Source organism: Anser anser (assembly GCF_964211835.1).
Source record: "Anser anser genome assembly, chromosome: 1".
NCBI lineage: Eukaryota > Metazoa > Chordata > Aves > Anseriformes > Anatidae > Anser > Anser anser.
In genome coordinates this window covers 181,763,837-181,887,467 of record NC_139720.1, presented here as the reverse complement: position 1 = coordinate 181,887,467, position 123,631 = coordinate 181,763,837, and the positions used below count along the sequence as shown (strand labels likewise).

The following is a 123,631-nucleotide window of genomic DNA, read 5'->3' as shown; positions in this document are numbered from 1 at the left end:
GATTCTTGTTTCACTGTGTTTTTACTGCTCCTTACAATGGAAAATCATTTCTCTTCTGCTCTCTGCAGTGGTGAGGACAGTTTTGCCTAGTGTCCTACTGCTTAAATGAATGGTTAGTGAAGTGATCCAGATGGTTACGGCCATTATTCAAACTGTTTTGTCATTTTGTCACCAGTTGCCACCACTGGAGAGTTTCCTTTGTTCCTCGTAACCTTTCATAATCATTAGTCAGATAACTCATTTGCTTTGCTCATGTCACATTGGCTGCTGCATGGTGAAAGCAAACCTGGCACATGGAAGTCAAGTGCTTCCTGCCCTGCCACAGCATTCCCACTTTTTGTCTGAGAAGGAATTAATATGACCTTCAGTCATAAAGCAAATGATTTTGTTGGGAAAAAAATAAAAAATATTTGACGTGTTATTGGCATACATAAAAATATATAATGTTAAATAGCCTGGTGTTCTGCTCCAGCTTCTCACATATGTCATACAGGCATACCGTGAATGCCATCTTACAGTTTCTGACATAGTGACAGAGCTCAAGGAGAAAGGAAAGTGAAAGCAGGAATAACAGTAAATGCTATTTTGTAGCCTTTTTATTAAGAAATATTGAATACCTGATTAGAGCTCTTGCATTGGCAGGAGCCAAAATGTCTTTATCATATCCCAGTTTTGTGGATGTAACGGGAACATGTTAGCTTGCTTTTGATGTGTAGAGGGTGAAGGAACTGAGGCTAGTTCCGGGCTTTCAGTGGAAGAGGTCATGCAGCATGAGTTCCCAGCAAGGCAATTCTAGTAAATGCAAACCTGTAATCCAGACAAAATTTTCTGAAAGTGTTGCAATCATCCAGCAGGTCCTAGGAGATTGATTTCTCTTCATTCCTGAGACTCCCTGCAGAGATAATAATTCCTGTGTATGTCACAGGGTTGGATTTGATGGTATTTGAATGAGCAAATGAAAAGGTGTTAAAGATTATCAAATAGGAGGGTGTGACAGAAGGTCTACTCACTACCATCCAGTACTTTCCAACTTCAGCGGGTGATCTGAGAAATGCTGTTGTCCTCTGACTGTTTGTCAAATAAAGATCAATCACAATTGCTTCACGGAAGCTTTTGTCCAACATGGCACTGCAGCTAAACAGGTAGCAGCTGGAAGAAAATCTGCCAATTTGAATGTTAGCAGATGTAATAGAAAGGAAAACAAACACATTTCTGTGCCCTACTAAAAGCCAGGCATCACATGGTGTCAGATACTGGCCCAACCTTTTGCACAAGAGGAGATGATCTAATGTTGAACGAAGGACAGAGAAGTTGGTGCTACAGCACAGAATACGTGGTACATACGGTATGTTTTCTGCCACTTTATGCCCCTTTCTTGGCAGCACTCAGTATCTGGGAATAGCAAGCATCTGCTGGGTGAAATACATTTTTGCGCTCGGCAATCCTGTGAAAGCAGGGTTGCAGCTGAAGTAATTCTGCAAGAACAGAAATGATATTCATATAAGACAATAGACAGTAAGACGTGGGGGCAGATGACCCCAAGCCAAGTCCTTCACAGTACAGGGTTTGGGCTGATCCAATGCAGAAATGCATATGGAGGAAAACATCAAACTTTCAGTGCTGTTACTGAAGTTTATAGTGTACAAAAGAGCCTCGCTATCCTCTTTAGCCATTATTCCCAGACACAGTCCTGACCTTTACTCATACCAGAGATAGCTCCCGTCTGATACGTGAGCAGATGCAGCTCTCTAAGTTTATGCACCTCTCAGAAACGTAGCCTTTTGCCAGCTGATGGACCTGAATTGCCTAGAAATTGGCACCAGAGCCAGCGTAACAGAAGCAGCAAGAGTGCATGACCTGCATAGAGTTCACCCTTTTTGGAAGCATCTGACTATTAAGACTGACTCAGCAGCCGTGCCTGGCACAGCAAAAAAATGTTTGAGGGGCTGCAGTGTGCATCCTGCCTTTAAAGCCACGTCCTGATACCTCTGGCCTTCTGGCTGTCTTACGGCACGGGCAGGAGGTAGCATTAACCACCAGGCTTCACGCAGTACATAATATTTTCTGACCATCTTCAAGGTGAGAGCAGAGACTGCAAACAAGGAAGAGCCAGCTTGCAGCCTGTAGGCTACCAGCTGGACCAGGTTTAAAACCTCAGCTAAGGTCTTCGGATGAACTCCTGCTAAAAACACGGTCAGGGTTTAGCTAACTCCTGCAGGAGATGGATTGGCCTCGCTTCAGCTCTGAGGCCATAGGAAATCCAGTCCTATCGAATCGAAGAACCAGCCTACAGATTTCATTGTTTTCACTTCAAATGCAAAGGCAGCGAGAAGACAGGCAGAAGAGAAACAAACAACAATTAATCAAGTGACATAGATGAACAAGAGAAGATGATAGTGCAAATGAAGGCTGTGGCAGGAGACATGAGGAGAAAAGGCGTGCATAAATTGTGCAGGAGCTTTTACTGGTGTTAGACTGTCTCAAATGAGAAGATGCTTTGAAAGAAAAAGGGATCTTTTGAAAACAGTTGAGCTGCAAGATCTGCAATAGTTGACCCGAGTATTAAGGTATTTAGGTAGTTTGCTCCAGAGGAAAGCACTCCTGGTGAAAGCTACTTCTTTTGCCACCTTCAGCAGACTGAGAGCCAAAATACAGCAAGGGAAGTGGCTGGAGGCTGAGCTGGACTTCTTGGAGGAGCTCCGGAGGGACCTTGGAGGGCCACAGCACCACGCAGACACACCTCAGGAGGCCCAGCACAGCCACCCTTTAGGCTGCAGGACTTAGCAATAGGTTATGTGTTTCCCCCTGGATTGGAGATAAACTTTGAGGATTTGCAATATTTGTAAACTTTATGGGAAACTAGCCCAGCTCTTGTAGTTTGATTCATTATGGATTTTATACGGTTCCAAAAGATGTATATCCAGTGTTTTTATTATTTTATATCTTAAATTGCGATCTCTACCTGAGAGGCTTCTATAATGGATGTAATTGTATATGAAAATTTGGCAAATGTACAGGCTAAACAACTTTTTTTTTAAATGCTTTTCAATAATATGCAGGTGACAGCACTTTTCTGCGTTGATTGTCACTGCAGACTCCATTGTAACACCGAATTTTGGAGATTATAATCAGGATGCTCTGTATTTCTAACACCTTAAAGTGTGGAAGCAGTTCCAGAAGATCCTTTTGATCAATATGTGTGTGAAGCATGAGCAAAGAGAGCAGTGAGGTGCACAATATAGATGGTCGTATCCTCTCCATGCTGTCTGGCACATAGCACAGGCGTTTAAAAGGTTTGGTTAAAGAGTAGGTGGTGGGGGAAAGCGTCAATGGGGTGCAGACTCCTGCAGCTCCATCTGGTTTATCTGAGCAGAGCTCGCTCAATTAGCTCAGCAAGTCTCTAATCAGCAAAAAAGATCTTTGTTTAAGCACTGCCTGCGTCACCACTGCAGAAGGATACGGCTCCCAGACCGAGCTGCCCTCTCATCTGACCATGCCGCACATTCCTATGTGCCAGCCTTTTTTGATCTAAATGCTAACACCCCTAAATTCAAAGGGTGTCGAGTATCAGGTTAGTTGTGCCTGAAAAGATTTACAGGCTTAGTCAGACACTGGCTTCTGGATAGCCGCCCAGAAATGGTTCAAAGAGCTTACTTAAAACATTGTAGCTCCTGCAGCAGTGCTGTGATTCCCTACCGACGGTAATAAAAGACAGCAGCGAGACCTTCAAAACTTCCTTTACATGCTGCAAGAGGACAGCATTAGCAACTTGGCGCGCTGGCATAAGTGCAGCACTTCTCGTGGCAGCAGAAATCTGAATTGGGACTCTTACAATCAAAGCCGTTCTGTCTGTGCCACAGGTTTTTATTTTGGTGTCTTGCCTTAGAAACAACGAGAGCATTTGGCATTCTCGTGAACAACATTCTTGGTCAAAAGTTAACTCAGAAAGCTGAGCTGAATAGCTTCTTTCCTTCCCGATTCGTCTAAACCCACTGCAAAACACATGAGTTGTCTGGAAAACAATTGTTTTGGGCAGGCCACAACATTTTTTCTCCCATCCCATGCTCTCTCACAATAGCTTTAGCAATGGAGTACATTTTGCCAGGTTTGGAGGTTTTTTACCATTTGCTGACCAGTGGTGATGGGATCGGGCCCTCAGCCTTCTCACTGTCATTCGCTGCTTTCTCCTTTACTTTCCCACTTCATCGGCATCAAACGCACTGCGACAACGGGCAATGTAAATGATAATGAACAATAGACTCAATAAAAGTACCTAGGTTTGCCTCCAAGTTTTAGCTGATCTCTCTTAGCCTTGTGAGGAGCGTACTGCAAGAACACCTGGAAAGTCAGAGCGTTCGTTTTATCAGAGTGCAGTGGCAGGAAGCTGATTATTATTTTGTGAAGTTCTCAGGGCAGAAGTTTCAGGAGGGAAAACAGGAAAAGACTTTTGTCAGGACGCTAACCTGCACTTATCCTAAACAGAGGACCTTCAAATACCGGGTTAGAAATGGTCATGTTAAAATATGTGCACTAACACCTCAGCAGCAGCTGTAGAAGATGAATTTTTAGGGCAGCTGCTCCTCCCTAGTGTACCTTCAGCCTGAAGACATGCTGTTGCACCGACGCTGAGTCCTGCGTTGTAAATACAGAGATGTAGGTTCAAGCATAGCTCATAGAGGGTTTGCTCTGTTGATTCTAGTTGAGGTGAGGAGTCGAAGCTGGCAAGACGTAATAGCAGTCGCTTTGGATTTTTGATGGCAGAGCCTGGCCAGTTTTCTTCATACTAGTGCATTGGTCCACGTGGGCTCCGGTATGTCTCCATCCTAAAACCTTCTGAAGCAATCACTGAAATGTTCATCACCACTGAACACCACGTACCCAGACACGGACCCTCTCCACCCCACTCCCCAACTTGCTTCATACTCGAAGAGGTGCTTCCAAACATGAACTGTAAAAGGCACAGCCTTCAAAGGGCAGTCAGCAGACCTGCGGGACAGGTAAAAACAAACAATCAATCTTCTTTTTGAGGACTGCATCTCAGCTCCTGCAGCCTGTGTTTTGAGCCCAGATTTGCATGTTTGAACTTTTCCCCGAGTAGCACATGACAGAGCGAGTTTGTGCCAGGTTCCAAAACCGGCTCCCGACCAGAGACAGGAGCCAGGGCAAGCGCCGTGACCTTACGGTGGGTGACTCTGTGCTGGCACATTGAAAAGTAAGCCTTTTGCTTTCTGCTACGTAATTACATTAATAGATCCATGTCTGGGTAACTGCAAGCGATGTAAAGAGAATTAAATACAGCACCCACAAAATAAAAGCATGAGCACGAGAAAACTACAATGAGTTGTGCAAGTTAAAGCTGGTTTTATGCTTATAGAGAATGCACGAGATCCTGTGGCAAATGGAGCGTGACTTTTGGTAACGTAGTGCTGGGTTTTAGTTTGACTGTACATTAATCCCAAACATTTTTAACATAAACCTCGTCTACGGAATACAAACTCATTCCACATTTAAGCCGTTCAATGTATTAATTAAAAATAACAGTGGCAATAATGATGATGCATCAGCCAACATGTTATGACAACTAGGATCAAATAGTAGTAATTCAGACCACCCTTTTGCTTAGCTTAAAAATGCTCAAATATACTACCTTGCAGAACAAGCATTGAAAAACAAGCAGGAAATCCTAAAAGAATTGTACCCAAACTTTTGCAAGTCTTCACTGTTTGGCTTCATTTCATATACCATACACTACTGACATGAGAATGTGTGTGTGAACGAAGTCAAAATAAAGGCATGGTGTCACTTGCCAGAGCACGCAAACTAAAACACTGCATTGTAAATCTGCGAGACTGAAAAATTTAACAACTGTGGTCATCTTAATATTACTGCTGTATCACACACCGGACAAAACCAAAACACATATCCTCAGCATTCTTTCTCTCAGGTTTCTACTGGATACTTGCATTAAAAGATTGAAGTCTTCTCATCACCAGTACATTCTCCATAAGTTACAAATGCAAGTCCACGTGTGCAACGTGCAGTCTGTAGCTTTCGTATTTTTCATATAACAAAATTACTTACTAGCTAACATTAGTTAATATAGTATGCACATCAATATGATTTCTGGTTCTCTGAGATAGATATATGGATAATAACAGTGTTGTTGAAGTGTTGGTGATGGCACAAATCTGTCTTTCTCCCCTTTGTGCCTGCTGGTAAATCCATAGCCATTCCTTGTTACAGATTTTAAGCGAGAAGTTCCTCCATATTCATGGTGCAAGAGTGCAAATAAAAGACTTCAAAATTGTGACCGTGACTGAAATCACAGTGATAGTGCAAAGAGGCTGGAGCAGTGCCCGCTGCTGTTCACATTTCTGCACCTGGGCATGGGCGAGGGAGGATATTCTGACATGCCTGGCAGTGCTCAGCCTTCTGCCTCGAGGCTTTAGGGAGATCTCATCTGATACACGGCGCTTCTGAGCTGTCAGCTATGAGTCTTCGGGGTACTGCGTGGTCAAACCTGCTGCCCACGGGCACATTTGATGAATAAAGGGACTGAAACCAAAAGACAGAAGGCCAGATTCAGTGCCGAGAGCAAGACCTGAACAGCACAAGAAACTTCTACCACCTCCGAGTACTAGAAGAAAATTACTTTAATTCCTGACTACAGATTTACAGGCTTAGCTCTGAACCCCACAGAAAGCAGCTCCAGCAGGGCTGAGACGTGGAACTTCCCAGCTGGCAGCCCAAAACCCAGCCCTTTTTTCAGCCTTCTCTTTCGGGATTAACCTTTTGAATTTTAGTTATGCAAGGCCACATGCCACACTGTGAAAACAGTGCAGCTCTCTGAAGACTTAACTCCTCCAACAGCACCCCTGATGTATTTCATCATGGTAGCAGTTCACATTCTTATCCTTCTTGAATAACTATGATCTTTGTATTTTTCTTTCCCTGCCTATGGAAAAATGAGGCAATTCGCCACAACTGTGTTAAATCAAAAAAGAGGCTGTGAATGAATAAGCACGTGTGGTCAGTATAGACACCAGCTGCCACGGTTGTTTTTGGGAACAGAGAATATCAGTAGAAATCAGGGAAATGATGAAGAATATTCATGGCCCTTCACTTTCACAGAACCACAGAATCATCTAGGTTGGAAGAGACCTCCAAGATCACCGAGTCCAACCTCTGACCTAACACTAACAAGTCCTCCACTAAACTACATCACTAAGAACTACATCTAAATGTCTTTTAAAGACCTCCAGGGATGGTGACTCAACCACTTCCCTGGGCAGCCCATTCCAGTGCCTAACAATCCTTTCGGTAAAGAAGTTCTTCCTAATATCCAACCTTTCAGTGAAGGACAACCAAAAGATCCAGTCTTTGAGGGGGTGCTTTTCATGTGAAATCCTTAAAAAAAAAAAAAAAAAAAAGTAAAAATGACTGGCTCTGTACAGGCAGCTGCGTGAAACTCCAGTGAGTACTGCCACGTGGCACCAGGAGCAGTCAGGTCGTTCCTCTGGAAAAGGTGACCCTCAGGGAGGTAGCTTCCATACAAGTGAGGACTGCATGAAAAAAAAAAAAAAAAAAAAAACATGAAATGGTGCCTTTTGTGTTCAGCAGCAGAGAAACCAATGGAGAATTTGCTTTTTATTTTTTTTTTCCTGCCAGCATCTCTTATACGAAGCATGTGAGTGCAGGCCTTGGATAACAGCCAAGTCTTTAAATAGCGCTGACCACCAGCGGGGGAATCCAACAGTAGATAACACACGCAGATTAGCAGGAAGAAAACCAGCCCTTGTTCCATGCTGTCGCTCTGAAGAGCCCGGCCATGACTCAATCCCTTTGCCTTGCCACGGAGGAGCTCTTCTGAGCCTGAAAGCTGAGCGGGTCTGGTTCTCCTGTGGCCGACGGTGGCTCGGGGCAGCACCGCCACGCCATACCCCGTGTGCCTGCAATGCCCACGGCGACCAAAACCAGCCCTGCTGATTCTCTCTGGGATGTTAAGCACGAAACCTAATGCACCAAAAAGACAATCGAAATAATTTACATGCATTTGATGTGTGGCATGCTGCATCTGTTGCGTGCTTTCCATATTCATGCCGTTCCTAGTGGAGAAGCACTTGCTTTGTGCTGGATGGGCACACGCCCCCGGGCCTCTCTCTTCTCCTGTATATATTAATTATTCCAATGGGATTTCTTCCTGCTTCCCTGTCCCCGCGGAGCGATGATGATTTGTCCTATCAGCCCTCACAGTGGGTGGATAAACATTGCTAGCCTCATTTCATGCATGGGGAATCCGAGACAGAGGGGCGATGTGCTGGCTGCAGTCACGGGGCAGCGCAGCTGTGAGCACCGGTTTTGGTACACAGGAATTCCTGTGTGGCCTCCCAGGTGTATGCTTGTGCTGCTGCCCGCTCTGCTGAGCTGTTCGAAACCGAAGGACAGCATAACCTTTTAGGAAAAACAGAGGAAAATAAAAGAAAACACAGCAGCTGCCGCGTGCAGCACGGCCACAGCGGTTTTCATTTACAGCAGAAAAATGTGTGTGCTCAGTTTGGGTGTGTATAAATGTTTTCTCTACCTCTGGTGGACCACGTTTTCTTGCACACACGTAAATGTATGTGGGTTGAGGTGTGTGTGTATGTCAGGATGATCCAGGTGGGGAATGTAAAAGAATACAGGGGTAGATGACATTAGAGAGGAACTCAAAAATAACCCGGTCGGAGGGGGCCTGTGGCTGCCCAAAAGATTGCGAAGGGTTGGTATGATTTCCTGGCAGGGCCGAAACAAAGCAGCCTGACCTCACAGCACCCCTGTAATCCTTCGCTTACCCAGGGATATCCAACACCGCCTTGGCCGGGCTCTCGGCCACTTTAATTAAACAGTAAGGAAGCTGGCGGCGGCCAGCGCACCTGACACGTAGGAGGGCTTACTTGCTCCTTCAAATGTCAGAAGCAGGTCAGAACTGTGAGACGGCAAGAGCAGCCGATGGAAAGTCCTCAGGGCAGCCGCTAACGCGATTAGCATAGCTGGGAGCTGGCGAGGCAGAGCGGCAGAGGTCCCCCCCCCCTCACCTCGGCACGGCCCCTCAGCTCGCCAAGGGTTATCTCAGGCCACGCAGGTGGCCAGAGACTTTTCCCTGCGCTTCTCACGTCCTTATTCTCCCTCATCCTTCCCAGCAGTGCCCCCCTCGGAGCCTGCACATGGCTGGTTAGTTAGCAAAAGGGGTTTGAGGCTACGGGAGATCTTTCCAAGCCCTTCATCCTGCAAAATCTACAGAGGGAGGTGTGTTTTGTTAGCCTCGTGTGAGACCGCTGTGCCCGCAGCAGCTGCTCTTTGCAGCTCCTTTATGCAGCGGTGGCATTTATCAGGGTTCCTGTAGGCCATAATTCGGGGGTCTCTGTAGGCCCCGGGCCTTAACTCTCCGTGGAAGAGCTCCCCTGGATCAGACCCAACATTTGCCTTGTGCAGCCTCCTGCCTCAGGAGGCACAAAAAGGCAAAGGAAAGCAGCACAGCGATCACACAGGAAAATAGCAGCCTTGTGTTCCCTGGGCTCCAGAAGTCCTTGGCTGAAGGGCTTCCTCCGCAGCCACAAGTGCCCAACGGCCCTTTCTGCGTTGTTTTTGTTTTTTTTTTTTTTTCCATGACTCTCTCTAATTGCTTTTGCAATAAACACAACTTTTGGCATCCACATCGCCCTGGAGCAGTAAGTTCCAGAGCATAACTACACACACTGTGTTAAAGCAACCTTCTTTTGGCTGGTGTAAACCTGTCGCCTCACAATTTTCTTCATGTTCCCGCAGCTCCTGTATGCAGAAGCGGTGAATAATTGACCCTTTTTAACTTTCTCAGCGACACTTTTCATTTCAAAGACCTCCATCATACCTAACACCCCTTTTTAAAGGTGTTATGTCCTGTTTTAGTTCATTATTTTACTCCTTGCCTCTCTTCTGGTACTGTTACTACTTTCATCACACCCTTTTTGACATAGGGAAGCCAGAACTCCACATGCCATTTGATATGTGAGCACACAACCTGTGTGTGCATATATATATATGAATATATATAAAAACTTACTCTGTGTACAAGATTTTTATACGTAAAGCTTCTTGGTAGAAGCACAGGGGACGTCCTCTCTACCTGCGGTATCACAACTCTGCAGATGGGCTTCCATGTGCCCACTGGCCCAGTGGAGGAACCAAACAGCGGGGGACATCCTGGTCCATCCTGTGACAAAGTGCTGACAACTAATACAGCAAATTTTCAGATAAATATGGAAAGTGTGCAGCCAGGTGTCCAGGTAGAAAGAGGCTGGCCGAGCCCCATCAGGATCTGAGCATCAGACAAACCTAAATCCACGTCAGTACAGGTGGTGATCCAGCCTGTATCTCCAACACTAGCAGGCGAATGGGAGGACCCAGCCCCCAGCCCCTTTTCCAGTGAATGCTTGTGCTGTAGAGGAGGCTGGAAATCTCCATCCTCAGCAGACCTGAAAAACAAGGTAGACAAACATCTCCACAGAGATTTGAAAAACGATGTAGACAAACATCTCTCCAGAGCGATGCACGTCTGACTAATCCCCCTGAAGCAAGAAGACTGACCAATTGACCCTCTCAAGGTCTTTTCCTCCCCCAGCCTTAACGTGCCTGAGATTATCTCACAGATAAACAGATAAACCCTTGTTTTCTTAGAGCACATCTGTGGGGGACAGTTTGCAAAGAGCTTCTTCTACCATCCTTCCATCAACATTTCCCATTTCATAATGTCTCTGCACCTTTCTAAAATGATATAAACCCGAACAAACCCACATCTCTCAGAAGCTGGGTGATACCTCCTAACCCTCAGACCTATCCTTTGTCATTCGGGTCCCTTTTTGATTTTCACTGGATGGGAGAATAGAGAAAACAAAAAATCCTTATCAGAAAATAATAAATAATAAATCTGTCTTGGGATCTGGCACTGAAAACAACAGCGGGTTTGTTTTTGCAGTTGACAAGCATCCTGAACTCAAGTTATTGGATTGAAGTTTAAGAAGCTGCTTTCCAAAACGCAGTCTTTTAGTCCTCTTCCCTGCTTTCCTCTACAGTATTTTAAAGTGATGCTTTGCACAACAAAAAAGTTGATCTACCCTTTTGCTTACAATGACACCTTTATTCTTACCATTAACCTGGAGCATCTGTAGCAAGGTTTGCTTTGTAAGCCTAACTAAGGGTGTTCCTTATTTATTACCTGCTGGCGAATTCAGTGTCAGAATTTTAGGAACAACACCAACAACATGTTGTGTGCTCTAATGATTATTTTTCTACTGACGAATCCTCCTAGCGCTCACACCTCATAACAATGAACGAATTAAAATGGCAGTACTCAATTCCAGGCTTCAAAACACCTGTGGAGCAAATTCCATTTCATTAAATCACAACCTACTGATTTTAACAGGGCAGAACTAGCCCCTCCAGTGGTTAAAAGCTCAGTAGACCCCAGCTCATCACACGAGGATGCTAATTATCTGGGGAGAACGCTATTTGTGTGCAGCATCCACCTGGCCAGGAGCCCAGAGAGGTGGTTACAGGCCCAAGATTAAATTTTTCTTACGCTGGTCCTGGGGCATTCAGGCAATATGGGAATGAGACCGGTGGCAAAATCTTTGGCCTCCTACCAGGGTGTGGAGTGCCCTGCCTGCCATCCACCGGCTCCTGTCCTGCCACCTAGTGGGATATCTCTGCACATCACAGGCACCTCAAGAAGCAGAGAGCCTTACGTCTGGAGGGCAAACACAGACATCTAGTGGGGACAGGCTCGTTGAAGTCCTCCCAACGGGGCTGGCTAACCAAGGACACAAGTCAGCATAGGCAGAGGTGTTATTTGGCCTTAGAAAAAAAGCTGTTGTTGGAATCGGGAGGGGGTTCCGGAGGTAGAAGTCATGACCTAGGACGAAGATCCAGAAAAAACAGCTAAGATATGAGATGGAACTGTAACGTTAAATAGGATGAATTACACCCTCATTTTATTTATTTATTTATTTACATATATATATATATATATTTGCAAAGCAGCTGAACCAGTCAGGTGTGCATTGATTCTGTTTTTGTGCATTAATTTATAGTTCTACTGCTCTGCTGTAAGTCCAACCGGTGAGCTTAGGGATCACTGCATGCAGATAGGGCAGAGTCTGACCACTGCAAACACAAGCACTTAAATCACAGCTCCCCTTTTCCTTCTGTTTGGCGTGGAAGGAGGGAACCCTTTCTCCCACATATCTCTAATCTGAGTCAAAGGACCATATAATTTTATATTCAAATAGGACTATAGTATGAAATTGTACCGGGATTAAAGCTTTGGGCACTGCAGAACCTGAATGCTTCTCCCTCGGTGCACATAATTTCCACACACACCCATCTTGCCATGCAGGACAATGAGCACACTCCTCTCTGGCAACATCCCTTTTCCAAACCCTCTTGTCCATTCTAAATAGGGATATGAGGGAATTATTTTTATCCCAATTGTGTAACCATACTAAACAGGTGTAAATGACAGCACACAGCTCATCTAAGAGTCATTGGGCCACACAGAATAAGGCTAGAAAGGACCTGGGGGCAGGCTGTCTCTCTGTTGCAGGGCAGGATCGGGTTTTATCTGCCATTCATGATGGATCTGACGATTCCTGATCTCACCTGAGGCAGTTTCTAGTCTAGCCTATCCTCAAAAGCCTGCAGGGACAGGGAAGGCTGTTGACAGTCTACTCATTGCTTCTCTACCGACAGTACAGGAACTGCCCGGTTCTCTGTCCTCTGCCTGCAATTGATCGTTTCTGCTCTGCGCTCAGGAACATAACACCAGAGGAGCCATACGGAGGCAAACCAAGATGCCTCTAGTGCAGCATCTGCTCGGTGTCCTCTGGCATTTGCCGGCGGCGGAAGCCTGGGGAAGAGCAGAGGGCCAGGGCCAGGGTAATGCGGCACTTCCCCCAGCACACCCCCTCAGCTTCCCGAAGCATGTGGCTCACAGCCTGTCTGAACCTCGTGTTGCTTCTTTGTGTTTAAAAGCCCTCAGGGGATTTTCCTTTAGAAACTTGGCCTGACTGCTCATTGGCCCACTGGCCTTGATAAAGTGTCTTCCACCTATTCAGGCCATTTGTCCAATGTGTAAAAATCAGCCAAGATCCAAGACAGGAGCAAAACTGGGCTTTTCTACCATAGCTCTAGTCAAATGGACAGCCAGTCTAAAACACGGCTACAGCTTTGGGCAGTACCCTTGCTTTAAAGTTCTTATCTTGGCAGTTTAAGTCCTGTTTTTACTAAAAAAGCACCAGCTGTGGTGCAGGCCAGCGTGACACCCTCACACATCCCCACTGGAAGGGCTCTAGGTAAGCTGAAATAGTGCTTTTGATGGCATGGATAAAAAGGCTTTTTGTTTTTATCCAGGGACCTCTCTGTCTGCCTGAAGAAGTGCAGCTAGCCATCCTTAAGTGAAACAGAGCAGTGGGTGTAAAACCATGCAAGATGCAGAGGATTTTCAGGGACCCGGCCACAAGATGAAGAACTGCAAAAACTATGAACATCAGTGTAATAAAATCTGCATTGCTTCTGAGTGCAGGTGGGATTGCTAAACAGAAGACCTTTCCAGCATTCTGAAAAGTGGTGCCTTTATCTATCTAATCCTTTATCTATGTAATCCGTATTCCACTGTGAGTAGGTTGGACTGGACAAACTACACTGGTAGTCAAAGCTCAACTCTTTCCAGTGCCTGTCTTGTGGTCTGGGATTCTGGCTTAGTACACTGCCAAGGGAGCTCCAAGTTACAAATTTTGGTTTGAAATCCAAAAGTTCCCAATTACTGACAGGGACTGAAAGGGGGCACCCCAGGTACCTCCCTGGGGAATGAGCCAAGGCTTGAACATGGGCCTGGCGCAGTGGGGCCATGGCTGGGCAGGGCAGGACTGTGGGGAGCTGGATCCTGGCCCTGCTGTGGCCTCACTGGGGCAGGGGCTGATGGCCCAGGGTATTGACATCAGGTCCTGGGGAACCAAGAACACTCTATTAAGTCTAGTACAAACCCTACATAAACAACCATAGTGACTGCCTGGCTTCTCTTGTGCTGGTTAGTCTTCAATTTTTCAGTTTTTCTCCACCAGGTCATACACATGTCAGGTCCCTCTCCTTACATTCAATATCTGATGTAAAATGTTATCACTCCTCTGTGACTTTCACAGCCTCCTTAAAGGTTAGAACACACTGCCTCCATCCCTGCTCCACTGCCCAGCTTCACCTCTCTTCCTCAGCCTCATATCTCATTTATTCCCACACACTGCACCTCGCAGGTGGCTTAGTTGTGGGCAGGATCTCCTCGCTTTCCATACCATTCAAGGCAAGTCGCCATGATGGGCTGAAAGCATACTGTTTGCTTAGAGAAAGAATAGCAAAGTATCAGCTGTCGTCTGCCATTTTAATCCAAGACACAAGTAATTAGTTGAGCACAATGATATCCAGATGCTAATATTTAGTGTAATTGAGTAGCACTGCAGTAATTCATGACTAGCTGAGATGCATCTTCCATGAAAGAGGCTTCTTGTACAACTCTGTAGACACCTGCCTAGAAAATCCTGCTCAAACGATATTCAAAGGCTTATCTATAAAAACACAGGAATTTGTCAGCCCATGGGGATTTACATGTCTCCAGAGATGAGATGCACTGTCAGGAAAACCTGTCTTGTCATTTTAGATGTCAATCAGCATCTAAAATGCCCCCTGCTGCAGAGGGACCGCCTTTTTAGACAACTGCTTTGAAATGCATTAACCCTGGCTCAATGCATGAGGTGCCTACAGAGAAAGCAAGTGAGGAATACTAAAGTTTTCTTCAAACAATGCTGTTTTCTGAAAAACTGTTTTTTAATGCATTTTCTAATCTATTTCATCACAAAGGATCAGCACGGTAAATAATTATCTGTTTACATGGCATCACAGGAAAATTCTCAGCACTAGTATCTCTGTGCTTATTGCAAAGCTGCCATGGTTTTGGCTGGGATAGAGTTAATTTTCTTCTCAAAGGCTCATATAATGCAGTGTTTTGGGTTTTTGATGAAAATAATGGTGATAACACACAGATGTTTTAGCTGCCGCTGAGCAGTGCTTTCAGAGCCAAGGACTGTTCAGCTCCTTGTGCTGCCCTGCCTGCGGGAGGTTGGGGCGCCCCAGGAGCTGGGAGGGGACGCAGCCAGGACAGCTGGCCCAAACTGGCCAAAGGGATGTCCCATGCCATGTGGCAGCACACTCAGCAATAAGAGATGGGGGAAAGGAAGAAGGGAGGGCGTTCGGGGTGATGGCATTTGTCTTTTCAAGAAACAGTTACACGTGATGAGCCCTGCTTGCCTGGAAGTGGCTGAACACCTGCCTGCCGCTGGGAAGCGGTAAATCAACCCCTTGTTTTGCTTGGCTTGTGCGCACTGCTTTTGCTTTCCCCAGTAAACTGTCTTTATCTCAACCCACGGGTTCTCACACTTTTACCTTCCTGATTCACTGCCCCTTCCCACTGTGGGAGAAGTGAGCGAGCGAGCGGCTGGGCGGTGCTGAGCTGCCCACCCGGGTTAGACCGCAGCAAAGCCTACAGCAATTTAAATATCACCAGGATTAGTCCCAGGATTTATTCACAGTTGTCTGCGTTTAAATCAGTTTTAGAAGCAACTCAGGTTAAAAGGGTGCAAAACCTTGTCAACGCTCCTAGTTTCATTTAAAGCTTTTAAAATTTGATGTTGATTTAGCTTAACTCCACATCAAATAGGTGTTCACACAGGAGCCTTGACCTATTTAACTGATGCATTTTAAACAAAAATCTCCCATTTCATGGCTGCAAGTCTGAATGTAGAGCTGCAGGAAAAGCCACCCGGAGGTCCATTTACTCTACCAGGAGTGCCAGAGGGTTTCTACCCTGACTCCAGTAAACAGGCAGTCACCGAATTTATACGAGGTTTCGATGCTACTATAGAAATATTCATTTTTTTCTAGAACAATCTCTTCAAAATGAAACCAAGCCGACGCACACCTACAAAGTGGATGTTTTTAGCTGCATATTAAGCTGCGGAGAAGGAGCCAAATGTTCTCCCGTCACTCAGCCCACTGCTAAAGATGTAAGCTGCTCTTTTTCCACTGTGGCAAGGCTCGCAAAGAAAGGGAATAGTTCTTATCAGGCCATCTGACACCGATTAAAAACACAAGTTTAGGGGCAGAAGCCCCTTCCTCAGGTCTGAAGTGGCCGTAGTAGTCTTGAAAGCAAAACATGGTGGAGAACAACCACTTATAAATTCAGATTATGTAAGCAGCTAGACCATCTAAAAAAAATTAAAAAAAAAAAAAAAAGAAAAAAGGAAAGAAAGAAAAAATAAAAGGCACTGATATATGGAGCAAAGGAAGGGATAGCAGGGGAGGAGGAGGAGATATAAAGAGGAGCTCTTCTGACCCCCACAAAGAAAGCAATGAGTAATTTACTGCCTGAGGAGGGTGAGGGACAGAGAAGTGCATCCTGTGAGGAGGATGAGGGACAAAGAATTGCATCCTGTGCCCTGCTATTCCGTATATCAATTCTGTGATTCCGATATCTCTGTCACGTCTGGGACTGTTGGCAGCATTAGGTGTTTTAAGTCCCATGATGTCTTCTGAAGGTCTTTTGTCAACGTCCCCTAAGAATCAGGGCTCAAGGGAGGTCTACATTTATTTTGATGGAGATAAGGTGATGCATGGAGGTGTGCGCAAGGGTGGTAAAACGAAGCCTAGGGCAGCATTACTGCCCTTAGTATCCTGCCTTTCACCTCAGCCTGACTGCTGCGCCTAATCCTTGGAAGAAAAAAAGACATTTTTCTCTCTTTCCCCAGTCAGTCCATCAACAAGAAATGGCGTGTCTGTGTGCAAACCGACGTATCTGAGGGAAAAGGGAAAAGTAGTGGTAGGAGGAGCCTAACAACCTCTCAATCATTATTTTATTTAACTATTATAATTTAATTAAATTATTATAATTTAATTATTATGACCGTTTACTGTTATTTTGAAAACACGGCCGAGCCCCTTGGCGGAGGGCATCGCCGTCAGGGGAAGGGGGGGGGGGTGTCACGAAATGGCGGCCGCGCGGGGGCGCGCGCGCGCGCGTGCGCGGCGGGGTCCCGAGGGCGGGCGGGCGGGCGGAGGGGGGGGCGGGAGCGCGCATGCGGCGCGGTGACGCGCCGGGGCCGTGCCCGCTATATGAGCCCCGGCAGGCGCTGACTCGGCCCTTTCCGCCTCGCTGCCGGCCGCCCGCCGCCCGCCGCCGCCGCGCAGAGCACTCCGGCCGCTCCTGCCCTTCCCTCCGCCTCGCCCCCGCCGCCGCCATGATCATCTACCGGGACTGCATCAGCCGTAAGGGGACGGGGGGGGGGGGGTGAGGGGGGAGAGGGTGAGGGGACGGGGAGCGGGCCTGGGCCGGGAGCGGGGCCGCGCATGCCCGCGGGGGGGGGGGGGGGGGCCCGGCCCCGAAATGGCGGCGGCTGACGGGCGCTGTGTGTGTGTGTGTGTGTGTGTGTGTTTCTCACCACAGAGGACGAGATGTTCTCGGACATCTACAAGATCCGCGAGGTGGCGAACGGCCTGTGCCTGGAAGTGGAGGGGAAGGTGAGTGGGCCCACGGCCTTCTTTTTTGGGGGGAGATGGGGTGGGGAGAAAAGGCTGGTTTTTTTTTGTTTTTTTGGGGGGGGGGGGCAGTTCGAGGGGTGCCTCAGAGGGGTTGGGGGGGGACACAGAGGGACCGCAGCCTGTAATAGGGCTGTGGCCAGGCCCCAGGAGGGGAGCCTGGCCCAGGGACACCCCGCTCGGGCTGCAGTCTGTGTTCTTGCCTCTAGCTGTGGCTCTGAAGTCATGCCCTGCTGTCAGGCCGTAGGTGTGTAAGAAGAGCAGGAGTGTCGAGGTTTTTCGCAGAGCCTTGAAGTTTTTTGATGTCTCTAAATCTAGATGGTCACCAGGACAGAGGGTCAAATTGATGACTCTCTAATTGGTGGCAATGCCTCTGCTGAAGGTCCTGAGGGAGAGGGAACAGAAGCCACGGTCATAACTGGTGTTGACATAGTAATAAACCACCATCTTCAGGAAACCAGCTTTACAAAAGAGTCGTACAAGAAGTACATCAAGGACTACATGAAAGCGTAAGTGCGGGTGGGCTTTTTCTCTGGGTGGGACTGCAGGGTTCCTAGGTGACAGATCTTAAAAATAGCGTTGAGTTTTTTTTCTTAGTAGATGTTAGTTCTGATGCAGGTGCCAAACTGGCTGTGAAATTCGGTGATGTCTTAATACTTGGCAAAACTGAAGCTCTAAAGAATCAATACTGGACTATCTAAGCTTATCTTGGCTGAGGTAGAAGACCAGATCACATGCTTTGGGTAGTATTTGTAACCTTGTTGTTTTCTTTGATTCCTCTGTGCCAAACATTTGTGTGGAGGGGGGTGGGGTGGTAAAGGAGAGCTTCCTGAACTAGACAACGTAAATGTCCAAAGCTGTGTGTAAGATGGAGCTGTTTGCTAGTTCAAAATGTAGTTCCTATTGCTCAGACTTTGGTGGGCTGGCATTGAAGGTGAAAATGCTTTTTCTGTGATGCTGATGGATAATACTCCTGGTGTTCTAGAAATGACTTTTTTTTTTGTCTAGCACAAACCCACAAGTAAAATGAGTTTGATGTGAGTGGCAGGCACTGTTCTTCTAATTCACTAGCAAAATGAAAACTTTATGGGTTGGTTTTCTGGAGGAGTGGTGGGAAACACAACAAGATCAAACAGTGACTGCTGGTAACTTTCTGCTATGATGGGATGCTGCATGATGAAGTCAATAGGCTAGAATGTGCTTTCAAAGCTTGCTTTTTTTTCCTCCCAGAATCAAAGCCAGACTTGAGGAACACAAGCCAGAGAGAGTAAAGCCTTTCATGACAGGGGCTGCAGAACAAATCAAACACATCCTCGCTAACTTCAAAAACTACCAGGTAACACAACTTGTGTTTCCTTACAGCAGTACTTTGGTAATACAAGCTGAGATTGGTTTGTCTGCTGAACTAGCTTGTTGAGTTCCGAAGCCCCCTGTTTAGGGACATCTCACTTGGACCCTCTCTGAGGGTGTTTGGGGCCCTGAGAGTCAGGGGAGAAATAGTTAGAAGACTTGTAGGTGTTTGGGGATCTTGCTTCAACTTTTGCAGTACTTGTGGTGATAACTACACGCAAAGTTAACTACATGGGAACTGTGGAGTTAAAGATGTGGGAGGTGAATCACTCTGGCCCCCGTTTCCTACTTCACTGTTCATGGCAGCGTGTTAATGCCATGTGGTACTAAAATGGACAGCTTGCAGAAAACAAACCCCCTGCAGCTGGTCAGCGAGGCTTTTAAACTTAGCTTGGAGATGTTGCAGCTTCTTTGTGTAATGGGCAGTGTCTCCTGGTGGTAGCTCACAGGATGTCTCAGTAACGTGTTTCTCTGAAGTTCTTTGTAGGAGAGAACATGAATCCAGATGGCATGGTGGCTCTGCTGGATTTCCGTGAGGATGGTGTGACCCCATATATGATTTTCTTTAAGGACGGCTTAGAAATCGAGAAATGTGTAAGTGCTGACCTCAGTCGGGTCAACGTGCCTAAATATGTCATTAGCTCTTCAGTCACTCAGCTGTATCTCTGCTGAAAGCCGAACAGTAACTTTAAGAACCTGAAGTTCACACAAGTACAGTCCGATTGCTGCTTCGTGTTACGTAAAGTGGCCGAGACTTCCCTTGTATGCCACTGAGTCACGCTGAAGGGGGGCACGGCTTCCCTGCGGTGACTCACCGTGACGTAACTGCTGAGAAATGCAGGAGGAATTGCCTCGGTGAGCTGTGTGCAGCGGGTTATGTCTTCAGGCTGTCGGTTGGAAAACAATGCCCCCTGAGATGGAGCGCTTCTGTTTTGGGTCCCTCTGCTGTGGGTTAACTCTGGAGCGCTGTACGTTATTGTGTTTCACTCTTTTTCCTTTATCTGCCCTTATTTTGCTACGCAAGAGCTGTGTTTAAACGTTGCCCTAAATTTGGGAACATGGTGACACCTGACTGAGTACTTAACCTTACTCTGCGCTCAGGCAGCACCTCTGGTCTGCTTTCTGGTTAATTGTTTGAATGTGGTAGCAATGAAACTATTTAGATCCCATTGCTTGCATGTTTTGGCTTATTCTGGGAGCGTTACGATTTGTTGGGGACCAGCAGCACAGGATCAATCCCTGATTGCTTTGTCCAGTTATCCTGGACTTTGGCTGGCTATGAGCAGGCTTCCTAACTCACCTGTAGAGCCATTTACAGGCTTTCTGGTGTGCAAGTTGTGTAAAGATGCCACAACCTCTAGTGTCGCGCAGTAGCCCGACTGCAGGAGCTTGTTATTGGCCAAAACAGCAGCTCCTACGGCTTCACTGAAGCGTGGTGTGTCCTGGACCCTGGAAGCCCCTCTGAGCAGAAGCCTGTGCACCTTCCCTGTAGCTGGGCAGAGTTTTTGGGTGTACCATCAAGGCAACTCCATGTATTTCAAAGTGGGGGTTAAAGAATAGAAGCAGGGCATCCCTACTGGGGGGGGAAATGTTCACAGGTTTTTGGTACGGCTCCTGTAAGAGCACGTACATCAGACCTAGAGCCTGTCCTGAACAAGTACTAACTTGAGAGGAAATCTGAAACTCGGTGCGTCAAGCAGACAGGATGGGAGTGAGCATTCGGTCTGGCTTGATCCAACAGCTGATGCCAGCTGCTCCCTGAGATCATAAAAACGCTCAGCATCCTCTGATAGACCACGAGCAATTTTCCTGTGGCTCTCTGGTTTGCACTGAGATGCAAAAATAACTTCCTTGTGCTTTCTGCCTGCCTGGCTGTGGCAGCTCAGATTGAATTGGGGAATACAAAAATAAGTTGCAGAAACTTACCGTGACTGTCGTGACCTTGAGCTAACGCCTGCTACTCTTGTTGCAGTAACGAATCAAACGGTATGGTTTTGGATCACCTGTCTTCATAGCTGGCTGCTGTTTCTTCATCAGCACAACACCAGGAATCGGCGATGTCTAACAACTGGACTGATGTCATCTTGAGCTTTATTCACTTAATTTTGACCCTGATTTGGAGTGGAGGCATTGTTTTAAAAAAGAAAAACATCTGTCATGTAGGTTGTCTAAAATAAAACTCATTTAAACCCATCCTAGGTGATGCCTCTTGGTCTAATGTGTTTCTTAGTGGCTTGCAGGAGAGGTTTCAGCAAGAGCTTTGTCTGAGGACTTGGCGGTGTCAGGAGCCTAGCCTGGTTTGCTGCCACTGGGCTGTCTCTAGACAGACTTCGTGCAGTTGCTGCCTGTGGCACTGGAGTGCAAGAGCAGGCTGAGGGGAATAAGGCGAAGCCTGAGAACTGCCATCGTAACGAAGTGGACCTTCTTCATCTTTCGTGATTGCACAGACTTCCATCTCTGGAAGAAATTAATTGGAGAAAAAAATGGAATATGTGCTACTCAAGCTAAGCGCTGGCTGAGCTGCTTCATCAGACGAGGATGTTTGAGTCCGTCCTCAGAGGTAGTGTGACTGCGGGATTAAGGTAGGAGGATGGGTGGAGCAGGAGTCCAGCACCAGCACTCGGAGCGGTGGTGCCGGCTCCTCTCCGACAGGCAGCCAGGGGCACACCGAACAGACCCCGCTGGAGTTTCGGGATTTGGGTGCGTGGCGGGGCTTGGGAGTGACCCGGGTGCTCACAGCTTGCTGCTCCTGCCGGGGAACGCATCCCTTTGACAGACCTGCAGCAAACACCCGTTGCTTCTCTGGTTCTTGTCGAGATGTGACTGCAACGGGCTCCTTGCGCTTTCTGCCTGCCTGGCCTCGTGGCAGTCCGGATTGAAGAAAGGAGCACAAAGGCCCTGGGGTGGCCTCACCAGGGCGAGCGGGTCTGTGCTCTGGGGGCAGCGGGATGGCTCCTCCCTGGGGGCGCTGCCCTGAGCTGCAAGTCTTCAAGTTACTGCAGTGACAGCAGGGGTTTGGGAGGTGGAAGTGCCTGAAAGGGGAGGGCACAGCCTCCACCACTGCTGACAGGAGGCCCCAGGCCTCCCAGACACCCACGGTGCCCGAAGTGCAAGCAGAGGGAGGTTTGTGCAGCAGTCAGATAAGGCAGCGGGCTGGGAGGAGCGAGATAGAGGCTGGAGGTGGGAGCAGAGTGCCCGCAAGCAGCTATCTCAGAGGTGTTTGAAACACGCCCTGCTGTAGCCCTGTGGGAACTCGATTTTAACTCCATTTACATCCATAACTCCTGCCTGGAAAGGTCTCGGGACAGCTGTTTTTCTGGCTGAGGTACGACTTTGGGGTAATCTGAGCAGTGTGAATGCTCCTCTGCCCTCACCCAGAGGGGAGGTATGCTCAAAATGCGGGATAAAAATAAAAACCAGTGAGCCAGCCCTTGGTCTCCTGGCAGAGGGCTTCATTTACCAGGTGAGGGAATGCAAGGGGCAGAGGTAAGATCACACCAGTGAAAAACTCAGTTCCTTAAAGGACGGGGCATTAAGCACTTGCTTGTCTGAGACATTTACTCCTCAGCAGAGTGACTTTGGCTGTGCAGTGCCAGGATCCGGCAGCTCTCGTCCTCTTCCTTGGCTGCTGAGGCTGCGAACCCCACGCAAGGTCTGGGGCAAGTCACGGAGGTGCTGTGTTGAGAAGCGAGGTGTTCAAAACCCCGATGACAGCCCTGCTGCCAGGCTGAATGGCGGACAGGAGCTCGTGCGCTGTCCTGTCCGCGCTCCCGTCTAATTGGAGTACTTAATTGGTGTGAGCACACGTGCCTAACTCTTTGGTTACACACCTAACGATCTCACGCTCTTCTTTCTAGCACAGCCTCTGCTGCGAAGCCTCCCTTTCAGCTGCTGTGTTTTGGGCAGAGCCTGTTGGAGGAGAGCATCAGGGACGCTGGATTTTGTTCCGTTTGTTGCTGGCAGGCTGGAGGGGAAGCAGTTTTGCTCCGCTGTGCTTCCAAAAAGCGCGTTGCTGCCTCAGGTCTCAGGGAAGAGGGGCAAATCTTGATGCTGTGCAACATTGAGGCTGCCTGGTGCTAGAGAAGGGGTTAAATGACTCGGAGGAGTCCTTTTAGGGCTCTTTATGGTGGCGTGGGAGTGCTGTGGCTGGTAACCGCATGTACAAGCATCAGCTCGGGCAGAAATCAACTGCACAAATTTTCTACACGGCCCATCTCCCCCTCGTTTGTCTCCCCTCCTGCCGTGCAGCTGCCTCCTCTCTATGCCAAGCAGCTGCTTTCTGGGGCTAAAAATGCTTTCTGGGGCTGAGAAGCTCCAGTGGTTTGGTAAGGCAAGGGTTTGTACGGGTGCATCGGTGCAGCTTTGGGGTTGCTTCACTGGGCCAAGTCCCCAGTCACAACAAACAACCCTGGTAGTTAAACAGACCGAACTGAAGGACAGCTCGGAAACAGCTGCGGCTTGTTTTAAGCATGCACTTATCAGGCTTGTATCTCGCATTCCTGGGGAAGGCGCTTTCTGCAGCTGGAGGGCTCTGCCACTGGAAGGGTTCAAACCCCAGGAGCGGGTTAAGTGGCTCTTTGCCCTGACAGCTCAGGTTTCAGCCCCGCATGCCTTCACCAGCCAAGAGCCAGCTGGCAGCAGAGGGCTGACAGGTTATAAAAAGAAAAAAAAAAGAAAGCCAGCACCCTCCCTCCTTCCTCCTTAGTTTCCTACTTCTGTGCTTAACCACGTGGCGCGTCGGGGCTGGCGGAAGAAAATCCCGCGCTGGGTGTGCCTGCTGCTCTCCTCAGCTGTTGACCTCCGTGCCTATTCCTCCTCTTCACAGCCGGGTTTCGATAGCTTGGGCCCAGCCCTGTTTGCAAATCCACTTTTTTGGTCGTTTTTCTGCCCTTTTAACGCATCTCTCCAGCCTGCGTGCGGTGACGTGCTTGGGAAAAGCCCGTCTCCTGCAGGTCAATGCCCGCGCTGTTAAAACCCGGGTGCTGCAGCAGCCGGGTCATGCTCAGGTGCCGCAACGTGCTTCCTTCCCTCGAGCAAATCGCCATCTCGGGCTGGCCCGCTGCAGTCCTGGCAGCGTTTTCAGCAGCAGCCACGTAGGGAGGATGCTTTTATTAAGCAGCAGTTCCGTCTGCATCACGCTACCTCGGCTTCTTGCGCTGCTGCTGATCGCCTGGAGCGGGTGAGATGCCTCCCTCCGCTCCCATTGACCTCTCCAGCTCCGCGCCCGCGGCCCCGGGATGCTCCTGCGATTGCAAAGCGAGATTTCATCCTCTGCCAGCTGGCAAATCAGTCTCTGCATCGCCCCGAGCCCGCAGCGGGAGAGCAGCGGTTAAACGCCACCTTAATTCGGCTTGGGGAGAAACGTCTCAGCAGGAGGAGAAAAAAAAACTAGCCAAGCCTGAAAGTCTTCGGCGTAAACAGCCCCAAATCCATCGCTGGGAGCACAGACGTGCTGTTTTGTGATCCCTGCTCCCGTGGCTTCGTTTTCCCTTGCTTTTTTCAGCTGTTGCTCCAACAAACCTCCTGGAAATTTGCTCCTGGGGGGTTCACCACCTGCCTGCGCCCTGGGGCTGCTCCCTTTGGGTGGCTCCGTGCTGCCCCCTCTTGCTTCTCCCTCCGTTCCCCGTGCTGCGAACCAGAGCTTGGAGGAGGAAAGATGGGTGTCCGGTCCAGCAGGCAGCCAAAGGAGCTCCGATGTGGCTGAAAATAAGTGGCCGAAAATGAGAAGAAAAGGGGAAGAGGAAGGAGGAATACTCTCTTTTTTTGGGGGGGATAGAGCGTGAGTGCAGCATCTCTGCTGCCTCAGACTGCAGGTAGCAAACCCCAAACGCCCTCCCCGTGCCAGTGGGCAGCCAGAGCTGCTGGCTGGGGGTTATGGGGGCTGCAGCCCTTCCTGGCAGCAGCATTAAGCACGTTTTTGGGGTGGCTGCTAACGGTGGCGGTCCTGGGAGCGTTATGCAGGAGCACAAAGGCGTTGTGCTGAGGATGCAGGTAGCCGCTGTGTGTCAGCGGCGTGCTTCCAGCCATCAGCCAGGAGCCATCGACTTGCTCAAATGGCAGAAAGGAGCCAAAATGCACAGCGCTGATGCCAGGAGGCCTTTTTGGACTACATATCAATTTTTCTACGGTACAGTGGTCAAGAAAGGGCCGGCTTGCCCGTGTCTTGCAGCTGCTGAAAGCTTCCAGCAAGCCTTTCTCCTGGAGGTGCTCATGTCCCTGTGGAAATTTTGAGAATGAGTTTTAGGGATAAAACTATTAAGTAAGTGCATCAAGAGTGCAGGTGGTGGTGCTCACATCTCACCCGCTGCACAGCACACGTGGGGTTAGCCGAAATGATGCCGAACGGCACCTGCGGTCATGGCACTGGCTTACGGGAGTCCAGGGTTTCCCATCCCAAGGTACCTGCAGGTTCCCTGCTCCAAAATGCCATGCAGTCAAAGGTTTTGGATGGTTTCGGTTAACGAGCAGAAAGGGGGAGCTTCCCCTCTGCCCAGCATGGCATGAACTAGCTCCTCGGTGGTAAGAGCGGAAGGTGGAAATGTTAGACCTACTTGGGCCAGACGAGAGCTGAGCCTTGAAGGATTTCCACCCTGCTGCTGGCACGAGAAGCGGGGCGGGCTGGGCCCAGCCCCATCTTTTTGCAGAGCACAAGGAGCTGCACGGCCCCTCCAGGTGGGGCTGGAGAAAGGGCTCAGCTCCGACGACGCGTTAGCGAGAAAAACAGTTTGCTCGGTGTCGATGGAGGCTGACTCACGGAGAGGCCATCTCGGGGACGTGTGACCGTGGGTGGGCAGAGCTGACACACGCAGGAGGGCGCCCGGCTTGGCCGTAGCAAACTCGGAGCAGCTGCTGAAGGCGCTGGTGGCTGATGCAGAGCACGGCCAGCTTCCTTTTTGCCCCTTCCCAGCCCGTGAGCAGCAGGGTTTCAGATCTCGGGTAGCTCCATCTCTGTTCCCTTGCGTCTACCAACTGGGCAGGTGCACCAGCAAAGCTGTTTTGGTGCAGGAACCCAACATGGGTGGCAAGTCCTTGCCCTGAAGCTTTCAAACGAAAGGGTTGTTAGGCATTGGAACGGGCTGCCCAGGGAAGTGGTTGAGTCACCATCCCTGGAGGTCTTTAAGAGACATTTAGATGTTGAGCTCAGTGATATGGTTTAGCAGAGGACTTGTTAGTGTTAGGTACGAGGTTGGACTGGGTGATCTTGGAGGTCCCTTCCAACCTGGGTGATTCTGTGAAACGCCACGTTAGCTCCTGGGGAGAGGCAACTTGCTGAGCCAATGCCAGCGCTAAAGCAGGGGCTTTCCAACACCTTCCCACTCCGAAGCTGCTCTGCAGAGCGCAGCTGCTGCCGTTTCAGCATCACGATTCCTCACGTGTACGCTGTGCGTGCAGCCCCTGGGACCGCAGGAGTCCCCAGCGTCTCCAAACCTCGAGAGCCTCCTCCTCGCAGCACGTCGCACCGGGTGTAACGTTCCTGATGGCTCAAAGACCTGCTCAACAGGGAGAAGCGACGTTAGGAGCATGGATGCGCTTTTAATCTCATTTAACGCCATTTAGGAGGTTAATACTTCTGCTGGTTCCTACGGGAGCTGCCAGTGGACTGTTCCCACCACTCGCACTGAAGAGCACCCATGCTAGCTGAGAGCTCGGCAGCAGGCAGAGGCAGCAGCACACGGGGAGACCAGCAGGGAAGCAGCACTCACGGCCGCTGCGAGCTCGTGCTTTAAATCGATCGAAGCGCGGGGGCCAGGGAAGCAGGCACGGACGCCTACACGCCTTCTCCTCCTCTCTTTCAGCAGATGGCAATCCTGCTAACGGCACCGCGTCAGGTCTCCCTGCGCAACAAGTGGAGCAGAGCTGGGGGTTTTGGCTCGCTCTCACGTGCCGGCTCCGAATGAGGTTGCCCAAACTGCTGAATATTTATCGCGGCTTCACCCGAAGTGAGGCCAGTCCTCCCGTACCTCGAGCTGCCCCAGAAGGGGTAATTCGGGTCTCGTAGCAGTGCCTGCCCTGCTGCTTCTGCCTTTAGGGCGTGCTGTGCTCCAGGACCCCATGGCTCGGGTGCAGGCTGGATGAGGAGCTGAAATCAGTCTGTTCACCGGGCATCTTTGCCTAGCTTATCCTGATGTAAGGTTTCCTAGCCGTTTTTTTTTTTTTAAATGGCATTTCTTCGTTGTCCCATTCCTCATCTTCTTGGGAATTCTGGCACCGTTCCAGAGAGGGCTGCAAGTCAGACAAGGCACCTTGGCTTTCCTCAATCTCCTCGTCGCTCGTTGGCAGACAGCCCCACTGCCCTATCCATGCCCTACCCATGTTTTTAACAATGCCCATAAATATACATATGGTAAAAAAACCATAAACCCTATAAAAAAAGCGTGCTCCGTTCGATGTCTGTTACAGCCGACTTACCCTGTCCAAAGGCCCTCAGCAGATCAATAAAACACCCACTTCTGCTTACGTCTTCTGGCATTTGAGGCTGACTGATTACGTCCCTCTCAAGCTGGAGGCAAAATGTAAAGCAGTAAACTCTCACAAAACCCCAAAACACACGCAGATCCAGAATACTTTCCTCCTAAGCTAATCCTACCAGCGCTCCCACTAGAGGTTAACCTCTTCCCTCTGAAATGGCAGGGTCGTTTTCGGTTCTGACACCTGAATTACAACAGTACCAAAGCAGAACTGCACGGCATCCCTGGCATGGTTTTAGAAGCCCAGGTGAGGAGCCACACCAGGGAATTCCACCTCGGCTTTCTTAGCTGCTCTAACGGGGCACGAATGCAGCAGAGCAGCCCAGCTCAGGGGGAGGCGAGCGTTCTCACCCCCCGTGCTTGCAAACGCGAGTCTGCAGGGGACTCGAGCAGCAGGAGGAGCACAGCAGTGCGCGCGGGCTCTGGCTATTCCCGGGGAGCACACGCCGTACCGTAGCGAGCCAAGAACGCTGACTTCCTGGGCTCCTTTCAGCAGCTTCAAATATCTTCCGCAGCAGGCAGCAGGCTGGGTCCTCCCGCTCGCAGCAGCTGAGGAGACGGGAGAGTCGCTGGCAGGATTTGCGAGAGCACTCCCGGGTCCGTGGGACACGATCAGCTGTTCAGAAAGCCTGGACAGAAGGCTGAGCGCCGGCAGGAAGCGTGTCTGCAGGGAGGGACTGACACCAACAACTCTGAAAAAAATGGTCTGAGCAAAACCACCATGTGCGACACGCACAGAGAGAGGGGCGCTTGTTTTACAAAGCTCCTAGGGCATTCCATCCCCCTCCCAAGCTCTTATTCCTTCAAAGTGCACCAATAATGGTATCTTTGCTTTTAAAATAGGCTAATTATTTTATTACTGTGTGCAGAAGCGGTGCACACATCTGAAAGACCAGAGGGAATGTGTCAGCCATGATATAAAATCTCACCTATTTCATTTACAGGTACACCAATGAGTTGTTTTCCACTCTGTTTTCTTTGCTGTTTTCTAATACACAAGCTTTGAGAACAAAATAAGTAGTCCTGTGCCATCTACCTCCCTGCTCCACCCCTAAAGGATGCTGAATGCACAACTTCGCAATGTGCATTTCAGAAATGGGGGAATGGAGACATGGATACGTTAAGAAATCTTCCCCAAAACACATGGAAACCCTGTGCCAAAGCCATCAATAAAAACGTTTGTTTTTAAATTCATACCTACACTATCAAAATCATAACATGCTTTCAGTCAATAAGGCAGATCATTACTCGGTACAAATTAAAATAATGATTTTATTGGTGTGCTGAAGCATAAAACATAGATAAAATAATAATAATAAAAAAAGATAAATCTATTCCTTGACGTACTTAGTAGACAGACATTTCTTTTTTTTCCCCAGTAACCACCCAGAAGGGATTGTCTTCTTTCCCACACCTGCGTATCAAACTATCTTTCCTTTATTATCTTTTTTTATTTGTTTATTTGCTCCCATGAAGTCTAAGGACTGTGATGAGCACCACGGCTGGGCTATTTTTCCCAATCCAAAAGGAGCACAGCGTCCGTGCCACCCAAACGTTACACAAAGCATCGAGCATCTTCGCAGCCTTCCAGACAAAGCCCTGACGGATCACAGCAGAAGCGAAGAGCATGAACTTGGCTCTACAGGAATGCAAAAAATACAAAGTTACAGGTTCCTCTAGGACATGTTTTCCTCCTAAGTTATTGAGGCTTAGAAAAACCACGAAGCTATCCAGAAAAAGCAAGATCTGAACTCAAAAGATTTCTAATAAAGATAAATCTAATACAAGTTTATTCTATAAATATTTTTTTTTTGTCGAAAGACAAACATTTATAGAAACTTACAAGAAATATTCCTCTGAAAAACAAATGAGGCTAGGGAAAATTACAAAGTATCGGTTGTTTTAATTTAAATTTAGCCTTGCACAGTTGGGCTGTGCTCAGTTCTGTCTGTAAACCCACAACAGCTCCCTCGGTGCGGTCGCTCTCCTCTGTAGTTCTCTTCTGCTTCGTAAGCAGTTTTGTTAATCACTCTTGTCTTCTACTTGGTAATGTCTGTATTCTGGCTTCAGCTCCCACGTGTTTTTGTGGGTCCCCTTCACGTTGTAGATGCCTATTTCTCGGAGAATTTCTTTCAAGTATATCTGAAAGGAAGCAAAGCCCAAGTTACAAACAGTTTCAAACGAGTTATGAAGGCACCCGACTGCCACAGCTCTCACTTCACACGACATCACCTCATCTCCCAAATCCCATTTACTTCGTTAGCACGACCGACGAGGAAATAACCCGACAGACAGCAAAACCACGTTTCTTCACATGGTTGAGCAGCGCTGCCTTGACGAGGACCTCACTGAAATGAAGGCTGGATAGCTGTCACCCCCCGGGGGGCAACACGGAGCGGAGCAGGAGGTGCTCGACCCCCAGGTGGGACAGCTCCCCCCCGGATGGCATCGTGCAGCCAACAGGGCACGAAAAGTCAGGAGAGGGATCGGGTAACGGGTACAAGCTACACGAGGAGAGGCTTCATTTTGATATAAGACTGACATTTTTTACAGTGGGAACACTCCGGCTACGTGGTGGGGTGCTCACCACTGGAGGTGATGGCTGTGATCCCACGGGCCGTGCCGTGATCCTAAAAATGGGCCGCTTGAAAAAGCAAAAGGCTGAGATTTCCCCGACGTGCCGCAAGCGTTAGCCGCGCAGTTGGTCTCCAAATCTGTGTGCTGTGCTGTTTCTTACCAAACGACAAAGGCGCGGGGGTGCTGGGATGCTCTCTGCTCCGGGAGCTCGCTGCCGCGATAGACGGCTCGCGGTGCAGATGGCGACCGTGCGCGAGGAGCGCTCCCGGAGCCGGCTGCCAGAAGTCCCCAGCGCTGCAGGTCCTTGGCTCTTTGCGCCTCCAGCTGCGCTCTGCAAACGCTCACCTTCTGTTGTAGGGTGACCTTCGCTGTGAACTTCCCTCGGCCTTCTTTAAGGTAGCCACCGTACCTTTTGGTATGCCGCAGAGATCTTCCCGCTGGGATTTCACGAGCCGGGCTAAAAGCTCTTGGCTTTTTGGTAGAGGAATCAGCTTATTTGCACTAGGATTTTCAGTATCTCGAAACCCTCTGTCTTCTTCTGATCCCATCAAAGCCCCGAGCTGTTGGGTTTCGTGCCGTTTTGCAAAGCTTGAAGCATTTTATTACTGCCTTATTTTTAGAGGAGGGTTGAGTAGGTGCCAGAGAATTTCCGAATACACTCAAATATTAAGACCAGGAAGGGAAATTCAAATATTAAGGGAAATTAGGGGGAAAAAAAATGCAGAGCTCTGATAACCACTAGTATGAACTTTGACACCAGACAGCTCACAGCTACCACCCTCCTTTACTCCTTATATTAAACACCAGCAATTTGCTGCCGTTTTTTCAAGAGCCATTTGCCTGCTTGTTTGTTTAAATATTAATCAGTGCTGACTTCGACTGATTGCCATGGCAACCAGAGGCCACAGTTTAAGAATCTCCACGTTGAATTCATAATTGCTTTAGTCTGAGCAATTTAATCCTCCGTGAGTGCTTATATTGAGCAGGAGTTACGGGAACCCTTCTGTTTTCTGTAGCTGCAGTTACACTAAGTGAAAATATCTCCATACTCCAAGCTTTAACACAGCAAAGATTTGCTGATGACCCCAAAAAAGAATCGCCCAGTCTTTCTTCTTTACACTCTGCTCGTGTTTTGCCAAACGGAAAAATTGGGAAATGAGTAAAAATATGCTTGCAGTCATTAAAAATAAAAGTGTCTTTTGGAGAAAGAGATTGTTACTCTCGCTCCCGTTACATACAGAAATTTAGGAAGCCCAGAACATCCTGATCCCACACTAACAATGATGCTTTGTTTAGACGGACGTAGCAAAATGATCCTTAAAAACCTGTTCCAGAGCACCGAGGGCCATTCAGAAGAGACCACTTTGTCCAACAGGACGATATATATACCAGACGAGACGCACTTCTCTTTTCTTAGGGTCTTTTCTTCATCCAAAGCGGCCGTGAATGGAGACGAGGGTGTTCACTGCTGGGATGACTTCAGTCTTTGAGCGAGCAGAGCCCAGCAGGTGGCAGCAGGAGACCGATTTGTCTCTGTACACCTTTCCAAGTGCAAGCTAACGTAGAGATGCTGCCATTATTTGGCAGCCGGGTCACTAAAACAAATGCGCTCACTACAGCAGCAACGAGGGTGCAAGCATTTCTGTACGACAATGCTGCTGTTGTGCAACGCGTTTTTTAAGAGGCGATGAGAGCAGGTGAAAAAGCTATTTATATCGGGTATGTGTAGATGTGTATGCTTGCACCTCCACTGCTTTGTTTGCAATCCCTGCGTATGCATGTGAGGTAGCTTTCGGTGGTGCCGCCGCCAGATGCTTCAGTAGATGGCAGAGTGTGGGTGGAAGAAAGACACTCAGATTCAAGGTTAAACTCCACTCCTTACCATGCGGACGGGTTCGTGAGAGTAAAAAATAAATAAAAATGCACTTACGCAGGTGAAGTAGAGCAAAATGCAGTTACTGTGCTCAGAGAGCTGATCTGCGGCTGGGAGCCAGGTCTCAAGGTGGGATGGGAGGAGCGCGGCGCGGTCCGGGGCGGCTGGCAGCTCGCTGCTGCTTGGTGGCAGTACCTTTGGGTGACATTGTGCACGACGCAGATCTTGCCTCTCACTACTTGCTTCACACCTCCAAACCACCCACCCAGTTAAAAGAGGGTTACTTTTAACTGGGTTTCAGACCCAGTTCCCCAGGCAATGCCACTTCTGGGTCAAACCTTCTGGACTTCCAAGAGTTTCAATTCAGCAGAAAACCAAAATGGAGGAAAATCAACCCAAACTGAAGAGCGAGAGGAAAGCTCAGCTGCAAGTAAGGGCAGTTCAAGCTGGGACAGTGCACTGCAGCAACCCAGTGTTTGAAACGCAGTCCCATTTGCCTCCCCTGCTCCGGGTGGGGGAACTAGAAGAAGTGGTTTTAGGGCAGGCAGCTGAGAATGTTAACCCGAAAAATCACTCTGCATGACCAGACAGCACAAAATTGTTGGAGCTTCCAGACAGCTACACATCGGGGATAATCCTGCTCTACTTGACCTTACTGGAGAGCAAGTGGCGTGCCCAGATGACATGATGGTTCCTCCCGTGAGATCCCTTCTTCCCCAGCCACCAGGACCCACCTGCACCTTCAGGCAGGCTCAGCCTGATGGTATAGCATCACGAGAAGCCACTCATCTCCACATTCCTCGTCAATGCCAAATACCACACTTTAGAATCTGGTGAGCACTAGTCGGGGACCTGTAATTTCTTCTCACAGAAAGATTCTATGTATTTATATACACGTAATCATAATACAGAAGTTAATCTGTGGGTAATCTGTTTGCACGGTTAAGGCAGCCTCTGCTCTGTTACACATCCTCTATTTTATATAAAAATTGAAAGGCTGTTGTAGAATTATGAGATAAGAGCATTTTTGAAAAGCTGAAGGAGGCATTAACTTCCAGGCTCTGAAAACCCTCCTGAAACTTTCAGCAAGAGAAAACCCCAAACAGACTTAGCATAACCATTACTTAAAGCTGAAATGTAAGAAAAAAATGTAAGCAGTATACGCTATTTTGAAAAAATACAGTTCCTATTAGACCACTGGCTCCATTTCTTATAAATATTTGATCGCTCACATAAAAAGCATATTTTGTTCTCAGCCATTACGCCCAAATCTGGAATTACAGCAACATTTCCAGGGAGTGCTCTGTATTTTCATCTGGGTAGATGACAACAGATTCGTCCACTAATGAAAATTGTTACTCTTCATTAAAAAGAAAAACAAATAAAGCCAGGCTTCCCTAATATAACAGCAGTTTGCATTCAGAAACAACTCGCTTTGGGAGTTCATGATCTCAAAATAAAGATGGCAGCAACTTACATGCAATGTATTCTGCAGCAAGGATTCCACTTGCTGTTTGCACTTACCGTTGCATAATAAAAATACCCTTGTTTATTTGTTTCTTCCCTAACAAAGACTTCGATTCCCTCGGACAAGTGTATTTTAAATATTATTTACCAGCGACGTAGGCACCTAGGACTTCATTTTAACCAGAGCTGCCGAGACAGCAGCAGTAACATTTTTCTCTCACTTCTGAAAATAACCTCAACATTTAGAAACCAGAGGAGAAATTACATACACAGAAAATCTTAGACACTGTGACAGAAAATAAAGCAGTGAACACTCAGCGGAGATTAATTAACAGCCAACCTCCGTGCAGCATGGGGAAAGCGTGCCTATTCAACCTGTTGGCATTTGCATTTTTTTTTTAGGAGGCATAGCTGCTCTGTGAACAATAGGGTCACAGTGGGAGCCAGCAACGGATACTTTATTTTCAGAAAAGTAAAGAAAAAGTTTCACGCCAGAGGCTGAAATTCCTCAGCATCAGGGAAACCTGCACACGGGGTGAAAACTGGCAGAGCAGCGGAAGACGACGGCCAGCATTTCAGCATTTTTAAATGGAAATGAACGCCATCAGCAACTCCCCACGGAAGTTTTTGAAGAGTCCAGTTAGGAAATTGTGACAGCTTAGTTTTGATTTTATCAGCATGCTGGCTACCCAGTGAATGAAGAAAGGCATCAGGAAGAAGATTTGCTTCATTTAGAGTATCCAGGCACGAGGACGCTGGAAGGACACTGACACCTACTGCCAAGATCCACCTGGGAATTAACAGCAGATCCCTAATCCTCGCACACAGGATGAAACTGAGACTGCACAGGCCGCTCGGGGAAAGGGTCTAACAGCTGGAACGATGTCAGGAACCCTCTGGTAAATAAGAACAGGGGGGCTGTCATTGAGACCTTGCCCATGCAGCTGGTGCACCACGCTGTGGGCATTCAGGAGCATCTAATGACAGCAGAGATATGTAGTCACGATTAGGAATTGATCATAAAAGCATTTATCACGTAATAAAATTCATCTGAGGTATTGTGCAAACACAGAATACCCTACGCGTCTAATCCTCGGGGAGATGACTAAGACAAAAGCTGGATCGTCTTGCCCAGCGTCTGGTGCTCAGTGAAGAAACCTGTGCCAGAAGCACAGTTCCTCCAGGCTGCTTTGAGTCGATGCAGCGACAGGTATGTTCCAGCGGTAAGTGCCTCACAGGGAGAAGAAAACTTTTGTTCTCCCATGGCTTAAGTGGGAGTTGCGGAAGACTATTTCTAGGTGAAGTCATGTTCGGTGGGATAAATCTGCATCTACTTGCATTCAAAATTATCAAGATAGTGACTGTCACACCTATCTCTTACTTAGAAAGAAAAATCCTAACATTTTCTTGCCACTGCCTTCGTATCTTCTTCCTAGCCCTTCCTCCTTCTCAGCTTCCATGATCTACACGCCTTCTCTGCCACACAGATAAGGAGTTGACTCATTAGATAAATGAATGAAATGGAAAAAATGAATATATTATCCAACTAGTTTCTTCCAAGATACTACAGCACTGTGAACCTACACGTATTTGATTTGGGTAACATCTCTGTGCAGCTTCTTAACCAAACAGATCGTGCACCTTATACTACACAAATCCTCTGGTACAGATACACTTTCTCCTAAGCATGAAATGTGCAAAACTGGTAAGCATCTCCATTTTCCCCCCTCTTTTTCAGAGCAATTAATTTTTGTATAATCCAGCTGTCACTGTTCCTTCTTCTGCCCTTAGCTCTAAAAACTTTTGAAATTGTTGCTCCATTTAGCAACATAATTAATTTCCCTTAAGTTTTCTGTAAACTGCAGCTGGGTTGTGGGTAGACATCAAAGTCAGCAGTGCAACACGTCAAAAGTACAAAAGATACCAATATCTTGGGAGAAAACAAGCAATACCAGCTGCTACAAATGCTGTTCAACAGAAGCCAGTGACCAATAAAACAAGGCCAGTTTCAAACTAAACACCAAGAGCATGGGCAGGGGTTTGGAGCACTACGGTAGGTGAAGCTAAGGAAATGCAAATCACAGGAAAGAAGTTTGGTAGTCCTACCAAATAACCCGTGCATGCAGAAAAAGAACACAGCTTCTGCAAACACTTCTAATTTTTACTGTGCTAGAACTTTATCTCTTCTGTGTGCCTGTTTGCGATAAAGCCAGCAGACAGAAGGAGATAAAAGCATCAGCTATACAATTTCCTGACCTGTCATCCCATCTTCTCAAGAACTACAGCTGCGTTTGGTTGGCAAGCAACAATCACCCACTTCGTCTGCTGCTGTTTCCCTTCACTCCTGCCTAGTCTACAAGGAAAGCTCGAGGGGGGGGAAGAGAGGAAAGAACTGGAAAGTTTATGTTCATAAAGGAGCTGGCAAACACTGAAGAGTAACACACACATCACGCATGTGTTCATGCTTTTCCTGTTCATGAATCAAAACAAGTCTTTTAAAAAAAATCCAAACAAAACCCAAATAACAGACCTTATAACCCCTCTGCTCTAAGACTTCTTTTATTTGTAAAGGAAATTGAGTGCTTTTGGGGGTGTTGACATGATGCCTGATCTCCTAACATAAATTCCTAACACAAATAATGTTCACAGGAGACATCACAGCATTAGAGAATTTGGTTTCTTGTATTAAAGAGAACCTAAACAAGCGAGGGACAATTTAGGCTACTTAAACCACCTCTGCCAAGGAAAAGCATACTCACTGCAATGCTTGCTTGGTACCCTATACAGTTCTACAAGAGTCAACTTAAAACCTGGTGATTTCCATTTGTTGTAAAACACATTTAGAGATCTGTTTCAAATGCATACAGTATATGTTAAACTATTGGCTGGATATGGAAGTAAACATAATAGTAACTACAGAAAATGCTTCTATTAAAAGACTACTTGTACGTACCACTGGCTGTTTGGTTATGTCCACCAGGTCTTTAATGTTGTAATACTGATGTTTCTCAAAGGCAGAAAAGAGCATGTCCAGTACTTGTTGTTTATCAGCTCGAGCCCGTTTTCCATCTTCTTTCTTTTTCTTTTCATATTCAATCTATCAATTAGATATAAAACATGTTTTAAAGACATTCATATGTAAAGCTGTATAATTCTTAGTGCTGAACAGTAAGACATAAAAAACTCTATAATAAAACATTGTTCAATGACTCAGTGCTTTTCATCTAAAAATTTTTCTTTTGAGCACTCAAATGTTCTTTTATGAACATAGACTAAGCATTTTGTCCTCAGTACAATAAGCCTTTCAGATATGTATCTCTGCTTTAACCAGTAAAGAAAACAACAACGGTAATCAAAAAAATCAGAAACAGAGCCTGCAAGATGTGCCCAAACCTGAAGAGAGAATTAATATTAATACAGGAATCTGAACTGAGCTGGTATTTTCACTCTGTTGATGTCATAGGGTAATAATAAACAACCTGCAAATTACCATGCTCAGGAAAATCCAGGGACCAACACAGCTGCACCCACGACCACAGCAATCACCTGCTCAAAGCACGCTCCAACGGCCCCTAGACATTGCCTCATCTGTTCCAGAAATGGCACTCGAGACAACCACTCCGTCAGTGTAAAAACAATCCTCTCCAAGTAACAGCACACTTCTAGGAAATGGCTGGGAACTCTTCAGGAGAAGTCTGACTAACACACACAAACTTACTGTTTGCTGTCCAAAAAGAAAACTCTAAGCAAGTACGGGCCCCTCATTGCCAATTATCATCCTACTTCAGGATGTATATTAAAAAAATATTTACCTGTTATGATCTATGTAAGATGACCACCTATTTTTGCAGAAACTTTTATCCCTGCCCGTCTCCAAAAATACCTCCTGCATTTCACCAAGTTCATCGTCAGAATCAAGGCTTGCACAGACCAGCAGACACCAAACCAGCCCCGACCACCACTGATCACCAAGTGCAAAATTTACCCCTGCATCACCCCATCCACCCCCCGAGCACCCCTAATAACCCCCAAACTCCTTGGAAACGACAAACATGTCCCAGAACATAATATATTTGATGTCATCAGCAGGTGCTTGCAGACAAACTGCATGGGTGGATGCAAACCAGCGTGACACAGCAGAACAGATTCAGGCACTAGATAAAGCCCTGGCTGCCAGCAGGATAATTTTATACAATAGCCATCCTGCTTCTTATGTCTCCAACCTTATCCTCAAGGAAGACCTTCAGAGAAGAAGCCTAAAAATGAAAATTTAAGGTTCTGCTGGATACTAGAAATCGTATTTTTGATGAGAGACGTTAGTTTTATGGCACAATTTATTTTTTTCCTGTATTTCACAGCCAGCTAACTCCCTCCTGCTCTCCAAGAGATAATATCCTGTCTCTTGGTATCTGTCTCAAGAGGGTAAAGACTATCACCACCTTTGCCCTTGCTCACAGGGCTCTGGCCAGCCAGCTTTCCTTTCAAATTCTGGTACAGATTTCATCATTAAATCGAATGCAGAGCAACGGTTTCCAACCTGTAACTTGAAGGTTGTTCCTTCTGCTTAAAAGTTGGAGATGGGCTCGGGCATCCAAATACTTATCTGCTTTTCCAGTTATATGTCAGTGCTATGAAGGATACAGCATCTCTGCTCAAATCCAATTAATTTTCATCCACTGATACATTTTGGTGCAATTATTTAAAATATTCAGCCTCTTAATTAAAAAAAAAAAAGCCATTCAAAACAGTAATAGTTTTGTAATGATAGTAAACTGCAGCATCAAGTAAAACAGCTTTGCGTAACATCATCTCGCTTGGCATGATCTGTAACAGAACTGCTACACCACAGAAACTGGAGTAGGAACATAAATCTAGGACATCGGTCTTGCTATAAATAACAGTTTGTCAAAACATTTGCTTCTTCTCAAAGTCCAGCAGACAAATCATTGGGGCCCTCTGCTGACCTTGGAAAGATTTTAATTATAAGCTTTGGAAACCATGTTGTGGATTCAATTTCGTTCTTCTGCTGGTGTAGTCTCGCAATAGAGGGTAATGCCAAGTAGACCGCATCTACCTGCAAATGCAGGACGTAAAACTGCAGGGATGTTGAAATATATCTGAAAAAGTCTACTCAGTTTAGATGCTTTAAAACTACAAGCCCAAAAAACAGTCAGGCTCCATTAATATAATAGAAAATAATTACACGACTTATAAAATGACAACGTTCTTGTGGCTGTAAGGCTGAATTCTTTACCAAGCAGCATGGCCATGGGTGTACTCAGGGTTATCTGCCTTGCAGCTCCACCAGCAAAACAGAGGCCTGTTCCCTGCTGGGTATATTCACATGGTCGTATAGGCATTGGAGAGGCAGGGAAAATCTCATTCACCTAAAAGTTTACATCTACGTACTGGAAGGAGTCCAGCAGAGGGCCACCCAGGTGAGGAAGGGCCTGGAGCACCTCTCCTGTGAGCAGAGGCCGGGAGAGCTGGGACTGCTCAGCCTGGAGAAGAGGAGGCTCAGGGGGATCTCACCCAGGGCTGTGAATCCCCGCAGGCAGGGGGCAAAGAGGCCGCAGCCAGGCTCTTTTCAGGGGTGCCCAGCGCCAGGCCAGGGGCAGTGGGCACCAAGGGGCAGGCAGGAGGCTCCCTCTGAGCACCAGGCAGCACTTGTGTGCTGGGCGGGCGGCTGAGCGCTGGCCCAGGCTGCCCAGAGAGGCTGTGGGGTCTCCTCCTGGGAGAGCGGCACAAGGCGCCTGGACGGGGTCCTGGGCACCCTGCGCTGGGGGCAGGCCCCAGGCCTCTCCCTCCTCCCCTTAATTTACACCTGGTTCATGATGATATATGATGTGTTTCTCCTGCCAGAGAAACCAGCTCTCCACAGTGACCATCTATGAATTATGCAGCTACCACTGTCATGTCCTGACTCAATGCAGAAATGTAGGGACGTGCCACTAGAACATGTGTGAGTACTGAGGACAATAAAGCATGCAGACTTTAGGACATGCATTTTTCATTTATTTTAGTATGATAGTTGTCCCTTTGGTCTTGAAAAATACATGAATGTCACATCTCAGGCTACACTCCAAAGTTTATACTTCAGGCTAGCACTGAAAAGGGGCTGTTTATGATCAGAATCCCATCACAATGTCTAGTCTGGGAGTCGTATCTCCATCTACAGCAACAATTTTGGTTTCTATTTTCTAGTAGCATTTTTATTTGAAATCCGTTTCTTTGCTTTGTAAGCTGGAGAGAGCCAATGGAAAAACCCATTGTAACGTAAGTAATGAGATTGAAATTGCTTCTTAATGAGTAAGATCACCATGAAGTATGGCAGCATCGTCATTTTACATGGAATGAGACCAAGACAGAGAAAATACCTGGCAAGCACAAAGTTGCAGACAGTGCCATGTTATATTATGTTCTCAGAAGAAAATGAGTAAATAACAAACCCAAATATTACTGAAAATACACCAATCTAGCTGGGTACACCAAATATTTTTTGTCAAAAATTGGTCCAGATTCTTTCCCTTTGGTAGTTCACAGTCAAGCACAGGAACTACTGTTCTGTAGGGTATATTGTATGTTTCTTTCCACATCCGAGGGAAAGAAAGAGCTACACCTTCATGAGATCCTCTTCAAAAATCAAGACACTGACACTGTATTCTCCTGGAAGCAGACTTTTCTGAATAGTCTCTTCAGTCAACTGCAACGGGCTTTCCTGAGCCTGACTTTTCAATCTTCCTTGACTGAGGCATTCACATATTTTCCAGTTTTCCTGTGCACTTGCTGATCAGGTCATGGCTGGTATCAGTAAACAACACTGTACTGAGCTGTCAACAGAGCACTATTACATTTGAGACGCTGGCGTATGGGGACGTAACAATGTTTTGCAGATATGCGCATGCTAACGTTTTACAGGAGGAAGAGATGGGTAATTCTGTGATTATCCAGCTTTAACTATTTGCCAGAAAAGACCTGATACTTCAAAGGCCAAGTTCAGAAGATGGTAGGAGAGATGAAGGCATTTCTATTTGCAGTGCCTGACTGGGTTCTGGGTCCCTGCAAACACCTGAGGTCACTATTCAGTGTAAAGATCTCTGAATTCGTTTCTGAGGTTAGTAACTTCTCTCTGACTCCACGGTACAGCAGCTGATAGATGTGGTGTGAAAGATGCAGCCAGTTACAGGCTGCATGACTCTGCTGCAAGAGCAGCTGTTACGTCTGTTCTTCCCAACCCTTCTGTGATTTTCTACCTCCCCCCCCAGATAAAACAAAACCAAAATGAGTACGAAGAATAAAACCAGAAACGAATTGCAACCTCCTCAGATAGGAAGGTCACACTGAAGGGATGGAAGAAACCAATCTCATCCTTTTCTGGTTTCTGGTTTGTTTTTAAGGAGAAAGAACAAGAGCCAGGCACTGAGGTCATTTGTTCTGTACATGCCAGAGCTATGGGAATAACAGGTATGTTATGGGGGCAAACAGGAAAGCTACCGTGACTCTCAAGACTACCTATAAAAGCAATACAAAAAATCCACAGTGCTGTTCATACCTCTCCAAATGAGGAAAAGGGAAAATGTGCTTAGCTAGCAACCAGCTACAACTCTCTCCATGTGGAGAAAAGAAATAATCCTTTTAAAATTGGTGCTTCCTACGCACGGGAAAAAAGTAACAATAAGGAAATTCTCAAAACTGTATTCGCTGATGTTAGGTCTCTGACAGGATTATCTCATAATTGGGTATTAAATCCTAATTATATGAATAAAAGTCTCAGGTAAAATAACACAAAGTGGTATTTCGAACTGAAGCACAACCTTTTTTTGCTAGTAAACTACTACTCATCATTCTTCTTTCTCTATTATTTTAGTGGCTCAGAAAACCCTCCCCAGTAGGTAGGAGCTTCTATTTTACATCCTCTGGATTATCTAAAGTAAATCAAAGAAAGTGTTTGCATTTCCTATGAGAACACAATGTGAATATTCTAAAATTCTTCAGTTTTTTAATGTATAAAAACAACTCACACATAAAACTGATTGTCAACCCCCTCCTTGGCTGCAAACAAGTTATTTGCAACTGGTGTCTCAGTCGCCTATGTTTTAATTAGCAACACTAGCGTTTACCTCCAGCTTCAGCAACAGCTCCCACTGTTGTCTAGAAACACTGAGTGCATTGTGAAGTGTGTTTTAAAAAAACATGGTATGTGTTGCTTGTTTTCTTCTTTTGTCTTGTATTCACGCTGCTCATAGCAAGTTACAATGCATCCTTTCATTTTTTTTCCCTTTCTGTTTTCTGTGTAAACAAGATGTTTTATGCAGTAGGTTTAAAACACTTCTTGAGAGCCACATTACAGAATACATGTGCACCGTAAACTAATTAGATTTATTTAGAACTGCGTAGATTTTAAATTTAAAGAGCATTAAAATATGGTTTGATTTCAAGGAAGGACCATTTTAGAACAAGCTGTCAAATGGAGAAGTTGCTAGCTTATCCCTGCAAGACTTCATAGAGAAATCAATTTCTCTTTGTTTACCTTCACAGTATGTTGCTAAGCTTGCTGAAAAGCTGCCAAAATTGCCTTCTTGAAGGTATCATTAATAGGGAAGCTTCTGTATTACACTTCTTTGGTAGACAGATAACACACACATGATAGAGAAGGCATGATAAGTGGGACTAAATATAAAGTTTCATCTGAAGATGTCTGAAAGAAGTTTTAAAAGGCCTTAAATTCTTTTCATTCTTTTTTTAAACTAAGGAATTACCTGTTAATCATTGAAACCATTTTTGTGTTGCTCTATTGACTGAATATCAGATTTCAGCTCTATGCAAGGCAATGGCAACCACACCATGCGAGGCTTTCTTGCTTCAGCTGCAAGAAGCATCATGCTCGCACGCTCTCACCCTGATGGGGGACTTCAACCACCTGGCTGTGAGCTGGGGAAGCCCCACAGCAGGCTGTGAGCAATCCAGGAGACTCCCAGAGTGTGTTGAGGATAACTTCCTGGTCCAGGTATGAGACAACCCAATCAGAGGAGAAGCGTTACAGGACCTGGTGCTCACCAGTGGGGATGAACTCATTAAAGAGGTTAAGACTGGAGGCAGTCTGGGCTGCAGTGAGCACGCCCTGCTTGAGTTTGTGATCTCAAGTAATACGGGCTTGGTGAAGAGCAAAGGCAGGATCCCGAACCTCTGAAGAGTGAACTTCCAGCTGTTTAAAGACCTAGTGGATGAGACCCCTGGAATGCTGTCCTAAGGGACAAAGGAGCTGAGCAGAGCTGGCAGCTCTTTAAGGATGTTTTCCTTAGAGCACAAGAATTCTCCATCTCCTGTGTAAGAAAGCGGGCAGGGAGGGCAGACAGCCGGGATGGCTGAGCCAGGACCTGCTGGTCAGACTGAGGCGCAAGAAGGAAATGCACAGGCAGGGGAAGCAGGGACACGTGGCCTGGGAGGAGCACAGGGATGCTGTCCGGGTGTGCAGGGATGGGGGCAGGAAAGCCAAGGCATGGATGGAACTGAGCGTGGCGAGGTGGAGGGAGGGGATCGTGCCCCTCTGCTCTGCCCTCATGAGGCCCCACCTGGAGTGCTGCGTCCAGGGCTGGGCCCAGCACAAGGAGGGTGTGGGGCTGTGAGAGCGGGGCCAGAGGAGGGCCGTGAGGGTGGTCAGGGGGCTGGAGCACCTCTCCTGTGAAGAAAGGCTGAGAGAGCTGGGGACGTTCAGCCTGGAGAAGAGAAGGCTCCGGGGAGACCTCATGGCGGCCTTTCAGTATTTCAAGGGGGCTTGTAAAAAAGACAAGTTTCCTGTTTTTCTTGTGAAAAGTCTTGTCCCGAACAGGCCTGTCAGATAATTACAAGCAATACACTAATTTTAAGAAACTACCTTCTGTTGAAAACACCAGAAAGATGTAATGAAAAGGTTTAAAAAGTCCACGGACTTGTTCTCCCAGTCTTACATCCTTTGAGTCATCTAACCTGAACCTTAATAAAAGATTTAATGAAAATAAAAATGTTGTAGGAAGTAGTCCTGCCTGGGTCTTCAGAGTCAAGGCAAGGCCAAGAATGATTGAAGTGTATGTCCGATTAGACTTCTCCCATCAGAACATCTTTAAGGCAGATAGGAAAACCAAGCACTGCCCAGCAATGGATGTGGACATGGACAGCTATGTATCTGCTAACAACGTTACAATTAGTTCACAAGAGCATGGTAACTTTTTAAGAGGCCTGGTTACATCCTGGTTATATTGCCCGAATTATCCACAAAACTTAAATTTCTGTAACAGTACCACCATAGCAGTTTGAAACTGGAATAGAGATTCAAAGATTGACTACACAAGTTACACTGTTGTATATATACCAGTGTGACTATTTTGATTAAATGTCATTCCCTTAGCTGAAATAGTTTTATTGCTCTGATCATCTATGTATAGATCAGACTTTGTACAGCAACTACTATAAAACAGTCCCATGAGAGAAAAATGATTATTTTGGGTTCTGTAGATATGCTTTTCAGAATAATGCTTAAATATCACCCAGTATATTATCATTTGTTTTATGTAAATAAAATCTTAATAAAAAGTGTAAAAGTTTAAATGACTAACACACTGACTCATTTCTAGTATGACTTAACATTCCTCACATTCAACACTAACAGTGATTATACATGCATACATACAAATTACTCAAAGAGGATCTTTAAGAAAAAGGACATTATAGTTTGTATGTACATCAACTGATCTGGAACAGCAGCGTGGGTGTAATATTGACAAAGCTAATGATGCAAATAACACGTACTATGAAGGTATGAAACTGTGAAAAATTATCAGCTGCTATTCTTTCCTACTCATGTCAGTTCCTGCACAGGACTAGAAAATAAAGACTCAAGCCTTTTGCCCACCTCCATGTGATATTTTATTTGGCTCAAAGGAGTGCTTCCACATCTTATAGCACAAAGAAAGAATTTTCTTTTATCCCCAAACTTTAAAATTACATTAAAAAAAAAAAAAAAAGACTAGAGGGAGAAAGCAGTAAAGACATTAGAAAAGGTTTGGGTAAAGGCAGTCTGTCCTCCACCAGGTAACAAGAGAAGATAAGAATTGGCAGACCTTAACCCCAAAGGTGGTGTGGGTTTTGAAGCAGAAAGAAGATACCCAGAAGAAAAACTACGGGGGAAACCAGATAACATGGAAGATTTCCAAAGACTGTGTCCTGCTGTGAGCGAAGGGCTACAGAAAGCCTGGACTGCCAATAGCAGTGCCATGATTCTGGAGTCCTGAGCCAGACACCTCCTGGCTAGAAGAAGGGAAAATATTCAAAGCTACTTACATTATATTGATGATTAGCCACGGGTTTGTAATTGGTGGTTACTGCTTTGTCCAGCTGCTGTGATAGCCTTACAGGTTTAGAAGATTCTTCTATCTGTAATCTTCAAAAGAAAAAAAGAATAGAATTAATAAAAGCTTCAGACAAGCACACACTCAGAATGTTCCCCAAATCTGCAAGTATGAACCATCCCTTATTGAAGGTGAGCTGCAAACACATAATAAGGCAAAATAAATGAACACTTCTGAAATTTTTCCTACTCCTTTTGCTTGAGGACACTGTGGATTATTAGGACACTAGATGTTACTGGAGATACTGAAAACCAAGCAATTGTGAAGGGAAGATACTGAAAGCTGTGTCTGAACACAGACTTCAAAAGCCTCATATTCACATGGAAACAAAGGCCTTGTATTTAAAAATTATCAAAACCAAAGCAAACAAACCCCAAATCAGCTTACTCGGCTGAGAACTGAAAAAGCTTTCAATTTACTCTGCTGACACCCAGGCAACAGCAAAATCATGCTCCATGACCTTCTCTTAGATATTTTAATGTAAAAATAAAGATTTCTCTGACCTTTCTTTTGGCACTATAATATAGCATCAGAGCACAAATAACTATTTGAAAAGCACTTTTAAAAACAAGAAGACAGAGAAATCCACCCAGTTTCAAAACAACGTGCAATCAAGTCTGAATGAAACAGCTGACAAAAGGTGACCTTTAGTCTGGTTTGGGAAGGACTATAGGAAGCAAAGAGATTGAACATATTTTGTTAAGTTCATCTCTTTGTAACTTAAAGATTACTTATGATGGTTTTGAAAACGAGTTCCATATACTTCAGGCTTTGCTGTCAAGAATTACTGTTTGAAATGAAGATGCAGGAAACCAAGGTTTAGAAAGGTGCAAGCTAATGCTCCTCCAGAGAAAATATCTTCATGATGCATCCTGTTAATATTTAGAAAAAACTAAACTGTTACCATCAATGCAGTTATTTCATTTCCAAATTTTGTCTCATAGATAGATATATACCTGCTTCCTCTTGAATCTTTGCAAACTTGTCCTTTGTTCTATAGTTTTACTTAGCCTTAACAGACCATTGCCTTGTACTCTAGATTTCTAAATCAGCAGAAGGTACATCAATGCCTTCTTCTGTCCAAATGTAGCATGTTTTCTTCTAAGCTTGAAGGAAAATCGATCTGAAGGTAAATGAGTGGGTTTACCACTGCTCTAGCAAATCAAGGTAGAAGTTTTTATCACAAGAGTATATCATCTGGCCTTCAATCTAATTAAATGATTTTAAAGATTTTATTGGCCTCATTGCCAAAGGTCTCCTGAACTCTTAACTTTCAGAAAGAAGCACAGACATTACAGGAAAGCTAAATGAATATTGTCCAAGTCTTTTTCTCCACATCCTCACCTCCTGATTTTTTTTCTTTGTGGTCTCAATAAATATATGTTTGTAATTATTATTATTTATTATTATAAAAGCCTGGTTATATGATGTGTCTTTTTAAAAAAATCTTCTCTTGCAGTTCTTCATCTTTTTTCCTATTTTTGTGACACATGGAGTCTTTCTGTCCTCCCTCTCCCTCACTGTACCTTTCACCTCACTTCTCCCCTCTCCCTCTTTTCCTTCAGTGAAGGAAGCAGAGATACATTTCCTGCTAAACCTTTTTACAGATATTGCTTCTGTTCACGAGACAGCGGCTCCTGGAGAATTACACATCTAAATGTCCCATGACCCAAAGGAATAGGTGGTAATCCACCATTAAGCCTCCAAAATAACCTTCTCCAGACCTTCTAGTATCCTTCTTTTTCCTCTAATAGCTTTCATTTCTCTTCTGTTTCTCCTTCCTGCCCTTTTCCGGCCTTCCAGGGTAGCCTTTGAAACAGGGGAGGAGAGGGGCTGTGCTGCAGCATGTTCAGGATGGACACCTTGGGGACTAAGCCACAAACTTTATGTATCCATTTCTTACAAGATTTTCCGTATTAGCAATTAGGAACACCTATACAACACTTTAAGTTTCTGGTAGGACATTAAGAAGGCCCAACGACCACTCGTCCCCTACTTTCCTTCCCACCCCAGTGACACTCGATGGCTCACACAAAACCAAAGAGCAAGGCCGTGACTGCTGAAGGCCACGGCCTGGAAGCTTGTCTCTCCTTTTCCTTTTAGGCCACTGCAACGCCCCCTTCTTCATCTGGACCAGAATTTTTTATTTGTTTGGCGATGTTGTTCCAGAGTCCTTCTCATTACAATACATGTGAGAGACAAACAAGGTTCACAACAACACCGAAGTACATCAGAAAGTCTCCTTCATGCTCTCAGGGAACACTAGGCTTTGGAGGGTGGCACTTTTCCATGATTAAATCCCCCTTTCATACGGTTTTATATTCATGACTCTTAACAGGGTCAATGTACAATATCTGCCATTTCTTCAGGAAAGCAGCCAGAGAATATTAGCCCTTCCATAACGAAATGCCAGAAGACTGAAAGTACGGACTGAACACATATTCTTAGAAGAAAATGCTTTATAATGGTAGTGTCAACCCCCCTCTAACTTCTTAATAAATTAGATATTTAAGCATGCAAACAACGGAGAGCTCTTTAGCCTAGAGCCTGTAATGAGTGCTTCACACCGCCGAATGCTAAAGGGCTCTTCCTGTTCTGGCATTTGAAAATTACAACACAGGAAATTTCATCACCCATTTCAGTGAAGCTTCCATAAATTAATTATTTTTTCTACTTCTTTTTGCATAGAAGAACACCAGCAATTCCTCTCTTAACATTTTCCACTTAGAAGGACTCGCTATGCAGGAAGCACATTTCAGTGATTTTATTTTAACCTGCAAACTGCTAATTTGCAAAACGTAGAAAACCAAAAGTGTTGAACTAATACATTTCTGTGAGGCCTCCAAAGGCGTGATGGCAGTTAAGCTACACATAACATGTGCAGTTCCTCAGAACACAGTAGAGAAAGTAAAGGAAAACTTCTTGCCTTCTTAGGAAACAGGCTGCAACCCTACCGCGTTATAAAATGGTTATCTAAGTTTCTTTGGGAAATGACAGAAAAATTCAGAATGATCAACATGCACCAACTAACCAAGAGATCATACATCTCATGTTATGCATCTCAGGTGGAAATTTCAGAGATACCAGTGTTATATTTCAAAATTTCTTCCGTTTGTGCCAATGGTTTTCAAATTTTGATCCACAGATCTCAATCCATCTTCAGAAAACTGGCCAACACTACGGGGCTGACTTTTACATCCTGTTCCTACCTGACAAACTGCTGTGGTGAAAAGCAAGAGCACATCACATCCCCGGGATCACTTTTTAATGCCAGCAATGACAGCAGTTGCCACATGCCAGTATACAATTCTAAATGGGAAGCACGGTGACTCACGAGGCAAACCTTTTTATTAATATGCATTTATTCTACCCATGCACGTTGCTCTTCGTCTCCCTAATGGCTGCCCTTCTCATTTCATTTCTGAAGTGTTCACAATCTCCTGAAGGATGACAGAGCCTCAGATTGCCTTCCTTCTGCCAGATTTCCGGGCTGAATATGGTCACAAATTACCAAATCGTTGACGTGTTGAAGCGCTGAAATTTGCTTAGTGCATTGCAGGGTAAAAACAAATACCCTGCAATCACTTTATCCAGACAATTTGTTGGTAGAGATGCTCTTTGTGGTGAAAATATGGTGTGGGGGCTTTCAAAACTATGACATCATTTTCCCATATTCAGAAAGTAGTATGTCTGGGTGAATATAATTGATTTTTTTTTTAATTTGTATAGCTGTTGTTTGAAAAAAGTTAAGGAAGCATATATATTTACATATTATAATAATTACACAAATTTATAACAGAAGCTGTGAATTACACATTACTTTTGCCTTTTAGACTGCTGTTTTAATATGTAACAGATAACATTACTTCAGAGTGCTCATTTCCTAAACCGCATTTAAAAAAGCAGCATTAAACCAAAAATATTACGAAGCATTTTAGCCAGGGTGTTCTCAGAGTGGATCTGCTGAATCTTAATTGAAGCTGTTGGGAGGAATAAAAAAAAAAAATCAATAGACTTTCTGAGTCACTGGTGACACTGATTTAAAGGAGCAGGGGCTTTTTACCTACCACTCTTTATTATGATTTGCACGTGTGTGACACTTAAAAGCCTTAGTTATGGAGCAGGACTACACACAACTCTCCAAGGATTTAAATTTTCCACATGGCTCTTGTTGCAATAGTTAACGCCATAACTCATGCTAGTATCTGGCCTAAAAAACATAAAAAGAGAATGCAGATTTTTTTTCTAAAACTGCCAATAAATTAACGATACAGCAGCCACCAGCTTGCACACTGTAGTTTTTCTCTTCCACCCCCACGATCAAATATAGCTCTTCTGCCCTGAAATACAGCAAGTAACCAGCATGGCATCAAATTTGCCACAGCCATTTCCCAGCAAAATACGTTTTATACTGCAACTCTGATTTGTCATTGTGACTAGAGTTGAATAAAGGGAAAAATATTCAAGCAGGCTGGAAATAATTTTATAGGACTTGTCAACATGCAGCAAACTCTCTGGGGAAGACAGATGAAGGCAATATTTACATTCGTATGAGGAGATGCTTATTGGCTTTTAAATGCATGAATCTTTCAGCATCAAGAAAATAAAACAAAGATAAGCCTTAAAATAAACCTTTAGAATAGATGATTTCCTCTGATTAATCTTCTGTCACAAAACAAATGTTTCAGAGATTAGAAACAGGTATTAATCAGAAGCATTGCTAGCATATGAATTCTTGGCATTTCTAAAGAAATTATCGTGAGGATGGGACCGAAAAGTTTCTGTACCTTTTTGTGCTTGGTTTTATTTATACAGGGCACTAGCAAGGAAAGAGCCAACCTCGGTGCTGCAAAAAAGGAGAGGTTGGTCTGCTTCTTCCTCTGCAACATCACACGACAGAGACATGCTGTCATTTCACTTGAAAAGAGCACGGCCACTGCCCAAAGCTTTGGAGGAGTAAGGAACCCAGATCTCTCCAGCTCTGCACCTTTTTGCACCTTTTTTTTTTTTTCCTTGAATCCTCACAGAAGCTCCCAACCCAGTACCAGAGGAGTGAAAGCCAAGGACTAATGCTCTTTCAGTCCCTTTCTTAGTAATTTTGTACTTGAACCAGACACAGGCAGCTGCATTACACGAGCTTCACGATACCTGAAAAAGGCAACCAAAGCTTTTTCTCTGCCTTCATACTTTGCTAAGCATCCCAAACATGATAGAGGTAGCTGTGTCCTGCAAAATCATGTAGAAAACAAGCTAAGAAGTTAAATATACGTGTAATGATATAGCTTCCCACAAGCTTCTCTTGTGTTTATGTGGACCACACCTTGCTTAGGTTCGGGTAGCACCTTTTCTGACTCTTCTTCCAAGTAGGTGTAAATTACACAACGAGAGAGTCGATGACAGACAAGTGACAAATATTCCTAAGAGATGCTGAAACTTCACAAAGTTTTTGTACTTCTGTGAGAATTAAGGGAACTCATCACCCTGTGGGGCACATCCTACTAATATAACCCCATGGAAGCGCCCAACCACCTACGGCACAAGAAACCACCAGAATGACTTCATTTGTAAAAACGCACATGAGCTGATCAGAACGATGACAACCTGTTGCCACGCAAAGCCATCTGTCATATATTCTGAAAGATAACAGCTAGCGAGATGCAAATTCAGCACGTCTTGTCTCGTTGCGAGCAGAAAAATCCTATTGTCTCCTGTTAAATGGAAGCAGACGACTGCAGCCCGCTGTGTAGTTCCATCTACTCTTCTCTTTCAGACACAGCGCACGCACCAAGTCAAGGCAACGTGAGCCCAGCCCCGGTTGTAAGGAACAGACAGAGACAAGGATGAGCTGAACGGAAGTGGCATTATGAAGTGCATTTGCCAGCGTTAAGTACTGAAACATTTCAGATTATTAGCACAGTATATGATTTGTAACTAATTTTAAGTCCTGAAGTCTTGGCATTTCAAGAAGAGTACTGCAATTATTTTATGTTCAGGAAACCTGTAAGGTTTTTCTGAAGTTGACATCTCCAAGCACGTATGTTGAAGCCTGAGCAATGAATCATTTGAAGATATTTTCAGGCCTAATATTGAGACAGGCACCACAGTCATCACTGAGACTCCAATTCTTCGTATCTTTCTCCAGCACAGAACACAAGATGATATGAATGACAATTTGGCAATAAGTAGCCATTTCTTTTGGGTTTTGTTTGTTTTGATAAAATGGGAATAATTGATTAAAACCACTAACCTCCCATTTTTTCCTCTGAGTTTAGTATTGCAAAGGATTGAAAACCTTTTGGGCTGAGGTTGTGAAGACAAATAATGCAAAGATAAAGTAAGACAGCCTTTAGCATTCTAGGCATGATACAATGGAATAACTTTCCCTAGTGTTTGATGCTCACCTTTAAACACTTTAAGTGATGCCCTAACGCAACCAGCAGGAAGAAAATGCTGGGGGTCTGCTTGACATCATGGATATTTGAAATCAAGATCACATATGTCTAATGTACTCTTCTGGAGGATACTGATGAAGCTGGGTTCTGGTGGTTGCTGGTCCATACTGGGGATGTGGTAGAGACGACTCATTTGAGGCTAAGCTTAAGAAGGAATCATAACTCAGAGCTAGCTTTCATGCAGTATGTCTGTCAATGAAGGTTGCAAGTGGCTGCTGTCTCCAGCCATTTTGTTTGTTGCTTCTCCCCTTCACTTATTATCCCTCTTTGGGATTATAAGGACCCTTTTCAGATGCTCTGTCCATCCATATGCCTTCCTGATGACCCTTCAGCCCTGTGAAACACTCTGCACCCTCCCTGCCCTCCCTGGAGGGCCTGGTTCAAGCCAGCGTGGACCTTGTGCCACGTGAAAAGCCCCTTCCACAGCTGTCACGCATGCTGTGCATCAGCGGGAAGTCCTGTCGCAGTCAATCATACTTATTGCAAAGAAATGAACACTTTCTTATTACGATTCACATATGCTGGAAGGGCAGAGAAGTCTGCGGCTTGGTAATTGCTGTAAATGTCAAGATTTTGCAGTCCTCTCTATACTACAATCATCATAGTCAATCATTTAGTGCCCAGAAGGGAAACAAAACCTTTTTTATTGGTTCTTACTGTACTTTCAACATTTTCTTATTAACACACACACCACAAATGTCTCTGTCCAGTCTTCAGCCTGACACAAATCCCAACAGAAGAGAGAAAATCAAATTCAAGAACAAACAAAAGCAGAACCAGAGGGGGTGGTCTTCTCTGAGGCTTAAACCAGGGCACAGGTGCATCCACGCAAGCTCCATTACATGCATACAAATTTGTTTGCAATTCATCTTAAATTCTAAGGAGGTAAAGCTGCAGGACACAATGCATTTCTGTAGCTGGGCTGTTACTTTTGTTGCTCGCTCCAGCAACAAAAAGGTCTAAAAACTAGGCTGAAGTAAAATCAGTGTGCTTTTGTGTTGCCCAGTGCACGCAGGCAACCTCAAGCAGTGACGTGAGACGAGGCAGAAAACTGGCAGGGTGACAAGGTGTGCTGGGAAGAAGAAATTAGGCAACACGTCGGAAGAAATCAGAGTGAATGTGGGATTTGGGACATTAGATATTTCTGAATTCCTTTAGAAAGGATGACATACAATTTTAACTTCATACATATCCAAACACATAGATTTCATAGTCATTCCTATTAAAAAAAAAAAAAGATAACTATTCAACACCACTTCCTCCTCTTTTGTGCTATGAGAAAATGTAAAAGGTAAGCTGGAAAAGAAAATAAATGGCTGCATAGTTTTGGGGAGGGATCAACTTTCTGAAAATGCATAAATGAGCTTAAATGCACGCAAAATCGTATTAAGGACTGTGCTTTTTATTTTTAAGACAAAATATAAGGAACAGTTTTATCCCCCCTGCTAAAATCTCATGGCTTTTTCTTGCTTCACAGCCAGATGTTGGCAAGTCCTGCCTCTTCCTAATACGGTTTATTCTAAATCCTAAACAAACAAAACCAACAAAACCACACAATCAACCAAGAAATAGAGTATTTGAAGCAGCGCTGATGAAATTCAGACAGCTAAAAACGACAGCATGGGTGAAAGGGTTAAAAGACAAGCACTGTTCCCATTCCTGCACCATGATATATATTATATGCCATGTACACCTTTCTGAAAATTATGCATTGTGGAGTCCTATGCTTACCCAAACTTCAGAGATCACAAGACAGAGGTGTTGGTAGAGCACTCCAGCCCAGCCCAGCCCAGCCGGGGAGAGCGAGCCTTCAGTTACAGTAAGTTTATAGGAAAGCCTGCAATTTGAGCAGCTCTATGCTCTTTTCCTCCATGGGAATGAAGGTGAATGGTGGGGGAGAGCTGCACGTATCAGTGCCTGCTCGATGACCACCAGCTGCATTACACTGCCCTGCCCTTCCCGTAAGGGAGAGCTGCCCATCCGCCCCACCTACAGCAGGGGAAAGGCAGGGCCGAGTTCATTTTTAATCACCCCCAACCCACCCTTCTCCCTCCATCAGCCTTTCCGCTGATGTGTTCTGCACCACAAAGTCCCCTTCCCCCTCTGTCACCCCTCTCTCCTAGAGGAAGCCTCTGAAGGCCACGAAAGGTGACCTGAGGGGCCCTGCCCTGGTAGCTGCACCAGGCCCTGTGCCTCAGGCCCATCCTCCCCGGGACTCCCCCCGACACGAAAAAACAACCTGTTTGAAAGTCTGTGTGCCTGTACTGGGAACATGCAGCTGTAAATCACTTACTGTTTTAAGAAAAACTTCAACCTGAAGAGTTTTCTGGATATCATAAACCAATTGATTCCAGCATTAGACCTGGATGTCTGAGGAGATAAGAGGAAAGAACTGACTTCCTAATGTAAAAACCAAGACAAAATAGATCTATAAAAACGAAGTTACCTTCGGGTATTTTTTTATTTTAAAGACAGAAATGGCCATTATATTCATGAAATGATAATCTAAATTTTTCTCTGGTGTACTGCTGACTGAAGAGTATCCAGTGATACTTCATGTTCATGATGTCAATTTTGCTATGCTACATCATTTTTAGAAAAACATCCTGTCATGATTCAATAAAAAAAAACAAAAATGATGAAGAATCACCATATGCTTGTGCCTTTTTATTGTGTTTTTTAAAGATAGTCTCTTTTCCCACTTTCATTTTCAAATATAGTTTCCTTTCCCGATCCCATTTTCCTCAGTCCTCAAATTTCTTCATAACAAAGGGTGTTTTTGTTAAACGCTACTTAGAGTTTAGAAGATGAAATTTACATTCTTAACTATTAGTTATTTCTAAAATTAAAAAATTCCACAGCCTGAAAATCATTAATAGTTTTCTTGCCAAAACTAATCTGTTTTCGCTTGCTGCTCTGAAAACAATGGTAACAAGTAACAGGGACTTGCAAATCCAGTCAACAAAAAGCTACACATTTCTTGCCTGTATGCTGGGATGGAGCTAATTTTCTTCATAGCAGCTTGTATTGTGCCGTGGTTTAGATCTCTAACCAAAACAAAGCTGATAACACACCTGTGTTTTAGTCTCTGCACTGCACCCAGGGTATCCCTGCTTCTCACCCTCTGGTGTGCAAGAGGTTGGGAGGGGACAAAGCAAGGCAGATGACCCTAACTAACCAGGAAAGACATTCCAGGCCACACAACATCATGCTCAGCAATAAAAAAGGGAAAAGTGGGGTTTTAGGTAGGTTAGCCACCTTTTTCTCGGGAACTGGCTGGCCATCGGTCTACTGGTGGGAGGTGGTGAGTTATCACTTTTGCCTTGTTTTGTGTTCTTTCTCTCTTCTTCCACTTGTCGTTTGGTTATTAGACATCTTCTATCTCATCCAACAAGTTTTCTTGCTTTTACTCTTCCTTACCTCTTCCCCCATCCCACCAAGGGTGAGCGGCTCTCTGGTGCTTGGCCGCTACCAGGATTAACCCCCAACCTGGTGCTTGCAGATCCAGAACTGCTTTTCATTTTGCTATGGGCAACAAGAAACAATAATTTTAGGAAGGAGTCTTTTAGGCAGAAGAGCCATGTATACCAAATCCTCAAAAGCCTAAGACTAGAGTTATTGGTAAATAGGTTTTTAGGATTTACAAGCTCAGTCAACTTGCTCTGCAATTCTTTGATGAAATTGCCCAGGTAGCTAAAAGAGACAGTCTGTTGTCTAAGAGTCCCCAAATGAAAAAAAATATAAATAAAATCTACAGCATCTCTGCTACCTCTCCTCTTCCAGTGACAACTGTAACAGCGCTCCCCTTCGCTCAGCAATGTCTTTAGGGAGTTGCAGCTGCCAGCGCCCTGCCTCCAACTAGGCACTTCCATCCCTAAAATGGCACTTACCAGATACCTCATCACTCCCCCTGTAGCTCTGCAAACAGCCACAGCATCTGGCTCCACTGGGGATCTTCCAGTTAAAATTTACTGTAAACAATTTAACAGTTTGTGGCAAGCTGGGAAGCATTTGGATTACTTCCCTAGAAAACCTCACTGCCTCAAAAACTTCAGGTTTTTCCCTGCCTCTTCCTTCCTTAGCCTGCAGACCTAAAAATGCCAGATAAGCGGATTGCCTTTTTGAGGACATCCACCTCCCTTCTGCTAAAATAGACTTGGAAACAACCAGCAAGGGGCTGCTGCAAAGGGCACTGAAATGAAACTTCTCCAAGAAAGTACTTCGCGTGCGTATGTGTAAATGTGCCAATGACTACACAGTGCCGTTGGTAGCTTAGAAGGTAAGCCTGCACAGTTCATCTACTGTTCAACAGCTTAATCATATGCTCACTCTAAGCTGCTGAATTAACCCACCCAACGCTTTTCAGGAGGCAAAGATAACCAACTGTTGAACTCTGAAAACACACTTAAAAGCAAAATCAGCATCAGGATAAAAGACAAGGTGCGTATTCTCAGCAAGCCTAGGAATCCTCTGCTATAAACAACAGAGCAAACACACAAAGGGAGGGAAACCCGTCCTTCTCCTTAGTCCATGTGAAAAAACAGTCTTGCTTATCCTCTGATGGGAAAAACTTACCAGTTTCTGGTGCTAGCCGCAAAAAAGAAATGAAGCACAGCAAACCAAAGAGCAGACTGAAAGATGCATCAGTTAAAGCAGAGGAGATTTTTTCTTAAATTTGATCGTCATTCTTTCAGCCAACTGTATTTCCATTGCCAACTGTACAGCACTCTGCCACTGTGCTCTATTTGTTCAAATAGCTTAATTACATTTTACCTCCTCCTGTTTTGCAAGACAAGCTCTTCCCCGGCTCCCCCTCCCACTACACTGCCCACCTCCACTTGAAAGCCGCTGCTGCGCCATTCCTCAGCTGTCCTTTGAGTGGGGACCGTGCTCCCACGAGCAGAGCAAGGGGGCACGTGGCCGCGGCAAAGCCAGAGGCAGTGCGGCTGTGTGGACGGGGCACAGGGCACAGGAATAAGGGGTAGGAGCTGCTGGGCGGCTTCGTGGCTGGGAGGCAATGGCAATGGGGAGAGGTGAGCCGTCATCATGAGCTCCAGCTCTCCAGGCTGTGTGAAGGAAGGTTTCACACCAGCCCTGAATCATTCAGCCCGGCTCCAATCACCTTCCTGGAGGTCTGTTCTTTGAAATCCCACTGCAGAGGGCAAATGTTAGCGTCATTTTATTAAAAAAAAAAAATAAACTTTGTTTTTGTGCATCATCTCTGAGGCTTATGGTGCTCGTCACAGCCACAGCTGTACCAACCCTAGCCCTGATACAAGATCTCACAAGTATTTTGAAAATACCTTCAGAATGTGGAAGCTCTGGCTCAAGACTTCAGCTTCAAGCTCTGCTGCAACTCTCAAAGTTATTTTAAAAAACCTTTCCAATACTTTTTTTTTTTAAACACCCCAATGACCAGAAGGCACAACAAAGAAATGGCTAGGTTTTCTGGCAACTGAGCCCAGAAGCATAAGATATAATTCTGAATTTCAATAATATAACTTTAAAACTAACTTAGCCTTTGTTTTGGAAAAAAAAAAAAACACAACTTAAGCTTGGTAGCTCAGAATATTATCTTTTGAACACTCCCTAGAGAGCTTATTTGTTAAGAAATAAACTTAGCTCCATGCTCTAGTCAGCTCTGCTACATTAGTATTCTCCTCTTAATTAGAGACTTTCAGAAGAGTGTCTGTTATTTGTGAATACGCTGAAACTCACCCAGACTTTGTGAAGCTGTACCTATTCTGTTATTAAATAAAAAAAACCAACAGATTTGATTACAGATTCATCTGGCATGACAAATTCCAAAACCAGTTAATGGCTGAGGCACAAATGTTGTCTAGCTTCCCTAATAGGAAGCCGTATAATTGGGTTTGTCCCTAAGATCTGTGTGAAAGCAGACTCTATGCAAGTATAATTCAGTTGAGTAAGTCCTCCACAGGAAAAAAAAAAAAAAAGTCTTGAAAGAAGCTTCAGAACCGTTGTATTTTAAAGAGTGCTCTGCATAGTTTTTCCTAATTACACCTACAGCTACAGTTCAAAATATGTATGTATACAAAAAGAGATGCTTTGTGTAAGTTTCATTTGTTTGTCATAAAACTGTATGGAATCAAATCTAGCAATCAGTAATCCAAGCATGAAATATAATAAGCTGTAACACTATTATTTGTGAGAATAAGAAATCTTCAATTTTTAATTCAGAATGCAAATCCGTATCAAACGCCTGTGTAAAGCAGCATATCTTAGAAATGTTAATTGATGTGTAACTTCATAAAAAGTATCTTGGGATTAGAGATATTGAGACATTTAACACCAACATCAGGAGTATCCTGTATTAAACAATACAGTATATGTAGAGGTTACACGGCAGTAAATTTTATCAAAATGTTTTGTCAGCTCAAAATTATGTGAATTTCTGAGCATGTGCACTCTTTTCAGTGGCATACGTTATATATTTTTATGAACAATCATTATATATCACATATACATACCACTTTACAAAATGACAATTTTTATTTTCCCAACTCATTATGTCTCCTGTTACGTTCCTTTCTTTTTACACAATGCCATCAGCTTAAAGTACACGTTCCTCATGGATTAATTACTGGCTTTGCACGCAAATAAAGTGAAGAGCATCTCTAGGAGAACAGGGAAAGCAAACCACCTTTGGTGAAAGTTATGTTTGACAGCTTTGGAGCTGGTGGACAGTGTTTAAATTGTGTGGGAAATGAAATTTTAAATTCTAGCCCGAAGTCCAGAGCAGCTAAGGATGCTCTAGAGGAAAGAACTGGAAAACAGAATCACTTAAAAGAAAGAAACAGCTGTAACAAACATTTAATTCTGAAAATGCAGAGAATAGTCTAAAAAGCCCAACAAGTTTCTTCCAAATAGACCTTTTCGTATCATGTTATTTCTGCAATATTTCTCAGAGTACTTGCTCTACTCCACCGCCATCCTTCAGTTTTATTAACTACCCAAGACTTTGGAGGATTCTTACATCTTTCAGTGCTGAAGGGAATGGAAAATAAATTACCTATTTATTTATTTATTTATTTATTATTTACTGCTTTCCCATCTGTATTGCTTACAACATCTGTATCTAGAGCTGCAAACACCGTGTTTATGGTTAAGTGGGGAGAAGAGAAAGCTGTCTAAGCTAGCCTGCTTCTTCAAGCTACATGGAGACTCAAGACTTCTACGGCAGTTCATCATTTCAGCCTAAGTAGTTCCTGCTTTAGAGGTCACAGGATCTGTCCGAGCTGAAGGAAACAGATACTATACGCCGTATTCCTTTCTGTACTTGCCTTAGCAGAAACAGAACACAAACAGCTTTTATGGTCTTGGAATAATTTTGGAAAATCCTCCATTGCAAAGGAAAGAGGAAACTTCATATTTTTACTACAGAAAAAAACGCCAAACTTATGTGAAACACTGTTATAATTAATTTTAAATTTCTCTCCATAAACTAAGAAAATAATTTGCCATCACTTCTTCTCGAGTGCAAATTCTATTAATGGCTGCATGAAAATTAAATTTGAAAAAGTGACTGGCAATGCACAGCTTTAAACAGAAAAGAGTACGGAAAAATAGTAAGAAAATACCAAATTACAAAGAACACCGTCCTGTGGATTTAAGCAACATGCCTTTACAATGGGTATTTTGGTATGCAACACCCAGCGTAACAAACAAAAGAAACACCTTAGTGCGATGAAATGCAAACAACCTGAAATGGGACTTTTCTTTCTTTGCACATGTTCTACGACAGGCGGTACCAGAGTGGTATTTGCTGCAAATGAGTTTAGATCAGTTCTCGAAACTGAACTCCACCGATGAACAGATTGCACCATCTGCTTCTACTAATATACATTAGAGAATGTGTATTTTCCATAGCTGCTTATTTACTCTCTAATCAGAAGTCTGCAAGATAAATAGGTAGAGCTTGGCTATGGAATAGCTGCAAAACATTATCATTTGTGGATGTCAAGGGTGTACACAAAAAGCAGTTAGGTTATGTGAAAGCTGTGCAATGAAGTAATGAGAGGAAATTAGGCCAAAAAAAATAAATTAAGAAACACGCTGGGATACTACCAATTATTGCACTGATGAGAGAACTACAAGTGCAAAAAGCATAGATGTAATAAAGTTTTAACCAATAACATGTAGAAAAAAAAAGAGAGAAATAATTTCCCAACTGAAGCATAAGTAGAGCTGGCTGGAAATCTGAATTTTTATTACATGATTTTTGTGTTTTCGAGAAAAAAAAATCTTGAATCAGGAGGTAAGCCAACATTTAAAGTTTTCATGGAATAGAAATCCTTCAAAATTTTGTTTTGGAAACCCAAACATGATGTTCCCAAAACAAAATATGCTTTCCCAGTATCCTCAGCAGCTGCCGACTGAAATTAATGCCATTCCTGTCATTTCACAAGTGTCATTTCCATGGCTTGCTGTGGTGACAAAAGCGATAAAAAGCAGGTTCAATTCCAGCCTGGCGCCTGCAAAGGCTTCCGCGGTGACTTGTCCCCAGCACGGTGACTTGTCCCCACCGCAGGAGCTGCGCAGGGATGCCAGAGCCCAGCGGTCCCAGGGCAGCCGGCCAGGTTATTTCAGAAACCTCGATGTCTGCTGCACAAACTGCCCTGCTGCAGAAAGCAGGCTGATGTGTTGGTTAAGTGCTCACCTGATACGCCAGCTTTGCAAAAATTAATCTGAGTTAAACATCTGAGAGGCCAGTGTGAGATTTCAACGTTATTATTCTGTGTGTTCTCAGTAGTGGGGATGATCGGCCAGTAAGATACTGCAATTAATGTAACAGTATTTCATTAGGAAAGGCAATCTTCTCTTCTTTGTAAGGACAGTGAAGAAAAAAAAATCCACTTTTATGTCCCAATATAAATTCATAGAGGTATTGAAGAAGTTGTGGTGTAAGAGCAAACAAAGTAGACTTGGACTTTTCAGGGCTGGAGAAGAGACAAATGAGAGATGAAGACAGGACGGAAGTCTACAAAATCATTTGTGCTGTCTAATACCAGAACCAGTAGACATTAAAGCTGTAAGACAAGGAAACTCGAAGCAAACACAGGTAAGCAGTTCTTCACGCACCTTGTCAATAAACCACAGAACTCCCTGCTGCAGGATGGACGCTACAAGTGCATGTGGCTCTCTACATTAGAGAATCTTTTGATGTTGTGGAACTCCAGGCTGGGAATGATAAGGTTGAATCCCTGTGGGTTAGGATCCGCGGGAAGGCCGGCAAGGCTAGCATCCTGGTGGGGGTCTGTTATAGACCGCCGAACCAGGATGAGGAGACGGATGAGGAGTTTTATAGGCAACTGACAGAAGTTGCAAAATCGTCGGCGCTTGTCCTCGTGGGGGACTTCAACTTCCCGGACATATCCTGGAAACACAACACAGCACAGAGAAAGCAGTCTAGGAGGTTTCTGGAGAGCGTGGGAGATAGCTTCCTGACGCAGCTGGTCAGTGAACCTACCAGGGGTGGTGCCCCGCTAGACCTTCTCTTCACAAACAGAGAAGGACTGGTGGGAGATGTGGTGGTCGGAAGCTGTCTGGGGCAGAGTGACCACGAAATGGTAGAGTTCTCTATTCTTGGCGAGGCCAGGAAGGGGACCAGTAAAACTGCTGTCTTGGACTTCCGGAGGGCTGACTTTGAGCTGCTCAGGACGCTGGTTGGCCGAGTCCCTTGGGAGGCGGTTCTGAAGGGCAGAGGAGTCCAGGAAGGCTGGGCGCTCCTCAAGAAGGAAATCGTGATGGCACAGGAGCGGTCCGTCCCCACGTGCCCAAAGATGAGCCGGCGTGGAAGAAGACCGGCCTGGCTCAACAGAGAGTTGCGGCTGGAGCTTAGCAGAAAAAAGAGGGTTTATAATCTTTGGAAAAAAGGGCGGGCCACTGAGGAGGACTACAAGGATGTAGCGAGGCTGTGCAGGGAGAAAATTAGAAAGGCCAAAGCTCATCTGGAGCTCAATCTGGCTACTGCTGTTAAAGACAACAAAAAATCCTTTTACAAATACATCAACGCGAAACGGAGGACTAGGGAGAATCTCCATCCTTTACTGGATGCGAGGGGAAACCTAGTTACTAAGGATGAGGAAAAGGCTGAGGTGCTTAATGCCGCCTTTGCCTCAGTCTTTAGCGGCAATACCGGTTGTTCTCCGGACACCCAGTGCCCTGAGCTGGTGGAAGGGGATGGGGAGCTGGATGTGGCCTTCGCTATCCATGAGGAAATGGTTGGCGACCTGCTACGGAGCTTGGATGTGTGCAAGTCGATGGGGCCGGATGGGATCCACCCAAGGGTACTGAGAGAACTGGCGGAGGAGCTGGCCGAGCCGCTTTCCATCATTTATCGGCAGTCCTGGCTATCGGGGGAGGTCCCGGTTGACTGGCGGCTAGCCAATGTGACGCCTATCTATAAGAAGGGCCGCAGGGCAGACCCGGGGAACTATAGGCCTGTCAGTTTGACCTCAGTGCCGGGGAAGCTCATGGAGCAGATTATCTTGAGGGTCATCACGCGGCACTTGCAGGGCAAGCAGGCGATCAGGCCCAGTCAGCATGGGTTTATGAAAGGCAGGTCCTGCTTGACGAACCTGATCTCCTTCTATGACCAAGTGACGCACTTGGTGGATGAGGGAAAGGCTGTGGACGTGGTCTACCTTGACCTCAGTAAGGCTTTTGACACCGTTCCCCACAACATTCTCCTCAAGAAACTGGCTGCTCGGGGCTTGGACTGGCGTACGCTTCGCTGGGTTAGAAACTGGCTGGATGGCCGGGCCCAGAGAGTTGTGGTGAATGGAGTCAAATCTGGTTGGAGGCCGGTCACTAGTGGAGTCCCCCAGGGCTCGGTACTGGGGCCGGTCCTCTTTAATATCTTTATTGATGATCTGGATGAGGGCGTCCAGTGCACCCTCAGTAAGTTTGCAGATGACACCAAGCTAAGTGCGTGTGTCGATCTGCTCGAGGGCAGGAAGGCTCTGCAGGAGGATCTGCATAGGCTGGAGCGATGGGCTGAGGTCAACTGCATGAAGTTCAACAAGGCCAAGTGCTGGGTCCTGCACCTGGGCTGCAACAACCCCAAGCAGAGCTACAGGCTGGGAGATGAGTGGCTGGAAAGCTGCCTGGCCGAGAAGGACCTGGGAGTATTGGTGGATAGTCGGCTGAATATGAGCCAGCAGTGTGCTCAGGTGGCCAAGAAGGCCAACGGCATCCTGGCCTGTATAAGAAGCAGTGTGGCCAGCAGGTCAAGGGAAGTGATTGTGCCCCTGTACTCGGCTCTGGTGAGGCCGCACCTCGAGTACTGTGTTCAGTTTTGGGCCCCTCGCTACAGGAAGGACATGGACGTGCTCGAGCGAGTCCATAGAAGGGCGACCAAGCTTGTGAGGGGTCTGGAGAACAAGTCTTACGAGGAGCGGCTGAGGGAGCTGGGCTTGTTCAGCCTGGAGAAGAGGAGGCTCAGGGGCGACCTCATCGCTCTCTACAGTTACCTGAAAGGAGGCTGTAGAGAGGTGGGGGTTGGTCTATTCTCCCACGTGCCTGGTGACAGGACGAGGGGGAATGGGCTAAAGTTGCAACAGGGGAGTTTTAGGTTGGATGTTAGGAAGTACTTCTTTACCGAAAGGGTTATTAAGCATTGGAACGGGCTGCCCAGGGAGGTGGTGGAGTCACCATCCCTGGAGGTCTTTAAAAGACGTTTAGATGTAGAGCTTAGGGATATGGTTTAGTGGAGTACTTAGTGTTAGGTCGGAGGTTGGACTCGATGATCTTGAGGTCTCTTCCAACCTAAAGAAATCTGTGAATCTGGTTCAGACAGATAAATTCCTGAAAGACAACTGCATAGAGGGCTGGTAAACCCTAGGACAACTCAGTGATCGTTGAGTTAAAGTGAGCACAATCCACCTCGGTGCCTCCTTTGTAGCTCCAGCACAGCCCCACGAAGGTCAGTAAGAAACAGCTGATGAGTTGGATGTGCTATGTGCTCGCTCCAGCTACACGAAACTGACAGTCCAGAAAGAGGAAGCGTAAGATGATGTGATTTCTTCTCACTCACTTGCAATGACAGGCCTGAGAAATGTTAATTACTGGGCCAGTAATCAAATGTCATAAACAGCCACAGTAGACTAGAAAAAAAAAAATAATGTCATTTCAAATGTGTGGCAGATTTAATTACCTGCTGCTCAGAGGTATCTCAACAGAAGCACCAGATCTGATACAGGGATACAAAGGCATATATTGTTGCAATCCTGCGACTGAAAATAAGTCTAAGAGAGAGAAGAGAAGTTGAAAGGAAGACTCTATGAGCTAAGGAAGTATTATTCTGAAAGCGTGGCTTTTGACTTGGGAGTCTTAGAGGGAAGCAGAATCTCAGAAGTCACAGATGGACAAAGGGAAAAAAAAAAAAAAGATGAATCTGGTTTTGCTTGAAGCTTGAAAATGCTTGTGCCACAGAGTTTCTGGTAAGACATGCAGAGGAACACCATCGTTTCACTCTCCAACTCTGGTCTGGTCAGCTTCTTCATGCATCTATTTCCCCAGTCTGCTTTTTGCTGCATTTTTATGCAGCATAAAATCAACCATCTAAAATGCGATGCCTTTCCTGACCCCTGAACACAGACATATGATACAGAGTATTAACAACCCCCACCGGGCCATGCCCTGAACAAGTGGATAGACAGAGATACCGCTCTAGAATAACAAGCAGGCTAAAGAGTTAAGCCAAAAACAAACAGAAGGATAAAAAAGTGAAATATTTTTTTTCCTGCTGGCCAATGAAATTGCAGAGGAATTAAACTACCTGCTCAAGGCGGACATCCATGTCAACACTGGGTATTTACACTCTGATATGACAGAAAAGAACTAAAAGTTCAAAACAGAAGTTTGAGAATTACTACATTTAGGTAGGATAAAGCAACATGCTCGTAACCAGATCAACGCCTCAAGCAGGGAACCCTATGTATCTGCGCAGACACCCACGTGGCTTCTCATCAGTAATCTCCTAAAGACAGGAGCCTAATGAAGAGTGAAAATGCAGACAGAAAATGCTGCAGAAGACGAGGAGTTCAAGAAGAGTATTTTTAAATAGCCAAGAAACAACGATACAAACAAAAAAGGGTAATTTCTTCTAGAAGGAGTAATGGCACAATATGGAGGAGAAAAGATAACCAACAAATGGAGAGAGGGGGCCAACAGGCAGCAGTTGTAAGGTATTAATGCTCTGTACTTCACACAGGAGATTAGGGAGATCAGACAGAATTTTTGTGTTATACTAGGGGCTCTTAGGAGAAACACATCCATTTGGAGGTAGAGACACGGGAGCTGCTACTGCCCTTTAATCTCCACCCAGAAGTCAAAATACAGCATGCTTGAGGCTTTTTTAATGAGGAACAGAAATGGTTGATGGAATCAAATATTTCTTTCTTGCAATCTTGTTTATTTAAAAAACAAAACAAAACAAAACAAACAAACATATAGAGCTTCAATTTCCTTGGGGATCGGCTACTAGCTGCTTGTTTTGAGTCATTTACTTTGACAGTTTTTTCCAAAAGGCTCCTTTCTACTGCAGCCAGAAGCTATGCCTGAACAGGAGGGATTCTCTTGTCAGCTGGATTTTGTATAGCTAAAACCTGACTTTTCCTTCCCTTTTTTTATTAATACTGCCATGAAGTGGAAATACCTCTCCATCATGCCAAACCTTCAAAAATTTTTTTATTTAACTTAGGAAACATTCTGAACAAAACCAAGCACTTTTTTTTTTTTTTTAAAGTAGGAAAGATGTCTATTCTCTGGATGAAACCCACTAATTTCTCCTAATAGAGGGCAATAAGGAAGCGTGTGCTAACAGTCTGCTCCCCAAGAGCTCAGATCAGATGACTGTTTTCAGCCTTAATTCCTCTCACTGGGGTCTTTCAATTCGTCCTCAAAACTGAAAACAAAGCCAGGTTCAATTTGTTTGATTCAGACAGTAGCGAAGTCCAGGGCACTTGCTTGTGTTTGAAATGATCAATGAAGAGAAAAGACATTATCTGTCAAGCCAGTGTGAGAAGCTGGATTATCTGAAGAGTACTTGGGTGGCAAAGCAATGCTCAGTCATTCAGTGTTGCAGAATGGGTGGCCTCAATCTTTCATTTTGTTTCAGGTGGAAAAAAAATAAATAAATTAAACACAACAACCTTAAAGCAATATTTTCTTCACTTACATATTAGAGGCGGACCAGTAAGAAAAGCAGTTATGTATTGTATGACCACAAAATACAGCTAGGGTGTATGACTGTACCACCACTAAAGAGTTGGATTAAATACCTACTGCAGTCAATGGAAGTCTTCTTCCGTCATAACCTCTTCATTGGTGCAGGATGTCACGACAGCAGTAAATTCGAAACATCGTTTAATCTTTGCCTTTAAATTTTGCCACATAAATGTCTCGTGCATGAGTCACTTTATATATAGGCGTACAAATACATCCAAAGGCCCATAGAAACATCCAAGCTGATGGCATAACAAGATTTTTCCCTTACTTCTAAAAAGAACATCGGTCTTTCTGAATTTTGTAAGAGCTCGTGTGCTTGCTTTCTAGCAATTTTCAGGTATTTCTACTAAGTATCACCTCTATTTTGCACTCCCCAGGCCTCCTAAAATCCAGGCCTGAACTCTGTGTTTATTATTTCATTAGAACCATTGCATATGCAAGGTTTGGACAAATATCTTTATAAATCATCTTCTCTGGATGATATACAGGACACCTGCACTTCACCCATTAGTTTCTGAAATTGATCTACCCATAATCTATGCAACTCCAAATTACTTCACGCATAATTAGGCACTTCCACGTTTTCATTACTCATGTTTCTTTCTGTAATGTTTACACAGCACCAATCATACAGCTGCCCTTGTACAGATTGGAACGTATCACTAATTACTGATGTTTAATTTGGTTGTATTCCTCTACAAGAGAGGATATTGTTTTCAAGGGCCTTGTTCCTCGCAGCCCAGATGTTCAGGGACCATGAAGTCACTGAGGTGCATAAATTCATTTGAATTTACTGACCACAAGTAAAATATGCATGCCATTTTATTTCCTAACTTGTGTATCTTTATCTAAAACATAATTCACTAAGGCTGCTAACACTTTACGTGTGATGCCTTACATACTGTTTTACATTTTTTTTGTTTACTTGTAGTTAAAAAATCTGTATTTTACCTCTTTGAAGTTTGAAATCGTTGTTGGAAAACAGTATCTATAGGTCAGTTCATAACTTACTGGCTTTCCTCTCGTCAGTTTAGATGAATGACTACACCCTGTTCAGGCCAGGCAGCTGCTTTTCAAGCAGCCCTCACAGATTTTGATTTCCTTCATCTATCGGAAGTCCCAGTACAGGCACAGAAGATAAAAATACAATTCTATTTATTTCCCCAGAACTGTATCCTATCTCCTCCACTTTGCCAGCTTCTATAGTTTCACAAATTATATGCTTAGATAATTAAAGCATGCGAAACCTCTCAGCTGTACTATGAACATTTATAAATCTGAAGAGGTGTGCAATAGAAAGCAACTTCGTAGGTTATAAGAACAAAGTAATGAAACCAAATAATTCCCGTATTCCAATCTGTGTTCAGACAAATTTGATTATAAAGGCACAGGCTACACAGCAACTAATATACTTCACTGAATACATAAAAATACAGATCATTTTCCTCATGCATTGGCTCTTAGGCATGTTCAGAAACAACAATCAACACATGCACACAAAACATTTCCTAACCTAACTTACATACAGGTTAATGGAATAAAAAAAAAAAAAAAGAAAAACCTACTGTTATATAATAAACGTCCTTTGCAGAGGGATGTATCAATTGATAATTCATGGTGCCACACCATGGAACTTTAAGTCCTCAGGACAGAGAAGGAGGAAAAATATCTGTTCATAACTAAATGGTTCAAACCTGAACGAACTATTTGCTAGCATTATCCTTGCTATGGTGCCATAAACTAATGCAGTTTGTGGGAAGCATCTTCCACCTACAACGGATACTGCATTGGATATTTATCTACTAATACAAAATAGAGCTAAAAATAGTTTTTAAAAAGCAATAAAAAGTTTTAATAATCTACTACTTGGATTGGATGATTTAGGCATCAATTTATAAAACCTACACCATTACTCCTACTCCATTATGCAGCAATGAAACTGCTGTAGGTGTTTCTCTTCAAGTTACCCAGGGTATCTTCTCTGGTCTGTGTTACAGTAATAAAGTGAGTTTTCTATTACTTTTGATTTATGGTAGAAAGGCATCCTGGCTTGTGTCAGGAATAGTGCAGCCAGCAGGAGCAGGGAGGTGACTGTCCCCTGTACTCAGCCCTGGTGAGGCCACACCTCGAGTGCTGCGTTCAGTTTTGGGCCCCTCACTACAAGAAGGACATCGAGGCCCTGGAGCGTGTCCAGAGAAGGGCTACGAAGCTGGCGAAGGGCCTGGAGCACAAGTCCTGTGAGGAGCGGCTGAGGGAACTGGGGGTGTTGTGTCTGGAGAAGAGGAGGCTCAGGGAAGACCTCATTGCTCTCTACAACTACCTGAAAGGAAGGTGTGGGGAGCTGGGGGTCGGCCTCTTCTCACAGATAACCAGTGACAGGACTAGAGGGAATGGCCTCAAGCTGCCCCAGGGGAGGTTCAGGTTGGAAATGAGGAGACATTTCTTCTCAGAAAGAGCAGTCAGGCACTGGGACGGGTTGCCCAGGGAGGTGGTGGAGTCACCGTCCCTGGGGGTGTTCAAGGAAAGGTTGGACGTGGTGCTTAGGGACATGGTTTAGTGGGTGACACTGGTGGTAGGGGATGGTTGGACCAGATGGTCTTGGAGGACTTTGCCAACCTTAATGGTTCTATGACAGGGAAAAGGGGTTAGGTGTACATTTGACTTTTGCTACATGGGTAGAAATTAAAATGGGCACTTTAATTCTGCTACAGTTTAGCAAGAAGTACTTGTATGATTCAGTTTCATCAGATGTGTGAATATAAATTCCCTAGGGATATAATTAGCTATATTTTATCATAAATTTCATTCCCATAGACAGATGCTGCTACTGCATCACACTGATAACAACAAAGACCAACTGACACTGAAGACATCATCTGAAATGTGTTTTTCTAAGACAGTAGGTACAGCAAGAGAATCATTAAATAGTGCTGAATAAAAGTACTGATGTTTTTTTCCCAGTTGGTTTACCATATCTACTTGAAGGGCAGTTTATTTTATAAATATAAACAAATCAACCTTTTCCATTTTCATGAAGTTATATCTATCTACAAAAATCACCTTTTGCTCCTGATACCAAAAATACCGTGTATGGGAATTCTCAGCTTGCTGTATCTGTACAGGCTTTTACAAGAGGCTACAAAAACATCCACTTGTTTTGAAAACCATGATTTTGATCTATTTACCTCTTGTCAACTAAAAGGTCATTTCTCCACTGCAGCTATTTCTCAATGCTCTAAGCAATCTGATCACAGATTCAGACTTTTAAGATGCCGTACTTATTCCCTGTGTTCTGAGAAAGAGCACCTACTTTTCAAGAACTTTGCTGAAAAGTCCTTTTTCCACAATGGACCACCAAATGCAACGCTGCTAAATGATCTTGCTTTTTCTAAATAGCTCCCAAAGGCAACAACAGGAGCCAACGTCTGAGCTGAAATCAGAACTCAAAATAAATTATTTGAAATATAATTTGAGAATTAATCATTTGAGTTTTTCCATTTTAAAAAGTATTGCACAAATACAGACCCGACACGTATTTCTCTCTCAGATACTACCATATAACATCTCCAGGTATGTATCCACATACCAGTGTTGATTTCCATGTAGTCTGCTATTTTTATCGCACGTTTCTATACTCCCGCCTACACTCACATACACTGAAATGTCTCTTTCAAGATGACTTCTCAATTCAAAATATATTCCAGAAAGCTGGGATTTTCTTCCATTTTTCACATAAAGAAATCTAGCCGTGAATATTTTTTTGTTCTCATTTCTCCTGTCTGTTTTCCAGCTGGAAAAAATGAACTACAATACAGATAACATTCAGCCTTATACCAGGTTTTGAACACAGGGCTTTTTCCTAACATTAGAAACAGAGCTATAGTTAAAAGTGTCAGACAACTAGGATCCTTTCTTTTCCTTCTTTCAGACATGACACCAGAACTTTTAAAAATAAGCTTGGCATGCAGAATACGTCTCATTGCTTCTAGCCCCAACCATTTTTTATTTTTATTTTTTAATCAAAATGATTTCACATATTTTTTCACCTCCCTCAGCTCTTGAATTTGAAGCAGTCACGTTGCTGTCACTGAGACGGTTTGGGGATTAAAAGGAGTCTGGACTTGTGAGAAGTTAATCTCTTATATTGGCCTATTTCTTCCATTTAGATTCTTCATGCTAAAGCTGTTATCACATTTCTACGTTATTCTAACCTGAATTAAGGCAGTTCAACTGATTATGTAGGAGGATGGACGTCCCATTTGTCTCCATGGTCTGTAGATTGGAATCCTAACGCCAGAGCCTTAAGTTAGTCACAAAAATGAATCCTGTAAAATCCCCAACTTCTGTGTCTATTAATGGGAGCTCTGTACAAAGCCTCAGAACTGAACATAATCCAAGAGCAGAAGGAGCAGAGGAAAGCTCTTGGGTGAGCTGTTTCTTTTCCTAATTCATTACTACTTCTTTTATCTTCCTCTTTGGCAAGGTCTCAGTCAGCACTCAAGCACATACACACAATCTGAGGGAACAGCAGGACAGTAATTCAAATTTGTATTACATGTCGCAGGGTACAGTTCCTCCTGATTCTGCCACTAGTATTAAAACAGGGTTAGCTACATACTTCTGCAAAAATACTGAAGTATTCAAAAACCTAACACCGATACGTAATTGGCATTAACTTTGGCTAGGACTGCACGAAAGAGACTGTTCACACTTCTCTCAGTTACTGTTCTAGAGTGTCTGGGACCTGAAAGATGGTGCTGTACCTGTTAATTTCTGGCAGGTCTTTCGGGGCTTGCGGCAGAAAGGATTCTCTGAGATGTCACAGAATGAAAGAACGGCTCTGGTTGGAAGGGACCCAGTCCCACCCCCCTGCCATGGGCAGGGACACCTCCCACCAGACCAGGTTGCCCAAAGCCCCATCCAGCCTGGCCTTGAACACCTCCAGGGATGGGGCAGCCACAGCTTCTCTGGGCAGCCTGTGCCAGGGCCTCACCACCCTCTGAGTGAAGAATTTCCTCCTAACATATAATCTAAATCTCCCCTCATTTACTTTAAAGCCATTCCTCCTCGTCCTATCACTCCAAACCCTGACCAGGAGTCCCTCCCCAGCTTTCCTGTAGGCCCCCTTCAGGCACTGGAAGGCTGCTGTAAGGTCTCCCCAGTGCCTTCTCTTCTCCAGGCTGAACAACCCCAGCTCCCTCAGCCTGTCTTCATAGGAGAGGTGCTACAGCCCTCTAACCATCCTCATGACCCTCCTCTGGACTCACTCAAAGAGGTCCGTGTCCTTCTTGTGCTGGGGACCCCAGAGCTGAACGCAGCACTCCAGGTGGGGTCTCACGAAAGCTGAGCAGAGGGGGAGAATCCCCTCCCTCACCCTGCTGGCCACATTTCGTTTGAGGCAGCCCAGGATACAGCTGGTTCCTGGGCTGCAAGCGCACATTGCTGGCTCATGGTGAGCTCCTCATCAGCCAACATCCTCATGTCCTTCTCCTCAGGGCTGCTCTCAATCAATGTCTGCCAGGATGGCTGGCCTAATACATTAACAAAGTTGGAAGTTTGTTACCTCTGGCATTAGTTATTTGTAAAATGAAATATGAATCATCAATAAAATACATTGTAGGAGTCAACCTGGATAAACTCACTTGCAACTCCATCCGAGTAAAGAAAGGGCTACCCAAAATTCCTATCAGCAAATCTTGAAGTTGCTTGGCAACAGTAGGAGCATCTGGCACACCTAAAGGCTGAGTGAGATAACTGTGGAGGTTGACAAGGAAAGGAAAAGCGAGGGACAGAAGAAAAGAGACAGACAGGGAGCGCAAGGGAAAAATCTGTATGTGCTCCAAAACGCCCCAATTTTAGTCCCTCTCCTGCACTGCCACCCACCTCTACCTTGCAAGGGTGCACACACGATGTGCTACATTGTTCAGAGATGGACCAGCTGGAAATGGCTTTAGATAGCTAAATTACAACACCTTAAGAAAGAGAACGCATCCCAGAGAGAAAAAAACAAAAGAATTTTGACAGAGCAGTTGACCATATGCGTATGTTTATACATACAGATAATGATATATAGGGATATCAATAGCATATGTAGTCAGTTGTGCCGAATCACTTTGGATGCAGAACATCATCAACGTTCAGGTGTGTCGGAAACGTAGATGAAAATAAGCACATTTCTCTTTTTTTTTTTTGCTATTTCCATTTAGCAGCTTTGCTTTACTATACTCTATTAGAAAATGTAATTTCACATACCAGCATGCAATCTGTTCCAATTTATACTATACCTTGCCTCCAAAGCTTGCTCACTCAGAAGTTTTCTTTTACTCAGAACTGTCAAATACTCGTGTGTCTTAACTCATTTAACGTATGAAGCTGACAGAAGACACACTGAGAAACCACTAATTCTACAGAACTATAAACCCAGTTGTACCTTAAGACATCCAAACATAGAGTATAATAATGACCATTGACCAAAAGAAATGGCCTGTCAGAAAAGATCATCTACCCCTGCTTTCGTATAAATTGGATGCTCAGCTTTTGTAAAGGAAAAAATGTACAGATACAGGCATTTATTTTTATGAGATACATTTAATGAACTGTTTTTACCTCCTTTTATTATTATGCACTGCGGGAGATGTTTGAAAAATATCTAATTCCCAGCAGGTACAGTGCATAACCCTGTATTTCTCCTGGTCCCTTCACCATTTCTGTGCAGCTGTGACATTACTGTCCAAGGCGTACAAGCAGTATGATTCTCCTAGTCACAATCTGAAATATCCATTAAAACATCAGTTTTGCACTATCCAGAAACTGTTTTTTCTTTGTTTTTTTTTTTTTTTTCTGGATATTTTGTCTACAAAGATCTCACTGGAAACATGCAGACATGTATACTTTATAGACAAACAGTTGGATTACTGTTGCCACCACTGCTGATTACACCCATACCCAAAATCTGGATGCTCTCAAAGTGCCTGTCTTGGAGCATATAATGATGCAGACGGCCTGCTGGCTGTTCTGAGCCAGTACAAACCCTAACACAACTGTGCTCAGCAGAAGTGGGAAAGGAGGGAGAATCAGTGCAGACAAATGGTCATGTTCTCCACCTGCTGTGCTACAAGGAACTCCCCTCTCTGTGTACATGTTGTTGTGAGTCCCACTACACCTGGTAGATTTCCTTATGAAGGTCCCAGGAGAAAAACTGATACCGATTACAGGACTGTCTTAACTGGGTATTTAACCTACTAAGAAACAAAAGGAAAATAAAGGTATGCACTGTAAAGTGCCTGACCTGCAGGACAGGCTCTCCAGAAGTGCCTTTAGCACTGCAAAGCATCTAGCCAGGCTTTTGGAAATCTCTTGCTTGATGGACACTGAGATGTGGAGCTGGCAGAAGATTGCTCAGCTCCAGCTTTGTGCCACGGGCAGCAGGAAAGGAAGGAGCTGAGCAGCAGAAAGCCCACAGTGTTCTTACGCTTTCCTGGCAGGATACATGACTCCAAGGCACTCAAGGCGCAAGGGTAGCTCAGGAAAAACTTCCCATTTCGTCCCCAGCTATGGATAGAGCCCCACGATGGTTTCACATGGACGCTGTACTATATGGCAAACATACCTTCGGACAGATTTGCAGTAACTCTTCCACTGCAGATACATACGTGTTCAGCTCCACTGATGGTACTGGCTTACTGTAGAGCATAAAATTTTCTGTGAAGCATCACAGATACTGACCTGACAATGATTAAATCCCAGCCAAAACCACTAACTGCCAACAAAGGAGGCAATGGCTTGGCAGAAATACCACAGTCGTTCATAATAAAGAACTGTATGATTATTATCTACAAGGTTCACTAAAGAAATGTTTTCCATTTAAAATAAAACAAAACACAAAGTGACTTGCGAACTTCAATATAGACTCATAACTAAAGAACAATTTCATGGTTTGCACATCACTAACATTGACATTTAAGTTACATCCTGTTGATAAAATACCATTTAAAAGAGAAACTATCTCGTTCTCTCAAACCCATGTTACTTTTGCAATGGTGACAGAATTAAAATAGCAGTATACATTTCCCTTAAGGCAATGAGCTGATGTGTTTGTGTGTAAGTGAAGATGTGGAAAATAAAAAGCTTGAAAACCATCATTTTTATAGAATTGTTAAATTTTGCACAAAATGAACCTATGTAAGAAATACTTTAGGCATTGGTCCCTTCTAGTCATTTATGCTTCTTTCAAGCTGCGGGAAGTAACTTTCTGCAGAAGAGATTTTGTGAAAAATAACACTGGAAGTTATTTTCACTAGATCTTGAAGGGTAGATAATACAAACACTAGAGTTTAGAAGTTCCTTTTACAACATCAGCAACTTAAGCACAACGTGCTGGCCTCTGATTCTTGCAGTTTAATTTTCTCTATCCAGCTAATCTGGGGATAAAAAAGTGAGTTGAAGAATTCTGTATTACTAAAATTCAAAGGATTTTACATTACAACTCTAAAAACAAAACAAAACAAGAAAACCCCACAAAACTTCCTATTCTTTTTCACTTCATGGTTTTCATTTGAATTCAGTTCCCAAGACATTTTTTAAAACATCCCAGACTTGGGCACTGGTAGGTGACTGCATAATATTCTCCCTCTGAAAATGTTTCTGGGTTGTGTCTGCGTACTAACTGACGCACCGTTTCAACATCATGTGTGAGTATCTGAGGTACTCACAGAATGAAAGATTCTCCCATAATAAGAAATGCTGTAATTAATTTCTAAAGCTGGGAGCTTTTCCACCCACAGAGCCTGTGAGGAGCACAGGAGATACCTCCACTTGCTTCCCACATGGCGCAGCTGGCCCTATGGGACTTGAGCAGTTCAGCTCCCGCTGGAATTTTGCCCATGTCTCAAGAAATTAAAACACTCTTGCTCACAGGGAACCCCAGTTTGAGAAGCACTCGAGCTCTACAGACACTCCTGCAAAAAAAGAACCAGAAACAGAAGATGGTTGGTTTGTCATCTGTGAACTTGTTCTGAATGTGGCGATATCCCAAGTAACAAGTGCTACTTGGAGGGTACGTGCACCCTGTCACCCTTCCGACAGTTGTTCAAATGTCTTTTTGCAGTAAAAAAAATCAGAAATCTTTGAATAAGACAGGAAATCAATACGTCACCAACAGGGCTTGCCACCTGGTGATTTTGCACAAGGGTAACTTTTTAGTACTCGGTGACATCACACAATTTTTGGAGCTCCTTGGCAGCAGGGTAGCTGTTGGATGATACCACTCTACTGATCTTCCACAAATTGCAAATACCATCAGTAGTATGTGAACAAAGTTGCTTAAAAATAGAAGATGTACTGTGGTGCTGACATTCTACATATTGTGTAAATTTAAGCTCGTCAAGGCTGGTAGTTGCCAAAGCAGTTTTGCAGAACCCAGAACACCCGCGGTGCTCAGCATGACTGTAGCATCTGGCATGGTGGCTGGGGAGAGATCCGTGCGCTCCCCTGGGCTCTGCTCTGCAACACAGAAGCCTAAGATTAACATCTGAACTCTGACACTGATGGAGAAATGGCCTTCGGTATACCAACGAGCTATCCCACCTTCCCTGACAGGGTCATCCATGATGGTAAACAAATAAAACAGAAGGTTAGTATGGCTAATAACACAGGGTAAGTCGTGACAGTTACACTTGTACTCCCTTTTAGAGGTGTTCACCCACCACACTGTGACATCCACGCTACAGATGGAAAAGAAGATGAAAAGAAGGAATCAGTGCTGCTTAAGCCCTGGGAACGATGTCCCTAAGCGGTGGCCCTCCTACTAACCAAATACCTCCTTGAAATTTGGAAAGCAGCCTACTGGAAGAGACATCTTTCTAAGCATTGTAGGGCTGGTAGCAGGAAGGTAAAAAGACCTCCAGTGCTGCACAACCCCAAAGACTTTGGTTCCCAGAGAAGGACTCTGTGTCACTGACATTTAGGCTTGCTGGAAATACAAGTACCCAGAACTTGCGGTGCTGGGTGCCGGTACTGAATGCGGCTTTTTTCAGTCTGAAGAAATTGGCTACGGCTGGAGCCGGAACATATTACAGAGTGACTATTTTTAGCCTTGCCCCTTTCAGCAGATAACAAGGAAATGGATGCTTTTTGGCTAATTACCACAAAGGCAAACTAGATATGCTCTTAAATGCAACGCCTGTGCTAGCAGGGGAGAAGGAGCAGAGCAACCAGCAGAGGAATATTGTTCCATGAAGCCCGTATTAAAGAAACAGGACAAGGAGAGCTCCTAAACTGCAACTACTGATTTCCTTCCCCAGAGAATAAGGAAAAATCCATGCAATATTTGCCATAAGCCCTTCTTAAATGCCTACCCCTAAATATCTCTATTGTTTTTGAAAATGACCTTCATGCCAGGCTCCTCTCAGCAACTTTCCTTTCCGAAAAGCACAGAAAACGTTCTGTAGGCCAGCTATGAAGAAGCATGACAGCATCCCAGCAGCATCTCATCACATGATTGCAATTGCACAGAAATGCAGGTGTGCCTATCACCTGGAATTGATAACAGTTAAAAGACACAAAGAAGACACATTTCATGCTGCACTGTTACAAAGCCATTTTAAGGCAAAAGAGAAAGGAGAAGAGTAAGTTAACCAGCAAGGAAGCCCACTTTTTTCATCCTGTGTCTCCATGCATTTGCAAGAGGAAGGAAATGGAGATCCAACAATTATCTGTGCAAAATTTAAAAGAGTGTCTGCTTTCCGTAAGTAATATGATTCATATGCTAGGCAGTGTATTGAACAAAAAAAGGTACATGCTTTTTTCTTTCTTTTCCTAAAATAGCCCATATACACCTGGCTAAGAGAAGCTGAAGTCAACAATGGGGTAAAAAAGATATGTTGACCTACATGAGTTTAAGAGAAACCTGATAAAATACCTGCTGCGTTACAAACAGTAGGTTATTCCTTCTTTATTAACGTTACTATAATGGCCAGAAGCAGCAACCAAAATTACAACTGTTTCATATCACTGCACAAAATAGCATGGTAATGTAACAGACCTATTAAAATCCAATCTCCGAACAGCACTTGGAAGAACAGTAGAAGACGATACACAAAATGGAAGGGAAAAGAGGCAGAGAAAAGATCCTAAGATTACAATGCAATACGTAGCAAACCAACAAAATCAACTCTACCAACTCTGAAATGAGGAATAACTGTTCCTCAGCGCTGCTCAACTCATCTCACTTTAACTCTGTTTTTCTTACTTGCTCCTCTTCCTTACTCTATTCCAAAAATCTGAAAAAAATGGACCAATAAACTTAAGAATTTACCACTTTGTAGTCCAATTGTTCCCAAGTAGAATGGTATTTGGTGAGTTACTTAAAACATCTTAGGGAACACCTTTTTGAACTGAGCTGAATTTTATTTCAAGACAAAGAAACTGATCTTCAGTGCTTGAAAATCGTGGTGACACTGACTCAAGAAGACGCAGCCTCAGCTGTGCGTAAAAACGGCCTCCCACTTCAAACAAACTGAACAGCATTCGCGCAGCACGTCAGCTGCTGCGGAAAACGCACGGGTTTCTTCATACATATTTATTTTGAAAGGGAATTCATAGCCAACTGAGCATATCTACCAAAATATATACGAAGTGGCATGCTGGTCAAATTATTCATTTTCTTTTCCTAGTAGGGGGTATGTGGGGAAAAAAAGAAAGAAAAAACTGGCATAATGTTCATTTTCAGCAATATTCTAAACTGTCAGTCAACACTCTCAACAGTATTTTTGAGATGACGAGCAAATAGTTCAACTCGTCTACACTAATTAAATTTCACTTGCTTGGCCTAGACCAGCAAATGTCAGGACTTCTGGCAACCTATGTAATACGGTTATAAAGAAATGTGACTTTTCAAAGGTGGAAGATGATAAATTATTCCAGAACAGCTTACAGCCCATTTTTCCTAAAAGCCCCCGATACGTGTTTATTCCAGGAGTTTTTTCTAAGGGCCTCCATCACATTCTCTGTAGAAGTCTTTCCACAGAAAAAGCAAGACGACATACAAAATTCTTGTAACCTTGTTATGAGCTGCCACGTTGGCAAATACCATTTTCACTAATAATAATTCAAGTTGTATTTTTAAGTTGCTTGAGAGAATCATGGAGATTACAACCTCACTGCAGTTTTAAATGTCAGATCTCGCCTTCCGAAATCTTTTTTCTGACTCCTTTTTTCAATCTAGCCCACAGTTTAGGAAAGTTCAGTGATTCAGATTACGTATACCTGATCCAGAGTCTCCAAAAAACCTGTGAAAGGCAATCAGCATTTGAGGAGAACGTTAAGAATGAAACATGGACTGTGATTTTCTCCCAATTTTTGCGTGCCATGCACTGCTGTTGGGGAAGCACTATCAAACACCACATTCATCAAATACTTGAGCAGTGCCTGAATGTGCCTTCAAAGCCTCCTCCAAGAACTGTTAGTCTGGTACCCAGCTACCACGTTGCGAACGATGTGAGCAATCCCAAGGAACTCGTTGTAGCTACTGATCTTGATAATATGTCAGGTTGAATCAGAGCTGTGCAGAAGTCGCTCCCCGAGTTGTTTTTCTCAACTTTCCTCAAAACGAAATGTAGTTGGAGCATCTAGGATACCAATGTGTTCAATTCATTTTTGAAAAATAAGTTTTCTGTGAGGAAAATGGAGAAACAGAAGAAAACAGAAATGGGAAGGGGAGACCGAGCAAGAATCTTGAAGGAAGTGGGCCAGCCGTGGTCAGGGGGAAGGGCAGGAGCGAGGTGAGGACCTGGGCAAGAAGGGAAGCAGGTAGTGTGGCAGAGAGGATTTGAAACGGAGTGCATGCCAGTCCCCTATTTTCTCTTTCTCTTCATAGCAAAAACACCTCATAACTATCAAAGCCTTATTTTCTTCTCCTCTCAAGTTAAACAGAGCCTGAGGGGATCCCGACTGCCTGGGGGACTCCTCTCTCCCTGTGCCCAGTTCTTTACAATGCAGACTAGCCTCTTGGGGGACCTCTCTCTTTGGGAAATCATTAACGCCAAGGCAATGAAACACTGGGACCATGGAATGAAAGTAATGCAAATGAACATCTCTTAAGCTTAAGAGACAACATTAAGTGACAGACAACACCTCCTCATGGTGTAAAGCCGACTACAGTGAGATGGAGAAAATAATCTAGTTTGGGCGGGACCTGCTGGGTGGATCTGGAGGCTGCCTAGGGGAAGGCAGCCTGCCTAGGGTGATGTGTGGTGGGGCACAAGACAAAGAGTGTGTGCTGTACAAACAGCCATACGTGTAATCCCAGCTGTGAGATACACCCTCTGCTGCAACAGGTTACACACCATCATCTTCCAGTGTCCTAGAGGCGTAGGGCAAGCAGGGGAGTAGCAGCAAGGGGTAGCGGCTCAGAAGAGTCTCTTCTGTGACCACCACACAGTAAATCTGCCTGCAGTTGGGAACAGAGTCTATTTTTTCACCACATAAACCAAATATTTTCAAGTGGGACCATGAGATCCACTACCACGAGACAGGTATCAGGACAGGTGCTTGGAAACCCCGTATTATTTTCCAACGAGCTGCAACAGCATCACCAGCAGTAACTGTAAGTGTGTAACTTACCATTAAGGCATTACAAAGAAGAGACACGCTATTAATAAAAAAAAATCTAAGAAATCCAGTAGCATGAAGTTTTACTAGTGCAGGACAGCAAGTGTTTCATGGCATTTGTTCCCCTTCTAGAGCCTGGAGTTCAGGGAAATGGAACAAATAAATCTGCCAACAACAAAACTTGATAATAAATAACAAAACAGATAACACCAAGTGAAGGTCACGCAACTTTTGTTTAACCTTTCTGACAGGAGACACATCTGTGCCTTGTATTTAAATGGTTCTGAACGTAAGCTGTCTGCAGCCCTTCCCATAATCAAATCAAAGGCTGCTCCTTGGGAAAAAACAACAATCATCTGCTAGGTTTGACAACGCTTTCACCCCTACGTACGTGTCGTCTAATTCTGTGCTTTCATTACCCACCCTAAAACCCACGTCTCACACTCATCTCCCACCTAACTGCTGGCAGGCCCGTCACAAGACCATCACTCCGTCCTCCCGTCAAAACTCTACAAAACAGGACAGAAACCAAATGGGAGGCAGCACGTCGTACCCATTAGCCTACTTGCTTGACCCAGATACAGAGGGTAAAAGAGAAGGGATCCATATCTTCGTTCGATACCAGGGAAGCATCTAATTCCTTTTGGTCACTGCCAGCTCTTGGAAAACAAATGATTAGAGTTATTGGAGTGTGCAGCTTAACTTCATTTTCTGGGTCTTCAAAGTTTGAAGCAACTGCACTTATCATTTAATTTTATTTCCTTCCCAAATTCAATTTACTGTTGTAGCACTTGAAGCCTACACAACAGATTTGCTGTTTTCTCAATATTATCAATTCCACCTTTGGAGAGTCTCTCTCATGTAAAGCACAATAGTAAATAAAAAAGGGAATAAAAATGGTTTAATATAACACAATTCTATAATTGATGTGGTTTATCTTCAATGCTCTCACTTTTTTTTTTCCCCAGTACAAATACACACTGCACCATGCTGAGGGTGGGAGAGAATAAAAAGGGAGCGAAAAGTTAGATTCTGCTACTGAAATACCAGAAACGGTATTTGGACATAAACCAATTTCTTTTGAGGCTCTGACTGCTAGATCTGCTAAATCTCATGCTGATTTCCACCAGATGAGATTTTTATTTTTTTCTTCTAACAACGTGCAAAGTTAGAAACTAGGCATACACAGCCTGACAATTTTTCTACAGCAAAGAAAAAAAAAGGGTACAGTCAGTTTTCTCAGTGCTTCCAAAGACAAAACCTGCTTTCATGGTTTATATCTTTGTTGCTCCTGTAGGAGTTCTACACGAAAAAAAAATCAGAGATCAGAAGGGGCAAGCGTGTGCACATGACAGAAAGTAGAATGCTGGAAAATTTGAAGTTTGGGTAGTGTGTCGGTTTGGTTTTGGCCTCCTGCTGTGGCCTTACCGCGGAAGCTTTTCTGATGAGGAACAGAAGGCTGTGTACAAAATGCGAAAAAGTACTTGGATCAAGCAACCTGTGATTAAAACAATTATGAAGCAAATACATTGCACAGACTATATTCATATACATTTAAATTAGCCAGATTGAAATGAGTCCTTTTCTAGTAACATCACATTTGCTTCATACTCCATTTCACACTGATGACAAAAATCATGACAGCAATCAGAGAACACAGTCTGAAATGAAATAGCTCACTGCACATGAGCAAAGTTATGGCACTGATTTGCCAGCAGCTAGAACATAACGTCTCAGAATGGAATAAACACAATAAGGAAATACTGGAGCAGTTTAGATCGCAGAGGAAGTTAATAAAACATAAGATACTGTAAATGTGGTATATGATGCACAGAAAACAGATCAGGAATTGGGGAAAAACATCAAAACATCATTTTGCTTTTTCTGCATTTATTTTGAAGGTTTTAAAACTAAGTGTGTAACACCGACAATTGTCTTTCTGAAATTTCCTGCCTTGCATTTCTCTATATACAACCAACTAACAACGTAAGAGGATGATTTAATGAAAACTCACATGTTTAAAATATATAAGTATGGATTTAATATAGTGCATGATTGAATTCCAAATCTGATTTATTAATAGAGAGCATCACCAAGTTAATTATGCAAATGATATATGAATCACATGGTGACTTCTAGATGCATTGCATGAAATTTTCCAAAGTCACTAAGTGAAACTAAAATTTGCAACTTGTGATTTCCATGTCACTTCCATTACTTTTTCTAGCAAGCATCCCAGTTTAGGTTGAGCACTTCTCCCTAAAGTCTTTCCTATTCTGGGCATTTTAAATATCTTCTCAGAGGTACTCTTTGTCTCGCATGGCACAGTTTTAAGTGTTAAGTGGAATTCACTTTGGACAATCCACACAGATGCCTATACACCAGAAGCTGGTCCTAACCAGACAAACAAACCCTTAAGGCTTCAGTAAATTCTGTTTTCATCACATTTAAATACAGGCATGCATTCATATGAGTGCTCTAATAAGAGTTTTGTACACAATGAAACGCACAAGTCCACATCACCCCACCAGACAACACCAGAGGGAGGTATAAGCCTCACACCAGCCTCCATTCCTTTACAGTAAATCCACCCCAAAATCAGGAACAGTTCCAATCCTGTGTAAATCCTATGTAAAACCACTAAAATGCTGAAGTTGTCCATCCCTAGGAAGACAATAATAAAAGCATCAAAGTAAGATATTACTTATCCATTTCTAATAGAGCTGCCCTACCTTTTCAGTTTCATATAATTTTCACTAGCTGCAGGTCTGCATTCAGCACGTTGCACCACTATTCCTTCCAAGGAAAGTTTATCTAGTTGGAAAAAAACAAAGCAAAACTGGACATTAAAATAAAATTCACCAACACAGTCAATATTTGAATTCTGTTTCAGCATTCTAATTCAGCATTTAGTAAATATAACGTAATTGTAAGTTCCCTAATCATATTCTAAAATCTCTGCTATTTTGAAACTGAAGAAAAAAGAAGGAAAAACATGACTGCACAGCAGGTATCCCCAACACATTTTTATTTTGCCATCGGATGTTTTACATATCAAGAATGAATCACAAAGATGAAATTTTAAATAAAAGGCTGGTAACTGGGTGGTCTTCCTTTCTTCAGATTCTTGCATTCAACTTACCTAGGAACAGTTTTCTAGAAATGTGCACTGAATACAGTCAGTGTCCAAGAAAAGTAAAAAAAAAAAACACAAAGAGAACCTAACCACCAAAATATCCAAAACTAATTTCATTTTTACCTTCAGAAAAAAAAATAGTAATTAATTTTCATCTTATTATGATAAAAAACAAGTAATAGATATGCTAACACTTGGATAAAAAGAAATAAAGTCTTGCTGTTCATAACACAAACGATCACCCATCAGGTTCTAGTTAATACCGTTCTCCCCACATTCACCTCTGTAACAGTCACTTTGTCATCCGATGTGAACACCTTTTTGCCTAAAGCAACAACTCCTACCACAGCAGTACGATAGTACCAGCCTACTCTAAAAAAAAGTCTAAAAGTCTAAAAACTAAAAGCAACCTTATGTAGAAAGGAAGAAAGAAGTGACCGTGGCAAAATATTTCTGGGGTCTGTATTTCTACTACAATGTTCTAGTGCATGGAAGGGGGTGGTGGTGTCAATTTTTACCATTTCTTTTGGGTATAGCCAGTGCAATATGTATAAAATTTACACCTTTGGAATAGCCTTGCATAACAAGAAAAGATGAGTTTCTTAACATTAATGGTTTGATTAACTCTCACGATCTGAAATTTCCTTCCAAAAGACATTCCTGTCTTGCTGTCGGTGTAGGGTAGTACACTGTCACCGTCAGTTCCTGCTGACAGTGTCACCGAAAGAACAGAAACACTTAGAAAAAGTGATGTCAAGTAACACAAGGCTCTTTCTGAGATGCCTGTAATTTTTTCCAATGCCTTATCGGATGAAATATTATTACATCTGGAAATCTAAGCCCGCTCCCTCTGAATAATGCAGACAGCAATTACTTCAACACCAAGTATTTTAAAAATGATTTAATTTAAAACTTCTTGCTTTGGCTTAGAAATTCACTAGATCCTTTAAAGGAAGAAGAATACCACACGTTTGCAGGTAGTTTTGAACATAAAGCAACATATGAAAACATTTCTGTTTTTACTGATTTCTAAGGTTCATGACAAAGAGAAACAACCTGGCCAATTTGCCTGAACTCCCGTGCACTACAGACAATTACATTTTATCTTCTTTCTTCTGTACAGAACCTAGCAACCTGTGTGTGACTAAAGTGCTACTAATATCGGTGCTTAATTTCTAATACGAATTTGTCTCCAGCTTCTGGCATTTGGTTCTTATTATGTCTTTCTATAGTATGCTAAAGAGCCTTTTAGTACCTGGTATTTTCTCCCTGGGAAAGTACTTTTACATTGTAATCAAGTCACTTCTCAATCTTCTTCTCAATAAATGAAGTAGTTAAAGCTCATGCATTATCTCACCATAAGGCACTTTATGCCACACTTTAAGTTTCGTGGTTCATATCTGCACTTTGTTCAATTTTTCAATGACATTTTAAGAATATGGAAGGCAGAAAACGGATGTAATACTCCTGTACTCATCCTACCTAAACTAGATATGGATATAAAATAATGGATACAGGACAAGAGGTTGCAATTGATCTCACCTCACCTTAGCCATCTTAAGGTTATTCAGCAGACTCTGAATTCAAGAGAGGGAGGGCGACTTTCAGAAAGCAATCGGCCCCATCTCTTTTAGGATTCAATGAACTGCCCTGTGTTGGTGGTCTCCCCCCCAAGATCAATTGCTCTCTGAAAATCAAGCTCAGGGGCTCGATGGAGCTGACTGCCGATTATATCACTAATGCATCTATTTTGAGTCTTTCCAAGCCTAGCGTTTTACCTCTGTGCTCTGCATTCCCCGTTCCTAGGTATGTAATTGCTTCTGGCTTGGTTAAAATGCATTTTCTTTAAACAGATTCTGTGAATTAAGTGATCCAGGTCACACTATGACAGTCCTGCCATAGTTATTCACTGTCTGACCAGCGTTTGTGTCAACCATGACACATCCTATAAGCAGCGATTTTCACTTACTGCTGTCCCCCTCACTAATCCTGGAGGAAGCCCTTCAAACTACAACCCAAATGACTTCCTACCGATAATTACTTTCTGATAACTGTCAGCTAGTTTTTAATCTTATTCCATGCTTGCTATTTTTTTAAACAAAAATCAGAATGTTATAAGATTTCAAATTACGTGCAATATGAAATGCTAAGCAGACTACAAACATGCTGTTACTTTATCAGACGGACTTGTCATCTCCGAAATAAATGAAACTAGAAATAAACTACTAGAAATTAAATACTTGACTTGAATACTTGAAACTAGAAATTAAATACCTGACTAGAAAAACCTTCATGTAAAGCCATGCTAGTTGTTATATTTCTGTTCTCTTCTATCCACTCAGCTCAATGACAATTTTTCCACTGGTTTGCATGGAACAAGGCTGACTAGTCCATACTCACCTAAGCCATGCAGGCCGGTTGTCTAAGCACTGACACACCACTGTCAATCGCTGCACAAAATTGTTGCTGAATTTTGAAGCCACACTCTTAAATCTGAAGAATGAGAATCTGTGGAACACATAGGTCCCCCACACCAACTATTCAGGAAGTAAAGTAACTGTTGTTTGAACCTACCCATTAAACATGCTTATCCTTAGTACTACCTCATGGTTTATGTCTTCAGCAATAACCTCTTTTAATTACCAATGGTCTGGACTTGTTTTTAATGCTCCAGCTGCTTCCCAGTACAAGGCTGTCCACAGTGTCTGACAGCATGGCCTTCCAGCTAACCCAGCCTGTTGTCAAAACTTATCCCCTGTCCAGAAGCTGAGGTTTGTGTCCCACTTTCCCTGGACTCTCCTTGGGATTTGAAGACATCCAGAGAGGCTATCGAACTAAATCTGCAAAGATACATGCAAACTTACAAATGCAAGAATGTAGTGGGGAAACGCTATTTTTACTCCTTTCACAGCCTAATTAGCCTTAAATCAGCAACTGGTGCTTGGTAACTTCAGAAACTGGTCTCCTCTCACCTGTTGCAAGGCCAGAGCTGCAATGAAAAGACATCCAAAGTGCTACATGTCTGCCTTGACACTTCCATATCACATTAACCTAGAACCCAAAGGATGAATAAGGCTTGAAACTAGCAATTCCCCATTAAAAATACCTCATTTCCTCAGGTGTCTGACACCCTCAGAGACCTTACATGGGGGAGAGGTACAAATACAGAGTCAGTGCAGCTACAGGCAGGTTGCTCTGCCCCTAGCTGCAACATCAACTGCCAGAGGCACTCACCCCTGTATTCCTACCTGAACACCCCTGTGCTAATACATAAAGGAATTTCAAAAGTTTACTATTTAGTGAAGTGACAGAGAAATGGGGGAGATGCTGATTCCAGCTTCAAATTCCACTGATTATCACCATCAAATAAACAGAAGGGAGTTAAAACCACAAGAAAAGTGGGCCCACATGAACCTGATGAGGTTCAGCAAGGCCAAGTGCAAGGTGCTGCACCTGGGCAGGGGCAATCCCAGCCATGAGCACAGACTGGGAGAAGAGCTCAGTGAGAGCAGCCCTGAGGAGAAGGACTTGGGGTTCTGGTGGCCAAAAAGCTGGACGGGAGCCATCAGTGTGTGCCTGCAGCCCAGCAGGCCAACTGCGTCCTGGGCTGCACCACCAGAGGGGTGGGCAGCAGGGGAGGGAGGGCATTGTGCCCCTCTGCTCTGCCCTCGTGAGGCCCCACCTGGAGTGCTGCGTCCAGGGCTGGGCCCAGCACAAGGAGGGTGTGGGGCTGTGAGAGCGGGGCCAGAGGAGGGCCGTGAGGGTGGTCAGGGGGCTGGAGCACCTCTCCTGTGAAGAAAGGCTGAGAGAGCTGGGGACGTTCAGCCTGGAGAAGAGAAGGCTCCAGGGAGACCTCATGGCGGCCTTTCCATACTTCAAGGGGGCTTGTAAAAAAGATGGAGAGCATCTTCTTACTCAGGCAGATAATGTTAGGACAAGGGGGAATGGTTTTAAACTACAAGAAGGGAGATTTAGATCAGCTGTTAGGAGGAAATTCTTCACTCAGAGGGTGGTGAGGCCCTGGCACAGGCTGCCCAGAGAAGCTGTGGCTGCCCCATCCCTGGAGGTGCTCAAGGCCAGGCTGGATGGGGCTTTGGGCAACCTGGTCTGGTGGGAGGTGTCCCTGCCCATGGCAGGGGGTTGGAACTGGGAGATCTTTAAGATCCCTTCTAACCCCAGTTAGTCTATGGTTCCACGAAAACGCTTAAGGAAATCTTAGTAAACAGGCACTGGAAAAATTTATTGGAACTGTGGAGATGTTTTTATTTTATTTTATTTTCTGAGAGAAAGAAAGAGGCAAAGACAGATTGGCTTGGAGATTTTAATGCGTTAATTTTTCTGTCTGACTGCACCTAGCTCTAATTTTCAGCCCCTAGATCTTTTTAGACCTGTAATTGCTAAGTTGAACAGCTTGGAAGAGAAGTTTTCTGCCCATCCAGGCACTTATATACTCTCAACCTCTATTAAGCCTAACAAACCACATTTCCTCCAATCTTCCAATAGCCATGTTTTTCAGCTTATTAATTGGTCTGAGAAACTTCCATTTATTAATGTCTCTCCTGAGCTGTGGTCCTCACAGACAGACTTGATGGTGCATGGGACAGGATCCAGTTTGCTGACCGCTGCTCACAGCGATCTCACTTCAGTTTCTGGGGATGCATTCACTGTACACAGGCCGGAGCCTCTGCCTTACCCTTCCCACAAGCATACATACTGCAAGCTCCACCTACAGTGTATTCCTAGGCATAAAAACTCCTATTTGGCCATATTAAAATATCCTAACCGACTACCCAAATGATTCTGCATCAGTAAGCGTCTCCTTGTCTACTACATTCCCAGTCTATATCATCTCCAGACTTTATCGGTAGCTGTCTCCTGCTAGATCGCTGACTAAAAATAAATAGGACTGAGAACCAAACCACAGCAACACTTTAGAGATAATTCTCTGCTTAACATTTACCAGTTTGAAACCTGGCAGATAATTTTGGTATTTTATATAATTGTGTAATTCATATAATTTTTGTATTTTGACAAATGGGACCTACTCAGAGATTTAACAGAAAAAAAGCACTGCCTCCTTTGCTGAACAAATTGCAACAACAACAAAAAGGTACAGTCCATTTTCCCTCCACCCACATTGATTAGCATTATATTACTCTCCTTTAATTTTCAACTAGTTGACTTCCAAGTCAGATGTTCTACTGTTTTTCACAGTCACTTTTTGTTCCTGCATACCTGAGTTGTCTAATTTACCTTTCAAATACTGGCACAGCATTTGTTTCTTCAGTCCTGGAGAACTGCAGTGCTCAAAAATTGCTGAAAAATATCAACAGCAACTGCTGACAGAGTTTCCTAGACAGCTCCTTTAAAACTCTTGAATGCAAATTGTTCAGACTTCCTTGTTTGAAGTTCTTCAATTTTAATTAGTGTGTAGAGCTTGTCTTCAATAGCTGTTAAGCAACGTCCTGGAGTTATTACTGGGATGAGAATGCCTATGCTACTGTTACTGTGAGACGGTAACTATTGAATGGTTTAATTACCCCACAACCTGGCCAATTTTCTGTTATGACATTAAATAACTAGCAAATTGCCTTGATAACCCAAACAGACTTTAAGAGGATGGTTTCCTAACACACTTCAAAAATTCTCCACCTCTTTTAGCTGTAGATTTCTCCTCATATCCTTTTGTGCTGTAATAAATAAAAATAGCTGTTTTCTGTAACCTGGGTCATCTTCACTGGTAACAGTCTCTCAGTGAAGCTGATGTTGTTCAGATGCATGAGTAAGCTGAACCCTTGGTAAACCACTGACTTTTCTGTCGTGTGCTCCAGCACTGAATCCTCAGCTCCACTAGGTGCTACTTCCAGACTAGGAGGTTCAGGAGGAGGATGGAAGCTGAGGAGGAGCAAGGTGGTTTTTTTTTTCAAAAGGAAACACATAACACAAAATGAGGGGCAGACCCCTACCCCATTTCTCAGATTCCTTTTTCTGTGTAGATGACAGATAGCAGCACTGCAATTTTCACTGTCTCTGGGATGGCTTACCTGAGAAGGAGCTGAACTAGTGCCGCTTGAATGGCCAACCCCAGCAACCAGGTGACACAGCAGCAGTTTGTGAAGCAATAGTTATTTTGGGATTGCTAGCTACCCATGGCAGCAAGCATCATTCAGCTGTACAGGGCAGAAACAGAGGCAGCTCACTCACGGCATGGGACAGCATTCAGCAGCAAGCTGCTCCCTCCCAATCCGTTTGGAAGCAGAAAGGACCAAGACACGCTGAGCACATCTCACTGCTCTCCTGGTGCACCACAAACACTCTGGGGTTAAAAGACTAGGGAAAATGTCTCTGAAGTTGTAAACCTTTACCAAAATGAACTTCTGGACAATATTTTAGGAGAAGGACAAACAGAGAAAAAAGGAAATTCAGTTTTTCTCGACAAATACCTTAAAATATACATGAAGCCACTCAAATACTTCCTACCTCACCAACCAAATGCACTGCAATAGTATATACATCACCAAGAGCACACAAAGAATATGGGCTGTTTGGAAAAGTACGGCACATTAAGCAGAAAGTTTTCACAAAGATGTGCCTCTTTCAAATTTCACATTACAGATGCATGTGAAGTAAAGTTACATGGGTTTGTTGCAATGCAAGTTTTACGTCAAATCTACATTTTTCAAGCGTCAAAGGTTTGAATGTTCATGATCTCTACAGCATATTTGCCACATCAAATAGACTTTGAATATTTTATCGTATGAACCACTAGAATGAATTTGCACGATCTTTCGAAGAATATGTACTCGTTCAGGAAAGTAGAAAATTTCAACTGCAAGTGTTAAAACATTCAGAAGATTATGTAAAATGTAGAGAGATCAGCTTGTCACCAAAAAAAACCATATCCTTTAGAAACCCCAGCTCTCCTTGGAAATCCCTGCTTACTTCTGCCAGGACATCACTTGTTCAACTTCAAAGTATTTTAAGATCACCACGTAAGACAAAAACACCACAGAAATCATTTTCTTAGGGTTTAACAGCCACTAACATGGTTCAACGCTGTAGCTATACATGATTTAAGTACATTAACTGAATTTTCCACCATTTGACATTAAACTAAATTTCAACAGAAGCCTCTTGTAATGGCAACAAAAAAAAACCAACTTAAAATTACTCTGTTCTCTCATTTTCTTGATTATTCACTTAATTATTGTGAAATAAGTTATATTCGGAAAAAAAAGTGTAAATGTTTAAAAATCAGAAGAAATTGGTTGAAATTTGACTAAAATGATGCTAAACACCTCAGTGGCATCAAAGAGTTAAAAATAAAACCATGACTAATTCCTGATAAATCAAATCTAATGAATAATATCTTCCTAATATATCACATACAGCAGCAGAAAAAAAATAGCATATCAGTGCTAGGGACACCCTGGCAAGTAGAATAGCGAGTAAAAAAAAAAAGTGCATTTATTTCTACTAGATTCAGTTACCAATTAATAAAATATTATAGTGATGACTCTACAGTATCAATAAACAGCCTTAGAGACAGTGGGAGCGGCATGAATAATATCTTTAGGAACAGAGCAGAAGAATTTAAGGTATAATCTGTCTCTGTTGTTAATTGCGCAAAGTAGGAGGCATCTACCTGTAAAAGTGAAAAATACATCTGGAAGAAGATGGGATCTCCTCCCCGCGTCCAGCCCGAGGTAGGTGCTCGCTCCTGCCCCTGCTTTGGATGCATGCGGTGCCTCCCGCCCGCTCCCCCCCTCCCCGTCCCCAAGGAAATGCACACACAGATGAGTGCAGAGCTTTCCCTTCCCTGCTCGAAGCTGCGAATGCTTAAAGGGGAAACCTTTTCTAAAAGGCACCGAAGGCGAGCCCCAGAGCACAGTTTCACAGAGGGAAGACAGCCATTTGGTTCGTGTGCTCTGCTGCTTCCCCCCCGTGCAGAAGTGTTGCTAAGCTATAGCGTTATGCGATGTTCGACGGGATCTGTAGGCACACTAACCCTTTGTTCCACAGTCGTTGCTATTGAGAAGGAAGGAATTGATGCTCGATAGCCTTGGTGACTTAAAAAAAAATCACCACTATAAACCTCTCTCCTCCCTGAAACAGTTTTTATCTATGGCATAGGGAAAGGAAGAAGCAAAACCTGATTAGGCTGCAATTCTTGTACGGGTGCAGATGCTCCCGTCGATGAAAATGGAAGCTTTCACCACAAACTTAAAACCAGTCAGACCAACACGTCTTCAGTATCACTTCCAAAGTATGTGCTGTGAAAACATCCTGGTGCTGTGCACGTGCCCTGTAAATGAGAAGTATGTGCACACCCTCGATAAATGAGCCCCCCCGCCCTCCTACAAATGGGGATGCATTTAATTTCAGCCTTGTCCTGCTGTATCAATCAGGTGCCACAACCAGTACAAGGAAAATGTGAGAAGATTAAAATCCCTGAAACATAACTGAAGCTGTCCTGTTTAACACCATAAGCACTACACGTGATTTGGCCAGCTGATACTATAAATACATTTCAAAGTACTAAAACCAAGGTGTCATTTAGAATATCATTATTCATTTCTGTGAGGAACCCTCAAAACTTCTGAGACTTAAAGGTAAGAGAGAGACCAACGCTTTCTGTGCCCTTCTTCCCTTACACAGTTAAATGCAAATTCCCCTTTACAGTCATATTCCTGCTATCTCCCTGCATACACAGCTGATACGCCACCTACTGCAAAAGCCAGCTGACAGACCAAGCAATGCTAGCAGCATTTCCATTCCAACATCGTGCCGGAGCTGAAGAAAGGTGCTTTTAAAAAAATCGTCTTTTCAAGCTGACAGGAACAAAGCAGGATTGCTGGCTTTTTGTCCTCGCTTCGATAATGGAGAGAAAATCAAACAGAAGAGCAAAGGAATCTGAAGAAAAACACTGCGCCTCCGAAGGCTCGGAGCAAGACAAGGACTATAAAACATCTCTGGTTACTCTGAACGTTGGTGGCTATCTATACATCACACAGAAACAAACGCTAACCAAGTATCCAGACTCGTTTCTTGAAGGTATCATCAATGGCAAGATAATGTGCCCTTTTGATGCGGATGGACACTACTTCATAGACAGAGATGGACTCCTTTTCAGGCACATTCTGAACTTCCTACGAAATGGAGAACTTCTGCTACCGGAAGGGTTTCGAGAAAATCAACTTTTGGCACACGAAGCAGATTTTTTTCAGCTTAAGGTATTATCAGATGCAGTGAAATCGAAGTGGGAGAAGGAGCAGCTAGCGTCTAGAGAGACTACTTTCCTGGAAATAACTGACAGCCACGACCGTTCCCAGGGTCTCAGGATTTTTTGTAATGCTCCCGATTTCATAGCAAAAATTAAATCCCGAATCGTACTGGTGTCCAAAAGCAGGCTGGATGGCTTTCCAGAGGAGTTTTCTGTGTCTTCAAATATTATCCAATTCAAATACTTCATAAAGTCTGAAAACGGTACACGACTTGTGCTGAAGGAGGACAACACCTTTGTCTGCACCCTGGAGACTCTTAAGTTTGAGGCTATTATGACGGCTTTAAAATGTGGATTTAGACTGCTGACCAGCCTGGATTGCTCGAAAGGGTCTATTGTTCACAGCGATGCACTTCATTTTATCAAGTAATTGCAAAGGCAGAGGAAACGAGCATGCAGCCAGCAAACCTCCTGTAACTACAGCGTCCTGGCATCACAAATATCGTATCTAACTAGCCCTGTGCCACAGAGCTCGGCTGCTAATCAGTTAATGTGAGCTAATGGTATGTAAATCTCATAACGACGTCCATCTCTGGCTTACTTAAAGCTAAATGAGAATTTTATGCCTGAATTTAATAAAAAAAATTATCTGCTAACCACTGTAAACACAGATTGAATGCTTTATGCTATTTGTAATATGTTTTCTTCATGCTGTCTTTCAGCCGGAGAGTCTGGCTGGATTTTTGTGTACTTGTATGACTACCACGCACACACCTAACTGCTCTGCTAAGCAGTAGGGAGAGTATTTTCATATAACAGGCAGGCTTAAAATCTGTTTTGCTTATAACAAGTCTCAGACTGGATTTTAAATGGAATAAATTCTTCTGAACGTTCGTTAGTGTTTATGCGATTGTCCTGGATTTGCCAAAACATGAAATTGAAAGAGGGTTCAAAATTAATCAACTCGATTTTAAAGTTAAACTAATTATTTCAACTCACTTAAAATCAAATTTACAGCCGTGTTACTACATTAACAATAACTGCTAAACCATGTAAACCAACAAATAATGCTGGGGAGGGATTAGTTCTATTATGGGAAATGAGCTGAATCTGCAGAGAACGTTACATTTTCCGGTTACATATATTTATCAGATGGCTAATAAAAATGTTTGGTATAAAGTTTCACATTAACAGGCTTCCAATAATGACATCCTACAATGCTCAAGTTACTATTTTCTACTAATCATTGGTGTTCATAAAGAAGGCAATTAACAGAGCCCTTGCTTTGCACAATAGCTTTCTAAAAGCAGTTAGCAGTATTAGTTTTGAATAGACCACCTGCTGGCATTTAAGATGCATGAATATAAGTAATAGAATAAATATCTTCTTTCTCCTCATCTTCACAATTTATCAAATCTGCTAATTTATATTTTAAACAAGGTTTTAATAGCTTTGACGGAACAGCTCTAATTTAACGGCAAGCATTACAAACCAGTCACTCCACAAAAGCCGACTGAAAAATCAACACGCCACACAAAAAGAAGCTGCACTAACTCAAAGTTTAAGCTTTGTCTGTCACTGGACTCTACCATCACTCACAGCTCAAATGAAACCAAAATTCAAGTAAAATACCATTAAAGACAGAAAATCCAACCAAGCAGTTTCTTAACTTTCCCAGAATATTAATTTTATATAGAAAAAAGGGAATAAACATGAAGACTGTCCAAGTAAAATGCACTACAATCCATAATAGAAGTGAGAACTGAGGAAAACAGCTAACATTTGATAGGCTGAAAACAATTTTCTCTTGGCTTTTAGAGGGAACAAATCCATTTTCAGTAATAGCGACTGGGAATACAAACTCAATGTCCCTTTATCCATCAATGTGAAACCCCAGTTCACTTGTAACATACAATGACTGTTGGTAACTGGGTCCCTTGCTGGAGATAAATTCACAGAGGGAGACCAGGCAGCAGTGACTGGAAAACAATCCACTATGATTTTATCAAGTGGGGAAGTCCAGTCTCTCCAGAATACCCACAGACTAGAAACTATAAACTTTTCTATCCTCTCTACATTGCAAACTTAAGGATCAGAAAATACGTACTTTTAAGAGGAACTTTCCCAAACCATTTAAAAATCACATCATAAATTTCAGGCACGCAAACTGAAGAAGAGTTTGCGTGTCCCAGAACTTCTCTGAGTTTGTCCATGTACATTAACCATCTACAAAAGATTTATAGGAAAATACAATTCTTTACATACTCACCTCTTTTATACTCTTAGGCCCTTCAAGCTAGAACTCTATCACTGTGTACTTCATGATCCTCCCTCCTTCCCTTCCACACACCACAATAAATTGTTTTCGAAGTGGTGCCTTCAAAAATTCTCATTAACCACTGATCTTGTACCTAAAACAATCTCTCAGGCTTCTGCAGAAAGTAAATGTGAAAGCTCACCTGAAAGAATTTCAAGTTCCTGCTGATCTCCTAGGACAAGAACTAGAAATACCATCACACAGAACGATGACATGAAAAGCCCTTTTAGGGCTCATTTCTCTAAATGAGAAAAAAAAAAAGTGACAAGACAATCTTAACAAGCTTCTTAACTAATCTCCAAGTTTTAAAGAAGCATGCTCTCACTGCTGTCAAATACACAGCCTGTATGAGCACAAAGCCTGGAGGAGGCTGTTGCTCCTCAGATGTCACATCATCCATTTTCACTTAAATGCTTTTGGTTATAACCTTCAGTTATAATTAATTTTTGACTGAGATTTAAATTGCCATTACAGTTGAAAAGAAAGAAAAAAAAAAGAATAAAATCAATTTCGATTCCAAACAATTAATAAAAATCTTCTGTGGTTGCTTGCCTTTCAGTTGGGCTCTTAGGAACCGTTAGCACCGTCGTATCAGAAAGCAGTACCACTTGCTCACCGTAGCATGACTTCACCCATGAAAAAGCAGCAGAGAATTTGACAATTCTGCATTTGTTCTAGGAAACACTTTTGGAATATAAGCTATTCACAAGCTGGTAATCACAGGTAAAATTCAAAACACCTGAAATATCTTTTAAGACAATTCTGTAGTTATTCTTACAAGATTTACTGGAAGGCTTTCATTTGCCAGGCGTTTGGTTCAGAGTACCTAATTCCATCTTAATTTACAAAAAAAAAAGAGCATTTGAAAACTTTTTCTTTTATTTTTGAAGTGAGAAGTGTACATATCTACTCTTATGTAAAAAAAAAGGTACTGTTTTATTTTAGTTATTTAAAATTCAGTGATTAATTACATTAAATACTTTACACTACATTTTTTTTTTATTTCTGTGTAAATAACACTGATGTCTATGGCACACGTAGTCATCTGCTGTAATACCAATTTCAATCTTGACTTCTTTTCCCATTCTCATGGGCACCCATGTGTTTGTACAAGTGGCAGGATTTGGAATTTTTGTGTGCTATCTCCGACTGAAGGCACCTCACTCAGCTGTTCGAATCACACAGCAGAAACAGAAGGAAGATGAGGATAACAAAATCATTCCCTTCCCAGTTCGCATGGTAGCTGATATAATTCAATGTATTTGTGGTTTTGTTCAATCACATGCTTTGATCTAGCTACAAACTTGAATAATTTATCAAACCAGGATAGCAGTGTCTTGCTTTTATATATAAACAAAATGACCACATAAAGCTTCCATAATGTTTCCTCTACACTCCATAAATATTTAATATAACAAATACATTTTGCATATGTTCACTCAGGTGGGTGCTTGTGTTACAACACTGTAGGGTTGCCAGAAAAGGAAGCAAGTTAAACAGTATGGTTACCTTTTCTGCCTTGTCTTTACAGTTATAAGTTGCATATTTAATACTGCTATGACAATGATAAAGGTGCAAAATCAAGTGCTTAAGTCAGGAATACTAACAGCTGTTTTAACAACATTACGTTGAATACGATATACATGCAAGTACTTCTATTCCTCTTTCATTAAGAGCTGAATCACAATGACTTACCAGTATAACCCTGCAAGTATCATGTAGGAACTATAATTTTTATAATTTCTGTGAATTACCTTCAATTGCGGTGGTAGGAATAAAAAGTAACTTCCCCTTCCCCAAGGAGGGGCTTCAATCTGTTCTCACCCTAGAACACCTCTACTTGCCTCCCTGCCTGCTTTCCTGGGTGAGAAAAAGGGCCATCAAGTGGACAATTGAGAAAGGACAGGGAGCTGAAGGCAGGGGTGATCAACACACACTGCAGGAAAAACTTTCTGGCCCCTGTGAGTTCTCTGAATGACTGCTCATGGAAAAAAAAAATACATATACATTGATGTTAAATTGATCAAAACACACATTGTACTGCTTCCTCCCACACTTGCGTGCCCATACTTTCCATTGGTGGGGGAGCAAGCAACAGCTGTTTTATCACACTTGGCAGTATGCTATCACAGTAATCACCTATTTGGTTTATTTCTACGTGAGGACAAAACCTCCCAGTGGCTCCACTAGGTCAGGCTAAGATCTGTCTTTGCCCGGTATTCCCAGTGACTGTGAACTCTGTTTCCATGCCTTCGTAACTCTGGTCATGATTCCCATTTTTGACCCTCTGACCTTCCCCTCTCCTAGAAGGCAAGTAAGTGAAGACAGTAGCCAAAAGCAGGTGCCTAGGAAAAAACGTAGGAAGCAGAGAAACCTATGTGATGCTCCCCTGAAGTATTCTGCCAGGCTCCAACAGCTCACTGCCCAGAGACTTCTAGAGCCAGTCACTTCATCACCAGCCACTTCTAGAGTGGTCTCTACAGAGAGCCTTGATGCTGCGAAACACGCAGGCTGTGCATCAAGGCCAGGTTACAGCTCTCATCTCCCTACTGCCAGTACCTGTTTGCCCCGTGACCAGTGTTTCACAGCATCCGAACTGCCTTACTGACCATTTCCACATACTTGCGTCTCATTTTTAACTGTATTCTTGCATTTGTACTTGTTATGACTGTGTGACAACTGGCTACCTTTTTACTAACATAGATAATATTTATTTAGATCCTAAAAGGAAAAAAAAAAAATCACAACCTCATTTGCAGCAATCAGTGACATTGTTATTTTCACCTCTTTCTTACAAGCATTGCAAGGTTTCCATTCAATAAGATGGAAGGACATTAAGGAACTCAGGTTCCCTCCCTGCTAGCATACAAGCAGAATAAGGACGTGCAAGAATTATTGCAATTTAATAATGGAAGTGCCTCATCCATTACTTTGTTTATTTAAGTAGAAGGGTCATGGTGTCCTGATTCAAATAATGAATGAGGAACAGGGATGGGAGAGGCAGGTTCATTTGGGTCTATGATAAAATAAACATCATTTTCTCAGGCAAGAATTAATTCATCTTTGATGAATAACTATTACCTAACCTCAGTCTTGTCTCCTGTCCTATAACACAGGGCAGGAATTCATAGACTGACAGGAAAGTGACTACTAGTTAAAAACAAAAAAAGAAGGTATCTTCATATGAAGAGGTAGGTTTGCATAAGTGGTTAGGTTGAAACAAAAGCAACTGATAAGGTACAAGACATTTAAGATCAGAAAACATTACGGTTTTCAACTTCTTTTGAAATGGCCATTCTGTAAGTACCATGCACTGGGGTATCACACAGAACACTGTCTCAAAACACTGCCTCTCTAAATCACCATTCACACAATAAAATGTCAGAAAATAAGCAGCACGGCAAAGACGGTAGGAGGGAGATGTATAACGGCACCTGAGGAACTCGGATGAGCAAGCATTCTGAAAAAGAAAACACGCTTGCCTTTCTTTCTGAAAGAAATTGCATAATATCCTGCAGAACTAGACAGTTGACTTCTCCTCCTAAAAATGCGCGTAGTAGGAGTACCACACAGCTAAAAGCAACAGTCTACAAAAAAAGCTGTTTCTATCTGCACTGGTAACAGCTTAACATCATTGCCATTATCATTTAACACCACATTTGTTCATTTTAAGCTTCAAAAAGGAGTACTGTTCTGCTGCTTCCGAAACAAAAACATTCATGAAACTGGTACAATAATTATAGCCGTAAACAACAGCCACTCATTTAAAACATTATTATACGGAGACAGGCAAGTTCAGCACGTTGAGGTTTAAAAACCAAGCAATTAGAAGATGACTTAAAAATGAAGCCATTCTGAAGGTCTGTAAACCTGTGATAATGCTAGAAATAAGTACAGCATTGCCTTGGTTACTGGTGTTACACCTTTTGGGAATACAATAGGTTTATGGAGCATTCATGGAACCCACAATCTTTCTGGACGTTGAAAGGGGGCTCCTAGAGTTCCATTCCAAGCATTATTTCAGTTACCTGAAAACCTAGATCCCTATGCTTTTCCAGGATACTTCCACTACCACCACCCTCTTGACACCGAAAGAAGAACCAGCATCCTCTTTAGGGAGGGTGGCACCTCACCAGCTGCAGGAGCTTTTGGAGATGAAGACCAAAGACCAAGGAGATGACAACGGGTTTTAAAATCCAAGGCCGCTTGCAAGGGAAAGCTGCAGCTCCAGGAAGATGAGGCTCCACGGGGGCTGCTAGAGCTTGCGGTGCTAGGCTGCCCGAGCAGCGAGGGCTGGGAGGAGGCAGTGCAGTGAGACAGCTCATGATACCTGAGCACCAGGGCCGAGGAGGGTAGAAGGACTCCGTGAGAGTGACTGTCACCTCGGGGCCTTGGGTTGATGGAGAAGGCACAGGACAGCAGTGAGGTTGAACAACACAAATAACTAAGTCTAATTATCTTGAAATTACTACTATTAATAATTCTCTTTTGGCTTTTCGTGCATCACATTTCAGAAGGACAATTTTCTTTTTTTTTTTTTTCAGCAGCAGCAATAAGAGGAATGGAAAGATACATTTTTTTTATTTAACAGAAAAATATCAAGCTATAAAGCTACTGCTGTAGCTCCACAGAAAGCTGCTTGTTAACTCAAAGAAGGTTCTTGATTTTGTACCACAGTGAACAGATGAATAAAAAACCCAACAGGTCAGAGGTGGGTACAGACTCTCTCAATTAGGAAGGAAAAATTAAGCAAACAAACTAGCAATGAACAGCCTAAGCATCAAAAAACGTAAACAGAATAAGCAACTGTAACACCAAACCCAGTCGTTTATTGCCTCTTTCCTACTTAAATAAAGCCTTTGGCAAGCATTAGGGATAAAGCAGTACATTTTCCTCAATCTGAACCTGGTAATCTCATAGGAAACAAATTAAAGGTCCTGCAAGCCAGGCAGATAAGAATCAGCTAAACAGAGAAAAAGGCACCCTCAGGTTACCAGCTGACTTCATCTAAGGCCGGCAGCACTGCCAGGTCCTGTGATATTTCCTACACATTTTCTAAAATGAATAGCAAGTCATGTTCTTTCCCTACAGTGCAGAAATCTAACGTATAAACTGCTTTATGCCTTCTCACAGGACATTAAAAATCCACCTGGATAATACTCTTCTGCGGTGCACAGATGAGGGTTTTAGGGCTTGCCCACAGATTACGGTGCAGAAATTCCCAAGACAACCTGCATGTGGAAGACAATGTGCACAGCCACACACTGCTCCTGTTGGCAAGATGCTGGGGCTGGAAAAGCCTTGTAGCTCTGGGAAAGCACCAAATGAGCTCTGCTAGACTGTTCCCAGACTCAGGCACACAGAAAGCTGAGGTCCTACTGTACTGCAGTCTCCTGTGCTCTCGCATCTGCTGCTAGCTAAGGTAGAGGTGAGTGACTACGCACAGCCTTAGAAGGGCTGCTCTTGGCTTTGCCTTCACCGCCTTTCCCCTCAGAAGTTACATCCATGTTGAACCTGCTCATTAATTTAAGTGGTTAAGGCTACTAAGCTATGCAGAGTTTCTTCTTCCTCACTGCAAAATGGCATAAGCACTTCGTGGTAAGTAGGGAGAGAAAAGAAAAGATTATTAAAGCTTATCACAAGCCCATTACTTAAAAATTCAGGCAGAGACTTGGGAGGAAAATGTGCTCACTGGACACCTAGATAAACTGGAAAAAAACAAACAGGAAAAAAAAAAAGCAGAGCCTGGGAATCAGGCATACTGGGTCAGATCAGCATCTGGATCCCAGCACCGTGGCTGAAAGCAGATACCCGCCAAGAGGCCTGAGGACAGAGCAAACACATGATTCTCACCCTAGACACATGTCCAGCTACCAGGTATTTGGGGCTTGGGCTCTCTCAAACCAGACGTCTTCTCAGCCTTACTGCCCTTCAGTACCTCTGTGGTCTCCTCTAAAGCCCTGTAAGCCTTTAGCATACCTCATCTTCACGTACACATCCTCTGGCAGGCAATTCAATAGCTTAATTACATTCTGAGCGCAGAACCACCTCTTATTTGAAACTGCCTCCTGCTAGCTTTACAGCTGCTACACACCAGCCTTGTACTGGCCACAGCAGCAAGCATGAGATCTCTCTCTGCCCCTTTGATCCGCGACCACTCAAGGCTCTGGTTTAGTCCCGTAGCACGGCAAAAGGCTGAGGATGGAGCACACCCGATGCGATCGTGCTGGTAGGTGGGTGAACTCCAATAAGCGGCAAAATCCCTCACAGAAGACAAAAAACAACTTGTGGAGTCATCATCTGCAACCCCAGACATGGCTGAAATTCCTGGGATTCCTTGAGAGTCACAAAGATCTTACGCGTGGGAGATGGAGGGATTTGGGCAACCTCTTTTCAGTGGTCTGTGGGGACAGGACAAGGGGCAACGGCCACAAAATGGAGCCCAGGCAGTTCCGCACCAACATGCGAAAGAACTTCTTCACAGTGAGGGTGACGGAGCACTGGGACGGGCTGCCCAGGGAGGTTGTGGAGTCTCCTTCTCTGGAGATATTCAAGGCCCGTCTGGACACCTACCTGGGCAGCCTGCTCTCAGGAACCTGCTTTGGCAGGGGGGCTGGACCCGGTGAGCTCTGGAGGTCCCTTCCAGCCCCTACAACTCTGTGATTCTGTTCTCAGGATAGAGACTGCATGGCAAAATTACGGGCCTGTACTGAAAGCCGTGAAGCACTTCACAGGATGCATGACTTTTTTCTTTAGTTTCTTTTTTAAAAAAATGGATTATTATTGAGACAAAACATAAATGCAATCAAAAGAAAGATGACTGCAAGCTAAATACATCAGGACTGCTCAGTCAAGCAAATATTAGAATATTCATACAGTATTCTAAAATAAATAGACATTAATGGCAATATTTATGCAAGTTTCTTAAAAAAATTAGTTCCAATTAGTGTTGACCTACAATAAATTGTAGGTCCTTTTTTGCTGTTCTACCAGTGCACCCTCCTTAATTCTCCAGACTATCTATTATAACCAGGATGATAGCCTTCAACTACACATACCATAACGCAGGAATGGTTGCGTCTTTATCTGTTTTAACAGCAACAAATGGAGCCTCATTACTGATTACGACTCCTGGAATACTACCAAGAAGTCCGTTATTTAAGTTTTGTTGCATTTATCTGCCAACAGAAAAGTTTAATTTCCAAGACAAAAACTCTTTCTGCAGCTTGAAAATGGCAGATTCTGTAATTATCTTCAACACTGAGATTTGCGCTAGTTTTCAAATTAAGAATTACTGCTCTGCTCCTCCTGATGATCATTTCTGTCCTTAGTTAAATTTTGCTTTTGAAGTACAATTAATATACATTAATTGCTTTGAAGTGGATGAAATCAAGTGTGCACTTTGCAGCTTCATGCAGTTGTGTCATACCGTAAGAACTCTGTGCCTTTAACAAAAACTTGCTGACTTCACTGCAATGCTGTTCAGCATTAAGCAAAGTGCTTACACTGAATTTTAAGTATACCAACGTATGTATAATCAATACCTGAAATTCTTTGTCGTGACACCGAAAAATGAAGCAAGTGCGATCTACAGACAGTTCAAGCATTACATACTTGTGTCTGCAGCCAAACGCGTACATTCGCAGTGGGCAAAATGTTAATTCTAGGTTCATGCTCCACCGTCTGCAGTATCTCAGATAATTTATTCCTTCTACCCAAAATCAAATAAGAAATGGTCCCAGCAGTTCCTCTCCTCTCACTAGAAGGCTTTAGTATTACTCACCAGCAGGTACAGGGGAAGAGATGACTAACACCTTGTCCTAAAGCTTGTTAAGTACTGATGGCCCTATTTGCTATCAACTCATGTCAAAGACTTTAAGAGAGGAAATTTATACAGAATAGGAGTGCAATTGGCTAGAAGCAGGTTCAGGACACGTAACGGTGGCTGATACACACATCCTTGAAGAAAAATATGCATCTGTGGTCTGTGTACATAGCTGAAACAAACACACACCCCTATGAAAGAAATACTATGCTTTCAAAATGATGTTCTCAAAGCTTAGGCAACATTATAATATGAAATATATCATATTTACATGTATTATATTAGAATACTAATTGCTGGCTGTGCAACTTTAAGTGAACTTGCTTCCACAAGGACAGTGCATAAGCGCACTAAGAACACACTTCTTTACCATACCATTCTTAAAAGACAACACAGGCTCAGGGCAGCAGCTTCTGGGTATTTTTACTTTGGGGTGAGGGGAGGTAGGTCAGACTTTAAGTGGCATAAACACTTGGTTTTCACAGCTTCTGTCACCACTGACAGCACTTACGGGTAGGTGCAAGAGAAGCCATAAGCAAACAGGAACTGTATACACACGTTTGGATTTAAATTATTTGTTCAGAGAGTACATGCTGCTGCTTGGCATCACATAGGAAAAAGCAGAGCCAATTCTCATTTCTTGTTCCTTTAGCTGACACCTTATTTGCTCCTTCCTTTTACACTCAACAAAACCCAGCACTGGCTGGCTCCCTGAGCAGTGTTATCACATGTACTAAGGATCTCTGTATGGAAAAAGTGATCTCAAATTATCAAACTGCATATGCAGAAGGAGCTCTTATTTTGTTTATGTTATATCTTAATTCCTGAATATTTTGACTGTAACCTTACCATCATTCAAGGTATTATGGATATCGACAGTTTACATGGGCTCAAAAACCAACAGGGATACTTCACGGAAGAAAAAATCCATGAAGGCCTGCCTATTAAATAGAAGAACCATTACCCCTGGCTCTGCATCTCTCTGACCTTCAAATCATTAAAGACTGGAAGAAGTACTCTGGGGAGGCATCGCTATGCTTTGCATTGTTCTTTTACTCTTCTCAAGACTTCCCGGCCACCACTGAGGACAGGATGCTGGGTACGTGAACTCTGGTTTGAACCAGTATCACGTTGTCTCCCTCCATATGGTATGAAGTATTGTGGCAATGCTGGTCCAATGATAAATGTTATTGCAAATACCATACATAATACTGGTGATTTATAACTTAAGAGAAATTCTGAAGGTAGTACCCTCCTAATGTAAAATATGTGGCAACAGTTTAAAGAGGTAAATCAGAGCATTTCTTCATGTTACTTTCTAATTACACATAAACTTCATCACAGTAATATCCAAAAGCAGCCTCGTTACTCTAAAACGCTAAATAAATATAGAAAAGACATCATCTTTGCCTCAAAAATATTTATCGTGGGCCAAGATGATCAGCAGTGAAATGGAGCCCTCAGTAAGCTGAATTACTTGAAAGGTAGTTTGGGAAAGGTCATCCAACTTTCATGATGCATTTGAGGAAAAAAAGTAAATAAATTCTAAACAAATAATTGTAACTGATGGCTAAGGGTCTTCCTTTAAATGCCACAGTGTAACCAACTACCATCACTTCGAAGCTGAGTCCCCAGTCAGCTTAATTCCATGAAATGGGCTCGGTGCTTCATCTTGTCAGTGTATTTAAACAGTGCCCAGCATACAGTAGCTCATTCTTCTGACTGAAGCAAAAGTACAAACAACTAAGCATGTGGTCATCTTCTACAATTTGGAGGAGACAGAAAGAGTGAAGAGAAGACAACTCAATCATTCAAAATGCAAAACCAAAGCAAAACAGAATTAAAAAAAACACCAAAGCCAAGCAAAAACACGCACACATGCCTACAATGAAAAAACAGCAGAGAAATGCAATATAAATATTAAAATTCTGACTCATTTCAGAAGTTAAACTCTTAAGATCTGCTTAAAATGTGACATCCCACATCAGTGAGTCTCATTGTTCAAGTGGTACAAAAATACTAATCTCTAGAAAGTAGCCCTTCATCACCTTAAAGTCACATCACTATTACCATATAATCAGAGGGAACAGGTTTTAACAATGGGGAAAACTGCAAGCTAGAAATATACCTTGGATTCAGTAGGAGGATATAGATATAACATTTCTAAAACTAGTCATAAATCTTTTGACATGCTTAAGCCACTACAATAAAAAGCATCTCAATGTTAAAAAGAATTCCTTTAAAAAAAAAGATGGAAGTATACACTTTTGGCATCAGCTGAAACTGAAATGCAGTTCAAATAAAAGTCAAATACATGAAAAAAAAAACAACACACAGAAGAAACAGGCATCTCCATATTACAGTGTATGAAAAAATACATTCCAGAAGACATTTTGAAAGGCCACTAGCATTAGACTTATATTTAGGAATTGCTTTTAAGAAGGGCAGGGGTATAAGACTCTTTCTAGTCCATCTACTGTCTCTGCCACGACTACTTACAAGTGCCAGTACTATTTAATCTGCATGCATCACGGGTAATCCTTCTGCTAACAAGCCTGAAATTTGTCTATGTGTTTTACATTAGCTGTGTCTAGTTTCCCAGGATCACAGGCTCTTGCTTACCCTGGTGCTTATTCGTGCTAGTACATTAGTGATATTTTTGAAACATCTTTCATAAAAGCAAAAAAGGGAATTTTTATTAAATGCTACTTGACACTAAGATTCTGATACTGTCATGTAACACCAGGCAATTTCAGTAATGTAAGCCCACAGGATTTAGCAGAAGAGAGGGGAGCAGCCTAGGATCACACAGCCCCAAGAGAGCTCTGCTTCAGTTGCTGGGGAATTGCACTTGCACCTACCTGTCTCATTCTAAGATGCCTTACGGAGCTGTCTCCTTCCTCCTCGCTGTAAAGGAAGCCTGCTCAGACTAGCTTAGACCTAAAACGAAATCTTAACATTCCTAAGCCTGCCTGATATCTTATCTGATAGAAGCATGTTGACCATTTCATTAAAAAAAAAATAATAATTTACTTCTTTGAACGGTGCAAAGAACCATTTTTACTAGAGCAACTACAGTTTGGGAAGCACCCTTAGAAGTATTAACTGCATTTAAGACATTGTTAGACTGACTAACACGTGACTGGTAGGTGACACAAGTGAACTAAGAATTTTTCTTTGACTCTTTCCAAAGAATTTTTAAGTTTTTTGCAAGCAGTAGAAAATTTGAATAAAGTACAATACGAGAACACTATTTTTCTGAGCAATGAGCCTATGCAATTAAAATCAGGTAACAAAGATTTGGAAATTGGCTACAAACTTTCCAACCAAGAGGAAAGAAACCAAACTAATATGAGAGTCAATGAACATAAAAAATAGATGAGAAACACCAAATAAAAATCCATAATGACATTCTAAAGAACATTACATTTCTAATGCTCTCCTTCATAATTCTGTTTTTTCCATTAAAATAAAAAATATTAATAATTTAAGCTTCTGGTTACAGCATACAGTTTATTAAGTTGTTTGTCAATTTTATGACACTGCCCAAGAAATATAACAAAAAGAACCATTTTTTTTAAGCTACCAATTTCTTGGAAAGTAAAACTGAAAAGCTGCAGTTATAAGTCATCACTTAAGTGTTTCAGAGAAAGTGTCCACACTCACCAGCACTGCTGCTTTCAGATTTTTCGTCTGATTGGCCTTCTGGAAAAAAAAAAAAACAAAACACAAATGAACAAAAAGGGAAACATAATGTTTCTTTGTTGATTATTTGAAATTACAACTAAAAACTGGGCTGCAAAGCAAAGAAGGATAAAAACCACACTTACTGGGTTTGATTAATGTTTATAAATGCTTTTTGAAGAAAAAATTACCACACAGAGCAACAAAAAGTCTCCTTTAGTACCCAAACTCATGACTTAAATGAGATAAACTCCATTACACCTCTGATTGAGCTCTGCACAAATGAAGTTATGCAGTTATAGAAAAATCAGTTGTAGGATTATGCTTCAGTAATAAACAATGGCCATTTATCTTACCAGTCTCTGTAGACAAATGAGTATCATTTTTGTATATTTAAAAAAAAAAAACAAAGTTCTGCAAAAGAACATGCTTGTCACTAGACAAGTTTTCAACACGGACAACCTGCTCTCTAGCTTTTCTGCAGCTTTCTAGATCACAAAAGGACTTATTTTTTTCAATCTTTTTACCTTCTCATCACTGGCCCTCAGATGGTACTATAGCCAGACTTGTCAGATAAATATATAATAATATATAAAATATATTAAAAATATATAATAATATATAAAATCAGAAACATCCTGTTTCACAGAGAATATGAAAGTATGCGTTAAAGAAAATAAGACACATGTTGCCAAGTGGCTTATCGCTCAGGTGAATGGCAGAGTGAAAATCGGGAACAGCTTTCCGCATTAAATTTCAATCCAGCCTTTCAAGAGACAGCAGCCAATGGATGTATTTTGGTAAACCAAGTTCTAACACCTACAAAGTCCTATAGATAAACTCCTACATAAATTTCCCAACCTCAAGTTCAACTGCTTCTCCTATTATTTGTTCTTTTTACACCTCTTGTAAGGTAGAGAACAAGAAGAACATTTTTACTTATCTGCAATACAGTTAAAAATGGTAAAATATACTTGTCTTTTGCTTCCAACTCAGCCGTGTCACAGCTATCATTACGGACAATTTACTCACAGGCAAGAAAAACTTATTGCTATAATCCGGAGAGAAATTTTTGAGTTGTTAGTTTGATCATTTCTGCCATTTACAGGCTGGGTATTAACAGAACTTGGAAACACGAAATGTTTTACAAAACCTTTTTCATGCCACTGGTTCTTGCTGGCTTTCATGGCTGATGGCCCTATTTTCTCATTGAAAAGGCTGACAGCCAGGGGACTAATGCAAAAAGAAGGATCTGCGCGATGCTCCTTTTCTCTGCCTGAACAGTGGCTGTTGTTAAGTCCTAGGAGCTGAAGGCATGTCTCTTCGCGCTCAGAAAACATCCCTATGTGGCCTCTTCCCACCCATAAGCATTCACTAAGTGAGTTAAAAACCCTGGTAACTTTCCAGACATACATGCAGGACTGCCCGTTTGAAGAAAAGCACGTATTTTTTCATTGACTTACTTTTTTGAGTGTATTTGGCACATTTACAGCGTAACATTATTACCCACCCAGTAACTCGACCTCAATTTTAACTTAGTTATGGAAACATTCACAACCTATCTAACAAGCAAAAAGAGCTTAATGAAAAACAGGCAAACATTCTGAGACATAAACCCTTAACTGGGCTGAGATAGTTTTAAAATTCAGATACTGCTTCTGTTTCTTTTTGACTTTGTTTTAATGAAAGACTTGCCACCTAACCATAACTCCTGCATAAGAAGCCATCACACTTAAAAATTAATTTCATCTCTGATTCAAATAACAATATACGTGTACCATGTCTACAGGAGTGAGCATGTCTGCCTGCATGCAGCAGGTGAATCTGCCTTTAACAGAGACAAAAATAAAAATAAAAATTCAGCCTTACAAAAAAAATTGCTTTTTTCCCCTCATCATTAGACAATTTGTTTTTGTTGTGACTGGGTCATGGGTCTCTGCTTTAAAAATCTTCTGAGTATGATTCTATGATTCTATGAGTATGAATAGCACAAAGAAGTTAAAGGCAGCTGTACTATGTCTACTTAGTATGTTATCAGTGCAGATTGCAGTTGCCCAGCCTCCTCTACAACATGCAAGATTCCCAGATAAATGTCAACAGGACTTGACTTTTTTTCCCCTTGCCACAGGTACGTCATTGAGACTGCAAAGGAACAAAGTAATGTAAAGTCACTGAAATTGGCAGAAAGCCAATTCTACTCTCACCATGCTAAATCCATTCTAACATTCCATACACTCTGTGCATTATATCCTCAAAACAATTCTTTATGTTTGCACAGGAATTAACAGTCTATAGTTTTAGTAATAAAAATGAAAAGAAAATTAGCTTACCCCTGAAAACCAGCTGAACCCACTTTACATTAATTTGCTAATCCTCACAATGCTGGTATGCAAATATTTCCATTTTTTAGAGATGGAGAAGACAGATGCTCTAAGTGTCACCCTTGCTTTTTAATGGACAATATGTCACAATAATACCTATGAAATCTTGACCCGTCAAACTGCAGTCTGTAAATAGTCTGTAAATATGTTCAAGTCACATATTCTGTTTTTCTGATGATGGTTGCATCTTCTCTGTGATCCTCACAGATATTTTGAAATTTGCAAAAATGCCAGAGACCTGAAAGGCAGCGGCTGTTTGTATTTCTTTTGATCTTAGGGTTGCCAAGAGGTTTTCCTCTCTTGCTGTTACCTGAATACTCTCCAGCCAGTCCATAAAAGACTGAAGTACATAAATGAACGAGGAAGCATCAAGTAAGACCACAAAGCACTTTGGAGTCTGGAATATGTGTTAAGTGACAGCCCAAATAAATAGAGGCGATCAGAAAGTGCTGCTGAGGTACACAGGTATGTGCCAAAACTCCTGACCAGGCAGAACTAAGGCAGCAGATGAGGGCATTTATTTCCCAAATAACAGTTTGATGAAAAATGTGAAGAGTCAAACACGCATCTAATAAGATTGGAAGTAGAATCGCAAGACGTCAAGATTCTGAGTACTATGGAAATAATTAAATGTAATTACAGCAGTAACTACTTTAATGAAAGAAAAAAACACCTTTCCAAAATTTTTATTAGCCATTTCTCCCCTTTAAATGGCTAGATACGTCTGGTAGTTCAAAAATTCCAACTCTGAATAATCATTTTCACTGGAATACAATCACGCACTGTAAGCCATACAGTAAGCATGATTCACGTACCAGCCCAAAAAGGGGACTTTCACATTAGCAGTTGTGTTAAAACAAAACAAACAAGAGGAGAACATTGGAGGGCAGTGGGAATCCGGGAGCTGGTATACAGGCAGAGTCATCTGTGTTATTGAACGGCATTACCCAAAAAAAAGTTGCACTTCATGAAATGAGATTCTGAAAGGAGAGAAGGAAGACACAGAAAACTAGACAAGAATGTCATGTTAAGAGCCAGCGATCTTCCGTGAAGCACGAAACAGCGAAACGGTCCATGCACGAATGCTTCTCGGAAAGAACCAAAGGTCTGCCCGTCATCCTGTCACTTCACGGATTTCTCTAAACACATTTTACTCAAACAGCAGTGAGTTGGGGCAAGTACGAAGGAATTTAACATCACTAAAATAAGCATCAAGGCAATCCCACTTATGAAGGGGGAGTTGTGAATATGTATTCAAAACTTCAATAAAATGAGTCATCTCACCCAACTTCACAGAAATATCTTACACTATTTTTTCCTGCGGCATAAAATCCTTCTATCCATCCATCAGTCCTTTACAGTAGGGATGCAATTGCCTGCCAAGGTCTGTGTTTTCCCATGTCACATTAGTAACACGTTTCCCCAAAAAACAACTCAGTATGAAACTTTTCTCATCGTCTGTAACGTAGCTGCATTTTTTATTTGTATTAAGAGCCAGCAAGTCTGAACTACCTGCTGACAGAAAAAATAAGCAAGAGGCAATTAAAGCAGTTAAGGGAATCAGTTTATAGTCACAATCAGAAAAGTTTGCTGTTAAATGTTTAACAAAAGCATGTTCTCGTTTCTTCAACCAAGACAGACACTGTCAAATTACACCACTTCCTCATGCCAGGGTGAGTGCCAGTAGGAAGCTCAGAAAAACACTTTTCATCCAACATATCCCATATCAAGTTCATGATCTGCCCCTAAATAGTTCTTAGCCATACACACACAAAAAATTCATTTTGTTCGATACAGAACACTGAAATATATGCAAAATGCTCTCCTCCTTTCCTCCCGCCCAAAAAATTACAACTGTGATAGCTGATGACAAAGATAAGCTAAAATGACTGGAAGCACAAATAGCATTGTTGCATAGCAACTGTTGATGTACATATGGTGATGTTTATGGAACAGAATGTAGTTCATAGCTAATGCAAAAATAATACTGAAATCAGCCTAGACGGCAAGACCTAGACAGCGAGAGGCAACTGTGCTTCGGATCCCTCTGCAGTCACCACAGAAGCCACACTTCCCACTAGCTGTGCTAAACTGATCGTCAGGAACACCGCTGCAGGTCTCGGTGATTTGCTCGGCAATGCAGACTCCGCAACGTCTCGCAGATGCAAACAGCACTGCAAAGGAGCTGGGGAGAGAAAATGAGGCTTCGTAAGATCAGCCAAGGATCATTTCTGGGAAACGGGCATCTGCTCCTAACCTGGACCAAAACAACTGCTCTGCAACCATTCCTCGCAGCTGTCCAGGCAGCAGCTGAACGTGCTGTTTTGCAACCAGTACTTTTGAATGCATATTGCTATTCCCTATAATTCACTAGAGCTGTTTCAAAATACACAAATAGCAAAAGAAAAGAAACGGGAGAAAAAAAAAAGAGTTAGTTTACACAGAAAGTGCGCTGTGTGTGAAAGCACAGACCAGATTTTTCAGCAGTATCTGGGATGGGATCCACTTTATATTAGCTCAGATCTGGTACATGCAGTAGAAGATAAGAAACTGCAATTCATTAGAGTTTGGACGTAACAAATGGCACCTCAGAAGAGCCTGTTTCCGTCCATTAACTAATTGGGGACTGCCAAAGATGCAGAGATTTGCAATGCAAGAGTGAAAGGATTTCTTCCAACTACAACAGGTATTACAACCAGTTGTGATTAAGACAAAACAAAAACCCCAGGAAACCCATTCAGCAATCTGGAGATCACACCATGCAGAAAATACTAAATTACTTGTTAAGTTTCATCTCTTTTGCTTGCTCTAAGTGGCCAGATAAGTCAACGTGAAGTGCTGAAATGGCCAGATGGGTGAACTCCCTGCAGTACCTTCTCTGATTACTGAAGATTTCAGAAGCAAACTTTGGCATCACTCATTCATTTTCTGAATCAGAAAAATCATAGAATATCCCAAGTTGGAAAGGACCCACAACGATCATCGAGTCCAACCCCTGGCTCCAAACAGGATTACCCAAAATCAGGCTATATGTCTGAGAGCACTGTCTAAACACTTCTTGAAATCCAACAGGCTTGGTGCCGTGACCACTGCCCTGAGGAGCCTGTCCCAGTGCCCGACCACCCTCTGGGTGAAGATGGTCAGTAGATAAGGATAGCAGATGTAAAAGATCTTAGGGATTTTAATGTCCTCCAGAAAGATAAAATAATAATAAAAAAAAACCACTCCTTATAAAAGAAATCCAACTGTTATATGAATTTCCCCCCATTTTAGGAGGGAATCTTGAGTTCAGTCCTCAAGAAAGGTATTGACTTAGAACAAAAGTGCACAAAGCACTTTTTTGTCCATATTTCACCCACTTTATTCGTCAAATACATCCTTGCAGATACAACATCAGAAATGCCACCTGCAGTTCTATACCAGCTTAATCTTTGGACCATGGTTCAAGCTGGCATATCAGATCCATAATACAGTGCACTTAGTAAAAGACAGAGCAGCAAGATCACCAACGCTTTCCACAAAAATACGCCAATTATAATTTGAAAACAAGCATTGGTCTATGAGAATAGGAATTAATGCATTTCAATTACTTATGACTGCATCTTACTGTGGGTTGACTGATGTGTAAAGAGGTGTAAGCTTTTACTGAGTCTTTTTCCATGGCTGATACAACTTTAACAGTTCTTTTCCATGTGGACTTTCTGGCATCAAATAGTGTAGCAGCCTTTCTTTTGGGTAGTATATCCATACAGCTTTGTTCCACTCTTCAGACACCTGTTTCCACACTGCTGAAATTGGCCACGGAGCTCAAAACATATTGGAGATGCACATTCCAAGACAAGAGTGGCTGCAGGAACATGGTGTCTGTAAGCAACCAGGCTGGAATTTGGGATATATTTGTCACGTTCATTTTTACAAACAAAATCAAGAAAGAAAAGTACGCTAACGTTTGTTTTTGACTGTACTGCCAATACCAGCTTTAACACAACAGCAACACAGTTTAACACAGTTTCCTGAAAACTCACTGACTGCATGCCATGCTTGCTAAACTCAAACAAAAACAACTTTGACAGGTTCTATGCTTATTCAGTGCTTTACTCCAAACATTTCTCACTTCAATAAACTCCCTTTGCTCCTGATTAATATTATAACTTCTACTCTACTCACTAGATCACTCCTTGAATAACATTTTCGAGTTGCTAAGAAATGCCAAGCTTTTCATTGATCAGGTAAAAATAGAACAGCTTCTAAGTACCTAAAGGTTTCAAGACACTGGCATTACAGACAGTAAAACAGAAATAAAGAGGCATCTTCTAGCTATCACAGTCTAATGACTTTTATTATAACTGATGCCAAATACTCCACATTCAAGTTAAGCTGCAGTCACTGCAGTCATTCAAGTTACCATGAGAGGTTTTGGAAGAAGTATTTTGTATTAAAAAGTGTCTTGGAAAACAAAATACCACAAGATAGCAAACATGCAAAAATCTTGGAATGCAAATGCTACACACCTGCAATAGCTCTCTTCTTTCAAGCGTTCGGAGGTCAGGGCACAGAGAAACAACAAAAAAAAAACCACGAAGTACAACTGAAATGCTTACAAGGTCCATGAAAACTTGTTCCCTATCTCTTTCCACATATATAATCTGCAAATTATAAAAAACAGTATTTATGTGTTGCATGTTATGCACTTGAAAATAAAATATTTCAAGTGAAAAAAACAATGAAAAGATTAAATCAGTTTCAGAGAAAGGGGTAGCAACTGAAAAGTGCCTGAGTTGCAGCGTTAAGAGCTTATATTTCCAGCCCAACTGTGACAGTCGAGCTCCTTATACCTTACTATCAGCCATTACATCTGTAAAATAGATTTTAAAAAGGAGTTGGCCAAACGTACCGAGTATTCTATCTCTGTCCTGCATGTTATGATTCTCCCCCCTTGTTTATCTGATAAAGCATCACACTGCCATCACAGCAATTACCTGCCAGCCTATGAACGTGAAACCATCAGAAGCTAATCAAACTGTAGAGTTTGCTGCCCCACAGAAGGCAGAAGTATTAAAAATTATTGTATGTCTCCTGAAGAAACCAAAACCTAAGTACCTGAAACTGAGATACCTTCTGCAGACAGTAAGATAAGATCTGCAGACATCTTACTTTCCTTCACTCTCCAACATCCAAAACATGACCATGTAATTTCAGCTGAAAACCCTACAACACGTGGGACTTGTATGCAAGGCAGTCTGCTGAGCATATTGCACACTGTAACACTACCACATACCTTAAATCTAACATGCAATTTAGGACATGTTATCATGAACATCCTAATCACTCATTCAGCTACTGAACTGTACTTCAGGCAGGCCAAACAACTGGAATCCAGTGAGAAAAATGGTAACCTTACTTCTGCAGTGTTTGGTAACATGACCTTGTAAGATTTAATACACTTAAACCACAGTTACATTTTAAGAACATGTGGTGAACGGGTGTGTTTCTTACTAAAATGGACCTGATCAACCGGACAGAGGAAGAACCATCCTTTTTATAAAACTAAATTCACAGTAGAGATCAAGGGGAAAATGCATTATTTCACCTCAAAAGCACATGGGAACACAAAAACACTTTTTCCAGTGAAAACTCTAAAAGGGAACGCATAATGTACTGCACTCTGTGCTCTGTTCAGCAGACCCACAGGTGAAATGTACGAGATAACACAAAAACAACAGTGATACATATGCAGATTACCACAAAACAAAGCCAAAATTTATTCTGAGTCTTTTGGCCTTTTCAGCATCCAGTTTATTGAAATCACGTACACTAGGACTGTAACAAATTCTACCTTACCTGCCGAACTTTCGGTGAACACTGTTAAGGTCTGTCCTCCCACGCTTTGCAAAAGAAAAGGATGTTCCCTTGGTGCACTGACAGAAGCAGGTTTTCCTCCAATATCATTGATGCTTGCAAGTTCTTCATTCAAAGTAAATGACACCTAACAGTCACAATGACCACAGTGTTACTAAACAGACTCAATGACACAGCTCTAAGAGTTATGGGGAAACAGAAAGAGAGAAAAGACAAATAGTATAGAACATTTCTACTTGAAAAACATTTCAAAAAAAAAAAAGAGTGGGGTAAGAATCTTGATACATCAATCGCTTTTTGAAATAAAGTAGTCAAAGCTTTAATGCACTTAATAAAATTTACTCATCTTTTAAGTATATTATTTTCTCTTGCAGTCAGAGAATAATTTGATTTTACTTATTAAAATGGAAGGCATAATAGGTTTTCAAGCATCATTCAGTGATTTAAAAAGTTTCACACAGCCAGTTTAGTCCCCAAGAAAAGTGCTAAGGCACCACAAGCGTTATTAGCCTGGGAACTCCAAATACAGCTCCACTGCCATATTTACATAGCAATGCCCAATTACATGCCCAATAAAGGAACTCGCAGAACGCCGAGCTGCCAGACACAGCAAGAATCCTGGAGAGGGACTCATTGTTTGGTCCAGAGTTTCTTCCAGTTCTAAGTGACAGACCTATGCGTTCGTTTAAGTAATTCTAACTAACACTCCTTTTCTCATCTCCTGGACCACCCAAAAATCAGACCATATGTCTGAGAGTGTTGGCCAAATCCTTCTTGAACTCCAGCAGGCTCGGTGCTGTGACCGCTTGGACCCTGTTCCAACTGCCTGACCACCATAAAGAACCTTTTCCTAACATCCAACCTGAACCCCCCTTGAAAGGGAAGTCCCACAATAAACTTTTGGGCAGAGCTACAAGCAGAATTCTCTACTCCTGACTCAGTGGTACAATGCTTTATCACAGATACAACAAAAAATATACGATATTAGAACCCAGAAAGCTCTAAACAATTGTTAGAATTCAAAAAATAACACATCCACAGCCTTTGGATGTGGTAGTTACTTACTTCTGTTCTTCCTTGATTTCTGCAAAAGAAAATATTTAATGTTTTAGTTTCCATAATCTACTTCCACAAGTTTAACTTCCCTGATAAAAATGCCAAAAGCAAATTCTGGTTTTGTTACTCATCTTCACTCCTGAACTGCTCTTTTTTTTTTGGATGCTGATGCCCAAGAATAAGTGGGAAAAGTCAGCAGGTGAGAACAGAAGCAGCAAAACAGCATACAAATAAAATAAAGGAGATTCTCCAGCTAGATGTGCATATTTCTTGGGTTTAAGGAATCAAACATCACATTATGGCATATTGCCACTCCCCCGTATAATTTCATGTATATATATATTCATAATCACTATAAAAGCAAGTATTTTTCAGTTTACAGAGAAATATGCACATGGTGTTTGTGAGAAACGGGATTATGTAATACAAAAGGTGCGACATTATCTATTTTACTGCAGGTAGCTTCTTCTACGTGCAATGCCAACAGTCTAAAAATTGCAACCAAGAAAGGTACAGCAAAGGCTTACTTGGAAATCCTTAGTTTTCCCACTTCACCTCTTCCTGATGCTTTATTCCATTGTTGTGACAAGTATTTGGGGACCTAAAACAAGATGACAGATTTCAGGAAAAGCAGATTTTAAAGTTCTACATAAATTATGTACATGCATGTACTTTAAATGCCTTCTTGTTGACCACTTCAGAATACAGTACGATTTAAACATAGTAGGCAATATATTCCATTAGGGAGAGCAAAAAGAATCACAGCATGGTTTGGGTTGGAAGGGACCTTAAAGATCACCCACTTCCAACCCCCTGCCATGGACAGGGACACCTCCCACCAGACCAGGTTGCCCAAAGCCCCATCCAGCCTGGTCTTGAACACCTCCAGGGATGGGGCAGCCACAGCTTCTCTGGGCAGCCTGTGCCAGGGCCTCACCACCCTCTGAGTGAAGAATTTCCTCCTAACCTCTAATCTAAGTCTCCCCTCTTTTAGTTTAAAGCCATTCCCCCTTGTCCTATCACTATAGTCCTTTATAAAGAGTCCCTCCCCAACAACGCAGCATAAAGATAAGGCCAGCGTACAGTATGTTTGTCCCAAATGAGGGAAAAACTATAATATCTTGAATCTCAAATACTATTATGCAATCATAAGAAGCAAAAAAGCTCAGCATCATATTCTTAAATTAAAGTCTCAGTAATTCTACCAGATAAAACTACACTTTTAAATATTCGCTAGAAAGTCTCATCTCTTTGGGAAGAAACACCACCACCACAGCTATGAGGACTATGATACGACAGGCAACTCAGAGACCAAAAGGTGCTGAAAAAGAGGAGGTTTAGAGTTTGGGAGCCACAGACATTCCTTCAATAACAAAGTTTTTGGTATCTGCAGCCTCAGGTGGCCTGGGCTCTTGGTGGGCAGCAAGGTGCCTCGGGGCACAGCTAACGAACCAACAAGCCTAAAGCTGGCTTTCTCCTTTTCCTACTGCAGTGCTAGCTGAAATCATAGCCCGCCTCTCTGCTCCCTGGCCAAAAAAGACCAGCTCACTACTGCGGGGTGAGCTAGGCTCCAAAACCCCGCGCTTCCACGGCCAGCCTCATGCCTCGCTGCAGCTGGTGTCCGCACACCCACGCTCTTCAGACTCCCACACGCATCCCAGCAGGCAGGTCTCTGCGTCTGCAGCGGCATTTCATTTTTCTGGGGGTAACGATGCCAGGACAACGCGCCCAGCGCTCCGCAGCGTTACCCAGGTTCTTCTTACAGAGCAGACAAGCTTAAGGAAGGTGAATCACATTTATTCTGTGAAATCAGAAGGTTAAGTGTTTGTGTCAATATCCTCCGCTACCTCTGTTTAGCAAAAAAACTGAGCACTGGTTAGAGGAGCACACATTTCCAGAGGACTTCAGAAGGTGCCACAGCCTCGTCCCGGCGAGCAGCTCCCAACCCAGCCCCTGCATTTGCTGCCTTCAGCCCCTGGCCAGTTCAGCCCCAGGGGCACGAGGGGCTTCCCTGCCTTCTCACAGCAAGAGATGGAATACAGACCTGAGACAGCAGGGACAATCTCATACCCCACTGTCTGCAGCTACCTGTAAGATGTTCAAGTGATATGGGAATTAGGGATTTTTTTTTCCCTAAAGGAAGTAGCTGAAAGCATCCTAACAGAAGTTACTACTTCCCATAAACCCTTCCTCCGTGCTCAGGATGCAGCAGTCACTGCAAGGACATATCTCAAAGACCCAAAATAGTGAATTGTTAAAGGAGAAATCCCTGTACTGTTCCAATACCAGGTAACAAAAAAGCATTCCGGCACCAGAATTTAATACCTTTCTTCTTTACGTGCTCATGGCACGTCTGGACAAATTCACATTCTTTAATTTTGCAGTCCCGGCTTAGTTCACATGATTGGTACCACAAAGCTCACGCAGTTCACAGCTACTGAAAACATCCGTGCCCACGTCGAAAAACATTGTGAGGTGCAGCCACTGAGAAAGAGAAATGTACCACATTCCGCCCTTGGTATTTTCTGTTTCAAGCAGCAAGTTGGCTCTCTGCAGTCTCATTTTTGTCTTGCATAGAATAAAGTAAGCAAAGTTTTACTTTACTGAGGAAGTAAAGTCTATCCCAGGAACTTGCTGACAAACCGTAGCCTGCAAAGTTCCTAAAGCTCTGACTAATTTAATAATAACCTTGCATTTATCCTGCAATTTACCTTGTGTCCTTCCTTAAATCAAAACAAACAAACAAACCCCACAGAAAACATCTTTGTACTGGGGCTTAACGCTTGCCTTTAGTCTCACAGCACCCCGACAACTGGGGAGTAGCTAGAAAATCCTAATGCCCTCCAACTGCTCGGCCAAACTGAATGTCAATCCAGGCTAGCACTGGGTCAAACATGTCACAGATGTGTGACAAAGCAATGAATAGGCACAGCGTACTGATATATATATATATTTCATAGTTTTTGAAGTGGTAACTTTCTACAGCAGATTTCATGCCAAATCAGATCTCATTTTCTCTCTAAAGACAAGATAAATGCCGTGACACGTGCTCTGGCTGACTCAATGGCAATATTATGATGTGCTCGCACCTAATCTCTATCTAATTTATACTGCCAGGTAATAAGGCAGACACACACATTATCAGTGGAAAAGGACTGAAGGATTCTGATGCCATTAGAATCGCTGACTTGCTATATAATACGATCAGACAGGGAATTTACTCAGACTGGGAGGCTGCAGATCAATCACGCTCCTTTCAGCTGCATGGGAAGTAGCCTCAAAGAGTGCAATTAATCATTGCCTTTCTGCCAGCCTATCCGGATTCAACGGCTACACGGAGAAAAAGAAGAAAAGGGGTGATGGAGGGCTGAGATCAAAGGATTATTTCTATCTATTTGTGGTTACTTCAGTTAAAATGAGATGGTACTCTCAAAACCATCAAAATGCTCTCAGAAATCTCTAGCTCCATGCTAATGGTGTAAGCAACCACAGGAAAGGTAAGGAATGTCTTACACACTACAGAAGTCTTAATTGGCCAGTTTCTTTTAACTTTAGCATGATAAAAGTGGAACTTACTGACAACAGGCAGCTTTCAGAATCTTTAAAATAATGTACACAAAATGTAAGAATGTACAAAATCTCAAAATAATGTAGAGAAAACAAGAGTGGCCGTTCTGTTTTATGCAGAACAAAAAGAATTTTCAAAGAATCCTAAACAGGACTTTGAAAAACACCGAGTCACAGAAAGACTGACTTGGGGACAGAGTAACTGCCCTTCTGATGGATTACTTAAAATCTTGTAGGCAAGTGGCCTTTATTCTGGGGTTCATAGATAAAAACTCTCTTCTATCCGAAAAACATACAAGATAATAACAAAAAGAAATCTGACGTACTAAGTAACACCATTTCAAGACCTCTTACGGCTGCTGTTCTCTTCTTGCTGCTCACCTCACAGGAACACCAGGGCTCCAGCACACGAGGAGCCCTGCAGATGCTGTACAACAAAAGGGCCCCTGGTCCACACATCTTCTCTCAGCTTATTCCCAACTGCTTGGCTACCTTCGGAACAAAACACACAAGCAGCCCCCACCTTTAATAAACTACTGCCCGTGTTCTGCATTCGATGAAGTTAGCTCTCTTTATATACAGTAATCTGCATGCTGCTGTATGTACTTCAGAAATCACGTAAGACTGATCTCAGGGTCTATGCTTCTGTTTTCTTTTGAGTATAAAAAAAGTAGTTAGGTAAAGCTATCATCCTTTAAAATACGAATTAATACAGCAGATTAAATTAAACCAAACAAAATAAAAACAACACAAACACATCACACAGGGAGCAAGAAATTAACAACTCTAATGGCTAATACTAAACGTGCTTCGCTTTGCTAGCAATGCATATCCAACAGCTCTTATGATGCTCTTAGCTTTCCCTAAAAACACAAAACAAAGTTATCTAAGTTGCTTTCTAGTTTTGTACTAAAGCAACCCACTGTGTTTCTTGTGTCTCCTCATACTGCTCGTGCTTCTAAAATACTCATCACCACATTTTTTTATTGCCTGTTAAGTAGTCTCTCTGGAATACTTCCCATGCCAGCATAATACATGCTAAAGGGAAATTAAATAAGCTTTTTTTCTCCTCCTCCTCCAGCAGAGCTGATTGCTCTGTCCCTGAAAGCAAGGCTGAAGTCAGCCTCCTTATCCCACCTAGCGAGGACAGGAAGTACTGGTGCTACACGCTGCCACGACCTGGCACGCGTTGAAGATCCCAGTAACAAGCCTGGTTGTCTCCAAGTTGAGGTCTGAAGGAATTTAAAGGATAAAATCCTGCAAACACCTTGCTTTGGTCTAGCAACGTTAGCAATTTTGTAATTATTTTTTTAATTATCCACGATGACAGCCAAATTATAAAGTCAGACCACACGCACGAACAATTACATGAACATTACTTGGACGAGCCGTATTTCAGCATTCCTTTTAGTCCAGTTTTCTCACCAAAGCAGGCAGCAGCCTGTGCTCTCAGAGCCGTGACAACTGCAAGCACTGATGTGCCTGAAAGCTCCTGCCTCGCTCCAAGAACCACCAAACCGTATCAGACTGAAGGTCAACCCAGTTCAGCATCCTCTTCCCCAGACGTGGCCAACAGCAGGTGCTTAAGGAAGAGCAGAACATGACAAGAACAGGAATTTTCCACAGCTTGTGGAAATTAGAATGCTTTCTAATTTCTGTGATCTTTGATTCAGCGGTCTTGAAGTAGGGGAGCACCTTCATTTTTAATATCTCAATACATTACGCTGGCACACGTTTGTCTAATCGACTGTTGAGTTTCTGCAAAGATTTGACAATCACATCTTCCTACTGCAAAAAGCTCCAAAACTTAAATAAATATTGAGCAGAACAGTACCTGCTTTGTTTGTTCTGCATGCCCACCACATGAACTAATTTGTCACACCCCTCATTCTTGCTGTAGAACTGACTCTTACCTGTTCACCTTCTCCTATCCACCTTTAACATCACTTATTACTTTACAGACATCCAAAAGACTTCACAGAATCATAGAATAACCCAAGTTGGAAGGGACCAAAAGGATCACCGAGTCCAACTCCTGGCACCACACAGGTCTACCCAAAAATTCAGACAACATGACTAAGAGCACAGTTCAAACGCTTCTTAAACTCTGACAGGCTGTGCTATGACTGCATCCCTGGGGAGCCTGTCCCAGGGCCCGACCACCCTCTGGGTGCAGAACCTTTCCCTAACCCCCAGCCTGACCCTCCCCTGTCCCAGCTCCATGCCGTGCCCTCGGGTCCTGTCGCTGTCCCCAGAGAGCAGAGCTCAGCGCCTGCCCCTCCGCTCCCCTCGTGAGGGAGCTGCAGGCCGCCATGAGGCCTCCCCTCAGCCTGCTCTGCTCTGGGCTGAACAAACCAAGGGGCCTCAGCCGCTCCTTTGGGCACTGATAGCTTTATGCCCTCCTTACACCGTGGCACCCAGAGCTGCACACAGTGCTGGAGATGAGGCCGCACAGCGCAGAGCAGAGCGGGACAATCCCTTCCCTCACCCGCTGGCAGTGCTGGGCCTGATGCACCCCAGGGTACGGTTGGCCCTCCTGGCTGCCAGGGCACGCTGCTGGCTCGTGTTTAGCTTGCTGTGACCACAGCCCCCAGATCCCTTTCTGCGGGGCTGCTCTCCAGCCTCCCATCCCCCAATCTGTACACACAGCCAGAAGATCAGTCACCTTCCTAGCACAAAAGGTAACAGCATATTTGGGAATTCCCTGCACAGACAGTGTTCCTCATTCCCCTGATCACTCCTCGTGCTCTTCTCTGAGCTGTTTCTAGGCCAGCTACATCCTTTCCAAGATGGGGAGGATAAAACCACAGCTACACACAGCATGTGGGATACAGGTAATATGATGGCATAATAATATACATTATTTTAATCTTTATGCCTTTTGTAATCATGCCCAGTGCTGACTCTGCTCATTTGACTGGCACTGATGTGCCATGCTCAGAGCTATCCACACCTTCTGTAAACCCAAGATCTCCCCTCTCGAAGGCATCATCCAGCAGAGACCCAATTACTTTCCAAGTATGATCAGAAAGGGTTTCTCCTCTGTGCACGTCAGCTTACATTTATAATCTCCGATTTTCACCTGTCATTTTATCATCCTGTCCCTCAGTATCATCACATACTCCTGCAGGTTTCTGCTGTCACCTTTTATTTTTATTCCCCCAGAAAAGTTATTCCAAGCAGAGCACCAAGCAGTTTCCAGCAGTCTCCTGAAACCAGGCACTTGGGTGTCAGCATGAACTTCTTTACTGAAAGGATTGTTAGGTCTTTAAAAGACGTTTAGATTTAGAGCTTAGCGGTATGGTTTAGTGGAGGACTTGTTAAGTGTTAGGTCAGAGGTTGGACTCGGTGATCTCGGAGGTCTCTTCCAACCTAGATGATTCTGTGATGAAAGAGGAAGCTGGGTGTAGAAACCTACCCGCCCCAGGCTGGCCCTGCTGCACTTCTGAAACCCCTCAGTGCTTTTTTAGAGGCACAACGAGCCACTTGGGTGCCTGAAGCATGCGTCACACCCCTCGGCACCCAGAACCGGTATTTGGGAACTGCCCTGTCCTCATGCCTTCCTTCACGTGGTCGTTCAGGGCCTGCTCCCTGTCCCCAGAGGAGGAGGCTGCTGTCTGTCCCCAGGAGGAAGAAAAGTATGCTTAGAAAGAAGGAAGCAGAGGGCCAAGACACCTTTTGCCCTACCATCTGGGACAGAGACCGCTCGCTGCCCCTGCGCCAGCCCTAAGGCGAGGGGCCCGGCCACACCGCTCTCCCTTTCCAACCGGGGGCTGAAGCAGCAGGGCCCCAACCTTTCCCCGAGCCTCGGGGCGCGGAGGAGCCGCCGCCGCCCCCAAAATGGCACCGAGCGGCTGCCGGGCCTGTGCCCCGGGGTGGTGGCGGCCGCTCACCTTGACGAGCCACATGCCGGTGTTGTGCTTGGCCCCGCTCAGGTCCAGCTCGCCCTTCTCGCTCATGGCGCCGCGGCACGGCCGGCACGGACCCAGGCGGCTCCGGCTCCGGCTCCCGCTGCTCCCGCCCGGACCCGCGGCCCCGGCGCACCGACGGCGGCCCGCGGCGCCCAAACTGCTCCGGCCGCCGGCGGCGGAGACGGGGGGCGGAGGCTGCCGGGGCCCGCCCCGCCGCCCGGCCCCGGGGACGCCCAAAATGGCGGCCGGGGGGAGGGGACATAGGGAATAAGCTAGGTGGAACGGCACAGGGAAAACCCATGTGCTCGGAACTGTTCATTAAACAAAAAATACCATTATGCTAGCCTCATTTCAGTCCACGGGAGGGTGATTGGCCCTGTAGGTATTACAAAATTACAGAATGGTTGGGGTTGGAAGGGACTTTAAAGATCACCCAGTCCCACCCCCCTGCCATGGGCAGGGACACCTCCCACCAGACCAGGTTGCCCAAAGCCCCATCCAGCCTGGCCTTGAACACCTCCAGGGATGGGGCAGCCACAGCTTCTCTGGGCAACCTGTGCCAGGGCCTCACCACCCTCACAGTGAAGAATTTCCTCCTAACATCTAATTAAATCTCCCCTCATTTAGCTTAAAGCCATTCCCCCTCGTCCTATCCCTATACTCCCTGACCAAGAGTCCTTCCCCAGCTCTCCTGTAGACCCCCCTCAGGTACTGAAAGGCTGCTATAAGGTCTCTCCATAGCCTTCTCTTCTCCAGGCTGAACAACCCCAGCCTGTCTTCATAGGAGAGGTGCTCCAGCCCCTTGACCATCTTCACGTCCTCTCTATATTGAGGGCCCCAGAGCTGAACACAGCATTCAGGTGGGGTCTCATGAGAGCAGAGAAGAGGGGGAGAATCACCTCCCTCACCCTGCTGTCCATACTGCTTTTGGTGCAGCCCAGCATATGGTTGGCTTTGTGGGCTGCAAGCACACATGGCCAGCTCACATCAAGCTTCTCAACAACCAACATCCCCAGGTCCTTCTCCTCAGGGCTGCTCTCAATCAATTCTTTGCCCAGCCTCTGTTTCTGCTTGGGTTTACCCCAGCCCTGGTGCAAGACCTAGCACTCGGCCTTGTTGAGCACATGAGGTTCATGCGAGCCCACCTCTCAAGCCTGCCCTCTGGATGCCATCCCTTCCCTCCAGCGTGTTGATCACACCACAACTGCTTGGTGGCATTGGTAAACATGCTGAGGGTGCACTCGATCCCACTGTCCATGTCACCAACAAAGATGTTAAACAGTGCCGGTCCCAATACTGGCCCCTGAGGAACACCACTCATTACTGATCTCCACCTGGACATTGAGCCATTGACCACAACTCTTTGAGTGTGACCATCCAGCCAATTCCTTACCCACCAAGTGGTCCATCCAACAAATCCACGTCTCTCCAATATAGAGACAAGGATATTGTGAGGGACAGTGTCAAATGCCTTGCACAAGTCCAGGTAGATGCAGTCAGTTGCTCTTCCTGTATCCACCAATGCTGTAACCCCATCATAGAAAGCCACGAGATTTGTAAGGCACGATTTGCCATTAGTGAAGCTATGTTG

The 123,631-nt window shown here is 43.5% G+C and overlaps 3 protein-coding genes across 3 annotated transcripts; 2 read left to right on the top strand and 1 right to left on the bottom strand.

Moving 5' to 3' along the window:
- Nucleotides 1-17,184: 17,184 nt before the first annotated feature.
- On the top strand, nucleotides 17,185-21,192 carry TPT1 (tumor protein, translationally-controlled 1). Its single transcript, XM_083828465.1, has 6 exons — nucleotides 17,185-17,379; nucleotides 17,558-17,631; nucleotides 17,968-18,158; nucleotides 18,880-18,985; nucleotides 19,477-19,593; nucleotides 20,972-21,192. Exons 1-6 carry the CDS (start codon nucleotides 17,190-17,192, stop codon nucleotides 20,972-20,974), a joined length of 681 nt encoding a protein of 226 aa, XP_083684591.1. The 5' UTR covers nucleotides 17,185-17,189; the 3' UTR covers nucleotides 20,975-21,192.
- A 7,527-nt stretch (nucleotides 21,193-28,719) lies between these two features.
- On the bottom strand, nucleotides 28,720-122,218 carry GTF2F2 (general transcription factor IIF subunit 2). The gene is made up of 9 exons (XM_083828447.1): nucleotides 122,023-122,218; nucleotides 115,090-115,163; nucleotides 114,572-114,590; nucleotides 113,489-113,633; nucleotides 105,249-105,287; nucleotides 81,814-81,895; nucleotides 44,701-44,800; nucleotides 36,338-36,481; nucleotides 28,720-29,609 (listed from the first exon to the last, which is right to left on the bottom strand). Exons 1-9 carry the CDS (start codon nucleotides 122,086-122,088, stop codon nucleotides 29,490-29,492), a joined length of 789 nt encoding a protein of 262 aa, XP_083684573.1. The 5' UTR covers nucleotides 122,089-122,218; the 3' UTR covers nucleotides 28,720-29,489.
- On the top strand, nucleotides 89,884-92,106 carry KCTD4 (potassium channel tetramerization domain containing 4). Its single transcript, XM_083828458.1, has one exon. It carries the CDS (start codon nucleotides 91,097-91,099, stop codon nucleotides 91,868-91,870), a length of 774 nt encoding a protein of 257 aa, XP_083684584.1. The 5' UTR covers nucleotides 89,884-91,096; the 3' UTR covers nucleotides 91,871-92,106.
- Nucleotides 122,219-123,631: the final 1,413 nt, after the last annotated feature.

Bases quoted from the DNA above. Each gene is read 5' to 3' on its own strand.
- KCTD4 (XM_083828458.1), top strand. From the start codon at position 91,097: ATGGAGAGAAAATCAAACAGAAGAGCAAAGGAATCTGAAGAAAAACAC.
- TPT1 (XM_083828465.1), top strand. From the start codon at position 17,190: ATGCGGCGCGGTGACGCGCCGGGGCCGTGCCCGCTATATGAGCCCCGG. The intron at 17,632-17,967 runs GTGAGTGGGCCC...CTCTAAATCTAG, and splicing joins GCCTGGAAGTGGAGGGGAAG to ATGGTCACCAGGACAGAGGG. The intron at 18,986-19,476 runs GTAACACAACTT...GTTTCTCTGAAG, and splicing joins CTAACTTCAAAAACTACCAG to TTCTTTGTAGGAGAGAACAT.
- GTF2F2 (XM_083828447.1), bottom strand. From the start codon at position 122,088: ATGAGCGAGAAGGGCGAGCTGGACCTGAGCGGGGCCAAGCACAACACC. The intron at 81,896-105,248 runs GTGAGTGTGGAC...TTTTCCAACTAG, and splicing joins ATCTGAAAGCAGCAGTGCTG to ATAAACTTTCCTTGGAAGGA. The intron at 36,482-44,700 runs GTAAGTAGCTTT...TCTAATTGATAG, and splicing joins TGGCTAATCATCAATATAAT to ATTGAATATGAAAAGAAAAA.